General features: G+C 41.1%; 5 protein-coding genes across 10 annotated transcripts; all 5 read left to right on the top strand.

The window, feature by feature from the left end:
• Positions 1-52083: 52083 nt before the first annotated feature.
• LOC108926315 (neuropilin and tolloid-like protein 2) lies at positions 52084-70285 on the top strand. Its single transcript, XM_018738931.2, has 9 exons — positions 52084-52485; positions 58387-58443; positions 58624-58773; positions 61711-61959; positions 62289-62336; positions 62754-62881; positions 64441-64669; positions 68513-68626; positions 69681-70285. Exons 1-9 carry the CDS (start codon positions 52476-52478, stop codon positions 70274-70276), a joined length of 1581 nt encoding a protein of 526 aa, XP_018594447.1. The 5' UTR covers positions 52084-52475; the 3' UTR covers positions 70277-70285.
• Positions 70286-72360: 2075 nt separating this feature from the next.
• On the top strand, positions 72361-80732 carry LOC108926316 (dnaJ homolog subfamily A member 2). The gene is made up of 9 exons (XM_018738932.2): positions 72361-72541; positions 73685-73744; positions 74971-75197; positions 75615-75695; positions 76806-76939; positions 77121-77317; positions 78181-78325; positions 78448-78575; positions 78935-80732. Exons 1-9 carry the CDS (start codon positions 72464-72466, stop codon positions 79121-79123), a joined length of 1239 nt encoding a protein of 412 aa, XP_018594448.1. The 5' UTR covers positions 72361-72463; the 3' UTR covers positions 79124-80732.
• Positions 80733-85931: 5199 nt separating this feature from the next.
• LOC108926317 (UPF0547 protein C16orf87 homolog) lies at positions 85932-90828 on the top strand. 3 transcript variants are annotated; one of them, XM_018738935.1, is made up of 5 exons: positions 85932-85974; positions 86638-86810; positions 87634-87730; positions 89089-89292; positions 90300-90828. In XM_018738935.1, exons 1-5 carry the CDS (start codon positions 85953-85955, stop codon positions 90416-90418), a joined length of 615 nt encoding a protein of 204 aa, XP_018594451.1. In that variant the 5' UTR covers positions 85932-85952; the 3' UTR covers positions 90419-90828. The 3 variants fall into 3 exon arrangements, with proteins under 3 accessions (XP_018594451.1, XP_018594450.1, XP_018594452.1); XM_018738934.1 differs by lacking the exon at positions 85932-85974 and having other exon boundaries at positions 85986-86810; XM_018738936.1 differs by lacking the exon at positions 85932-85974 and having other exon boundaries at positions 85987-86810; positions 89119-89292.
• A 4384-nt stretch (positions 90829-95212) lies between these two features.
• Positions 95213-103661, top strand: LOC108926224 (myosin light chain kinase 3-like). Its single transcript, XM_018738815.2, has 11 exons — positions 95213-95347; positions 97827-98250; positions 98725-98827; positions 100386-100479; positions 100908-101017; positions 101230-101371; positions 101483-101553; positions 102213-102341; positions 102493-102645; positions 102844-102979; positions 103569-103661. Exons 1-11 carry the CDS (start codon positions 95213-95215, stop codon positions 103641-103643), a joined length of 1572 nt encoding a protein of 523 aa, XP_018594331.2. The 3' UTR covers positions 103644-103661.
• Positions 103662-104914: 1253 nt separating this feature from the next.
• On the top strand, positions 104915-118972 carry LOC108926179 (vacuolar protein sorting-associated protein 35-like). Of its 4 annotated transcripts, none has more exons than XM_029253786.1 (18): positions 104915-104989; positions 105937-106035; positions 106173-106269; positions 107203-107326; positions 107560-107742; positions 107918-107989; positions 109022-109235; positions 109354-109437; positions 110300-110409; positions 110528-110624; positions 110748-110896; positions 111403-111610; positions 113139-113294; positions 113445-113567; positions 115053-115232; positions 115470-115709; positions 116202-116345; positions 117033-118972. In XM_029253786.1, the coding sequence occupies exons 1-18, from the start codon at positions 104987-104989 to the stop codon at positions 117210-117212; spliced, it is 2463 nt and encodes an 820-aa protein (XP_029109619.1). In that variant the 5' UTR covers positions 104915-104986; the 3' UTR covers positions 117213-118972. The 4 variants fall into 4 exon arrangements, with proteins under 4 accessions (XP_029109619.1, XP_029109618.1, XP_018594254.2 ...); XM_029253785.1 differs by having other exon boundaries at positions 107915-107989; XM_029253787.1 differs by lacking the exon at positions 104915-104989 and adding an exon at positions 105008-105098 and having other exon boundaries at positions 107915-107989.
• The last annotated feature ends 25207 nt before the right edge of the window (positions 118973-144179 follow it).

The following is a 144179-nucleotide window of genomic DNA, read 5'->3' as shown; positions in this document are numbered from 1 at the left end:
GTACTGAAAATAAGTTTTAATTGTCAACTATAGAGGAAAAACATCAAACTGAAAACTTGCCTTATAAAGAGTTGATGTACCTGTGTAAAAAAGTATATTTCCTACAACATGATTTTAGTAAAAGATAGTAATAGTTTAATAATTATATAATATTCATTAGATTTTCAAATTTAATTTATGTAAATTTATACAAAGTTAAAACTGTGGCCTTTACATCTCCAATGCCATTAATTTATCTTTTCATTATGTTAGATACTGTTGGTTTTGTTCATTTTTGACCAAATATTTGAATGCTTTTACTGAATCAAAAGTATAACTCAAGCCTCAGAATTTGGTTTCAATCAAAAGTCTTCACTAGTCAGACTGACACCACCAGCAATGAATCATAAAATACATATCTGTGCATCTTTGGCAGAAAGAAAAAAACACAAGCTATTATCATTTTTCACTAAGCCATGAGTCCCTGCAAGCAATCCTTGGCTAAAAGACCTGTAAAGGTTTTATTTAAAGAACCTTTGTACTGCCAAATTATATTTCCCCACAAAACCGTGTGAACTGCAGATTGTATAAAATATCACGGCGAAACCTTTCATAAGTACCATCTTACCAGCTCTGCTGTGTCAAAAGGTCCACAGCATCAAGGTGCTCTAGCTCCTGCTGCCAAGCTCAAGGACATGACAGCAAAGGCTGAATCATGCCAGTACCACGAATCCACCTTTCACTGCATACGTTTACTCCACTTTGTCCATTATCCTGAGTGCAAGGTTAGGAACAGATCGCAAGGTTTGTATGAGGGGACTGGTGGTGTAGGGTCAGGAGCAATGACCACAGCTCTGCTGAGGACAGCATTAGAATATTGCTAGTGTGAATAGGTGTCTGTTCCTCTGTGTATGTTTTTATCTAGTATGCTGAAATTTTTCCAGCCAGTCCTCAAGATGAATTCATGACCTTGAATGTCCTTCCCCTCACATATCACTGGAAAAGCGAAATGCTCCTTTGATGAAAGTCCACAGCAGAGCCCAGGCTGACTAGCTATGAATAACAATACCTCAGTTCAAAGTTATGAAACATTAAATACTTTCCTTACACATCTCCTTCAGAGCATCTACTCACAGTGTGTGAGCAGGACAAAGGTGGTTCCATGAAATTGTCACTTCTGAGAACCTCTCAAGGAGCACTTATTACAGTGAGAAACCACTGAATCAAGAACATTAGGTATCTACTTACCAAAGCATTCACAACCTATTACATTCCACTCCTCAACATTTACATTTACCCACTGAGCAAATGTTTTGTTTTTTTTTTTTTTTTTTTCTCCAATACAACATAGAGCACAAAGTAAATAACAGTGCAAGAAGAACTAATAAAGCATTATACTTATACAGACTCGCAGTTGTTAAAGCAGTCAGCTTGAGTAATACCACATTACACCAGAAATTGCCTATAGAATTGAAAGGAAATATAAGTAAGTAATTCTAAGAGATGCAAGACCATGAGATGCAAGTTTGTGGAGCAGAGAGTAGGTTAGGAGAGAAGTGAATAATAAATGGACAGCTGAAGAATGTTGAGAGGGATTAAGCAGCTCTGGGGGACATGGGGGGCTCATTCCACCACATTGGAGCCAAAACTGTGAAAGTTTAGGATTTTAATTTTGGCCCTCTTATGCATTAGACTGTTTCATGCCATCATTTTTTGCTAATACATGCTACTGCGGTAATCATAGCTGATGGCGGAAAAATTTATGACCCCTCTTAATTGCTGCGAGGGACCCATGCATTGGCATATTTGCATTTAAATTTCCAATATGTACAAAAGTTCCCAGGTGAACACCGTATATGCGAAAGCACATACCAGCATCATTATGCTGTTGACACTTGATTTCAGCTCTTACAGTAATTAATGAACATAACTGAATGTTTCTTTAGAAACAGGAACTTAGCAATTAAAAAAGTGAATATATTCCAGATTTGATAAATTCCAAAACATTATTATTAGTACTGACGGGGGCGCAGTGGGTTGGACCGGGTCCTTCTCTCCGGTGGGTCTGGGGTTCGAGTCCTGCTTGGGGTGCCTTGCGACGGATTGGCGTCCCGTCCTGGGTGTGTCCCCTCCCCCTTCGGCCTTACGCCCTGTGTTGCCGGGTTAGGCTCCGGATCACCGCGACCCCGTATGGGACAAGCGGTTCTGAAAATGTGTGTGTGTGTATTATTAGTACTGATTTGGCGATGTCTATTTATATTTATTTGTTTTGCAGACACTTTTCTCCAAAGCAACTTCCAATGAACACTATGTAGTGTTATGAGCCCACACACCTTATTCACCAAGGTGACTTACACTGGGTCACTCATCCCTACACTCTCTCTGTCATCTCACACACTATGTGGGAACCTAAACAACATGTCTTTGGAGTGTGGGAGGAAACTAGAGCACCCAGAGGAAACCCACACAGACACAGGGAGAACATGCAAGCACCACACAGACTGAGTAGGGATTGAACCCACCTGCTCTCACACCACCCAGGTGCTGTGAGACAGCAGCACTACTTGCTGTGCCACCCACATATTTCAGAAAAAAGTGTATATTCTTCTACTTATGCATCCCTCTTTCATGTCTTCCAGTCACTCTGATATTCTTGATACAGTTTCCTTTTTATACCTGTTCCAGGTAGGAAAATCTCATTCCCTACAATGCAGATCTACTCCGTGCAGAGGGTCATATCCCATGCTGTGCAACAGATCCAGAGAAGGCACTAAAGAAATGTTGAACAGAAAAGAGAAAGAAACAAAGACAATCGTGCTGTTTTCTGTTTTTACACTTGGCTTAATTTCAGGTTTTACCACATCGCACCAATTGTGAGTTCTAGATCCCCCCAACAGAGGCAGAGAGAAATAACACATTTCTGAATACATGTGTTATACTCGGTGGGTTGTAGAAACACCACCATTGAGATTAAAGTAATAGATGTGAAGAGTAGGATTATATGTCTTTCAACATTTGTGACTTATTTTTTACAGTGTGCATGCATGCATTAGCATGTAGGAAAAAATGAAAACATTAGAGAATTTTCTTTAAAAAAAAAAAGAGAATAACAACATAAATGTGGCATTAGAAGAAGAAATGATATGGTGAGACATGATGTTAGTGTTCTTTTTTTCATGGAACTCAAAGTAGTAAAGACCTGCTGTTAACACCAAGACAGGTGCATGACATCTGGTAGACTGCATTTCGTAAAGATATATTGTAGGAGAATTTTTTTTTTTTGTTAACTCCCCTTTCAGTCTCCTGCTCTTTTGGCAACCTGTTTCCTTCAAGACATCCCTCTTAGTCAAGCAATGTGCAAGCATCTCTGCTGGGCTCGTTCCCCACAGCAGCGTCAGCTGAAGGTTAACAGGTCCAACAGTTAGATATCCCTCCAACCCCGTTTTCTCCTCTCATGTTTTCCACAGCCGCTGAAATATCATGCCAGCATCTCTATACACAATTTCAGGGGATTCAAGGGGCGCCCACAGCAAACAGGCTTGGATTTCTCCGGAAGAAGATTAATTAGCAGGTGCATTTTGCCAATGTTTTCCTTTTTCAATTTGCATTTTAAAATGCTCTACGTCTGTTTGTAGGCGGCTTGGAGATATGTTTGCTCCTCTTTTAGGAAAGTGGCACACAGATGGTAAATGGCCCCCGTGATGCATTGGTGTCAGGATGCACTGTTACCTCGGATGTTGCTCTGTCTGAGAGGTGGCTGTTCCAAAAGAAGCATGACACCGCGTGCTGTGATTAGACACTAGCAGCACGGTTGTGGCGTAAGAAAGCAGCCAGGCATCACTTCCAATGCCTCTAGCTTGAGTTCTCCATCCGGTTACCATGGCATCTTTCCATATCTTAAGGGATGGGGTGAGAAAAATCTGGTCTGACTTGAGCTCATTTGGAATGTGGTCATTTGTTACACATGCAGCCTTGGTCTCAAATAAGAAATGACCACACGGGACAGCTGTTCTGAGAAATCCTTCCATAGAGTTATATGCAATTTAAACGCATTATTTCCCTCTGTTTTTATAACAACCAGAGTCACAACGCTTTGGAATGTGAAGATAAGATCATAAGTTTCATCCAAGTCTGAATCAGCTACAAATATACTTCCCTGCTTTATTAAAAAAAAATACTATGTTATGGAAGTCATAGGGATGGAAGGTTCTGGCAAGTATCCCTTTTATGTATAATAAAAGTACTGTAATGTATATTAGCAAAGACAGTGTGTGAGATACCTTGACATGTTCTGGCTTTTTCTTTGATGAAAGCAGACTTCAGCACCTATTTCCCCTTTTCAGCATTTAAGCGTTTGTGACACTCATTAATTAACGCCATGATGGAAGATTGCTCTGTAGTCCATTAGGAAAATGAAACAGAATATTGGCAAAGAATGAAAAAATCCTAACTTCCACATATCCAAAAAAAAAGTCCTTCTCCTCTTTTTCTCAAAAAAAAAAAAAAAACATTATTATGTTTGTGATACAATTGGACTTAGCAGAGGATATGTGTTGTGTATTTTCTTGTTTTCCTCTTCACCACAGATGATGTAACCCTATTACCTTGGATGCTGTGCGAATGTAGTTTCCTGCGCTTAATTAATGGTTTCGGTGTCAGCTTCGAAGCCATAGATGTGGAAAGAAATAAATAAATAAAAGTCTGTTTTCACTTCATTGCACACATATAGCTCTGGCACAGATAGATAGAGTCGGTCATAAACAAGGCAACCGCCGCAAAAATAGAAAATACAAAGCTTTAGAAAATCCTTTGTCACCTGCAAACTAGTATAAAGGTGACTTTATTTTACACAACAATAACTACAGCAGTGTGGAAAATGCCACGCTCTGCAAGTACAATTTGACAGGTATAAATAAATGTTTTCAAAACATTCACCTCTCCCATCTTTTTTATTCCCATTCTACACTAATGTTATGTATCCAGTGTTTATATGAACATGCGTAATTATACTCTCATTGGTTACTTAAATGGTTGATTTTCTCATAATGATACTTACAAGCTGATAAAAAATCATTAGAAAAGCAAAACTATTTCAGGACCCTGTGACACTGACTACAATGTTTTACTAAAATATGTATGTATGTGAATGATAATGCATCTCATTGTGTTGTTTAATATCCTGAATCAAGACTGAGGGGAAGCCATTCAAAGGCCTACACGTGTACCCCACTTTACCATACAGGTCAGCCGCTGATTAGTCTATTTGCTACCAATTTGTAAGACTTATTTTTGCTGTCTATAACCAAGCCATGCAAAACAACTGAATGACTCAGTTGTCTGGTCTGCTCTAAAGCTAAATTTAGAATACAAAGTGTTATTTGACACCCAGTATCAGCAGTATGGCTTAAAGTTAACTAGAAATTAACATCTTAAGAGCGATTATTTTAAAATGAATTTTACCTTAACAGGAAGTCACCCACAGGGTTGGAAGTATAAGTGGTTATACAAAGCAGATGCCTTATATTAGGATTTCAGCTTGACACCAACCTCTGATTTTTTGCAGCTATAGCATAAACAAGCCAATGGTGTAATACCTTACAGTTGAAGAAGAGTTTTATTTCTAACAAAACAACTGAATGCAGTACGATATTAATTGGGTACAATATCAATTTATACCAAATTGTAATGAGGGAATTGTTGGCCTTTATTAAGTAAAGAAATTATTTTGTAGATATGGCAGTTTTAAGTGCAATTAAGCTCTGTACTGGGTAAAATAATATTCAAAGGCAAATGAGGAATCAGACTATTAATTTTATCATCGGGGACAAACAGAATGAGAATTGAAAAAAAAATAATAATTTTAACACACATTCATTTTGCTCTGGTGAACAACACCTCAGTCAGTCTAATAGTGTACAAATTAAACCAGCCAGCTGGGTGCTCCACAATAAGACCGTACTGAAATACCTATAACTGAAAATATGAAGAACTTTTCTTACAAAGTCAACCAAACAATAACGGCAAAAAGCAGAAGAAGAAACTCATAATTCCAGCAGTTACTCTGCTTTGAAAAGTCAAGACAATAAGAAAGTAAACAATACGCCAGCACCCAAATCAGCTGTTATAAATGCCTTATAAGCCAATTTTTTTTCCTGCATTGGGTACTAATCTCTCTGCCACTCAGCATGTTCTGGAAAATATTCTCCTAAAGAAATTTATTTGCATTAGACCATACAAAAAGAAAGAGAGAGAGCGAGAGAGAGAAAGGCCTACTAGACGAGGTATTAAATCTTGATTTGACATTTCACATTTATAATCTCGAAATGAGTGAATGAACAAATGAATGAAACTTTATTAATGCCAGAAGGGAGTTCTACCTGGTTGCAGTAGCATACAATACACAATATACATACCCAAAAATGTGCATACATATCTACAGTGAAGAAAGAAAGACAAATAAGCCGATAAATAAGATGTGGTGTACAAGTGAGTCCATGACAAAATGGATAAGAGATTAACTGCAAGAACTGCAGTAAGACATTTATAGTTTTACTACATGAACCATTCTTCATTCTGTAGGAGAAAAACAATTTAATATTACTTATTTTTCCATCATTTACAGCTTTTCTTAATTCTTCATTTGTTATTGACTTTTCTGGTTTCAAATTCACCTTGTGTCCTCTGTATGTGTATTTTTGCACCCTTGTGTACACCAGCATCATTCACAGTCAGATCAGTGACACCCACTTCCCTTAACCACACACACTCACTTTGTCAGCTAGTGCTCATATGAAGCTGACACATCTGATACAAATTTATGGCGTATCGATTCCCCGCTTCCTGCCTCACATCTCTGGCCTTTGTTTGAAGTTACACTGACAGGCCGAGACGTGCGGCTGTCAATCAGCGGCACAACACTCTACGTGACTTGAAATATTCCATCTGCACCAAGAGCTGCATTTTACTGAATTCAGGCGACCGCTGAGTGAGTTCAGCAGGGAGCAAAAGCAGAGCAGATGAAACATTTAATCATCCCCTCAGTACACTGCACTTTTCACGTCAGTACCACAAATTATAACAAAAGCCTTGCAAATGCTAATCAAAGAATGAAAAATTATGCATTTCTGTTATTTCCCTCACATTCTAATAGAGTATTTTCCATTGTATTTTTTCATTATTGTTGATAACTGCTTTGCTCTGCCGATGTCTCGGTCTTAGAAATAAAAAGTAGTTGCTATATTGTCAGCTTGCTGATGTGCATGAATGCAATAATAAGATTTCATTTAGCTAAAGTTCATTTATCAACACTAAGCTGTTTAAAGCAGAATAATGTTCATTTTTATAGGGGAAAACAACCAGAAGCACATGTTTACTAAACCCAGCCACCCAATGGTTTCCAATGTAGTGTTTGTCTCCATACTGCTGCATTTAATTTTTTTTTTCCATTTCAGTCTAATAAAGACTGCTGTTTATTATTCTTGATGGCTTCTTCTGGATTTAGCAGATATCTCAGTCCTATTAATAAAACAGGTGCTATTTTATCAGTTCACTGAGGTTCATCAGTGCAATTATAAGCTTCAGCTTATTTATCATGATGAAGATGTTTCCTAAGTTACAATAATGTTCATTTTCGTAAGGAGAAAACAACCAGAAGCACATTTTCAGTACAGCCAAAAGTCCTTAAGTTTATACCGTAGTGGTTCTGTCCAAAGTGACACATTTTAGAAACTCTTCAGATCTTCTTCAGGTTTGACACAGACAGGCATTTTAACTCAATATTTAATGAAATGTTACAGGTCAAGAAGGGGGTGCGGTGGCGCAGTGGGTTGGACCACAGTCCTGCTGTCCGGTGGGTCTGGGGTTCGAGTCCCGCTTGGGGTACCTTGCGACGGACTGGCGTCCCGTCCTGGGTGTGTCCCCTCCCCCTCCGGCCTTACGCCCTGTGTTACCGGGTAGGCTCCGGTTCCCCGTGACCCCGTATGGGACAAGCGGCTCTGAAGATGTGTGTGTGTGTGTTACAGGTCAATCAAATGTCATACTTCTCAGCTTTCGGAGACCTGGAAACTCAAAGGAGCATCCCTGTGTGCTCTCTTCCTGATATTTCTTTCATCGACTTAGCTAAGAGTCGGTCAATTGAAAAGAGCCAAAAAGTTGATTACCTCCCTGAGGGATAGACTGTGAGCAAAACATTTTTATTTAGCAGGATCCACAATAGATGGGACAGGCCTTCAGATGGTATCAGAACACCAGGACATTTGTTTCTTGGCGCTGTAACTCAATAGGAAAACAGCTACCTTTCTCATCTGTCCCACTCGTTCGGTGTCTCTCTCCGTGTGCGTGTGTGTGTGAGTGACAAAATGAGACACGTTTTTAGAAACCATTTATTTTCCACCCCTTCAACCGGCGTTTCACCAAGAAAAGTTAGTTCTCCACATAGGTGATCTCAGTCTCATCTCACTGGGCTGGATTTTGCTTCCTGCTTTGTTCTCCTTGATCTCTTTGACGAGACATGGCATTTTACAAGCGAAAGATATATTTTTGCTGTTTCTCACCTGGGATTCTTAAGAAAGATGTGATCAGTTTGTTCCAAACGAAGTCAAACTGGATCTCATTTCAAAGGCTTACGCATCTCGCTTTCCAGATGGGCACAGAAAAGCTTCTAAACTCCTACAAGCAAAATTTAGACTTATTGCAAAAAATGAAATGGAACACCAGCATGCATATGCTTTTAACAAAGAATTATTGATGGAGGCTAACTTGTCTTAGTGACACAACTCAGAGTGGGTCATGTAGTGTGCTGAGACACCTCTAACCCAAAAGCATACAGTATATTTGTATTTTAGAGCAGCAGGACCTGTACTGTCAGTGTTGTAAGATGCGAGTGCAAAATTACTTACCGATCCAATCTAAGGATGTGAGATGGCACCGAAACCTACTGACTGCCACAGTACCAGTTACTTTCTAACAGAATTCTAATTACATCACATACTGAGATGTTTACACAACTGCTATAGGACGTGTCTTTATATTTCTTTGAACAAATAACAACTGACATATTTGGACTATCCAAACAATGTCAAGTTGTTTAGTGAGTGTGAATTAATTAGCATTATTTTAATTGATTTCTTTCATCTTTATAAATGCCTTTTGTTTTTTGTCTTTTTTTTTTAAGTTTGAATTAACACATAGACGTGTACCATATTAATTTACTTTTTGTTTCTGAGTCTTTGTTAAGTGTATGGTGTGTAATAGCTACGAAACTGAATCAGCACAAGTAGACAATATTACAGGCTGATTAATGAAGAGAAACTGCCTTGTTATGGTGTATTATGATAACTAATGATACTTCTGAAGTAACTGTGTCCATTTTAATGGGATTTGGTGATATTTTAGCACAAATAGGTGTCAATTTTGGAAAGCATGAAAACTACTTAGTATTTATAATTATTTGATTTCTGAGAACTCACCATTTAAAGGGTTTTTCAGGAACAAATTCTTTTTATAAGGTGGGGAAGACAGTTTAACTAATTCAGCCCAATGTTAATTTAAAGAAGGAAAATAAATGTCATCCCTTAATGTTCTACACAGCTGGAGTGTTGGGGCACTCAAAGATGATTTTCATAAGATCAGTCTCATCCTTGTATTACCCCTGACCGGAGGAATTAATTCTGTCTCCAGGCAATGCCTGAACCTATCTTTAATGATAATTTTCTAAGACACCTGGGGGCTCAGATGAATATTTACAGGTCAGTTGACATGCTTGCAGGGACGTCAGTGCTCAAGGTTGATCATATGCTTTTCTTGGACAGCAAAGGGTTGGAAAGTGTGTGGTCGGAGGAATGGTGGGATCCTTTGACCCTGATTCCTCCCAAACTCCCAGAAACTGCCCTACCCACCAGCCACCACCTGTCAAGATCCAATTCGAATGTGTAAAAGCACTCCAACCAAAAACTTGAAAGGAGTGGCATGCCACCCGCAGGCTGACAGACAGACTTTTGGTTATTACTGCTTGGGTAATTTCTTCATGGACAAGTCAGTCCTGCACTTGGCTTCACTGCAAAAATGTTAACTTTTCACTGCAATTTTATTATTTGCAAAACAGAGGAGTGGATTATTTCTTTCTTCCTTTTTTTTTTTTTTTTGTGCAGGTATCTCTTCAGAATGGATTTAATAATGTTAGGAAAAAAGAAAAAACATCTCTCTCTATTTCTATGGTCATTGTCCATGATGCAGATTTTATTGATAATTTGCATTTCAAAGTATGTAAAAACATAGGCAGTTCCAGAAATGGAATATTATTGAAGAAATGAATAAGCGTGAAAAAGGCAAATAATCCATCGCACACACTACCAGTATGAGCCAAACCTCAGATTTGCCTGGCGTATGAAACAGATGCAGCCACACAGTAGGAACAAACCCCATGACAGCCAGAATTGTCTCTTGAAATCATACTGAAATCACTTTAATTCCATGGTCATTGCTCTGAGAAAATGGAGATTGGTGCTCAATTAAAGCAAGCTGTTGTGGTAGATTTTTTTTTCTTTTTTTTTTTTTTACAATTGCTGATTATTTTGAATATGATAGCAGACCAGGTTCATTATTTGGACAACCTAAGATATAAAATGTGTCTTAAATTTGCAGTGGCATTTAATTACATGTTGGCACCTGTCAAACTTTAACATTCTACTCACTAAATTTGTATTGTTTTATATTGTCCCTGTGAAATAGAAAGCACTTATTCTGCAATGACATATTCTGGAAAGGAATGTTTCATTTAGATCTCCCGCACCGAGTTTGTGCCCAGCTGGAGATTGCCATCAGTCTTGACAGTGTCTTCATTTGTGCATGTCCAGTGACAAATTGCCCTCTTTAGTTGCCTCTCAGTGTCAGACACTGTAGGCTACTCTTTGTCTGCAAACACACTACTTGTGAATATGGCAAATGATAAATGAGTATGCAGTTGACAAAGATAGTTAATTTGTTGTCCCAACATTGGGATGCATAGTGACAAGTCAATATACAGACACTCCTCTATTTACGTCAAGGTCACTTTACATAAATCCAGATTTCCGTAAAAAATTCCCAGCATACGCATTATTTACGGACAGTGCTTACGCAAAACATCTGAAATATGTTAAGCATAACTCTGCATAGCCAGACAAGGCAGTAAGCTGCATCTTTCCAGTTCCGGTGTGTTTTGAGCCATGAACACATCTCCTCTCATTAGTGTAGTGCTTTTTCTTGCATATTTTTTACCCATTTCATTATTCACAATGCCCTGAACGTGCATTTGAAGGAAAACGAGAACCGTCTCGCAAGCGTAAACAAATTGATTTGGAGATTAAATTAAACATAATAAGGAAGTATGAAGGTGGAGAAAGATTATCGTCTATAGCAAGGGAACCAGGTTGCCACGCCAACACCATCGACACAACAAAGAACACCTGGGGGCACGGCAAGGGGAGAAGCATAAAAGACTACAGAAGAGCAGTAGCAACTGCAGAACCTTGTTCAGGCATACTGCTTGGTACTGTGTGCGCTGTTGTTTACCTTCCCTGCTCTTCTGTCCTCGCCCGTTTCTTCACCTAACTCCTGACCTCCCCTTCATTGCTTAGTGTGTTCTGACCAGTGCCTGTACTTCAATGATGACTTTAGATTATCCCTATAGCCACGCTTGCACATCGACGAGCTTGCCTGTCCTGAGACCACAATTCTTGGATTCCCCTCAGTAAAATCCGGTGCGCTGCAATTGTGTCTGACCCTCTGCTTCCGGCTAGGAACGTGGCAGAAGGTTCTGCCTCACACCCGGACACAGCGGAGCCGGACCGCTTCCAGCGGGCGCTCGCCACATGGGAAGCGCACCTGGGAAACCTGGAACAGACCTTCAATCGCCTCGCAGAAGCTTTTTCAGACCTGGTAAGCACTCTGCAGGGCCAGGGGCTGCTGGCGCAGGGGAATTGGCATCTTCGAACACTGCTCCCACAGCTCTGATTCGGCGGGCGATCGTGCCACCTCCGCTGCTGCCTGAGCATGCTTTACGTCTTGCTGCTCCAGCCCGGTTTGAAAATACACCTTCCAGATGTGCGGGTCTCCTAAAGCAATGCAAACGTATTTTCACCAGTATGCCCCATGTTTATCAATCAGATCAGAGCCGCATTGTTTATCTCATCTCTCTTCTCGCAGGGCGAGTGCTGGACTGGGGCATGGCTGCCTGGGACAGTACTTTAAAATAGTTATATAACGATTTCAAGGCCCGATTTACTGCAGTTTTTGGGCTTCCCCTCCCGGACCAAAACGCCGGTGAACACATCCTGGACCTCCAACAGGGCGACCACCCGGTGGCTGATTATGCCATAGAATTTTGCACATTGGTGGCACACAGCGGTTGGGGCAAAAAAGCGTTACTGACATGCTTCCAACGCGAGCTGAACTCCCGTCTCTGGAGGGAGATAGCCTTCAAGGGGGAGAAATGGACTCTGAACACGTTCATTGAAACTGCTGTGATTCTGGACAATTTAGCTCGAGACCGGCAACCGCGTGCAAAGCCAGCCCAGGAATATAGCCTTCCCCAGCGAGAGGAGTCCGAACCTGTGCAACTGGGACACAGCCACCTGACCCTGACCGAATGCCAACGCAGGCTGCGAGAGCATCTGTGTCTCTATTGTGGCAACCCCAGCCATCTCCAGCACCACTGCCTGGTCCACCCAGAAGCTCAGGTGAGTGGGGCTCTCCACTGTAACAGACTTACTGTACTTATCGTTCTATCGTGGGGCATGGGTAAGGTGAAGGCTTTTGCTTTGGTGGACTCTGGGCCCGCAGGTTGTTTTATGGATGCAGGTTTCGCACGGGCCCACCATGTGCCCAGTCAAAGATGTGAAACCCGTTTAAAGGTGCGTGTGTTAGACGGGCAACCACTGGGGAGAGGTTATGTGAACGCCCAGACTGACCCATTGCAAGTTCATGTGGGGGCGTCATCAAGAAAGACTGCAGTTCTATTTGATCGTTTCACCAGAGATCCCAGTTATCCTCGGGTTCCCTTGGCTTTCTCTCCATGATCCTACCTTCCGCTGGAGCACCAGGGAGTTGGGGTCCTGGGGGACCCAGTGTGGGGAGTACTGTTTGCAGCTCCTGTGCAGAGCCACCTCAATTGAGGGTGCAGACACTGCACCACAAGTGTCTATCCCTCCAGAGTATGAAACCTCACAGAGGTCTTCAGCAAGGCACAGGCCGCTGTCCTCCGCATCGACCTTGGGACTGCACCATCGACCTCATCCCTGGTGCCACGCCTCCCAGAAGTCGAGTGTACCTTTTATCCCGGCCTGAGCAGCAGTCTCCACAGCAATACATCTCGGAGGTCCTCGCGGCAGGTATTATCCATCCGTCCACCTCTCCTGCCTCAGCAGGTTTCTTTTTCATCAAAAAAGATGGGGGTCTACGGCCTTGTATCAACTACTGTGGTCTCAACTGTATCACAGTCAAGTATCCGCATCCCTTGCCCTTAATCAAGGTAGCTCCAGAGCAAATACACGGGGCAAAGTCGTTCACTAAACTAGACCTCCGAAGTGCGTATAACCTCATACACATACAAAAGGGAGACGAATGGAAGACCACTTGCAGCACCACACTAGGGCATTATGAATATTGTGTTATGCCTTTTGGTCTAGCTAATGCCCCCAGTGTCTTTCAGGCATTTGTTAATCATGTAATGGGAGACCTCATGAACAACAGGGTGTTGGTGTACCTAGACGACATCCTTGTCTACTCCCAGTCCTTGGACCAGCACATCCACTTAGTATGGCGGGTGCTACGATAATTGCTTCAACACCACCTATTCGTCAAATTAGAAAAGTGTGAGTTTCACAAAAAAAATAGATCTCCTTCCTGGGATTTGTGCTCACCCCCAAGGGCATCACTATGGACCCAGGTAAAGTACAAACCATACTTCAGTGCCGCTCTCCACCACGGTTAAGGCTCTCCAGCAGTTTCTGGGCTTTGCTAACTTTTACCGCAGATTCATAAGGGACTTCAGCTTGTTGGCTGCCCCATTCACAGCTCTGACTGCTTGCCCATCACTTCATCTGCACTGGTCAGAAGACGCACAACAGGCCTTTGACACCCTAAGACGCAGGTTCCCATCAGCACCAATCCTTCACCAACCCAACCCCAAATTGCCTTTTGTGGTGGAGGTTGACACCTCAGGAGTTTAGTGCTGTCCTCTCGCAGAGACAGGGTAACCTAGCCAAAATGTATCCCTGTGCATTATTTTCTAGAAAACTGTCCCCAGCAGAACGGAATTACGACACCGGAAACCGGGAACTGCTGGCGGTGAAATTGGCCTTAGAAGAGTGGCAACACTGGCTCGAAGGGACCAAGCATCCTTTTGTAGTACTTACAGATCACAAGAACCTGGAGTACTTACAAACTGCACAACATCTCAATCCTCGTCAGGCCAGGCGGGCTCTCTGTTTTTTCATGTTTTGACTTCACTGTTACTTACAGACCTGGCCGAAAGAATGCCAAGGCAGACGCCCTGTCCCACTTGCACGAGGACAAAACCACAAAACAAGACCCCAACTACATCCTCCCATGGACCTGCTTTGTCGCCCTGGTGCAATGGGACTTCTCCCGGGACCTGGTACAAGCCCAAGACGTCGAACCCGAGCCACCAGGCAAACCCAAAGGAAAGCAGTATGTATCCCCAGGGATGCAGGCCACCCTACTTCAGTGGGTTCATGACCACTCAGCTGCGGGACACCCAGGGTTTAGTAAAACTCAGGCCCTTCTATAGAAACACTATTGGTGGCCGTCCCTTTCTGAAGACATCCAAGACTATGTGTGAGCGTGCCAGACCTGTGCTCCATCAAAGTCCTCTAACCTGAAGCCTGTTGGACTTCTGGAGCCCCTGCCAGTTCCTAATTGTCCCTGGTCTCACATCACCTTAGACTTTTTAGTGGACCTACCATCCTCAGAAGGTAAGACCACTATCCTGACGATCATAGACCGGTTCTTAAAGGGTTGCCAGTTGGTGCCTCTCTCAAAGCTTCCCACCACGTTAGAGATCGCTGAGCTGCTGGTCCAACATGTTTTCCGCTTGTACTGAATTCCTGAGGACCTCGTTTCAGATCATGTACCTTAATTCACCTTCCGGCTATGGAAGGCCTACTGGAAAAAACTAGGGGTCACTGTCAGCCTGACGTCCGGTTACCACCCACAGGCGAATGGCCAGATGGAAAGACTCCAACAAGAAGTGGGTCACTTCCTACGCTATTGTCTTGGGAACCCTCACCATTGGGTCAGGTACCTCCCATGGGCTGAATATTCCCATAACACATTAACCCATGCCTCCACCAGGTGTTCCCCTTTCCAATGTGTTCTAAGGTATCAGCCCCCCTTGTTCTCCTGGCAACCGGGATCCAGCAACATTCCAGCCTTGGACACATGATACCAGAACAGCAGAGAGGTTTGGTGATCTGTTTGTGAATACCTCCCCCGCAGCCAAGCCCAGGTCAAACAACAAGAGGATCACCTCTCCTTCATGCCTGGACAAAGGGTATGGTTGGCCTCCGTGGGCCCTATATGTCTAAGAAGTTGAGCCCCAGATACATAGGCCCTTTTAAAGGCCTTCGTCACCTGTGTCCTACCGCCTTCAGTTGCCCTAGCACTTACAGGTCCACCCAACCTTTCATGTTTCTTTCCTCAAGCTATGTGCAACCTCTGTGCACCAATCATCAGCTGCCTCACCTGCCCCACTCCTGCTGAAGGATAGAGGCACGCCCGCTTATGCAGTACACGCCCTACTGGATTCAAGACGTCGGGGCGGCACTTCCCAGTATCTAGTCGACTGGGAAGGCTACGGGCTAAAGGAACAGTGCTGGGTGGCCGCTAAAGACATCCTTGATCCTAGACCCCGGGGTCGCCCTCCAGGGCCTCGCTGAGCGTCTAAGGCCGCTTCTGGAGGGGGGGGTACTGCCACGCCCACACCATCGACACAACAAAGAACACCTGGGGGCACAGCAAGGGGAGAAGCATAAAAGGCTACAGAAGAGCAGTAGCAACTGCAAAATCTCATTCAGCCATACTATTCTGCCCTCGCTAGGATGTAGTGATGATTTCTAGCTTGGCAGAAAGGTAAACAGGTTCCTCAATAAACATCCAAGAGACAGCAAGTATGTGAAGATGTTTACAACACAAAGACACATAACATGTGCTGCCAATATCGTTCATTAGCCACTGCTGGTAACTAGCGATTAACTTTAATGCTAACTTAACATTGAAAATATCATAGACAGGCTAACGCCATTAGCATCACCTGTTTTCTTTTTTAAGTTTACTACACACTTAGCAACAGTTGCAAATAACCACTACATGTAACTTTAAGAATAGCTATTACTTACAGAGGGGGTGCGGTGGCGCGGTGGGTTGGACCGCAGTCCTGCTCTCCGGTGGGTCTGGGGTTCGAGTCCCGCTTGGGGTGCCTTGTGACGGACTGGCGTCCCGTCCTGGGTGTGTCCCCTTCCCCCTCCGGCCTTACGCCCTGTGTTGCCGGGTAGGCTCCGGTTCCCCGTGACCCCGTAAGGGACAAGCGGTTCTGAAAATGTGTGTGTGTGTGTATTACTTACAGAGGTATGTTCTTAGAGTTCAACAGGGAAAGAAAAGTGAACAAAGAGTGGAAAACAACAGCTCTGCTTCTAAACTTTCTTCAGTGCATAACTACGTGAACAAGCAGCACAACACAATCAACTCCAAACGACTCTCTTAAAGAGACAGCATACTCCCCACCTGGCATAACGTACTATACCACTATATTCCTTTTATAAGCAACACTACTCCTGAGACAGGTCTTGAATACACCCTGGGGGAGCCACCTTTAACCACTCTCACTTCCACTTTACGGACCTTATTGTCTTGACCAGGAAAGGTATTTACTATAAGTCCTATAGGCCATTCGTTCCTTTTGGCCTGGCCATTTTTCAGGAGCACCATGTCTCCAACTTGTAGGTTAGAGTGGTCCGCTTGCCATTTCCTTCTTGGCTGGAGTGTTGGAAGGTACTCTTGACGCCATCGTCTCCAGAATGAATCAGCAAGGTTCTGGACTTGCTTCCACTGACTCTGGTAGAGAACCTTAAGGTCAAAGTCTCCTGAAGGACTGGACATGGAGTCGATCTTTTGTGTTAAAAGCATAGCAGGAGTAAACACGGTGGGCATGTCTGGATCCGATGACACAGGAACTATTGGCCGTGCATTCATTATGGCAGCAACCTCTGCTAACAACATAACGCGAACTTCATGTGAAATACTGGGTGAATGCACCTTAAGCAGCATGGCATCTAAAATCCCACGGACGACCCCTATCATTCTTTCCCACACTCCCCCCATGTGGGAAGAGTGTGGAAGATTGAAGTCCCAAGTACAGCCCTGGTCTTTGAGGTAAGACTGAAGCTCTGCATTCTCTGGTATTATACCAAATTCCTTGCACGCACCAACGAAGTTTGTCCCACGGTCCGAATGAAAGAGTTTTGCTGGACGTCGGATTGCAGTGAATCTTCTAAGTGCATTTATGAAGCTTGATGTAGATAAAGATTCAACTACCTCCATATGGGGTGCGGTGGCGCAGTGGGTTGGACTGGGTCCTGTTCTCTGGTGGGTCTGGGGTTTGAGTCCTGCTTGGGGTGCCTTGCGATGGACTGGCGTCCCGTCTTGGGTGTGTCCCCTCCCCCTCCAGCCTTACGTCCTGTGTTGCCAGGTTAGGCTCTGGCTCCCTGTGACCCCGTTTGGGACAAGCGGTTCGGAAAGTGTGTGTGTGTACCTCCATATGTACTGCTCTTGTGACCAAACAGGTAAACATGATGGCCCAGTGCTTACTTTCTGAGAGACCTCCTCTGGAACGGCAAGCACAGCCGGTCCATGGCCCGAATACATCTAACCCAACTTGCATGAATGGAGGAGCTTGGGTGAGATGATCAGCAGGTAAGTCAGACATTTTTTGTTTTTCTATGTCTCCTCTTAACCTCCTACAGATAACACACCTGTGTATGATACTCAATACCAGTCGTTTTCCTCCCAGGATCCACAGCTCGGCAGACCCGATGGCTCCTTCAGTGATGTGCCTACCCTGGTGTGCAACTTGTCCATGGTAATACTGCACCAGCAAGGTAGCGATGTGGTTGTTCTTAGGAATAATTATGGGATGTTTCTCCTCCCAAGGAATTCCAGCTGAGGACATGCAACCACCAACCGTCTGTATCCAGGATGGAATCGAGCTTTCTGAGAGGGCTGTGTTTTGGGGCAATCCCTCCTTTGGACAAGTTCTTGATTTCCTCTTTGAAAGCCCCTTGTTGTACACTCTGGACAATCACTGCCCTTGCCTGCATAAGCTTATCTGCTTTTGATGTCTCTCCCTCTGGAGCTCTTGAGCAGGATCTGACCTGAATAAGCTTGGCTATTCCATGCGTAAGTAACTTCCAGCTGGAAGAGCATTCAAATCTGTGCAAACCAAGCAGAGTTTCAGACATATTTGCAGCAAAGGCTGCAATCAGTGGGCGCACGTCTGTGTCCGTGTCTGGATCAACAAGCTCAAAGGATTTTTCTGAGGAGGTGTAGCTCCATCATCTTTTTTGAGAAAGGAGGGTCCTGAAAACCAATTTGTATCTCCCAAAAGTGTAGCTGGTACTGGCCGCGTACCATGGTCTGCAGGATTGTTTTCCATGCTGACGAAGTGCTACTGTTCCGGCCACGATGTCCTCTGGATGCGTGCGACTCTGTTAGTGACGTATACATAGAACCTCCAGTTGGTGTTGTGGATGTAGCCCAATACAACTCTAGAATCAGTGTAAAACTTCACTGGGTGAATTCTGATATCCAGTTCATCCACTAACACGTCAGCGAGTTTGACTGCTAGCACGGCTGCACAAAGCTCCGGACGGGGCACAATATGGGAGTTACATGGTGCTAATCTGGATTTCCCCATACAGAATCCAACATGATTATGTCCCTTATCGTCGACTTCTCTGAGGTAAGCCACCGCAGAGATGGCTATAGTAGATGCATAGGAAAAGACAGATAATTCCCTGCGGCATGTGGAGACCAAGGAAACAGGTAGGTAAGGCCTTGGTATGTGAAGTTGCTCAAGTGCCATCAGTGAGTCCTTCCAAGACTTCCACTGTGCCTCTTTTTCAGCAGGTAATGGAGCATCCCATTCGCAATGCACTGCGCACAATTCTCTGACTAGGGCCTTGCCTTGTACCATTATTGGAGCAACAAACCCCAATGGATCAAATAAGCTGTTGACCGTGGAAAGAACACCTCTGCGGGTGAATGGCTTCTCCTCTCTTGAGACAAGGAAGGTAAAGCTGTCAGTTTGGAGGATCCAGTTGAGACCTTAGCTTCTCTGCAGGGGCAAAGGATCCACACCTAGCTCTAGGTTTTTCAGCTCTTTAGCACGTTCTTCAGACGGAAAAGCTTCCACCACTGCATTACAGTTGGAGGCTATCTTGTGCAGTCAAACGTTCGAGTCAGCTAACATTTCTTTGGTCCTTTTCAGGACGTTGATGGCAGTGCGGTCAGTGGGAAATGAAGTAAGTGCGTTGTCAACATAAAAGTTCCTTAGAATGAACTGTTTTGCCTCCACACCATGTTCTTCCTGACCCTGCAGGGCAGCTCTTCTCAAACCATATATGGTAACAACTGGAGAAGGGCTATTGCTAAATACGTGTACGGCCATGCGGTACTCTGCGATACCTTTGGTAGGATCATTGTCCTCAAACCACACACACACACACACACACACACACACACACACACACACACTGTCAGAACCGCTTGTCCCAGGGAACCGGAGCCTACCCGGCAACACAGGGCGTAAGGCCGAAGGGGGAGGGGACACACCCAGGACGGGACGCCAGTCCGCCGCAAGGCACCCCAAGCGGGACTTGAACCCCAGACCCACCCGAGAGCAGGACCCAGTCCAACCCACTGCACCACTGCACCCCCTGTCCTCAAACCAGAGGAAACGTAAGAAATCACGGTGTTCCTGGCAAACTTCGAAGGAGTAGAACATTTGTTCTATGTCTGCTGCCACCGCCACTGGTTCCTTACAAAAGCGAATGATGACTCCCAAGAGTGTATTATTTAAGTCAGGACCACTTAACAGAACGTCATTCAGGGAGATATCATTATACCTGGCGCTGGAGTCAAACACTGCTCGTATCTGGTTTGGTTTACGTGCATGGTAAACTCCAAAGATTGGTAGGTACCAACACTCTTGTTCTCCACAGAGTGGTGAGGCTAATTCTGCATGACCTGACTCGAAGATCCTCTTCATGAAAGCAACAATATGTTCTTTCATGTCTGGCTTTTTTTTCAAGCACGCGGCACAGCATGGTAAAACGCTTGGCCGCTTGCGCTCTATTGTTAGGGAGTTTCCGCCTTTGTTCTTTGAAGGGTAGTGGGCACCACCCAACTGTTTGACTCATCCATGAAGACCTCCCTGTCTATTATTTCCAAAAAGGCTTTCTCTTCCACAGACATGGCAGGCTTGTCGTCATGTGGTGTATGTCGTCCATTGTTAGCTGGCGCATTGGTGCTGGCATGGGTTGTAGTAGCTCTGAGTCTTGGTGGGGCTCAAGCCTTGCATTCTCCATGAACTTATGCTCAGAATATTCGCTCTTTAAGCTTACACGATCTAGTTCTCCAAATTCGTTCTCGGCAGCCGTATCCAGAACATTAGCTTCAGTGATGGCGGCTGTGGCTGCGCTCTCTAGTCGCTGTGTGTACGGATTGGCTTGAAGCTCCACCCTTTTTTTAGCAGCCTCCGCTGCAACCTTTTGTTCTTCCTCTTCAATGTATGCTTGCGCCTTTTTTCTAGCAGCCTCAGCTGCAGCCTTTTGTTGTTCTTCTTCAATGTATGCTTGTGCCTTAATCATGTCTGCCTCTCTTTGTGCAAATGATGCTTGTGCACATGCAGCCTCCGCCTTTGCACGTGCTCTGCCTGCAATGGCACCGGCTGAGGAATGCTGACTGGTATGTGAGGTGTTGGAGCATAATGACCGTGTCTTAAGCATGTCTGCACTACTATCCATTGTTTTACCTGCAGCTGTAATGGCAGAAGAATGCTGTGTGTTTCCACGAAGATCCAACTTTCTGTAGGAAACCCATTAGGCGTACCTCTCTTCACTGTTCTGCCCTCGCTAGGATGTAGTGATGATTTCTAGTTTGGCAGATAGCTAAACAGGTTCTTCAATAAACACCCAAGAGACAGCAAGTACGTGAAGATGTTTACTGTCAGTAGCACTGTGAAACTACAATACAGAAACAAAAAAAAAATGTTACAACCTATAACATATTTAATTTTCTTTTACACTAACAAACACCGAGTCATTAATTATCTTATACAACACAAAAACACATAACATGTGCTGCCAATATCGTTCATTAGCCACTGCTGGTAACTAGCAATTAACTTTAATGCTAACTTAACATTGAAAATATCATAGACAGGCTAACGCCATTAGCATCACCTGTTTTCTTTTTTAAGTTTACTACACACTTAGCAACCGTTGCAAATAACCACTACACGTAACTTTAAGAATAAGTATTACTTACAGAAGTATGTTCCTAGAGTTCAACAGGGAAAGAAAAGTGAACGAAGAGTGGAAAACAATAGTTCTGCTTCTACACTTTCTATAACTACGTGAACAAGCAGCACAACACAATCAACTCCAAATGACTCTCTTAAAGAGACAACACACATACTACTTGCTACTGTGTGCTCTCTTGCTTACCTTCCCTGCTCTCCCATCCTTGCCCCTGTTCCTTCGCCTAACTCCTGACCTCCCCTTCATTGCTTAGTGTGTTCTGATCAGTGCCTGTACTTCGACAGCTTTGGATTATCCCAATCGCCACGCTTGCACATCGACGACCTTGCCTGTCCCGAGACCACGATTCTTGGATTCCCCTCAATAAAATCCTGTGCTCTGCAACTGTGTCTGACCCTCTACTTCCGGGTAGGAACATGGCACAGGTCTAGCCATATCGACTAAAAATACGACAGTGAAGGATGCTGCACGTATAAAGGAGCACGTGATGATGTTGAATGGTGAGGGAGGAAGGGGAATGTGATGTACATAACTTTTGTCTTACAAAGGGGTTGAAGAATGGTCTATTTGTGTTAAGTCAATGGGTTTGTGATTGTAATATGTATGATTGTATGTGTTGTTTAAGTTGTAAGAGGAAAGACTGTATGCGCGAAGTGTATATAACTAGAGGACAAGGTAGTATGTGTGGAGCATACAGCACATGTATATGGAACAGCTCTTCTTTTATTATTTTATTTTACATAATTTATTATGTGCTTATTTTTTGTTTCTCATTCAATATGGTGTAGTGGTTGGAGCTGCAGCTTTTTCCCTTGAAGGACCCAGGTTTAAATCCTACCCTCTGCTGAAATACCCTTGATCAGTGTCCCTACCATGAATTAAAGTAAAAATTGCCCAGCTTGAGAGAAAAGCAACAGCTAAATGAATATATGCAATGTTTATTTATTCATTAATTTGTCCTTCCTATGTAGTCATCCAGTGCTCTCCAGGCCTCTTAAAAAGTAACCTCAGCCTGCTTCTTGACAGAGGTTTGATAGGTTAATTGGAATTCTTGATTTGTCACTTGACCTTGGCCACTCACCTAGAGAAGAGAAGGGAAGAAAAGACAGGGAGGACACAGCTGAATATGGCCTTTGACTCAAGGTTTATTCACTCCCCATGCCTCGGGGATTAACAGGGCTCAGTGTGTGAGACCCTTCTATAACACTAGTCTAGGAGATGAGAGCTGTCAGTCAAAGGACATACTCTCATCCCTGAGCCTCAGCTGTGGTAAGTGTTATGCAGTGCTGCACCAGCTCACATTTACAGTTCCCTAAATTTTAATTTTGTGACAATGAGAAATACACACACACATACACACACACACACACACACACACACATTTTCTGAACCGCTTGTCCCATACAGGGTCGCGGGGAACCGGAGCCTACCCGGCAACACAGGATGTTATTTAAAACAGTTGAAACAAAGGAGGGATTTAGAAATAGTGTCAGAGAAACTTTTTTTAAAGAGTGAAGCTGCAACAGATTTGAACAGAAATACACAGTCAAATAAAACTGTTCTTCTCTGGTTATTTATCCCCTGGCTGTCCCGGCACTAACAAAAAAAAACACAAAAAGAGTAGCAGCAAAATAAAAAAAGCTGAAAGGAAACACCCCACGGGGCAAAACAAACGGGGTGTTTTTCAGGTGGCTGCAAGTGATTCTCTCTGTACCATTCTTTAGTTATGTCGGTCTCCTTCATATCAGTGTATGCCAACTTTCACTCTCCTGGTCCAGGCAGTGTGCTCTACTGGGGAGACAATCATCGATTTTCCAACATGTTCCCCCTTAGCAAGGCCTCATTATGTAGACCTTGGTTGAACACAACTATCTTATTTAAGGTATTACTAGCTACCAACCTTCCTGGTGTTACCTAGCTGGCCCACCATGTCATCCCCCCATTCAGAACACCGAAAGCCCAGCAAGCACCTGTCTTTATTTACCTGTTCCAATGTTTTCTTCTAAGCCTTCAGTTTTGCAGCCATTATTACACAGTACTACTACAGTGACAGGGGACGCGGTGGCACAATGGGCTTGGCCGGATGCCGCTCTCTGACAGGTCTAAGGTTCGAATCCTGCTTGGGGTGTCTTACACTGGACTGGTATTCCATCCTGGGTGTGACTCCAACCTTGCACCGTGCTTTGTAAGTCTGGGGTCCAGTTTGCCACAACCCTGCTGGGGATAAGCAGTTTCAGACTGTGTGTGTGTGTATACTGCAGTGACACAAGGCATGCTACAGATCTACAAATTTTTGTTACTCCCATTCCAGTTAACACCACACTGCTGTCACCGATACCTTCAAGCATCAATTAACAATATTAACCTAACATATTAGGCTCCTTCATAATAACTTCCACCTTTGCATAAATTCCATCCATCCATCTTCCTCCGCTTTATCCGGGGCCGGGTCGCGGGGGCAGCAGTCCGAGCAGAGTACTCCAGACTTCCCTCTCCCCGCACACCTCCTCCAGTTCCTCTGGGGGAACCCCAAGGCGTTCCCAGGCCAGCTGGGAGATGTAGTCTCTCCAACGTGTCCTGGGTCTGCCCCGAGGCCTCCTCCCAGTGGGACAAGCCCGGAACACCTCCCCAGGGAGGCGTCCAGGAGGCATCCGGAACAGATGCCCGAGCCACCTCAACTGGCTCCTCTCGATGCGGAGGAGCAGCGGCTCTACTCCGAGCTCCTCCCGGGTGACTGAGCTCCTCACCCTATCCCTAAGGGTGCGCCCAGCCACTCTGCGGAGGAAACTCATTTCTGCCGCTTGTATCCGCGATCTCATTCTTTCGGTCATGATCCAGAGTTCATGACCATAGGTGAGGGTAGGAACGTAGATCGACCGGTAAATTGAGAGCTTCGCCTTACGACTCAGCTCCCTCTTCACCACAACAGACCGGTACAATGACCGCATTACTGCGGACGCCGCACCGATCTGCCTGTCAACCTGCCGCTCCATTTTTCCCTCACTCGTGAACAAGACCCCGAGATACTTAAACTCCTCCACTTGAGGGAGCAACTCCCCCCTAACCCGGAGGGAGCAATCCACCTTTTTCCGACTGAGAACCATGGCCTCGGATTTGGAGGTGCTGATTCTCATCCCCGCCGCTTCGCACTCGGCTGCAAACCTCCCCAGTGCACGCTGCAAGTCTTGATTCGATGAAGCCAACAGGACCACATCGTCCGCAAAAAGCAGAGACGAGATCCTGCAGCCACCAAAACAGACACCCTCCGTTCCCTGACTGCGCCTAGAAATTCTGTCCATAAAGATAATGAACAGAATCGGTGACAAAGGGGAGCCCTGGCGGAGTCCAACATGCACCGGGAAAAGGTCTGACTTACTGCCGGCAATGCGAACCAAGCTCCTGCTCCGGTCATACAGGGAACGAACAGCCCGTAGCAACGAGCCCCGAACCCCATAATCCCGAAGCACCCCCCACAGGATGCCACGAGGGACACGGTCGAATGCCTTCTCCAGGTCCACAAAACACATATGGACTGGTTGGGCAAACTCCCACGAACCCTCCAGCACCCTAGTGAGGGTATAGAGCTGGTCCAGTGTTCCACGGCCAGGACGAAAACCGCATTGCTCCTCCTGGATCCGAGGTTCGACTATCGGTCGGATTCTCCTTTCCAGTACCCTGGCATAGACTTTCCCAGGGAGGCTAAGGAGTGTGATCCCCCTGTAGTTGGAACACAATCTCCGGTCCCCCTTCTTAAAAAGAGGGACCACCACCCCGGTCTGCCAGTCCAGAGGCACCGTTCCCGAACTCCACGCGATGCTGCAGAGGCGTGTCAGCCAAGACAGCCCCACAACATCCAGAGACTTGAGAAACTCGGGGCGGATCTCATCCACCCCCGGAGCCTTGCCACCGAGGAGTTTTTTGACTACCTCAGCAACTTCAGCCAGGGTAATGGATCCTCAATCCCTCCGACACGCCTTCCGTAGAGGAAGCTGAGGCTGGGGACTCGGAGGGGGACTCGTCCTTTGCATAAATTAATGGATATATTTTATGTGGTAATATCTGGAGCAAATTTGAACGAATGTGAATGTATTTTTGTCAGTCTAATGAATAACATGATAATTTTTCTCTTAGAATAATCAGATTTTTTTTTTGTAAATTAGGAAATAAATGATGAAATCCTTTTCCATCTCTATTCTTTATCTATATACTGTGTGTGTGTGTTTGTGTGTGCATTTAACATTTACATTTTACATTTAACATTTATACTTTTAAACTGAATTAATAACATTTTTACCATTAATCTTCTCAGTACATTTCCTGTTTACTGTATGTATATAAGGGGGTGTGGTGGCGCAGTCCTGCTCTCCGGTGGGTCTGGGGTTCAAGTCCCGCTTGGGGTGCCTTGCGGCGGACTGGCGTCCCGTCCTGGGTGTGTCCCCTTCCCCCTCCGGCCTTACGCCCTGTGTTGCCGGGTAGGCTCCGGTTCCCCGTGACCCCGTATGGGACAAGCGGTTCTGAAAATGTGTGTGTGTGTGTGTATGTATATAATTTCTTCAAAAATTGTTCTTCATTTTATATCCGAGTTTTATTATCTTGACCATTTTTAGTCCGTTTCGAAATTGCCATACTGTGTAACAAATCTTTTAAGAAAAGCTTTGGAGTCATCTGAAATGGATGAGAATCAACATGTGGAATGGTCATTTATGTCAAGCACACCAGTCATATTGATTTCAAAGTCTTCAGTGCAATGTGAGACTTTTCCAAATGTGAGGCACGAATTTAATTCATAACATCTATTTTACCATCTCCCACTACGTGCGCCTCAGCATCCAAACAAATAAGTCCTTAATGTGTTCCTTCTGAGTAATACCGTTGCCTGCATTTAAAAGTGCTGTCAGTGGATATGCGGAGACCACTGAAATCCAAAACAAGGCTATTTTCAAATTCTTAATGTCAGGCAAAAGGCAGTAAACATGATTATCAGTGCACCAGAAGTTATTCTTATTCCGTGGGTGAATTTATTTGTTCTCATTTGGCGTACATCTTGTGTCTTTATTGCTGACCAGAAAAAGTAATTAACCAATTAATTCAGAAGTGATTACAAAGGCTCAACTGCTTTTAATCATCATTGTGGGGTGACATTATTGAGTTATGTATACAGACAGACCAGCCAGGCCTCCTTTTGATAAAGACGCTTTGGATGCACAATGAGACAAAAACGTGAAAGAAAGTTCGTGAACCCTTTAGAATCATCAGGATTCTGCATGAATTGTTCTTAAAATGAGAATGTAAAGTCATCTTCCTTTAAGTCATAAGAATAAATAATGGCTGTACTACTACATGGATTTTACATCTCCATATCTATAGCCATGCTGTTTGCTTGACTATGGACTGATGGCCTAAGCCTCTAGAAATACTTCTGTAAACCTTTCCAATCTTATGAGTTTGCGCAACTCGTCTTCTGAGGTCATCTGAAATCTTTTGCTCGTACCATATTTTTACTTCAGTGAAATTCTGTTGTGAAGAGCAGGTAACCAGAATTGTTTTTATACAGCAGGACAAGTCAAAGCCACACCTGAACTGACTGGAACACCTGACTCATTGGTTGGAATATCTGATTTCAATTACCCTCTTTTCAAGATGTAATTATACTGGAATTTTACATACTTTTTTCCATCATTTATCTTGATTGTTTAAATAATTTGTTAAATAAAGATATGAAAATCCAAACTGTTGTGTGTGATTCTTGCCTTGTGCCTGTGTTAAAGCATGTCACTGCGTGTGAAGAGCGCTCTATAAAAATAAATTGAATTGAACTGAATTGAATTGAATTGATGTTTGTTTGGGGGGGGTGGTGCAGTAGGTTGGACCAGGTCCTACTCGCCGGTGGGTCTGGGGTTCAAGTCCCGCTTGGGGTGCCTTGCGGCGGACTGGCATCCCGTCCTGGGTGTGTCCCCTCCCCCTCCGGCCTTATGCCCTGTGTTGCCGGGTGGGCTCCGGTTCCCCGTGGCCCCGTATGGGACAAGCGGTTCCGAAGATGTGTGTGTGTGATGTTTGTTAATAAGACTATTTGCTATCATGACTTTGTAAAGATCAGGTTATTTTAGGAGTAATTAATGGTGAAATGCTAATAATTCCATTTGGTTTGCAAACTTTTTCTCACAACTGTATGAGTAACTGGCTGCACTAATACACAGATATGACTATAACACACACAAAAAAGCATGCAAAACAAGCAAGATAAGTACAAGACACAAAGGACAGATGTTACTGCCTTTGGTAGACTTACATACAGTCCTCGATGATGTCAGTTTCAAAAGAAAGGCAATTTGACAGGATAATGTAATCTTGTGTCATTATATTCAAGATGCTGGAGTCAGATGGTAATTGCAACTGGCTCTGACTTCACAATGGATCTTGGGTCTGATGACAGAGCAACTCTGGGTTTGTCACATTTTATGCATGTTCTTGTTGCAGCATGTGCACGTGCTATGGACAGAATTACGTATATATATCACATCACATTTCGAGATTCAAGATTCAACAGTTTATTATCATATGTACAATAAACAGTCTGTTAGACCATACAATGAAATTCTTACTCTGTGAATCCTCATTTAGCAGATGTTTTGCTCCTAATTGATATACTATTCAGAGTAAGCAAAAGAGTTACAGAATTACACACAACTGTCAAAGCACAGTCAGATTGTCTTACATTACATTTATTTACTTAGCAGATGATTTTCTCCAAAGCCACTTGCGATGAACTCTATGTAGTGTTAGCAGTCCACACACCTTATTCACAGATACATTACTTACACTGGGTCACTCATCCATACATCAGTGGAAGACACTCTCTCTGTCGCTTACACACTATGGATGAACCTGAACAGCATGTCTTTGGACTGTGGGAGGAAACCAGAGCACCTAGAGGAAATCCACACAGACACGAGGAGAACATGCAAACTCCACACAAACTGAGCAGGGATCAAACCCAAGTCCTCTCACACCACCCAGGCGCTGCAAGACAGCAGCGTCACTGTGCCACTGTGCTGCCCATTATTACACATTTACATTTACAACTCCACACAGACTAAGTGGGAGTCAAACCCATGTTCTCTCACACCACCCAGGCATTGAGAGAGCAGCGCTACTCATTGTGCCACCGTACCGCCCTGTCCAATACTATATTACACAAGTAGCTTCATCCTGTCACAACCTCTGCGGAAAACACCCCAGAGGACCACAGGGGAAGGTATCAGTTAATTCCAGACAAACACCTACTGTACACCTACTTAAAGCACTCTTTAAAAGAAGGAGACCTACCCGCAGTGATTGCGGAAGCTCATCAAGGAAGCGTGCCTTTCCTTTGCTCCTTGTCATTTGGCCCTTGGCTCTCGACCCCTGCCCTTCGAACCACAACCACGATTCTTCGGATGACAACCTTTGCATCACACCCATGACTCTTCAGAGTTTGACCCTCGTTCTTTGAACCACAACCCTTCGGATCTCAACTCTCATATTGAAACCATGATCATGCCCCTTTGGACTCTGGTCTTCCATTCTTTTTCAAACAGTTGTTCAAATGGTCTCTGCAATTATATTCCGAGCATTAACTCATCCTAAACATGACACAAGCAGATCTAAAGAAAATATAAAGATGATAATTACATATGCTCTGATTTTATGGAGCAGACTAAAGATCAGGAGAAATGTGTTTTTCAGACCCTTCTTGAATGTTGAGAGATTCAGCAGCTCTGAGGGACAGAGGGAGCTTATTCCACAACCTCAGAGGCAAACCTGAGAATGCTTGGACTTTTCATCAATGGACCTTTTGCACATGCTTCCACCATGCGGCCAGATATGAAGGAACGCAGCTGTCTATGTAGGGCATAGGTGGTGATTCGTTCATTCAACATGACTATATAAACCTGTATTATTTCTAGTATGTCCTTTTTTTGTCTAGTGCACACAACATATTCTCATGCTTGTTATATTGCCCTGCTTTCTGCAGTACTGTTACTTCCAATAAATGAGAGTACAATTTGGCAACAGAAAATAAAAATGTCCTCTATGGCCCGTCCAATTTGGTGGAATGAGTCAAAGCGATAGTGCGAGACGGTGACAGGGGCATTTTAATTGTGCTTTTTTCACACGCCGCTAAGTAAATGACTTAAACGCTGTGCTTAATTATGGGGAAATAAATGCATTTGTTCTGCATTAACAGTAAAATGACTTGATTATGTTTTGTGTATCTTCTCTGGTGCTCCAGTGGGTTTCGTGCTCAGGACTTCTGGAAAAAGAGTGTGACTGCTTCCAACTGACCTCCATGGGGTTCCGTGTTCAGGTAAAAGGCGGAGGGAGGGCTCTGGCCTGTGGTGAGGGCAGATGTTCTCCCACCTTTAATTAGGCCTGAGGTTTCCATGAGACACATCGTTGGACAGCTGCAGCATGACTGAAGGTGCGACTGAGCAAGAGAGGTGAGGAAAAACAGGAAGAAAGCACCTGCAGTAAATATCTGCAAAGCATTAAACATGTGGCCTCGTGATCAGGAGCAAACCAGGCAAAGGAAACAACCATAATGAAGCGAATGTGTGAAGAGTGAACATTTTATTGACTAACCCTGAAGCTGCATTAAACCACTTTATTTTTTGGTGTTTCCATCGCAAATACGGTGACCCATTTTGTTTATAAAATAGTTATAGTACATCGATGATGTTGTTTTACCTTTAAACCACCATCATTCCTAGTAATTATCAGTAGTTCTACACTTTTTTTTTACAGTTTGATGTTTCACTGACCTCATTTACTTGAAATGACTCTGCGTATGTGTGCGTATAAACTCTTGAATCTGTAACCTCACACTCCTTGCTCTTTATTTTATTCTCAAATGTTCCTTTCCAGTGGTTCCTGATACCTGACCACACACACACCACACATGTACAAAAATGTGAATAAAATATGCAAAAATTGTTAATTATATGTGTTCAAGTGTCGAAGATTTCATAAAAGATTTATGATGATCACACACACACACATTTTCTGAACCGCTTGTCCCATACGGGGTCACGAGGAACTGGACCCTACCCGGCAACACAGGGCGCAAGGACAGGGGCGGGGGGGGACACCCAGGACGGGACGCCAGCAGTCCGTCACAAGGCACCCCAAGCGGGACTAGAAACCCCAGACCCACTGGAGAGCAGGACCCAGTCCAACCCACTGCACCACCGCACCCCCCTTTATGATAATCAGATTAAACAAAATATGTTAATAAATGGGACCAAACTCGAGCATTATGCCCAACAAATCTCTCACAAAGCCCCTTGCTGATGGAGTGTAACATTACCCCATTGGCTTAGAGTTTTTTTTTTTTTTTTTGGGCCAGCATCTGGCTGAACTTCTGAATCACTTCATTTTCCTTAAGAAGGCCACTGACCCTAAACCCTGAGAGACTAAGAATTGAAGAGCGTTACACAGACAAGCAAATATCTTTATCCTCACAAGCTGAACCCTCCTCACTGCATTCTAAAGTATTTTTTACCCACATCTGCTCGTTCCATTCACTGGAGGGATTCATTCTGCTCTTTCTCATTGTTTCTGCTTGTTCCATGCCTTCTGTCTCTGTTTAGGTTTCCCTCCAGCATCTACATGCGGAGTGATTGATTTACCCATTATCTTTGCTGTTACTGCACTTTCTTCCCCTATTCTTTATTGCTGTCCTCCCCTCTCTGTTGGAGGCAAAATGCTTGTGTGAGGTTTTGCTCCAGTGTTTTTCTAAATGAAGCCAGCGGTGTTCTGAGCCACACCGGGCTCTCTGATCATGTAGTGGGAAATACTTCGCACTGATCAATTAAAACACATACCTAAACCTTGATTTCTTGCCTTCTCCAAATCTGTCCCTTGCATCTTCTATGAAGACTAAATTAATATTTAAAATTGAAGGTTAAAGAGAGCTGCAAGTATCCAGCATGTTCCTCTAATTTAATCTTCACTCATTTCCTGGTTTTTCAAAAACATTTTGATATATATTTTTTCATTGTTTCCCTAACGCATTTACAGTTGTTTCTGCTTTTATGACTAATTCAAATTACTATTAGGTGGGATTACTGTCAGTAGTTGTGAAAAATATACTATCTAGACTAGAAAACTGAGCTACAGGTACAAGTCTCTTCTGATTCCTTTCCTGCATTAAACCCTGGTAACATACAGTTTCTTTCATCCTCTGTGCTATCATTTCATAATTGCATGCAAAATAGAAAAAAGTATTAAATATGAAACAGGCAATTAAAATATGCATTCAGATAATTAGTTTAAAGTCTTTGCCAGACGAATGGCTTGTATTTTATTTATTTATTTGTCCGTGTAACATCAGGGTTACAGACAAAAACCCTGTTGGTTACCACAGATATCCATGCAACTGGGAAAGTGATCTTATCGGGTGTTACGAACCAATGTTATAAAATGGCAATATATACTGTAGTTATTTGAGCATAAACGTGTTGAAATAAGCATTACATGTTCTAAATACAGAAGTAGCAGAGAAAAAAGCAGAAAAGTTGCATTGAAAAAATATATCAGTCCATGTCATGTAGCACAGAGTGCACAGTAAAGAGCATTATAATGTACGGTTTAGGTCTTTATTTTAAAATACACACACACACACACACACACACACACACACACACACACACACACATTTTCAGAACCGCTTGTCCCATACGGGGTCACGGGGAACCGGAGCCTACCCGGTAACACAGGGCGTAAGGCCGGAGGGGGAGGGGACACACCCAGGACGGGACGCCAGTCCGTCGCAAGGCACCCCAAGCGGGACTCGAACCCCAGACCCACCGAAGAGGAGGACTGCGGTCCAACCCACTGCGCCACCGCACCCCTTTATTTTAAAATAATTAATGTATATCAATATGTATTCATTGTACAGCTGTAAACAAAACATATGCATGAGCTGCTCCACCTGAGCAAAAGCCAGTATTATTGGTATGTCACCCACATTTGGTCAAACACATGAGCATTGTGAACATGGTTCCTAACGTGTAAGTTAGTAAACATGGTCCAAAAATGGCAGTGTCATTGATTACACATATTGGTAAATGCACCATCACCGTAGTTCTCCATCAAATTCCGCTAATCATCCTCATTGGACCGTGATTTTTAGGCTGTAAAACAGTTGGAGGATCTACTGGCTTATGGCTTTCCATGACCACAATAGAAGAGTCTTATTCTTGTGAATGTCACCAAGACGATTGGGAGGATTGTGTGTCCAAGTGTCTTCGCTTTGTCCTCCTGACTCAAATATGTGCCCAAAAAGTGTAGCGGGTGGTCTTACCCTACAAACATGTAAATGAGTGCTGCTATTTGAGAAGGTGCTAGTCCAGTATTGTCCTAAGAGCAGATCCTTGTAATGCTTTTCAGCCAGGGCCCTTGGCTGTGAATGAGGACACTTTCTTTCAGAGTTGAAATCACAGTGGAATAATACCGCTGTCCTTGCATCTATTTTTTCTCTGATAATAGCCTTTTTTCACATCCTCGGGGTTTTTGTGCCAAGCCAGCAAGGCAGTCGCAAGGGCATAAAGTTAGGGATCATTGTTTAGCGCTGCTGTTATAGAACCGATCTTCAAGTGCAGCAAGCAAAGGGAACAAGCGAGACCGTATTCCACATCCTGTCAAATTCACTCGGGGCTACAAAGAGAAGAAGGGGAGTAAAATGAATGATCTGCTGTGAGATAAAAGGCCTCTGTCACATTGTCAGTCATTCAGCTCTTACAAATACTGCCAGTCGCTTTAATTGGAAGTGATGGAATAGAAAGGCTTTGATGGAAGAGGTGGCGAATGGCATCGTCCCGACATCCTCAGAAAGCGTTTGAAGTTGAAAGGGAACAGTTCTGAAAAAGGGGACAAAGTGGAAAGTTAATATCCCTAATGTAGCCCTGAGAGACACCAGGTCTTATTGAATAGTAAATTGCTAAAATTCTCAGAGGGCATAAATCATTTTACAGTAACTGGAAATGATGGATTTCTGTACACTATACACAACAGTGATTTTTTTTTTAATCCAGTGTTCTGTTATGTGTAGCAGATGTGCAATTGGTTCCTACTATAATTTTATTTAATGAAAGCTGCACAACATAAAGAAGCTTCTTTTTTATTTGCAAATGAAGCTATCTATGTTACACAATGACTGTCTTATATAGCACCTGTTACGCTGTTAGGGCAAATGCTAATTAGTCTTTGTGCAACATACACTGCCAATGTGCTAGTAGTTACTCATTATTGTTGTCACTCTTATTTTATTTTATTTTATTTGGACTGGTGTTCCATCTTTGGTGTACCCTCCTTAACTTTATTACATTATTATATTATATTATATTATATTAAAGGGGGTGCGGTGGTGCAGCTGGCTTGGCCAGGTCACGCTTTCTGGCGGGTCTGGGTTCGAGTCCCCCTCAGGGTGCCTTGCGATGGACTGGTGTCCTGTCCTGGGTGTCTCCCCTCCCCCTCCAGGCTTGCACCCTGTGTTGTCGGGTTAGGCTCCAACTCGCTGCGACCCCTCCTGGGACAAGCGGCTTCAGACAATGAGTGTGTGTATATTATATTATATTAGATTGGGTGGGCGCGGTGCACAGCGGGCTTGGCTGGGTCCTGCTCTCTGGTTAGTCTGGGGTTCAAGTCCCGCTTGGGGTATCTTGCAGTGGACTGGTGTCCCCTCCTAGGTGTGTCCCCTACCCCTCCAGCCTTGTGCCCTATGTTGCCAGGTTAGGCTCCGGCTCGCCGCAACCCCACTCGGGACAAGCGGTTTCAGCCACTATGTGCATGTATATTATATTATATTATATTATATTATATTATATTATATTTCAGATAGGCTTTGATTTTGCACAACCCACCACAGAGCGAGTGAGTGAGTGATTTTATTAAAGTACATTTATTACATTTATCTTTTTTATTTGACACTTTTCCCACTCTTTTTGATTAAATAGTGCTTAGACCCAAGAAAACCTGGTAACATACTGCCCAACCAGGTCCTATAGTACCCTTGACATTCCCTGTATCTCATTTCGGTGCCCTTTTCCGCTAGCACTTTTTTTTTCATTGTTGCATGTCAGTCTTTCCATTATCTCTGGTTTCTTTCGATGGTTTCCTGGGACTCTAATAGCTGCTTGATAAACGCTGCGGTGTCACTTGTCTGCTGCGGTGGTGCATCTGGCAAAAGTTTTACAGTCCCTGGCCACTCTGTGAAATGACTCCTGTTATGTGATGCTCAGGGATTGCAGAGGTACACATTATGAAATGTGGAACTTCTGCTTCTTTCAGATCACCTTCAGAGTTCTTTTTTTGGTCACTCTGGTGCAGTAACTTCCTTTGTTCGAGTTATTTTCATCGGGGACTTCCTACTGTGTGAAAGTAAAGCTCTTCATTTCTTTTCCAAGAAATGTGATATCTGTATCTGCTGTCCGTGTCTGTGCTCATATAGGCTATTTGCTTCTCAGATTCCTAAGGTGGGTGGGGGCTTATCCCAGGGCCTGCTCTGTGGTGGGTCTGGGGCTCGAGTCCCACTTGGGGTGGGGTGCCCTGCGGCAGAATGGCGTCCTGTCCTGGGTGTGTCCCCTCCCCCTCCGGCCTTACGCCCTGTGTTACCAGGTTAGGCTCCGGCTCGCCGCGACCCCACTTGGGACAAGCAGTTGTAGACATTGTGTGTGTGTGTGTGTGTGTGTGTGTGTGTGTGTGTGTGATTCCTAAAGGGGAGTATTTTTATAGCAGAAAACAAGTGAGGTCTTAAAATTAAATTATATAACTTCCAGTCTGATATCTAAAAGCTATGCTGCCACAATCCTCTTTTACTGAGCACATAAGTCTGTATTTATAGGCATAATCAGTCAATGTCCATGCTATTCTCCTTACCCATTATGAATATGAATCATTCAGATCAACAGTACGACCATCCATTTTCAATAACCACTTGTCCTGATGAGGTTTACATCAGTCTGGAGCCAATCCCAGAATCATGGACTACAAGGTTGAGGGGGGGTAACACCCCAGATGGGACACCAATACACTGCAGGGCAGCTTCACACACACAGTCATACACTGAAGGGAATTTAGCATTGCCAAATCACCTAAACCACATGTCTTTCGACTCTGAGAAGAAACCAGAGCGCTTGGAGGAAACACACATAGACACTGGAAGAATGTGCAAACTCCACACAGAGTGAGCAGGTTTCAAACCCACACCCAAACAGTGCATGCAATGTGATTCACCGCACTACTCAGTGTGTTAGCATGCCACCCATGGAATAGGACCAGTTTAGAATTTCTTTACACTGAAACACTTCCAGCTATAATGGTACAGTGTGGTATTGGCATACGTGCACAAGCAAACCTCCCAACGAGGTGAGAGTAAGAATAAAGAAAATCCAAGAAAAAACTTTGAAGCAGGCTCTGGAGAGGTGAAAAATATAAAATCCATTAATGTGAAATCTTATTCTTTTCATTTCTTTAGTTGAATTCATAGTGCATAGAATCTGCGCTTAAAATTCAATGTTAATATTCAACCACGGTGTGTCTCTGTATTATGCCAGTCTATAGAAATTGTAAAATATAGCAGCGTAATAGCAATGGGATTCAGAGCTGTGACAGTCACAGCATCATTTATAAGCCTCTACATGTTCCCAGAATCCTGCAGTGTTTCACTGGTACAGCTGCATGTTTTTTTTTTTTTTTATATAATTTTGACTTGAATGGTTATCAATATTTGTAATACTGCAATAACACAAAATATACTATAATTTCCTGCAATAAAATTTATTTTTTTTCTCATTTTTCTTTCCTTAAATAAATAAATAAATTAAAAAAATAAAGAAATAAATACTTGTGTGCTGAGAAAATAAGCAAATCAATGAGTCAATCAATCTGTGGAAGCTAAATACATCACAGTTACATTTAGCAGTTCACAAAGTACCACTGCAATATATATAAAGATATGTTACTGAACATACTGACTGAAACTGGATGAAAAGAGAAACTCTAATGCTTTTCAAGTCCATATTTTCTTCATTCAAAAAAAATTATTCCACTGTGTCATTTGATGGCACTGTCATCTTTTGCAATTTCCTAATAGAGGAAAAAGGGGCCAAAAACAAGCAATGGTCTGAGCAAATGATGCATTTCTTATTTGTGTACCTAATAAGCTCAAGATGATATTTACCAGAGTTATATATAATATATAATTTATATAACAATATATTAGTTATAACATATCACTATAAATTTAACTAATATAATAACTTCATGCACATCATAACAGCTGTGTCCTTTTTGGAAACTACTCCTAGCTACCTACAAGACTTGATCATTCGCTACACCCCAACCAGACTGCTTCGCTCTTCCACATCTGCCCACTTGGTGGTCCCACACACGAAAGGTGAAGCCTGAAGGTTCGCGGCTCTGGCTCCGTTGCTGTGGAACAACCTCCCCTCTCACTCAGAACTGCTGAATCTCTGTCCACATTTAAAAAGGGTCTTAAAACTCATCTCTTCCAGACTCACTTCACCCATGATCTCTTAAGTTCAAGTAAGGTGTACATGTTCATGAACTTCCAGATCATGCCCAGATAAACGTTTACACAGCTACTCCTGTAAAATAATGTTTACATATATCTCAAAATATATATATATATTACTATGAAGATGATTTGGAATCATGGATATTCAGTTAAAGTTTCATGCAGCTACTCATGCGATGAACTTTGGTTCATATGGTGGAAAGAAAGACACTAACTGTACTTAAGAATCACACGTCTGCATTTAAGTCTCTCTTTCTGCTAATGTGATGCATAAATTGTATTTTCTACGAGATGTACATCGCTCTGGAGAAAAGTCCTGCTCCCTGGTGGGTCTGGGGTTCGAGTCCTGCTTGGGGTGCCATGCGACAGACTGGTGTCCCATTCTGGGTGTGTCCCCTCCCACTCCAGCCATACGCCCTGTGTTGCTGGGTTGGCTCCGACTCCCAGTATGGGATATGTAGTTTCAGATGATGCGTATGTGTGTATGATGTATGTCGCTTTGGAGAAAAGTGTCTGCTAAATGAATATATGTACTGAATTTGCAGCCTTTGGATTTTAAGTCCGTCTCCTAAGAGCAACTAAAGAAGAAGAAGAAGAAGAAAAAGAAGGAAGAGCCCTGTCTGAAATGATGCTACAGCCACAGGGCAGTTTACCATCTCAGACAGGAGGGCTGAATCATAGTGTGCTGTGGATATACTGGGGACCAGAGGGGGGGTTGTTTCTGTCACGGCAGGGGTGCTTTTGCCGTTTCCTGTGGTTTTCCAATCTGCTCAGGAGCTCAATGAAGGCACCCAAGGAGTAAGAGGAGGAGCCGCAAAGCTTGGTGTAACCTTGCATGCCCCTTTCTCTTCTTCCCCCAAACAATGATCACAGCAGGGGCAAGTGGGAAGTGACCCTGCATGCAGAGCGGTGGTCTCCTCTACCAAGGGAAGGACAGTTAGCATTTCTGATATACAGAGCAGATGGCATCCTGTTGACTCGAGAACCCTGGCAGACGAATTCCCACGGATCAGAAACCAGAATTTCTCACGTCCCTCACTGTGTGTGAAAGCTTATTGAACCCTTGATCTTTTTCAAACTATGTGTTGACTCTTTAATCATCTTTTTGAGGATCCATGTTTTGCATATATTGACGATAAGCCACACCTTTTTTAAACAAAGAAATGGCTAAACCCTCTTTTGCACAATCACCATACATAGTATTCATGATTATACATAATTACTAAATATAATGCACATATCCTTGCTTATCTTATAATATACAATGGTAATTGCATGCATTTCAATTCCAGTACATAATCACCATACATAACATACATATTTTTAAATATGTGCATAGTAATTATACACTTACATGTTGTGTTCATAAATATGGAACACTTCCAGCATCTGCTATACATATAGATAGGGCATGTGTGTACATAATTACTATACATACTACCCATGTCTTTACAGCTCTTTGTACATGAATAATGATTATGCACATGCATACCCTACCCATACACACAGCAACTGTTGCAGGACACTGGTTCAAATGATGCTAATAATGGTGAGGATGTTGATGCGTCTGCTCAACTCAGCTATCCTTAGAAAACCTGAGATGTGTAGCATACTGACTCTGTTCTTAAAACAACATCAATTCAAGGCCTTTATACACTCACGTTTACAAGTGTGCAAAATTGCAAATTACTGGGGGTGCCTAGTCCAGGGGTTTCTAGAAGCTTCTACAGTGTGCTGGGCCAGTTAAACACACAGTCGAATGAAATAAAAGAATGCAAAATGGCTGGACCCCTCCTTTGCATAATCACCAGAGATAAATTATATATATAATTGTGGATGCATACATAGTATACATAATTATACATATTTACTAAATATAATGTACATATCTTTGCTGATCTGATTATGTACAATAGTAATTATGTCATACATACCTTCCACACACACACAGCATCCCACTCATACATACAGAAGAATTCCAACAGCTGCTACATATAATGTAAATGTACAGTCTGTATGTACACAATCACCATCCATAACGTACCTATCTATACATATGTGCACAGTAATGGGTGGCATGGTGGCACAGCAAGTAGCGCTACTGTCTCACAGTGCCTGGGTGGTGCGAGAGGATGTGGGTTTGATCCTCTCGCACCACCCAGGCACTGTGTGGAGTTTGCATGTTCTCCCTGTGTCTGTGTGGGTTTTCTCCGGGTGCTCTGGTTTCCTCCCACAGTCCGAAGACATGCTGTTCAGGTTCCTGCATAGTGGGTGAGTGGCATAAAGAAAGTGTGTTTCACTGATGTATGGATGAGTGACCCATTGTAATTAGTGTATCTAGCAGTGTAAATCACCTTGGTGAATGAGGTGTGTGGGCTGATAACACTACATAGTATCCATTGTAAATCGCTTTGGAGAAAAGTGTCTGCTAAGCGAATAAATGTAAATGTATTAGGAATATAAATGTAATTAGTTGTATACACATACATGCTGTGCTCATAACTGGGTAAATAAGAGTAAATAAACTAAATCAAGTCCATCACTGCCTCAAATAAAAGCATTGCTTTGAAAATGTCTCTTTAGTGCGATGAATTACCCAAGCCCCCATTTCTCCTCAATCTCAGTCCGCTTGGAATCCTACATAAAACTTAAGAGTTAAGATTAATTATCCAAGTCATTGGCTTTGGCAGCACAAGCCATCATTATGACTTGGAATCGCACGTGTGTGTGCGCGTGTGTGTGTATACGGGAGAGTGGAGGAGAGAGGAGAAGAGGAAGGACAGAAGGGCAGGAGCCAGACAGTGATGGGCTCAGAAAGGTGAGGGTTCCAAGGGAAGGAAAGTGCGGTTCACAGGAGGTCTCACCACCCTCAGCACACGCAAACACACACACACACACACACACACACCTTGTTGAACAGATTCAGACTGTTGAGTTCTGAAGAACCCCTCACCTCACTGGCTTTTCTTATCTTTCCACACATTCCTTTCTGTGGATATGAACTTCAAAAATATATGATAGGAAGTTATGAAATATGAGTACACCCCTATGCGCAGCAAATACCTGTGGATGCACACAAACACGCTTTCCATTCACGTTCACGTTTTTACACACTACAGCCACCCATTTCTATAGCCTGCCACATTTCTGCATCTCCATCTTTAACTAATAAGGAGGATTATTAGACTGTTTATTGATCATGATGTGTCTGATAGGGGACTTTGAGAAGTGGGTCTTTACACTCTATTAAATGAGCCTCTCAGAAAAGGAGGCCATATGTGCAGCTGTCAGATGGATCATAATCAGCCTCGATTCTGAACATTTAAACACACAAACATACCATGATACACATTCACAGAAAGAGCGCTCACCAAATCAGCATCTCATTTTCAACAGAACCAAAGCTCACAATTGTGTTTTTGTTCATCAGCACAGCTGGACGTCGTTGACATTCTGGTTAATGGTTGCTGTATATCACTATAGTATAGTGGTTAGATAAAACCATTGTAAGTTCAAATCTCACCTCCTTCTGTAGTACCCTTGAGCAAGGTATTTACTCTAAAATGAGTAAATAAGCGTTGGTAGCTTAAAATCATAATCTTCTTTGGAAAAAAGTGTCAGCTAAATGAATAAATAAATTATAGTGCTCCTTCTCATAGGAGAAATTTTCTGGGGTTTGCCCTGGGTAGATATGTTCTCTGGCATCTGTGTTTAAACATGCACTCAGGTTCATTGTGTTACTGTTTTTTTTTTTTTTTTTTTATTATTATTATTATTATTTTATACCATTTTTCCTCGAGCTATGTGTTATTTTTGGTGTCTGGAACAATGGATGGTGCACAAAGGCCAGTCTTCCTGTAAGCTCCCACTTATCTGCTGCTGCTCCAGAGCCAGGCTAATCTTTTAGTGGCCATGCGGGAGGGTTTGATCCTCTTTCGGTGCATTTCGTTGTCTCCCCAGAGCAGCTGCTGAAGGTTAGAGTGCAGAGCCGACATTCATTGTGATACGACGCTCATCTTCCCAAAACACAGTTTTCCACTGCTCAGCAGGTTAGGATTGTGGCTGCAGGTGTAGAAGTGGTTAGTGCTGTTGCCTTTGGAGGTTGCAGTTTCAAATCTCACTGCGTGCTATAGCACCCTTGAGCAGTGTCCTTATCCTGAACTGATTCAATTGAAGTCACCCTGCTGTAAAAATTGGAGTAAAAACTGTTTGTGGGTTAACACTGCAGTTGCTTTATAGAAAAGCATTAACTAAATGAATAAATGTTGCATTGAAATCTCAAAAACTGCTTTGACCAACAAAGAAAACTTGATCACAAGTAATACTCAGGCTGGAGGCAGAGATACAATAATACACAGTGTAAGATGTCAAAACCCTTGTGCTAAGATTATGGAGGCTGGACACACTAACCATGTCAACAGTACTCATTTCCTTCTCAGTACTTATACCAACTACCTTAATCCACCAACCACCTTATGTCATTTTAACTAACTTTCCAAACCAACAATACCCCTTCAGAATATCTCCATCCACCTGCAGACCAGCACATATTATCCATGGATGCTACCCTCTTCACCAGGGATCACAGTGAGCACTTCGCTGGGGTTGCCAAGTGGACACCTTTCTTCATTGGTGTTTAATCGAACTGAGCCCATGACACCTCCAGAAGTCTCAACAGCCACATACATAAGAGCACAAGCTTTCGTTCTTCAGCTGCTCATGTAAACCTTTTGAGCAGAAGAGGAAGAGGAAAATTAAATATGTCAGTCATCTAAATTCCTTTTTTTTTTTTGTTTTTTCCTTCTTCATTTTCATAATGCATATAAAGTGTAGCAAAACTAAATTTTCCAGTTGTTGACTGTACGGAAACACAGTACTGAAGAGCTATGTGCAGAATTAAAATTAACTTAAAGTCTTCCTGGAGAATTATAATTTTTTTTTATATACCTGAATATCAAAATGGCTTCAAATTATCATTTAAAAGCTTTTTTTTTCCTCTTCTTTAAAACATAGATTACTACAAGTAATCAGCATTGATCATTTTAAATGGAAGAAACCATTTTCCATTTATTTTTAATTGAATCAGTGATGGAACTGACAATGATGTGATTTGAATGTGAGTGACAATATCTGATTTTTATTAACTATTTTTTAAGGCTGAGTTGACCTTTATTTGCTGTAAGTTAATTACAGGTTGTGCCACCTGAATACCTCATTATCTTCTCTCTCATTTTGTTGAGCTGTTTGAAGAGCGCTTGTCGCACTTTGCACAACTAATCTTAAGATTATACAAGGTCTGGGTATCAGTTTCAGTTATAAAATAGTGGCAGTAACTAGGCAGACCATACCAACATATCTCCATCTTTGCATGTTGTGGGTTTTTATTTTCATCTGAGAATATGTGCAGTTACACCACACAAATTAATTAGAATAGACTAAAATCAAGATATGAACACACGTTAATCTTACATTTTTTCCACATACCAACCTAAATATATCAAATAAATGCTTCTGGCCATAAGGCCCATTCTGTACCTACTATGACACAATGCTTACTGCATATGAAACAAGAATGAACACAAGTATGAAAAAGTGTGTGTTCTGCCTTTGAAAATATTATAAGTAAACAATGAGGTGAGCTTATGAATGAATATGTTTCAAGATTTATTCACTTTAATTATCACCATTTTTGGGCAATGCACTGACTGAATTGCTTTAAAGAATTGACATTTATTGTAGTTGTGGTTTTTAAAAATACATCATCCCATATTCAGTATTTAAATGTCCTGTTGTATCTCCATTATGGGTTCGCCGTTTTCTTTTTTATGGCAGATTCCCATGTTCTTTGTTTTTGTAACAGAGGAGAAAATGCACTGAACTCAAACCATTTATACAATAAGTTATGATTCCTGTGATTGATGCAATTATAGTGGCTTTTGTAGAATGAGCCTCAAATCCGCCATGGCTGAGATGCACTGCTGTTGTAATCAGTCGAGAAGGAAACGTTGCACAATCATTTCAGTCCGGCCTTTTGGCTTTTCATGTATTCATCGCAGAGTCAGCAGCTATAAAATCTCTATGAAAGCAAGAGAAGGTGACGATCAATGTCTGTGATCCAGTTTATTATCGGAATGCAGCCTCTGTTGAGTCTATTAAGTGCTGAGACTTGACTGAGTAAATTTGTATACCCTTTAGCATTTCATGAATGCATGTTTCAGGTAAAGTCTGTTGATAAGTCTTTGAATTAAAAAAGGTAGATAACTTTCAAACACAAATATGGATTTTTGACCTTTTGTCACTGAAGTTTTTTTTTTTTTTTTTTTCAAAATGAATAGAAAATCTGCAATAATAAATGAAAAAAACAAAAATATGAAATAACAAAGTGTACAGACATAACCTTGCTGTATGTTCTTTGTCATAATCATATTGTCACTCTGACATCTATTCTTTGCCTGTGCAATGTAATGTTTTGCATTGGAAATTTGTTTGCTTGAATTCTATTGCGTCTATTTTCTCAACCTAATCATTCAAGGTCAAACTTGTATAATGTATTTGGAGCCCTGTGCAAGAATTTCGAATGCATTTCTTAAAAAATTTTAAACGTTTTGTCTCACGTGGACCTTACTGATCTAAGGTTAAGGCTGAAATCAAAGTTTTAAGATGAAAATGCTAAAATGGTAAATAATTGTATGAGTAGGCAAGAGTCTGACATTTCAGCTTGTCCATGTTTGCAGTCAATTGTTTTCTTTTCTTCTTTTCTTTCAGGAGCTGAATTAGAGCTATTAAGTCTGGCAGGGCTTTAGCGCTGTTGTCATGAAGGAGTCTCCAAAGATTTTTACACATGTTCTTTCATGCGGTCAGATATTCCTGATGGGCACTTGTTTGTCTTCAAATTGTCTGGCTCGCCACATCTGGCCACCTCTCACTGTGGCTCTCTTACACTCTGCTGGGCTTTGGACACAGCACCAGTCACCTGTTAATCACATTGCCTTCCCTTCAAGGGGTGTGTATTGCTCCACATTTACTACAATGCCAGAAGAGCAGTGTAAACAGGATTCTTTTTTTTTAGAGCACTGTTATTCTTTTGTTGTTTTAGTGTATGATGAACTGTAACCTATTATAGGACTTTTTATCCCATTTACACCAGTACCGACTATATATTTATTGTGTTTTACACCAAAAAAGAAAAACATGGGAGAAAACCAAAGCATTCTGGCTCACTGTTGTTTTTAGTACGTGATAAATTCTGACTTATTGGAAGACATTTTTTCCATTTATACTCGCAATGACTAAGTAGTTTCACTTACAATAATTATTTCAACTATGAAGTGAATATGAGGTAAATAGAAAAATTGTCCCTTTTTTTTAATTATCACTGTTTTGCCAAACACAGGAGTGCGGTGGCGCAGTGGGTTGGACCGCAGTCCTGCTCTCCGGTGGGTCTGGGGTTCGAGTCCCCCTTGGGGTGCCTTGCGACGGACTGGCGTCCCATCCTGGGTGTGTCCCCTCCCCCTCCGGCCTTACGCCCTGTGTTGCCGGGTAGGCTCCGTGACCCCGTATGGGACGAGCGGTTCTGAAAATGTGTGTGTGTGTGTTTTGCCAAACTAAGCATTTACTCATTGAAATATATTGCTTTAAATGATTGATTAATTTTGGTCTGCATACCTCCTCAAAATATATGTCTCTCAGAGGAAACACTGGAATGTCTAAATGTTAAATCTCTTTCATAAGCACAACAAATCACATATGAATTTTGAATAACAAGGTGAAAAACTAGAATTTTCTAAAATTCTAGACAGTGCTTTCCTCTGAAAACATATCAGATCTCAAAATGTCTCAAAAAGAAATGTATGATCCACATTTGGCAAATTTTATAAAACTCATATTTATGTAAGTATTGTTTTTAAATAAAAACCTCACAACGGACTCATTGGTTCATTAAAAAATAAAATAAATCAGAACCTCAAACAAGATAATGCAATGTTCCCCTACTTCATGAAGGTAATAATTTGTTCCTGAAAAAATCCTCATAAGATGAATTCTCATAAATGATACATAGTTGCAAGAAGTTTAATTTAAATAGCAAATATTTTTACACATTCCTGAGCCCCAAAATTGACAATCACTTAATCTAAAATATTACCACATCCCATTAAAATGGATTCTATTACTTCAGTCTGTAATTACCCAAGAAAACCAAAAAAGAACAGTAAAGACAAAAGGAATCAATGAAAACCTGCAGTCTACAGCAACTCGTCCCAAGCGGGGTCACGGCAAACCAGAGCCAAACCCCTGCAACACAGGGTGCAAGGCTGGAGGAGGAGGGGACACACCCAGGACAGGATCCCAGTCCGTTGCACGGCTCCCCAAGCAGGACTCAAACTCCAGACCCGCCAGAGAGTGGAACCCGGCCAAACCTGCTGTGCCACTGCGCCCCCCTCAGTGAAAACAATGCAAATTTATTCATACTCACTGAACAAATTGAAATGATTTGAATAGTCCAAACAGGGCCGTGATCACTGAGATTATAACATTTACATTCACATTTACATTTACAATTGCATTTCCATTTATTTATCTAGCAGATGCTTTTTCTCAGATTGTAGACGGTGGATTTCCACAGGTGAAACTTTCAAACAAGGGCTGATGGAGCTTGAGAATTTAACGCTTCATAAGCTAAAATATAATTGAGAAGAAGAGCAAATGGTGGCTCTGGTCTCATGCCAATCAGCAAGGAGGAAGCAAGCAAAGTCCAGATTTGTTTCTCATGATTTGGCCCGCATCAAGAAATGCTTTCTAAATTGAATTAAAGATATCAAATTAAACTCCTTCTGATGTGGAATTGTCCTAGCTTGTGTATCTCAAAGGAAACTTTGTAGGGGGCGTAATAGTAAAACTGCCCCAAACATATGTGCACGAGATCAGCCAGAGTACCTTCTGCTAGTCTTGAGGGGGAAAAAACCCAGACTTGGCCTATCTGGAGGAGATCACAATGATGACAAGTGAGTGCTCTGTAGGAAACATTAATGAGGAAGACATGGTGTGTGATCTGGACAGTTCATGGTGCCGTTCTCCAATTATCGTGGCCACAGGCTGGGTCACCACATGGAGGGGACCAGCAGAACCTCCTCCTCCACTCCCATTGCCCAGGCCACGTTCCTACGAAATAGAGCAAGTTATTCATGCTTTTCATATTTGAGGTATCCCAAGCTCAGCAGCTACGCCAAGTGTGTTTCAGGCTATGTGTGTGTGTGTGTGTGTGTGTGTGTTCTGCAGGGATTTCAGCAAATCTAATAATCTAATGAGAGTCCTAGATCCACATCATTACACATAATGGTAAATGTAAAAATTGTTGTTTGTCTGTGTTTTGTGGATACTTTTCCAAAATATGTAACAGACTTAATTGACTAATGAGCAGAATTTAGTCATTCATCTGCACACTGGAAAAGGCAATTAGTATATTGTGTGTTTCTATCAAGAAAATAATGCATTTCCTTATGGCAATTGTCCTTTAAAGCTCTGGGTATTCTGGCCTCTTGATAGTTTTTTAAGAGCAAAACCTGAACCTGCATGTGGAATGGCAACTTATACTGTAGTTGCATCTGCTGTGCAATCATGTAACAAATCAATTTTATGCTATGTCACATTGGATATGAATTATAGTATTCTACTAGGCTTGCTGATATTGCAATCTGGAAACAATGGGCTGTTTGTTTTGTTTTTCTGCAATTTAAGTTTGCTGTTTTTAATGTTTATATTTCAGTTTGTGAAATACTCCAGCTTCCTATATAAATGTCACCTGAAATAATTATAACATACTGTAATCAATAGAGTCTTTGCAGTAGTAAAATAGAGAGCCAGCAAGTGCATTTGTTGTGTTATTCAGTATGTAGAAACTTATAAATTATAAAAACCATGGCAGTGAGAAAGTACTGTAATTTCTTTACGGAAGTCTTGCGCAATAATTTCTGTTTGCTGTGAAGTCTAAGAAACAATCTAATCACTTGATTTATTGAATAGTCTACTTATTCTTTGCATATATAACTACAAATTCTGGGTACACGAACATGTGTTAAACAAAATTTTTAAGTGCACTGACTGTGGCTGCAGATGGTTGTAGACTTTTTTATTAATATTCTGTGCACACGTCTCTTTTTTCCCCAATAGCCTTCACCATGATGTGTCTCTCAAATAATTGACAGAATGGAAGCTTTTAACATCTTCACATGTAATGACCAGCAAGAAATGTGTGACAAAATTTGATGCGAGTCACGTATGAGAGGCACTCGCCAGCTCTCAACGACTTCAAATAATAATAAATCACATCACATCACATCACATCCCGGGCGATAACCATAGGAAACGCAGAGTGACAGTGTGTATTAAGTTTGCTGCTCCTTGCCATCAGAAGCAAACAGTCCACTAGTAGTTGCTCCAGCAGAGAGAGAGGCTCTAAATTCCTGGTAAACCAGGGTAAAAGTACATTTTGCAATCAAGACATATGTCCACAGCAGTATGTAGATGCAGAGACACTGGTGCTCTTAGGAAACAAGCCTTGCATTGTGGGTGATTCTGCACTGTGAAAGGCTGACATAAGAAAATTACATGGTTCATGTGATGATAGGGTGACTTATGAAACTGCTAGACAAATGCTTAAAAGAATAAATGCATTACATTTACACCCAGAGTGGCCATTTCTTCCAGTATGTACACTTTTATTTATTATTTATTTATTTTATTTATATTTGTTTATTACCAAGTGTTTGCATGTTCTCGCCGTGTCTGTGTGGGTTTCCTCCGGGTGCTCTCGTTTCCTCCCACAGTCCAAAGACATGCTGCTTGGGTTCCCCCATAGTGTGTGAGTGACAGAGAGAGAGTGTGTTCCACTGATGTATGGATGAGGGACTCAGTGTAAGTAGTGTATCTAGCAGTGTAAGTCACCTTGGTGAATAAGGTGTGTGGGCTGATAACACTACATAGAGTTTATTGGGAAGTCGCTTTGGACAAAAGTGTCTGCTAAATAAATAAATGTAAATGCAAATGTACGTGTAAATCTGTTATTCCAGAATAAGTACAGATGGTTTGGCTTACCTTATTAATTAGGCAACGCAAGATCTTACTGTACAAAATGTGCCCCTGATAAATGCACACAGCAATACTTTTGTTGAGAGGTCATGTGGTACAACTGTTAATTGGTCATTTTAACAATTTCGGATTTTTTTTTTCCCTTGATTATACTATTCCACTGAGGTACACCCCAGCCAGACTGCTAAGCTCCTCCACCTCTGTCCGCTTGGTGGTCCGATGCACAAAGGTCCAAAATCAAAGGTGTAATGGTTTTTGGTTCTAGATGTGGTGGAATAACTTCCTTGTTTCAATCAGAACTGCTGAATTTCTCTCTACAATTATGAAGGGTCTCAAAACTCACCTCTACAGACTCACGTCTCCCCAATCTTTTAAGTGCATGATAAATGTGTAAATGTTTATGTTTCATATTTTTTTTAATTAAAAATTATTGAATAATGGAAAAACCTTTATGCAGTTACTTCTTGTGATGTACACTGGTTTATATGTTGGTATGAGACAAATTGACTGTACTTCAGAATCATGTGTCTGCATCCAAATGCCTCCTTCTGTTGATGTAATGCACTCTGTACATTTTTCTCTGAGGTATATGTGACTTCAGAGAAAAAGCATCTGCTAAATAAATAAACATAAATGTAAATGTATTTGCTTTAATGGCCCAGTATTTCTATTGACTTTCCATAACTTTAACATATTCATGCATCAACTTTTTATATACTAAAGCATGCATGTCTTAGTTGTATTTGGTGGCACTCCAGAAGTATAATCTCCTTTATTAATATTTAAAAAGTTTACTTCTGCATGAAAGAACAGAATTTTAATTATTTCGGTTTAAAGTATTTTAAAATAAATATTTCATGTTATTAATTGTTCTAGAGTTGAACAGGGAAGTTTACATGTTATGAGGGATAAAGAATTTTGTGCTATTATTCCACTTTATTTAGGTTTCTTTTTTGGGAATTTTTCATTACTCTGGTTTTGCAGAAAATCCAATCGAATATAGATATCTTTTTATCATTATAGAAAGATTCTTTACAGTGTGATAGAGTTGATGAGTTGTGTCAAGTGTATTTTATTGTGTTTTAATAGACACACATATAAAAAGTGTAATAAATGATAATAAGAAACATGCTTATATTTTGATATTGTGGATTTGGCATTGCTAGAGCAAAAATTTAAAAAGAATGGCATCAATATTCATTAACATCGCACTTGCACTATACTTTCCTTCTCGAGATAAAGTAGATTAGTAATTGCTTCACATGTACCATACAAGACATATATATAAAAACCTGTACACATATATACAATATAGTTACACTCCATTCAGAGGTCGAGTTTAAAAATGTTGAAACCTGTAGAAAACAGAAGTATGCTGAAGAAAGTACATAGCGTGTGTAACTGCCACTATGAAATAGCATTTTCTCATCAACTAATAACAAATCAAATTTAGATCACACTTAAGACTACAATGACAAGCTTGTTCACCGCTTCTGTCTTCACAAAACTGACTCATGATGCCATACAGTGCAGTAAACTGGATTTTCTGCATTGCGACAAACTTTCCTCCAGAAAGATGTAAGAAGAGAAACGTGGTTTTTGCCTCCAGCAAATCCCAAATAAGTGAATATTAGCAGTGTATTTGTACATCTCTGAAAGTCTTGGTCATATTCCAGAATGTGTGAGAGACAGGGAAGGAGGTCAGTCATTACACCGGCTCTGTGGTATAGGGGGTCCAAATGGGTTCATTTTAGCAGATGGGTTAAAGACCAGATGCTGTTCAACCACACTATTGCATTTTGTGAATGACAATGTGAAATTTTTTCTCTTTAACATAATATTGCCTGTTTCTTACAGCTCTGACAAAACTGCAAAAACTAAACAAAGTATGTCGCTTTGGCATCGTCTCCAAGCCATCTGCCAGCAGTACCTGAATGCACTCTGTTAGGTGTAATTGCACTCTGCTAAGAGAAATAATTTTGGCCTGAATATTTATTAGAGTTGACATTATATTAATATAACATGTTGGCACCATATCTAAGGGCCTTGGGCCCTTAATTCTGTACTGAAAAAAAGAAGAATAGAAAAGCATTGAGCTGTCATTTCGTGATTAGAATTTGACTGAATGATCATTCTTCCTGGCATGGAAGTCCAACTAATGAGTTTTACACTCTAACATTAATGAATCTTCAATAAATACAATTAAGTTTGCTTAAAGGTGTTTAGCTCAGGCTTATGAGCTGCCTTGTGAAGTGCAGAAAAGAAGCTGCTTTGAAATAAACTAGATACTTTGTTGGTCTAGAAAAAAAAGGATGAATCCTTTTTACAGTAATTTTTGTTAAACTTTATTTTTTTGTTTTGATCTCACAGCACAGCATGTGTTATATGTGTTATAAACAGAATAAAATGGATATTATCACAGGTGAGATTAACGTAACACAAGATCAATTTAAGCATTCCATATATTTACACAAGGGGTGTGGTGGCGCAGCGGATTTCACTGGCTCTTGCTCTCTGGTGGGTCTGGGATTCAAGTCCCGCTTGGGATGCCTTGTGATGGACTGGTGCCCTACTCTTAGTTTGTCCCCTCCAGCCTTGCGCGCTGTGTTGCTAGGATAGGCTCTGGTTTGTCATAACCCCCTTTGGGACAAGCAGTTTCAGTCAATATGGGTGTGTGTATTTATGCATACATCACAGGTTTGAATGCTACCACCTGCCTTACTGCCCTCAATCAAAGTATTTATCTTGAACTGCTTCAGTAAAAAAACTACCCAGTTGTATAAATGGGTAAATCTGTGTAATTACCTAAACATTGTAAATTGTTGTGGAGAAAAGCGCCATCCAAATGAATGAATGTAATAATGAATAAATGCTATATACTGTACGTACATAATGTATGCGTCATATGAAGCACTTACAGTATGAAGATTAATTGGTGACATGTAGACTACAGCGTTGTGAAAAAGGATTCTGTGAATGACTTGAAGGAAAAGAAAAAGGTCGCATGCTTCACTGGATATAATAACACTGCTGCTGTAAAATAAAATGACATTGTGGTCATCTTGTATCCCTGCCGTTTTAAATTTTTATGTCTAGGAAGAAGAGCCCAAGTGAAATTCAAGTGGTGCTCAAGCTGAGCTCTGTTTCCCTGTGGTTTGCCTAGTCCGGAAAACGCATCGCGCTCCTTGTCTACTAATGAACACCCTTGATTTCAGGGTGTTAAACGATAATTGTTATGTGCGTAAATGCGCGCGCGCGCGCACACACACGCACACACACTACATGCTATGGATTTACAGAGCTTTGAGAATGCTCCAGCATAACATGGTGCATTTTCACAATACATTTCCAAAAAAATAAACCATTATAATGTTATATTAATTAATTAATATTAACCACTGCTACATTCTCTCGTCATTTCGTGTTTTACATTGATTTTTATGAAATGTGATTTTTTTTTTTGTTTAGCTCTGGAATGTATTGAAACGGTACACTAGAATTTAGAAATCATGAGCATAACAACTTATGTTATTAAACAGCAAAACCACAGCGATATTCTCGCACATGACTCTTCCTCACTTGAACGAAACACCTCAGAGCTGAGCTGCAAAGAAAGTTAGTCGCTCACAAGACCCCTTTGGCTTTCGACTCATGCACAACACAGGAAAAAAAGACCACGAGCAGTGAGGCAGGCACCATTGCTCAACACTGCAGCACCTCTGCCCATACAGGACATGTACAGTTATGACCGTCACATGCGGAACGGAACGGAACGGCCCGCCTCCATCCCGCGCTCGTGCGTAAAAGCGAGCGGCGCGCGTTCGCAGGCGCGCGCGCGCGAGCCGCTCGGCGAGTTTGGAACACCTCGATACCGCGCTTGTGCTGCGCCTCGCGCGAGCGTCACATCATCGCCCGGCGTTCGCCCCTCGTCAGCCCTCCGTCGTCCGAAGGACTTTGCGCGCTTTCGTCCTCCTGAACTGAACGGATCCGTAAAGGGGACTTCGCATTTGGACATTTTAATTTTCTTTTAACCTTATTATAAATGGGATTTAACGCGGCGCGTCTAGGGAAACGACTCCGGCTCCGGGCTCGCGCGGGGAAGCATCAGTCAGAGAGACAGCGCTTGTTATCATGCGCGAGGGAGGCAACTGACGGCGCCGAAACGCAGTGAACCGGACATGTGAAGAATACGCCGATATCGGCCCGAGGTGAACATTTTGGGAATTCGAGCACGAGAGGAAATGCGCACAGGTGAGTCCGATCCTCGGTGGAGGCGCGCCGGCTGCCTGCCTGGCTGTGCGAGAGACTCCTCTCTGCAGCCATACCCAGTTCCATCCGCGTAATCCTTTTACTCCTATTTAACTGCGGCTTCGTTTTTTTTACCTCTTTGCGTATTTGCCAACGGAAAGCTACTTGTTTTACTCTGGGAAACCCCGGGGCTCCGTTATTTCCAGCGGGAAAAGCGAGTCAGCAGAGAGAGCGCCACCTGCTGGGGGTGTTTGACGGTGTCCCATACCGTGCTCCATATAGAGTGTCTCGGACTGATTAAGTGTCATATTTACACTTATTTATCTAGCAGACGCTTTTCTCCAAAGCGACTTCTAATGTACTCTATCATGTTTGTGTTATCAGCCCACACACCTTATTCACCGTGGTGACTTACACTGCTAGATACGCTACTTACACTGGGTCGCTCATCCATACGTCACTGGAACACACTCTCTCTGGCACTCACACACTATGGGGGAACCTGAACTGCTTGCCTTTGGACTGTGGGAGGAAACCAGAGCACCTGAAGGAAACCCACACATACACAGGGAGAACATGCAAACTCCACACAGACTGAGTGGGGATCAAACCCATGTCCTCTTGCACCAGCCAGATGCTGTGAGACAGCAACACTACTCACTGTGCCGCTGTGCCACCGTGCCACCCACCTGTGTATAGCTGACCCCTTTGTCCGAGGAGACTCAGAAGGTTACATCAGCTGCACAATAATTTATCTGTCCATTTATACAGCAGGGTATTCTTCCTTTATCATTCCATGGAGAGTACCATGATCCAGAGTACCACAGCAGGAGTGGGAATCAAACAGGGAGCCTTAACCACACCACTTACTGCTCCCTGTTAGCATCTCGTCTCCGAATCCCAGTCGTGGAAACTAGTATTCGAAAGTAGCCTTTCTTCCTTTTCCAGCGTGAATGCTTCTCTCGTGAGTAAAGGAATCTGAAGACACACAAACACAGATTTCTCTAACCTGGGATCCATGGAGCCCGTGGGGGGTTGTGGAGTGAAACCTTCCTTGAACAACAGCAGCAATGCAGTTTTCAAATTAAGTAAATTTTGCAACAGCAATTCAAGCGAAGGTGGGCAGTAGGTGGCATAGTGGTTAGAGTTACTGTTTTGCATCTGTAACAGTTATCAGTGCATAATAGCTCTTTAAATGGATCAAAAGTTGTAAATCGCTTTGGGGAAAAGTGATCGCTAAGCTAATAAATGTAATCAAGTTTCAGTGAAATACTTTCTCCAGGTTTATTCATGGATGTTTTTTCTACAAGAGAGTCTTTAGCTTCGGATTCAGATTCTTAAAGGCAGTAGAAAAGGTTTAAGAAGCGCCGATGTAAATGGCCCCATATACTTAACACAAGCTGCAGTTACTTCTACACAGTTTTGCTTGGAAACGTGGCATTTATTTAAAATTTTGCAAAGGCCAACTTTGACACTTTGCATCTTTAAAGACATAGAAATTCTCTAAAAATTCCTACCTATTCACAAATGGATACGTAAAGGTTTGTAGTATTACTGATGCAAATGATTTGAACAGGTTGCCAGCTATAGGCAGAAATGATTTAATTTATATACCGCTTGATCATTTATTGTCAGCCGTGGCTGTTGCCGTTCTTTTACATTATTTGCATTTTTTTCATTTAGTTGACATTTTTCTTTGAAGCACCTTATATCGCTAAGATGTTTACAGTGATTTACCCTGTTATGCATCTAGGTATTTTTACTGGAGCAAATCAAAGTAAATACCTTGTTCAAGGGTAATATAAAAGGAGGTAGGATTTGACCCTGGATCCTTCAAATACCAGGCAACAGCTGCAGCCACTACACCCCCTGCTGTCCCAGGGATCACAAAAGAGTATATCAAACCATCTCAAACAGACTGAAAATTACAGGTGGTCCTCCACTTTCAACATATGCAACTTATGAACATCCGGACTTATGACAACCATTGCTAATTAACCTTATTACATTATTTTCAAGTCCCAGTATCTGGTGGTAACACCTAAAGATAACTGCTCAATATGCTGTATGATAACATTGGCTGGCTGCATATTTGTCATTTTTCTCGTCAGTCAGCATTTGGGTGTCTGATGATGATGATGATGATGATTATTATTATTATTATTATTATTATTATTATTATTATTATTATTATTATTATGTATTCCCAGTGTTTGGTCATAGTGCTTGGTCTCTGTTAGTGGGTGTCTAGCAGCCAATGTGTGTTATTACAAAAAAAAAAATTATTTACAGAACTTTTCCTTGTTATTCTATGCCAGGTTCCTTTTTTACAGTGGAAAAATTAGTGTTCTGGTGGTGCTGGAAAGGGAAAGTTAAAGACAACAGATATATAAGTGAAAGTGAAATTAATCGTGCACCATGAAAATGGAATTTTAATGCTGTACTGTATTTTTTTATTATTTTACTTTAGTAATTTTTTAGCATGAATAATGTGTGACATTGGTGGAAAAAATTACCAAATCCATATTACACAATGTAGCTTTCGTGTATCTTGTTTATATATCCTTTTCATTTATATAATACAATATGAGGAGATTTGCAACTTACAAGCAAGATGATTGGGTGGGCGTGGTGGCCCAGTGGGTTTGACTGGGTCCTTCTCTCTGGTGGGTTTAGGGTTCGAGTCCTGCTTAGGGTGCCTTGCGATGCACTGGCGTCCTGTCTGGAGTGTGTCCCCTCCTCCAGCCTTACGTCCTGTGTTGCCGGGTTAGGCTCCAGCTCCCTGGGACAAATGGTTTCGGACTGTGTGTGAGCACGTTGACTTACCACGAGGTTATTGGAATGGAAGCTCATCATAAGTTGTATTTCATATGCTGGGAAAGCTGTTCTGCTGGAATATGCATCTTTTTCATTACAAATAATATAGTGTATGTAAATGGACATTCTTACACATGATAGACTAAAAATGGAGCTGCGATGCCACCTTGTCACTCTGAACAAGATAGTTAATTCAGTTTGGTGGCTGTGTTTGAAAGACAATATATCAGAAACATGAACCACATGGCTATGGTTCACATTCCTTTCAGTCTTAGACTTAAGACTTTGCACCGCCATGTAATTTAAGCATGTCATTAAATACTAAAAAAATGTTCTCTGCTTAATGACTGTCGATTGAAATGTGAGGATTCTTTTAATACATTATAGCCTAGGAGAATTACTCATTACTGCACTTCTGAACACTATTTTACTACAATACCAGTACTTGGGGGGGGGGGGGGGGGGGGGGGAGCAAAAACTTTAAAATGAATGCCTGCTTAAACAATTATAAATAATTAGGATGTAACTTCCTGAAGTTTTCATTCTTTCAGTCAGTCAGTCAGTCTCCCAGACACTTCATCTGCGTATCACAGATATTCGAGTGTAATAGTACAGTTATATCAAAATTCTCCTCTGCATTATAAACTGTACTGTGTGCAAGACTATTGAGGACCCCTAAATATATGACCACATAGAGATAGTGTTTCGTATGTAGGTGTTTTGAATGTGCTCAATTCTTTTATTTGTTTTCCATCCATTCATCTGGATGGTTAAAGACATTGTAGCATACAGCCATCTGCAGTGATGAAAAAAAGAATACATTTGTGAAACCAATTTATTATAAACTTTTAAAGCATTTTACAATGACATAAATAAGGTTATAATTCTTTAAAGGGTTTTTTTTTTTCCGGAATGATTGTAAACTTATGCCCCTCGGGGGCAGCAGGTGGTGCCGTGGATAGATCTGCAGTTTTCAGATTTGTCGATTGCAGGATCAAATCCCACCAGCTGCTGTCGTGCCTTTGAGCCAAGTAGTTACTCTCCTTTTAATACAGTAAAACTTATCTAGCTGTATAAATGGGCAAATAATTCTTAGTACTGTGTGAACATTCTACAAGGGGCAAGTCATAAAAAAGAAAATAAATGAATAAATGTTAAGTGCATTTTGGCAATACACAAGTAACCCTCAATCTCAGCAGCAGAAAAAAAAAAAAAAAGTTTTCACAGATCGTAGTAGTTGAAAATACTGCAAAAAACTGTTAAAACACTGCAAGTGCAGTGATGCAAATCCCGAGCGTTCGGAATGTCTTCGTAAAAAATTGTTGCATTGTTTTCTGTTAATGTTACTGTGTTTAGTATTCTTCTGTCCCATCACTTGTTAACCTTTTTTTCTGAGAAAATTAGCGGAGTCGTCTTGGAGGTGTGCATTTTTCCCTGCGATTCCCTTCCGGGAATATGCGGCTGTGCACTTGTGCCACTCGGATATGGATGCTTTTTGCTGCTATAACGAAATCTGCTCAAGCCACCATTGTTGTTTGGCGTGAGATGAGGGATGAAGAGTATTTATATCCGGTGAGGGAACATCTCCTTATCTGCTGAAGACAGCGATACAGCTGGAAACGCAGCTTGGCCGTCCGCTGATACGGCGTGCACAATGTGGGGCGCCGATTCCTGCGTCTCATTTGAATATCTCAGGCCTACAAGCCTTATCCTGTTTGTTCCTCCACTATCATCATCGACCGATCCATGTTTGAATGTACGAGGGTGCAGAGTCGAGGAAGCGTTTAACCACTTTGCCGCCATGTACTGCGCGTCAGTGCTTTTCCTAGACGTGGACACTGGATTCTGTAGTAGAACGTCTACGTTAATGCTATTGGTTACGCACAGATTTAGCGGATTGTTTTATATTCAAGAGCAGGAGTTAGGATTCCTTTTCCATTTCAGAACACCTTAAGAATGTTGCCTTTGGTCCTTTGATTTAACGTCCAAGAATAACAGTTCCTTCACTGAAATTTTTTGGAAATGATTTAATATCATCCATTGTGTTTTAGCTATTTAGCCTTACACCCTCCTTTATAATCTAAAGTCATATGATTAAGAAATTATATTATAAACCTCCATTGTTTTTTGTGTTAAAGTACACATATTTACAGCATGCATTTCAAAATTTCTTTGAAATTTGAAACCAGTATCAGTGTATTTGCAGAGGTTCAAAACCCAGTGACAGTAAAAGCAAAGTATATTCGACTGGAAGCATTTGCATTAATGCACGTGGCAGTAACTTCTCTCCCGAAATACATCTCAGAACAATAAAATGTGCATTCCACATTTACACATACTGGCTGAAACCACTTGTCCCGAGCAGGGTCGTGGCAAACCAGAATCTAACCCGGCAACACAGGGCACAAGCCTGGAAGGGACACACCCAGGACAGGATGCCAGTCCACCGCAAGGCACCCCAAGCAGGACTTGAACCCTAGACCCACCAGAGAGCAGGACCTGGCCAAACCCACTATGCCACCACATCCCCCGTTCTACATTTGACAAAATTTAATTGACGTTTTCTGCTAATTGCCAGAATTCATACATATTGCTGGTTAGACTGAGGACAAAATGATGTGTCTTTTATTGTGTCAGATTACAAGGCTCTGGAAGAACAATACAAAAAAGGTACCTTAAAATAGAAGCATTTTCAAGCTTTACTTGAATAGGATGTGTGGTCTAGGATCGAAGCTGTGATGTTGTACTGAACAGAACATTACCCTGCTCTCAAATCAAGGACTTATTTCTCATTACATTGTTCGAAAACATCCTCAGCTGGTCAACAGATTGCGTTTAAAATACCCAATGAAATTGTATGAATGATCGCTGAATGTAGTAATTGGTGCCATCTTGTGTGTGTGTGTGTGTGTGCGCTATTTTTTTTCATATTGTAGTATGGCTTTAGTCATCACATATACATGTACACCATTTCACCAGTATGAATTTGTACACAGTGCCTTGTACTTTCACAGCATTCTAACAAACCCTTAATGGGGTCTACAAGATACAAGATAATTTAACATGATTCCGTGCTTGTTTTCCCAGCCTGGCTTCTCCTGATTCTAATTGAAGAAGGATTTGCACTGACACAGAAAGCAAAAGGTTTGATTTCAGTGTCATTTTATCATTTATACCTTTACACCTATTAAATTACTGTGAACATCTTCTCTTGACATCACTCTAATCATAGACTTTTTACTTGGACAAAAAAAAAATCCCTCTTTATTCTACTGATGTGCTGTATAGAAGTATTTCTTCTATAACCGTGTGGTTTTACTCTAGTTTCCTCAGGTTTGCATAATGTGGGGCAGACGAGAGGGAGTACTGGGCAGTGTGGCACCTGGGTGCAGAACGCCAATGGAGGATTCTTCACCTCCCCCAACTACCCCAACTCCTACCCCCCCAACAAGGAATGCATCTACATTCTGGAAGGTACCTCTATAACGGTGCATTCATCAGTGAGCCTTGTTCTATTACCACGGTTCTGCATTTGACAATGTATTTTATAGAAGGTTTAAATCAATACAGGGACTCTAACTGGATGTGATCGCAGAATAAAAGAAGCTGATGAAATGCTGTCTCTGAAGCAGTTTTGCCCAGTGTTGTCCGGGTCATTTAAAAGCAGTGTGGAGCTTCAGTGAGGTAGGAGAAGAAAAATGAAGGGTACGTAATAGGTTTCCTACCAAACGTGTTTTGATGCGTCTCAGCTGTGAGATAACAGAAAACCTATGCATTTGGTTGAGTGTTTGATTTTTGTTAACCGCTGAAGTGAGAAGTGCTTCAGTCACAAAACTAATAATACAGAAAGAAGTCAGCCCCAAGAAGTAGTCCAGTTCAGAAAATAAGTAGAATGGACCTCAGCCAGCCTTTATTTATTTATTTATTTTTTTTTTTTGTAAAATGGAACTTATGGCCCTGCAGAAATCCTCTTACAGACTTTAAATCATTGATACACAAGTGTGTTTACCTTAACCATCCTGCACACTTGAGCCAGTCAAAATGTGCTATGGTAAACTTATAAAAAGGAAAGCTTTGAAAACAACAAATATGACTCACAAGTCGTACCTTTTTAATAAACCTAAGTAAAATAATTTTTCTTTGAATTTGATAGGGGGCACCATGGCTCAGTGGGTTTGGCTGCAGCCTGCTCTGTGGTGGGTTTGGGGTTTGAGTCGCGCTTGGGGTGCCTTGTGGCGGACTGGCATTCTGTCTGGGGTGTTTCCCTTGTGCCCTGTGTTGCCAGGTTAGGCTCTGGTTTGCCATGACCCCACTTGGGACAAGTGTGTGTGTGTGTGTGTGTGTGTGTGTACATTTTATATTGCAGCTTCTGAAAGACAACACAATAAAGATGAAAGGCATGGATTACAAGTCGAAAGTCTATCCGTTCATCGTCAACAACCGCTTATCCTGAGCAGGGTCGCGGCAAACCGGAGCCTAACCCGGCAACACAGGGCGCAAGACTGAAGGGGGAGAGGACACACCCAGGACGGGACACCAGTCCGTCACAAGGCACCCCAAGTGGGGCTTGAAGCCCACACCCGCCACACAGGGGGCACCGGCTGAACACCCCAAGTTTAAAGTTAAAAAAAAAATACACCAAAGATCGCAATACAGCAATAAAAAAACAAATGAATAAACCAACAAAATACAAATCAATGGATAAATGATGAGAGGGTAGAGAGTTATAAAGAGGAGTTTGTAGCGGTGTCAGTGCTATGTGAAAGCAATTTTGAACACGTGGCACTGAAGGTTTGATTTATATGTGTCCAGAGTGGGAGATGTTCTGGATTTTTCTTGATTTCCTTCCACAGTTTGGGGGCATGTCAGAAAAAAAAAACTGATCTTCCACAGAATGCAGGTTAGACTGAGGGACATGTAGGTGACAAGAGTCAAAATGAAGGTTGAGAGGTAGAAATAGACTGACAAAAGAGGTACAGAGGCACTAGACCATCCATGTAAGTCTCAAACCAACACAGGAAGCCAGTGCAGGGGTTCTAACTTAAGTGTGATGTGGTCACTTGCATTGGACTTTTCAGGATCTATATGTTGAATCCTGACCATGCTGGGGCTTCTATAATTTGGACATTGAGGCCATAGTGATTGGGAGTATCATAGTAGTCAGTTTTGGAGAAGACAAATGCATGAACTTTTCAGAAACACAGGGCAGTGTGTGTGTGTGTATATAATGTGTGTAAATTAACTCTTATATGTTTTCTATGTCTTCAGCAGTGTTTAGCCCAGGACACAGGCCCTGAGTCTTTATCTGCCACATTTAATTGCAATGACTAGTTAACCTTCCTTCACCGAAAGTCCGTTCTACTTTTGTGTGCTTTAAAGCCACTTTAGTATTGCGTTTATGCTAAAAGCCACTTAATAGTGCTGACAAATCAAATTCCACAGGTGAGCCCAAGCAATATTATAATATTAGTTTCAGTAAAAGGGTCTTTTAACAGCTTCCAACCGTGCATTTTTTTTTAATAGTTCGGTTGCTGTGATTATGGGAGCTTGCTGGGTACTGATTAGTTAAACAGCCTGCCTTCAAATTAAGTAATTTTTTTTTTTTTTCAGAAATGTTTTTTCCCCTTCCCCCTCCGGCCTTACGCCCTGTGTTGCCGGGTAGGCTCCGGTTCCCCGCGACCCCGTCTGGGACAAGCGGTTCAGAAAGTGTGTGTGTGTGTGTGTGTGTGTGTGTGTGTGTGTGTTTTTTTTTTCCCACCAAAAAAGGAAACTGTGGTTTATAACTCTTTAATGAGTTGTGGGTGCTCTAGCTCCATAGAGTGAGCTAAAAAGTTTAAAAAAAAGACTCCTTTTTAATGTAAGTGGCTAAGCCGGCAGCTCTCAAAGTTTAACGGTAGAAGTCATCAATGGAAAAACAATGAAAACTGCCAGGGAAACTGCACGTACACTGGAAACATGCTTTGGGAATTAATTTCTTCAAATTAATTTGCTTCCCCATTAGACGTTTTCAGTGTGTTTGGCAAGAGCCCTTAGCTGCATGCTGTTAAGGTCACCTGAGAGGCATAGCAGTGATATCAGAACTGCATTTTACAGATGTGAGAAAATATCTGTGAACCATTTGTGCTTCTGAATTATCTGCATTTTTAAATGATTGGCTCCTCATAAAAATTTACCCTCAATGACCTTGATTGTTGAGCCGTTTGTTTGCTAAAGTACTGAATTGTAAAATTTAGTGTGTTATTTTATTCATTATTGTGATTCAGGTAAAAACCAGATTTTATTTTAGGAGCCATTCATGCAGAAATCCAGATAATTCAAAGGGTTTGCAAAATTTTTCTCACATCGGTACATCCTTTATGAATGCTTTTCTCTTTTAATGATCAAAAAGCACTTCTTTTGTCCTGCACACAGCCCTGCCACGGCAGAGAATTGAGCTGGTCTTCAATGAGACCTACTACATTGAGCCTTCCTTCGAATGCCGCTTTGACCACATTGAGGTGCGGGACGGCCCCTTCGGCTTCTCGCCCCTCATCAACCGCTTCTGTGGGCCGACCAGCCCAGGCGTGGTCACGTCCACGGGCCGCTTCATGTGGGTCAAGTTCACCAGCGATGAGGAGCTGGAGGGCCTGGGCTTCCGGGTCAAATACATCTTTACCGCAGGTATCCATTTTTGCGCAATGGATGGGATCTCCTAAGCTTAGTATCTTCAACTACTTTTAATAAGGCCAAATTTAATAATTTAAGCAGCTGTTTGAAACAGTTTGGGTAAAACCGCAAAATTGTACAGTATATTGTTAAACATATCATTGAATCTAAACAATATGTTTTTTTCCAAGATGGCAAAATTGACCCAAAAATTGTGCAGAAATCACATGTCATTTGTTCAACTTTTTTCTGCTTTTTCAAAAATAGTATATACACATCCTTATTCAAGCACTCAGTGTCATAATATTTCAGTCTGTTTTATATCTTCTGTTTTTCTATATCAGATCCCGACTTCAAACTTAAAACAGGAGGAATTTTAAATCCAATTCCAGGTGAGGAATCCAACGTAAATTACCAAATGATTTAGCAAATTAGATTTTTTAAATTAATGTTTACTTGTTTTCTTACTTTTAATTGTCCTTACTGTTTTATTTTGTAAATTCACATGTATCATACTATTGTGATACATGTGCATTTACAACATTTGTTTGTCAATTGTTTGATTACAATGTTTCAAGTATACAGTTGGTTTTACTGAAACATTTGGACTGTTTGTTGACGGAGAGTGTGACAGCATCTCACCCTGTGTGAAATGAATCTGATAACTCTTTTACCACCTGGTATCCTGAGGTTTCCCCCTTGTCTGAGATGTTGTTTGCACTCAGAACCTTACTCTGATTTTTTTTTTTCCTCTCCTTCTTCTATTAATCCTCCCTTTCATTTCTCCCATACTCCTTTTCTATTCTCAGACTGTCAGTTTGAAATTGGAGGCTCTGATGGCATTATTCACTCCAGTCAGGTGGAAGAGGAAGCCAAGATTAAGTTTGGCGATGCAGTCGACTGCATCTGGACTGTACGTGCCCCACCAGGGTCCAAGGTCGGCATCAGGATTATCTTCCAATATGCCAAGTCTATAAGCGTGTTATAGTAAACAGTGGTACAAACAATTCCCATAAGTTCTGTTAGATGTGAGCATGTTGTTACTGTGATGCAGTGGCTTTTTGATATTCTGTGTCTGGGATTGTCCTTCAAATGAATGATAGCTGCTCCATTAGTCATGTGGAGTCATGTGGTCAACAATGCAGGTAGTCATCAAGTTAAGACATATGCAACTTACAACCGTCTGGATTTATAAAAGCCATAACATTAAACTTATGTTATTTCCGAGTTCTGTTATTTGGTCATAATGTCTAAGGATAACCGCTGGCTGGACTGGCACAGGACACCATATTTCTTATTGTCTGTGTCTCACTCAGTGTTTGGGTGTCTAGCAGTGATTACATGTGTTTATAAAACTTTTCATTTGTGAGTTAATTTTCATTTAAAATGGCTAGCAAGTCAAAAAACAAGTTATTACTCATAAATGAATTCTGTACAATATATTAACTTTGATATTCAGAAATAATTGCCTGTGCTGTTTTATGGGACAAGCGGTTCAGACTGTGTGTGTGTGTGTGTGTGTGTGTGTGTGTGTGTGTGTGTGTGTGTGTGTGTGTTTCATTTTATAATCACTGCATGTATTTCTATTATTACTATATAATGCTATTATTTTAATATGTGAAATTACTGAACAAAATGTAAAAGTGCAAAGATAGTGGAAAATTATAAAATTGTAAGAAAACAATATATTATATAGCATTTAAGTATGTTAATTGTTCGTGTATCCTTATGGTCCACTTATGTAAGTTCAAGTTCAAGTTTATTGTCATAGATACAAGTATCATGAAATTCTTCCCGAATGCTTCTCCACAGACTATGGACAAAGACAGAGACAATAGAAATACTGCACAAACAAAACAATGACAATGACAGTGAGTAGTGCAACAGGAATAACAATAAATAATGGTAACAGTAATAACAATAATACCAGTTGACAGCCAGAGAACTCAGAACGAGAGGATGAGGATGCTAATGAGAATGCTTGAAGTGCTTAAGTAATATAGCATAATGTGGATTTTCACCTAACGACAAAGTGAAGTTTTGACGAGTTTCTTGGATCAGAACACCACTGTAGGGGGAGAACATAAAGAATTAAATTCCTTTTTTTTTTCACAATTCCAAAAACATGATATTGTAAAAGAGTTAATGAAACTTTATTAATCCTATGGGGAAATTGCTCTTGGTTGTGCTTACATACAGTATATTTCCCAACTGAGTATGAATGTTGAATTTGCTGAGTAAACTGGCATTATGCATGAAAATATAATGTATTCTCAGTACATACCCTTAACACACTTGAGCAACCACTGAAAATCTTTTGTATGATGTTGAAATTTGGCTCATACTGGTTTTATACCAAAAAAAATAACATCAAGGCTCAAGACTTTGAAAAACATTTTGAACATTTTTCATCTGCACCCTTATGATCATGAGCCTTTTAAGTCCAGTTCAGTCTCGTTGCAACACAGTGTTCCATGTCGAGTTGTCTGCTTGTAGATTTATCTGCGCTTCCTGGACTACCAGATGGAGCACTCAAATGAGTGCAAGAAGAACTTCGTGGCCGTGTACGACGGCAGCAGTGCCATTGAGAACCTGAAGGCCAAGTTTTGCAGCACCGTTGCCAACGACATCATGCTGGATAGTGGAGTCGGCGTGGTCCGCATGTGGGCCGACGAGAACAGCAGGCTCAGCCGCTTCCGCATGCTCTTCACTTCATTCGTTGAACGTAAGCGCTCTGTCGACCTGCCACCATAACTCAGAATAAGCATACATTCTAGCTTACAGTTATAAAAACTAAGTAAAGAAGTTGCAAAGGTTGCCCATGATGCTATACTGCAGATAACACTCACCTGCCATTGGGAAATATCTTTTTAGTTGGGTAACAAGAATTCTGTTTCTTGACAAGACCGTCCTTTCATGACTTATTTTAAGAAATTAGCTTGTACTTGTTGTAGTTGATTTCATTGTTTCTTCATAACTTTCCTTACTTTATGAGAATGGATGACATTGAAAAGTAAACTAATGTGTTGTTGCCAATGTGTTGCAGTAACATAACTGTGATAATGAGCTCTTGGTCAAAAAAAAAGAGTTCTTGGTCATTTACAGACACCCCTCTACTTATGTAAATTCGGATTTAAAAAAATTCCAGGCATACACATTATTTATGGCTAGCACTTATGCAAAACATCTGCAGTGTGTTAAACGCAAGTCGGTGTAGCCAGACAAGGTGGGAAGCTGCATCTTCCCAGTTCCCGCGTGTTTTGAGCCATGAACCAATTTCCGCTCATTAGTGTAGTGCTTTTTTTTCGCATATTTTTTACCATTTTTTTTTATTCACAATGCCTGGTGGTAAACGTGCATTTGAAGGATTCACTTAATGCTGAATCTCTGTCCACATTTAAAAAGGATCTTAAAATTCACCTCTTCCGGACTCAGTTTGACGATGATCTGCTCATGTAACGTGTACATGTTCATCAACTTCATGTACTATAACTTTGACATCATGCCTGTTAATGGATAAACCTTCTCACAACTACTCCCGTAATGTAACGTGAATGTTTATATATAAAGGATACTAGGAAGCAATCGTCGATATCTGAATAAAGTTTTATACAGCCACTTGTGATGTACATCGATTCATATGGTGTTAAAAAAAAACTAATTGTACTTAAGAATCACGCATCTGCATCTGTGTCTGTCTTTCTGCTAATGTGTGCGTTACATTGTATTATCTATGAGATTTACGTCACTTTGGAGAAAAGTGTCTGCTAAATGAATACATGTAAATGTAAGGAAAACAAGAACCGTCTCGCAAGCGTACAGCAATCGATTTGGAGGTGAAACTGAAAATAATAAGGAAGTATGAAGGTGGCCAAAGATTATCGTCTATAACACGGGAACCAGGTTTAGCTGTATGATCAACTATAAATGCGATCGTGAAGGAGGCTGCACGTATAAAGGAGGACGTGAAAGGAACAGCTAGCATGAAAACAACTATAATAACGAAGAAACGTCAAGGTGCAATGAATAACTGAGATGGAAAGATGATTAATGTTATCATGTTGAATGGTGGGGGAGGGGAATCGGACATATAAATTTTGATTTACGCAGCGGTTGAATAACGGTCTATTTGCGCAAGTCAAGGGGTGTCTGTACTCAGAATGAGAAAATTATTAAATCATCTGTGAATGACAGTGGCTGTGAATCAAATGACATGAGTAGGCCTCAATAATTTTTCATGTTTTATTTAAAGACTTCTATATAGAAAACAACAATTTTATTATAATGTCCTGTTCCAGAGTCTCTACATTTGATTATACGGATCTGTACATTGGCTTTTCCATTTAGGTACAAATGTTTTCCCATTTATTCATTTTTTTAGTCACATTTTCTTCACATCTGTTTTCTTAAATGTCTGTAATATGTAAGAAACGTTTAAGTCAACGTAATGCGTGTTTACCTGGGTAGTTGGTAGACGTCAGTACAATGCACTCAAACAGAATGCGAATGTGAATCATTCAGCTCTCTCTTCCACAGTGTTTACAGATTGTTTGTAGGGTTTCTGCATGTCAGTGAACAAAAACAAGATGGCAAACATTACACAAGTCTGTGGCACGAGTGACCCAGGAATTGCCATATAACAGGAGTTTGTTTAGACAACATACCTTTATGTTTTCCTGTATTAAGTCAGTTTTAATGCTGCTCGGTTTTTTTTTTTTTTTTTTTTTTTTTTTTAATAATTACAGTTTACATTTATTCATTTAGCAGATGTTTTTCTCCAAAGTAACATACATCTCATACTGTGTGAGTGACACAGAGAGAGTGTGTTCCACTGATCTATGGATGTAAGTAGTGTATCTAGCAGTGTAAGTCACCTTGGTGAATAAGGTATGTGGGCTAGTAACACTACATAGTATCCATTGTAAGTCGCTTTGGAGAAAAGAGTCTGCTAAGTGAATAAATGTAAAATGTAAAATACAGTTTGTGCATTGCATTAGGAGAGAGACATAGCTGCAGATGTGTGATTAAGTACAGTTGGTTTCCTTCACCATATGCACCGATGTTCATCACGAAAGTAGCTGCATAAAATTTTACCAGAATATCGATGATTCCTAATCACCTTCCTAGTAGATTTCTTTTTTCTTTTTTCTTTTTTTTTTTGTTTGAGGTGCATATAAACATTTGCGTTACATTGCAGGCAGTTATATCCAAGGTTTTCTTAGATCCAAGATACAAATAAAGCTTGATAACTGAGATGTCCTCTGGTTTAATTGCATGCAGTTAATTAAGGAGCCAATGAGTTAGATGATTAGAATATTAGGTGTTTGTCTCCACCTTGTGGAAGGGATTTACTCTGATACGCATGACGGAGAATGTGGCTCCGGTCTTCATCAGTACACTTCTGGTTACCACTGCTGCTCTGATAATATGAAAGCGTACATGAATTCATGACCATTAGCACAAAATGTGATTATTTATTAAACCTGTTTAGCCATTTAGGGCCATATTAATTACACTTAAGAAAAAAGAAAACATTTTTGCTGAAATCAGTTAAATAACCAAAAATATAACTACTTTCCAAGGTATAACAAGCAACTAAGGCATAACTAAACTAAAATAAATAATATCAATCACCACTGTTTTACATATTTTATCATTCCAAGTTCTTTTTGCATTTACATTTAAGTAGACACTTTTCTTCAAAGCAATGCACATCTCTGAGAAAAATCCAGAGTGCATTACATCAACAGAAGAAGAGATCTGGATGCAGGTATGTGATTCTAGAATACAGTCAGTTTGTCATATACCGCCATATGAACCAGAAATAATGTAAGAAATTATTACACTGTGAATAATGTAAGCATGTGGTTTCAATGAACCGTAAAGTATTTTTTTCTGCGGAAGGCTTTTTGGGTTTCCTGTCCATGCTCTCCATGTTGGCTTCATGGATTGTTGTGGGCCAGTGTGTGTTATGCTGAAGGATGGTGTCATTCATGAAGCACATCTACTCGGATCCCATTGATTTCCCATCAGAAATCGGATGGATCATGGTGTTAACCGGCTTATCGTAGTGCAAGGGTCTAGCTGCTGATACTTTTTTTTCCTGAATCACCCTCTGTTAAACAGGACATCTCATCACTGTGTTTAGATTATGTGACACTATCTGACCATTTATGGGTTGTGTTACCTTTTGTAATGTTTGCTTACCTTTTTTAATGACGATTACAGAATCCAGCAAAGACAAAAAATACAATATCTGCCAATCTATCTTTTATTTATTTATCAATGCACTTCACAGTAGTTTTTTTTTTATTGACTACAGCACTGTATGACAGCAACATAGAAACAGCACACTATGAGAAATTTCGAATAGATCTGCATACATAATACAAGGACAATAGGTTACAGTATTTCACAGAGGTGTTCAGGTAGCACAGAAGGGTGTCCACGCATGCCAGAGTTGATTTGAATTACCATACAGATCAAATGTTAGTTTTTCTTGCAGGAATTATAACTGCTTTGTTTATTGTGTGCATTATGTCTGCTGTTTGTGTTTAATTTCTTGCAGCACCATGTTCAGGCAACACCTTCTTCTGCCACAGCAACATGTGCATCAACAACTCCCTCGTCTGCAATGGGATTCAGAACTGTGTGTATCCTTGGGATGAGAACCAGTGCAGAGGTCAGTCACAGTCACATATGCGTCTATGTGGACATGCCATGGAGTCAAGTCTGACTCATAGCAGCCACTTGCACAGTTTGAGCAGCTCAGGACCTGTGATGCTCCAGCCTAACCCCACATGCATGTATATAAAATACTTTAATTTTTGCTATATTATTTATGTGCATGTGTATAAATGGAGCACCAGGTAGCACAATGATTACTGCTAATGCCTTTGGACTCAAAGGTTGCAGGTTGAAATCCTGCTGTAAAACCCTTGAGCAATGTGCTTATCCCGAATTGCTCAAGTAAAAATTAGCTGTGAAAAATGGACAAATCAGTGTAAACAGCTTAACATTGTAAGATACTTTTGAGAAAAGCATCAGCAAAATGAATAAACCCATGTGTTATATGTATCGATACAGAAAAACAATCTAGCTTTTAAGGAGAGATTTTTTTTTAAACATTACACAACGCAACAAAATTTCTCAAAGTTCTTAGTTATGTCAGTTTTTACGTTGATTATGCTTTTTGAAATGAAAATTTACTGATTGCAAGAATACCACTAGTTCTTCTAGAGTGTCGGTTTTAGTTTGGTACTTTACAGCCATTGGAAGATTCTAGAAGGCACCAGAACACTTTAGAAAGTACCAAAATATCCAGTAAAGCATCAGATCCTAAAAGAACCAGGATCAAAATGAGTTTTATTGGCAACTGGTTGGAAAGGTATTGGAATATTCGGTGCTTGGAACCCAGTGGCAAAATTCACCAAAATGTGCTAATTTCAAGAATGTGCAATATGTTTTTTCTAAAAACTGACACAGTACGAACTAATGCCAAAAGTATGAGTAGTCTAACAAATCTGAATGTAAAATGCAAAAAAATCTACTTAATTAAATGTCTGTTACATTGTGTTATTTTAATAAGTTTATTTTAATATATTATTAACTTTTGTTGTTGTTTTTTGTACTAATGAGCAAGTCTTTGTTTTGGGTAGTTATCAGAAATCAACGGTATTCAATGCATGGAATAATGCATGCGGCGATTTGACTAATATATTCACGTCTTACTTTAGAGAAGAAATCCAGCAGTTTATTTCACCTGATCACCAAGAGACACAGGACAGTTATCGGCGTGTCTGCCGGCGTGGTCCTGGTGCTGTTTGTCATCTCAGTCCTGGTCCAGATGAAGCAGCCAAGGAAGAAGGTTCTAACCCGCAAGGCCGTGTTCAATAAGGGGGGCTTCCAGGAGGTCTTTGACCCACCGCACTATGACCTCTTCTCCTTGCGGGACAAGGAGATATCCTCGGACCTGGCAGAGCTTGCGGACTTGTCGGAGGAGCTGGAGGGCTATCACAAGCTGCGGCGCTCTTCCACGGCCTCCCGCTGCATCCACGAGCATCACTGCGGCTCACAGGCCTCCGCTGTCAAGCCGAGCCGGGCCACCCTCAGCTCCATGGAGCTGCTGTACCGTAACGACTTCTCTCAGCCGCAGCCTATGAAAACCTTCAACACCTACAAGAAGAGCTGCTACGGCTACAAGCAGGCACACGACTGTGCCGAGAAGGTCATCGAGGACCGTGTCATGGAGGAGATCCCCTGTGAGATTTACATGCGAGGCAGCAACAGCAATGCTGCCGCCAGTCAGCGTTCCATCTCAATGGACTTCTGAGGAGACGAGCCATTGCTCTCAAATCATTTCTCCTTTCTCCGCTCCTTTCGATCCGTCTCATGAGAATGAATCTTGTGCCAAGTAGTACAGCTTGATACACAAATCCATGACTCACTTCCTCATTTTAATGAAATGCTCATATGCACAGTGCTATTTTGATTATCACCATTGATTTGTATTCGCCTTTTTGTATTCATTGATGGTTTCTATTTTTTCCCAATATCTATATAAGAGTTTGTCCTGTGCAGTTACTTAGCTTTTACTTCCTAATTTTTTCTTTGTCTGTTCTGAATAAATTTAACTGAAAAAGACTTTGTGCTGATGTTATTGTAAACATGGATACTGTAATCGAGCCCTGAAATAATATCGTACCTCATCATGTACTTATTGTGGGCGAATATGTCTATCATCTGTGTCTCCGTCATTCTGTTCAGCAAAATTGCTGGAATACTGTTGTATTTTTAGGACTATTAGTTTATATGCAGTTTTAATTCTATTTGATTACAGACTCAAGTTGCATAATCTTGTCACCATTTCAAAAGTACATAATTTGTATGGGAACTTTTACAGATGAATATTTACTAATTTCCTAAGTAATTCAAGGTAAGTGCCAACTCCAAAAGCACTTATCAGCTGTTGTCTTCAGATTTTTACTTGTATCATTCTGGTCACACTCTCTTAACCACCCCATCGCTACCCTGAACTCACTTTAAAAGTTCTGTTCTTCGTAATTCTTAACGGTTCAGTCTACTTTATCATCCTCAGCCTTTCCTGCAAAAAAAAAAAAAAAAAAAAACTATTATACATCTACAGGATCAGCCACTGTGTATCCAAATAAACAGCACTACACTGTATATTATGCTAAGTTGGACTTGCTGATCATGTAGTTAAGTTTTAATGTATCACAGTTTTCTATATTGCTTTGGTGCTTGTGGTGTAATCTGGACTCATATGTTGAGTTTTCAGAAATGTTCGTTTTAAGTTGCAGTGTAATTTACATCAGACTGTCTACATTACAGGATCAGCAATCTCCCACAGTTTCATGTCTTTCAGTATTTTTAGTGTTACATCTTGGCATTATATAAATGCTTTGGTAAACATTTTGCCATGATACAGTAAAATGTACACTGTAAATTGTAAAATTACTTTTTAATCACATTAAAGAAAAAGCTGGTTGGCAATAAATAGAACTTTAAAATGTTGTCAGCATCCTTCATTAGTTTCATTTCAGTCAGAAATGAAAACATAACACGACATTCAGATAATTCACATAATGGTCATCTTTAATAACTTCAGTAAACCTGTCAGCAATTTTCTTAAAACAAATTTAGCAGGCAGCCATGATTTTGCGAAGGATATTAATGACATTAAAATGAGAACCTGTGCCACATAATTTTAAAATTATTTCAACTCTGATAAAGAATCAAAAAGTTTTGCCTGTTTATTATGTCATATTTGAACAGTAGTTCTTAATGATGACTTTAAATGCATAAAAGCTTTATAGAAATGCCATGTACTCTGAATTTCAATTATATATAGTACATAATACAATATACATTTTTAGGTAAGTACCACCGCACTGAGGCCAAGAAATGCAGAAATCATGTTTGTCCAAAACAGATTTTCAAGATCTCAAGCTGAACTAGGGGAAAAAAAAATCATATATATTCATTTAGCTTTTCTCAAAGCGACATACACGGTTAGACCATCTACACTGATTTACCTATTTATACAGCAAGGTCATTGTTGCTGCAGTAATTCAGCTCAGGGTAACCTTGCTTGATCGAGGGTACTGCAGCAGGACTCGGATTTGAACCAGCAACCTTCATCATGTGAAGGCTATGCTATATCTATGCTAAGTGCTGCTCAAAAACAAACAAACAAACAGACAAACAAATAATAATAATAATAATAATAATAATAATAATAATATGCAGGGCTAATAATGGTCGAGTTGCAAAAACTAGATCCCTAAACAAGAGCGCCTATCTGTCACTTTGCGAAGTCTGACATCGCGGGAGCGCGGACGTTCTCGCTCCCGCGTTGCGTCACCAGCGCCGGGACGCAGCGTACCGCAGGTTAAAGTGTGACGCATTGCGCAGGAGACTTCCGGCCGGCTAGTCTCTTTCTCCTCTGTCCGTTGGGCTGCGCTGCGCTTCGCCAGAATTAACGTCTCCGGGCTGCGCAATGGCGAACGTCGCTGACACCAAGCTGTACGATATCCTCGGGGTCTCCCCGTCGGCGAGTGAAAACGAACTGAAAAAGGTACCGACCGACGTGAATGTTTTGTCGTTTTAGCTGTGAGACGCGGTGTTTTTACCTTAACGACGAGCGGGTTGGTCGTGCGGCGCCGGTTGTGTGGCCTAGTAGTACTACAGACCGGGGCCCTGCGCGGACAGTAAGGGCTTCTGAGTTCTGGCCTCTTCGCTCCGCAGACTTTGTTTCTTCTCGCTTTCATTTTAGATTGACGCTCAAGGCGAACAGTTAGTTATTTCTAAATGAAGAGTCGTGACGTTGAGTGCGCGTACGGTACGGTGAAAGAAAACATGCGATGCGGGTTAGCGTGTTAGCTTGAGCTGAGCTCAGCCCGTGCTCCCGGCGTGGGAACAAAGCGCGGCGCGCGAGCGCTCGTGCCCGCCGTCTCCCTGGTGACGGGCTGCGGAGAGCGACACACACATCCTTGTCCTCACACTTTGGGGCCCGCACAGGCGAGGCGAGGTTGGACGTCGTCACTCGTGTTGGGGTCTGAGTTAACTGGTTAGCTGTGTTACACGCGGTAATGAACTTCCTGGTAAATTTAATATTAGCTCGATATGATATGGACGTCGTGTTCAATTTTGGAAACGAACCAGCCCGAAACGCACAAATATCCACAAAAGAATCATCATGTCTGTCACACAGGACTTGATATGATCATGTGTGTGATTACTGACCGGCTGCTTTTGTGTGTCTCAGGCCTTTTTTTTTTCCTTTTAATTTTTTAAACGCCTCTGTTTCTGGTTTTTGTAACACAGATTATAAATTATCTCAATTTGTTCTACAGCATTTCATGGCAAATACTATGATCTCGTTTGTATTTAACGTTTATTTGTTTAGCTTATGCTTTTCTCCAAGCGACTTAAAATATTTGCTGGAGCGATTCCTTACTCAGTGGTACTACAGCAGGAGGTGGGATTTGAACCCGAGACCGCTGAGTCCAAAGACAGCAGTGCTCACCCTATGCCAAGTTGTGCCTGATGCATCTTTTAAATTACATTGAACTGTAAGCCAAGGCCAATTTTCTGATTTTACTGTGCCTTATGTTGTATAGAATAATGGAAATGAACATATGAACCTTGACAAGAATTGCATGCAGAATCACACCAGTTAGGGTTTGCAAACCTGGTGTCAGCAGGTTCTCTCTTACAGGCATACCGCAAGCTGGCTAAAGAATACCACCCTGATAAGAATCCAAATGCTGGAGACAAGGTAATCACTTAACAGAATTTCTTAGACAGGCATCCTTGTAATAAGAAACCACCTTTTCATCCATAAACTGTAGTGTGAAGTCTTTGATGGCTTATAAAGTCAAGTTTTGCTTTGTTGGGATGGGACTGTCATAAGACTGAATATGATTGGTGTATTGGATGCTGTAAGATGGGGTTCCTAAAGTCCCCCCCCCCTTAAGGACCCTAGTGCTTTTTCCTCCTTGCCATTTCTTTGTATTTTTTTGTTCTAAATGAGTTCAGAAAGGTATGGTACTGTAACTTAAAGTTGTGTCAATATTTGTGGTGACACTGTCTGGATTATTAAAAACCATAAACAATAATACACAGGGAAAGATGTTCAAACCCTTGTGCTAAAATTAAAGGGGCTGGACACAAACCAACCATGCCACCAGTATTCCATCCCTCCTAAAACCCTATTTACTACCCAGCCCACCTCAGAAATATCTCCCTCCACCTACAAATCAGCCCACATCATGGACAGGTACTACCCTTCTCACCGGGAGCCACCACAAGCACTTTGCTGGGGTTGTCAAGTGGGTACCTTCTTTCGTTGATGTTTCATTGAATTGAGCCCACAAACACCTCCAGAAGGCTCAACGGCAAGTCTGGCGTCCCAAACCCACCCCCCTCCATGCTCGCGGTGCAGTCCCGGTGACTCCGCCCACCAAGAAACCTCCCACTCCGGCCATCCGTAAACCACCAACTAACCAATACCAAACCAACACACCACATCAGCACATGGAGGTGACAACAAGACTTAGTTTGATTTTCACACATGCAAATACCCCCCAACTCAAGTCTGTTTCCCTCTGATATTCTGCTGCCTCCTTATCCATAACCACTGACTGGATCTTTCCGCTACCTCCAAGTTTTTAACCGCTGTTTTTAAAGATCGACCCCGAAACCAAACTCCAACAGCAGCGACGTGGTTGATTTTGCAACAAACCCTCTTGCACCAAACTCCACCGGTCTAATAGTGCACTGCCAGCCTCGCTCCCTCACCTAAGCGTACTTCAATTTCTTCCTCTCAAAGGCATCCTTCTATATAAACTGTTATTGTTTTGACAGCACCTCTTTCGGAATGTATAGTACCACCTGCAAATTTAGGCAGGCCAATTTGCAGATGTACTCCAATGTATACAATCCTAAATTTATGAGAATCATAAAATTGAGATTGTTTAACTCCCCATTCCTATGTCATTTCAGTTCAAGGAAATAAGTTTTGCCTATGAAGTGCTTACAAACCCAGAGAAGAAGGATCTGTACGACCGCTATGGGGAGCAGGGTCTGCGCGAAGGTGGTGGCGGTGGTCCTGGGATGGATGACATTTTCTCGCATATTTTTGGAGGTGGACTTTTTGGATTTATGGGAGGCCAAAGCAGGAGCCGAAATAGCGGAAGACGACGAGGAGAGGACATGGTTCATCCTCTCAAGTAAGCTACAGCCTGTTACCTGTATCATAATCGCCTGTGACTCTCATTGGTTAATTTATGCAAGTTTCTATTTGTCCTTTTTTTTTTTTTTTCTTTTTATTGGGAGTGGGGTGGTGGTGGTATTAGCCTGGTTTGAGATACTGGTTTGTCAAACTCTAGTGAAAATTTTTAAAACGTTAACTATAAAGATGCATCTCATTTATTATACTGTAGTAGAAGTTAAGTTGATGTGAGAATGCTGCCAGTACTGTCTTATGTCACACTTACTTTGCATGTATTGGGATGGTTTATTTATCAGTTGGTAGGTAAATTTGGCCTTTTATTATAAATTGTGGGTTTAACAGGCTTTATGCTTTATTTGCTCTCATTTGTGTGGTTGCATTAGTTTATATAGAAACTGTGCTTTGACTCCAACAGAGTGTCTCTTGAAGACTTGTATAATGGGAAAACAACTAAATTGCAGCTAAGCAAGAATGTTCTTTGCAGCACTTGTAATGGGTAAGTGCTTACACTACATGCAATTTTAAAATGTGTGCTTGGTGTTCCTTGTTTTGTCTGGAGTAGTTGAAACTCTTGGAGATAATCGTGTACATTTTGTGCATCACTGCATGTTGGGTTACTGTACACAGTGAGTTCTACTTGGTTTCCTTTACAGCTTTTCTAACTTTATTCAGATAAATCCAAGTAAATTGTATAAACTGCCCAATTACCTCAGATTTTTCCATCTGCAAGTTCATTTGAACATCCTGCCTTGTTACTGTTTGGTGCAGGTAGTACTGGTATTTGTGCCAGAAGAGTGCACTTGTATTTCAGTTGTAGAGTTGTCTGGTGAGGAAATACAGAATGACAAACAGTTTTATCAACAATTGCACATCAAATGGAGATGCCTAAAGTGACAGACTAAAATAAGCACTCAAATTCTGTCTGACATGGACTAGAATTAAAGAATACTCTTGAAGTTATCTGACTGATGCTGGTAATGACGGGTGGGGGGTGGGGGGATTCCCCGTTTTCATTGGTTGTTTAGAGTCAAGGTGGTTCAGAGTCTATTCCAGAAGCACAAGAAACAAATCAGGGTATACATTACATGGAATGCCAGCCTATTACAGGGTCTATGATATACAGTCAGTCACACAATAAAGGAAATTTGGAGCCAGCAATTCTTCTAAAACATGTCTTTGGACTGTTGGTCTGACCAAACCACAGCATACTTTTAAAATTGTATTTAAGACCTGAGGTGGAATAAAAACCAGTAGCTTGCAGCTTTTGGTGACTACAGTTCTACACTGCTGCTGTAAATTTTATCTGTAAATTGTGGTCTGAAAACAATGGTATTTTATAGAACTACTGATGTAGGAAAAGGCTTAAATATCCAAGTGTTGTTTGTTACAGATAACAAGGTGTATGTATCTGAAGATCTGTGTCGAGTAAAGATGAAAAATATCAATATATTTCTCTGTCTTGTATGTGTGCGAAGGGGTTCAGATTTGTGTTAACTTTCTGCACCAGGCGATCATGGGCTACAGCTCTTGCTCTATAAAATATTTTTTCCACTTTAGTCAGGCTGGTGTGATTGTTATATAAAATCACAATCTTTTGCTTCCACAGCCAAGGCGGGAAGACGGGAGCTGTTCAGAAATGTACCGCTTGCAGGGGCCGTGGCATGCGCATCATGGTCAGACAGCTGGCCCCTGGAATGGTGCAGCAGATGCAGTCAGTTTGTACGGATTGTAATGGAGAAGGTACCGTTGCATACAGATACCTTTCAGTTCTGCACTGTGTGCAGATACTTTTACTGGATTATTGGAGAGAGCTTTTGGCGTGTAATAACCAGAACTGAAAGTTGCAAAATGATATTGCATAGTGACCATAGCGCAGATGGCTTCTGCCCTTAATATTAAATCCATTTTTTTGTTCTTACAGGTGAAGTAATTAATGAAAAGGACCGCTGTAAAAAATGTGAGGGTAAAAAAGTGGTTAAGGAGGTAAAAATCCTGGAAGTTCATGTAGACAAAGGCATGAAGCATGGTCAGAAGATCACCTTTGGAGGGGAAGCGGACCAAGCACCTGGGGTTGAGCCTGGTGATATTGTCCTTGTCTTGCAAGAGAAGGAGCATGAGGTAAGAGCTTGCTGCCTTATTCCAGACATCACTGAGCAGTCTTTCAAAATGCTGTTTTGTCAAGCTGCCTGGACCTTTTCAAGTTGTTGTTGTTCCTTTTTGCATAACAAACTTGGGAAAAAGTGGTTGTGTATATATTACATCTATTAATTTAGCTGATGTATTTCTCCAGAGGAACTTACAATGTGAGGCTGCTTAGTTATTTACCCATTTATACAGCTGATATGTCCTTTTCTCAAGGATACTACAACAGTGGGTGAGATTGAAATGTTGCCAGTTCAAATCTGCTATAACCATTATAAGCATCAACTGCCCATATGTAATATACTGTAATAACCTGCTGTTAGATTCTTCTTGAGTTTTACAGTGATTCTCACAACACAATGTCTGTAAATTTTGTTTTAATCAGATTCTAAGTTGTGGTTTGAAAGTTTGATTGGCTTACTCAAATCCACATTAAATTATGAAGGAGAGTCCATATTAATTCCGAGTTACAATTTTTATATATAAAAATCTGTGTGTGTGTGTGTGTTAATGTGTCTATATATGTAATACATTAACTGCACAGTATTAATGCAGGCCCTTGACCTTGTCTTATCCAGAGAAAACATGCTGAAAAGTGAACACAAAAAAGCTTGAAGCCATTGACCTATTACTTGTTTAGATTACAGGCTGATGGTGTCATCACTTCTGACTTGTATAGTGGGATGTTGAGTTTTAATACTTTAATTGATATTGTTACTGGCACTCGACAGTGTCCTGCTTTCTTAATATATTCTTAAATTGGATGGTTTCCCTGTTGTTGGATGCTTAGCACATGTGCGCTATGAGTGTATCGCTGATAATCTTGTGAATTTTGTTAGGTATTCAGAAGAGAGGCCAATGACTTGTATATGACCCACAAGATAGGCCTTGTTGAAGCACTTTGTGGATTCCATTTCACGTTGAAACACTTGGATGGCAGACAGATTGTTGTGAAGTACCCCCCTGGAAAAGTGATTGAGCCAGGTAGGTTTGTGCAGTGACTTCAGTCCCCCTGCTTTTTTAACTTTTAATTTCCTAGTTTGTTCCTAAATATTTCAAGTGGATCTTCTTACTTTAACTTTTTTTTCTTCCCCTTCCTCCACTAGGTTCAGTCAGAGTTGTGCGGGGTGAGGGAATGCCGCAGTATCGTAACCCTTTCGAGAAAGGGGACCTTTATGTTAAATTTGAAGTTGAGTTCCCAGACAATAATTGGATTAGTCAAGAGAAGCTTGCTGTAAGTAATTTTTAAATCTTGAGTTGTTCCAAGATGTCCCTTTTTGGAATTTATACATCTGTCAGCTAATTGTAACAAAGTATAAATGAAATGGTGTAGGGATATCCTCTTTAAAGGTGAGTGGGTAGGTAGGTAGATTAAAATTTTGGTAGGTTTCCATGTGCCATGCTTGGAGGAGATGCAGCCATTGTGCCTTTTGTAAAGTAAGATGGCTATTGTAAGACGCGTTATCACAATGACATAGCAATACGTGAGGGTAAGATGCTGGATATGAATTTTATGGTTGAGTTTGCGTAGTTTTTTGTGGATGACAACTGTGGGGCCCCATCTTGTTATAAAACATGGTATTCCATTTTCAGGAGCTGGAAGACTTGCTCCCTGCCCGGGCTGAGGAACCCATTATCTCTGGAGATGCAGAAGAGGTCGACCTCCTCGATTATGACATCAGTCAGAGTTCCTCGGGAGGACACAGACGTGAGGCCTACAACGACAGCTCCGATGAGGAGAGCGGCCACCATGGCCCCGGCGTGCAGTGTGCCCACCAGTAGTGACGCTCTTGAGGAGACGGAACAGGTTGCACAGGAGAAAAAAAAAAAAAAAAAGGTGTCTGGTTTTTGTCTGGTTTGAATCTGCCCTAAAGAAGTAACCTCTCCAACATCTCTATACACCTTCCCATCAGAAGTGCTGGTGCCACATTCCACATCCTTATTCCGCCCACATAGAATCTTCCTTTTGGCAACCCAGACCAGGTGGAATAAGGTCACTTCTCCTAGATCAAATGTGTAACAAGCATTTATTTTTTTGTCATAGTATACACATATATATATATATATATATATATATATATACACACACAGAATTAATTTAATTAACCATTAATTAAGACAACTTGCTGCAGACTCGGCTGATTGGTAGGTGTTAAAGCCTGGCAACAACAGGGAATGTTTACCGTCAATGCTAGGTTTGTGCTTGTCTGTGCTTGTTTTACCTCTTCAATTTCCTAGAAAATTTTTACTTTTCTTTACGTTTTAAAGGGGGGTTGGGGGATGAAAGACATTATGTACAGTGTGAACATGATTGCGACGCTATCTGCATTTCCCAGCAGCTGGTGTGAAATCCACAGCCTGCATCTGTCATTAAACCAGGTGTATGTCAGAAAACCTTTGTTGCCATACTGGAAAGGTGGGGGAGAACTTGGGTATTGCGTTTGTGAAAGTTTTCTGAAGTTGTCAGAATATTGTTTAAAAATTTAAGATTATCGCATGTCATTTTACAAACTCCTCTTCTGAAGTCCCACAGGAGGCTGGGTGAATGATGGGTGTAAATTCAGATATGTATTATGAGATGGATAGCGGCAACAGAGCCCCCTTCTCAGCCAGCTATGACCATTTTGCTGTTTATCCCTTCAGGCGTGGGTCAGAAAGAACTTGCGTACTCAGTTGCTGCTTGGGATTTAATTTCTTTTCAAATATTGTGCACTTGTATTTAAACCTACCTGTATATAATGAAGGTAGTGCCTAATTATGTGTACCTTGAATAACTACTTGAATTTTATTTTATTTTTTTTTTTAATACACACTATGGACTACAGCAAATCAGATTTCTCATGCTGGAGCAGATGTTGAATGTTGCAGTTTTGCCATGCTGTTTTTTTGGTTTGGAAATTGGCAGGAATGAGTAGTTGCACAGAAATACAGGTAAATCTTGTATTGTAGATACACCTGTACAAGCAAGCTATCATGCAAAGCATCAATTTGTTCAGTTGTGCTGAACAAACTATTAGTTGTATTATGACCAGAGGGGGACAATACTGTCAGGAAGCTTCTGCTGCAGCTTGTTTTGTAGTGCAGGCAATCTTCTTGCTTGAGTTATGAAAATTGAGCCAATGATGTAAATACTCATCGGGTTTTTCAGAGGTGGAATGTCAAACGCTGAAAATGTTATGTTGTGTTTACTTCCTTAACTTAGTTGGAAGACTTGCTGCATCCATCAGCCCTGGACACACCCACAGGGAACAGATTGCTACTGAAAAGCGCATCAAGTACTTCGGCTGTCCTAGACGCCTGTTCATGAACTTGACCTTGTAACTGATTTAGTGTTGATGATGCACATGGTTGTTCATGTTACTTGTACAATAAATTCTGTCATGTGTTACCACCTTGTGTAAAAGTGTTTACTCCGAACAGGCATGGCGCACTTGGCTGGGTTCCTTGTAGATGTTAAGAACCAACCGGGGAGGGGTGTGGGAAGCTGATGTGTAAGCTGTGATGGTGTACACAGAGTTTCTCAAAGGTGTAGGATTGCTTTGTGCTCTGCTTTCTGATGGCTCTGGCCTCTACTTTCCCAGGTGGTTGTCAAACTCCATTTGTTCTCGAACAGGACCCTCCAGTACATGGAAAATCACGTGCTGAGGGGACCGTGGGAGATCGGTCCATTTTATTAAAGCAATGACCGAACTATGAAGAATGATAAATTCGGGCCCGATCGTTGGGATGCATGCATTTTAATCCTTCTCTCGTAATAGTTAAAATTGTCTACAAGTCCCCCCCCCCCCCCCCCCTTTTTTTTTTTTATTTTATTTTATTTTAAAGTAGGGTATCATAGAACCTAAGTTACATGGGCATGTGTTTCATGTTTCTCTAAGGCCCACTTTGACTGCCCTTGGAACCGTTACTTGTAAAGGGTTCAAACTAACGTTGCAGTTACAATTTGCCACCTGTTGGTGGCAGCACCGTTTTAGGCAGCCCATTCTTCCACTTTGGTCACTTAACATTTAAAGTTTAACAGTACTGTACTCATTTTGCAGTGTATTTCCACATATTCTGATGCTATCCATGTCTTTTTTTTTTTTTTTTTTTTTTTTTTTTGCTTCTTGTTATAGAGCAGATACCGTTGCTCCTTAAAGGGTGTGTGTGTGTGTGTATATATATAAAACCTAGCATCCATATTTGATGAGGTATTAGACATTAAGGCAGCCAAACCATGTTTCCCTTTGTGCCCTTAAGTGGAACAGTTTATTCTTGCCACACTGCAGAAATATGTAACTATCTTTTTAATGGAAAAAAAGTTTGGTTTTATAACTTACTAATGCATTTCAATCTCATCACTATTAAATGTGATTATAGTATTAAATTAACATTGGGGAGACTTTAAAATCTGTATGAAGTCCAAAATGTTAGCACTGGAAACATGTTATAGACTTAAGGGTTTTCATTTAAATCAGTGCTACTAATAACACGTACCTAAAAATAAAACGGGATGCTGTTCTGAATGCTGTGGTGCTGTATGACTTTCTTCAAAGTACTGGCATGAATTTTAACTGCCAAATAAAATGTGGATGGCAACATAACTGGGACAATGATCTGCATTATTTAAAGGCATTGAAAATAGATTTGGCCCAATTAATCCCATATCTGGAAATAGTACTGTATTCATTAAATTTCAAAGCTTTGGGTACTGAGTTAGAGATGTCAGAGATGGAGTAAAAGATTAACTTATAGATAAATTATGAACAGAATAGAAAAAGAGAGATGTAATAAACTGAAATGGAAATTGAGTGACCAGTATGAACTTTTACAAATGAAATATATGTGTAAATATGTCTTAAAAATATGGCTATAAATAGAGCTGTTTTAAAACCCACTTTTTCCACATAAAATTCAGTCACAGCATCTGCAGAAATTGGTTTTGCACATAAAGACCTAACTGAAGCAGCTGGGACTGAGTGAAATTGCAACTTTCTTATATTCAGAATTTTTTTTCATTACATCAGCTGTTTCCTGTGGTTGTGTATGTTTACATTACATTTACATGTATTCATTTAGCAGATGCTTTTCTCCAAAGCGATGTACATCTTGGAGAAAATACAATTTGTGTATTACATTAGGAGAAAGAGAGACGTAGTTGCAGACATGTGATTCTGAAATAATGTTAAAAAAATACACTTTCTAAGATAACTGGCACCGGTGAGGCTTATGATTCTATAAAATGTACAATTTCTTTTTGATGACTTGAATATGTTCAGCATAATAATGGTAAAACAGTGATTGTAATTCCAAATTTGTTCAAAAGCAAATAAATCAGCTTCCTAGTTTGACAGAATGCTTATTTTAATTAGCAAAATATGTGGTGTGAAATGTTTTTCATACGTAAAACAACAAAACCAAGAACTTCACATTACCCCATGTTCATGATCCAGTCATTAAAAATAAAGTAAATCTTTTTGTTCTGCATTTACTTGACATTAAACTTCTATATCTAAATGGACTATGTCATATGTAAGAGGCTGAAACCAGGCACAACATTATTGTTTATGGAAATTATGAGGGAAAAAAGGCATCAGACAATCTTCAGGGATTAGCAAATTCCTGGATTTGTGTATGTGACCATATTTACACCAGTTACCACAATAGCAATAAGTGCCCTGGGTCTCTGCCATTATGAAGACTGCATTGTCTTTCCCAATGTTTCCAGCTGTTGCTAAATGGGACCCACATTTCAAAGCTGAATAACAGCCCTACACTGTAGTCTTAAAGTTCTGAGGCAATATGAAACCTGAATAGTCGCCGAGCTCTCCAACAACCCACAATGTCGATTTCACAATTATTTAAAACACATTCCTTTCAATGGGTATAGAATAAATAATACCCCGTATTCTTGAACTGTAGCTACAAAAATTTGTATGGTGCAGTAAAACAATCGAATTATTAAGAAGAATACCTTTTTTAATAAATCCATTTTAGTATCTCATGTTTACAACTTGAAGTTTGAAGTGGGAGACCCATAAATATCTGCAGACAGTAAATGAGCTGTTTAGACCAATGGAAAGATAGCCCACACATTCAGACCTTGTATTCACACACTAAAAATAGAGACCCAGGTCAAAAACGAAACAGATGAAAAAAAGATTTTCTTATAGCACCAAAATGACCTTGACTCCTGTGCAGTAGTAGAGTCTGTACATAAAAATCCAGAGCTATAGAGTCCTCTAGGTATAGGGCTCTCAAAAGTCCTTTTCTGGAGGATGTGTCTGTGCGGTAAACTCAGCAGCTGTTTGTGTCCTGGATTAATACCAAATTGAGTGTTTTGGAAAGCAGCATAAATTATGTAAAGTAATAACCACTAAATTGAGGAGTTAGGCCAACCAGGGGAAGGGACTGCACAAAAAAACTATCTACACACAGCTAACAGGAACGTAGTGAGAGACCCTGTAAAATAAGAGCAAATTGTTAAGGAACTGTGCCTTTCAGGTGTAACCCTATTTACTTGGGTTCTGTTACAGTCTAATTTGAACAAATTAAACTAATGACCACCAGTTTCATAGGGTTTTATGTATTTTACATTTATCAGACACTTTTCTCCAAAGCAACTTCCAATGAACTCTACTGTATATAGATCAGCCCACACACCTTATTCACCGCGGTGACTTACACTGCTAAATACACTACTTACAATGGGTCACTCATCCATACATCAGTGGAACACACTCTCTCTGTCACTCACACACTATGGGGAAACCTGAGGAGCATGTTGTTGGACTGTGGGAGGAAACCAGAGCACCCACAGGAAACCCACACAGACCTAGGGAAAACATGCAAACTCCACACAGACTGAGAGGGAATCGAACCCATGTCCTGTCGCACCATGAGATAACAGCACTACTCGCTGTGCCGCCCCGCCGCCCCGCCGCCCCTACATTTTGTATATGTGATGTGTGGTCACATCTGGGCAGCAGTGGGAAATTAACGGGTGAGAATATTATAAAGAGCAAAGAGTGTAAAATATCACATTTGGGAGTTCACTCACACAAAAGTATTATCATTTCAGGTAAACACACACATTGTCTGAAACTACTTATCCCATGCAGGCTCAGGGGGAGCCGGAGCCTAACCTGAAAACACAGGGCATAAGGCTGGAGGAGGAGGGGACACATCCAGGATGGGATACCAGTCTGCCACAAGGCACCCCAAGCGGGACTTGAACCCCAGCCCCACCGGAGAGGCGAACCCAGTCAAATCCACTCCGCCACCACACCCCCTTCTGGTAAACAAAGACCATAAACTCCAAAAATAAAAAAAAAAAGCATAGAATGTGTAATAATGACTAAAAATAATCCTGGTTAAAAGGTATAACACAGCAATAGGAGATCATTCACATCTTCTAACAGAATCATGAACTGCACAACATACAAACTATAAATTAGCATTTATAAACTAGGTCGTAAAAATTGTACCGAGGAGCCCAACTTTGGAAAGGAACACCAATAACAGACTGCTGTCTCACACAAAACCATCCTTAAGTATCAATAACTTGATGTTGATCAAAACTGTAATGGTCCCACAGGGAATAGCTACACAAAGAAGGGGACTCCATGAAATGAAACACGAGTGGTAAATGACATAGGGCACACTGAGCTTTCGAATGTCACAGCTCATAAGACACACGTTTACAGTGTGTCGTCCAAGTAAGAGGGGGACACAGAGGTCAGTGATCGAGGCGAAGGGTCACCCGTGAGGAATGGACACCAACCAAAGTGTCTTCAGTGGACAAAGCCGCCACTGTTTCAGTGTAAGGGGGGGTGCGGTGGCGCAGTAGGTTGGACCGCAGTCCTGCTCTCCGGTGGGTCTGGGGTTCGAGTCCCGCTTGGGGTGCCTTGCGACGGACTGGCGTCCTGTCCTGGGTGTGTCCCCTCCCCCTCCGGCCTTACGCCCTGTGTTACCGGGTAGGCTCCGGTTCCCCATGACCCCGTATGGGACAAGCGGTTCTGAAAATGTGTGTGTGTGTGTGTGTTTCAGTGTAGGACAGCCCGCTCACGCTAACATCTCACCACAAAGCACTTCTCCTGCACGTCATAATAAATACATGCAAGGTCAAATAAATTTTTATCTAATCAGTGTTTACTTTTTATCCTTCAGGGGGGAACTACCATTGTGATTCATACCTGCTTCTCTGAAACGGAATTTTGTTTAATCAGCCTATGGACCTTTCCGGAACATGGTTTGACATTTATACTGCCAAATTGATAATGTGTTTAAATATTGTTTAACGGTGTATTTTGTCATTCGGTGCCAGGTCTTACGAATAGTTTCTCTTAAATAACTACTCATCTGCATTAATTATTAAATTTGTTCCAGCTATCTGTTAGAATACACTTTTTTTTTCACGTCCTCATAAATATTCACGGTGTTAACATTTGGCCTTCACGGTCCTCGGATTATAACGTATACACTGACATTTTTATACCGAAGAAGTCGTGAGGTGTTTCGGGGTCGGTGTAGAGACGGCAAAGAGACACGTGACGCAACGAAAATGTTTCAGTTGTTTGCTAATCAGTCATATTTCAAGCTGATCCGGAAACGTGCGCGTGGCGCGTGGGGGATGGGTCACCCTCTCCGGAAAGGTAACTGCCTTTCACTCCCCTGTTTAGTCCCCTTTTCATTCACACAGATGTCTCACTATTGGCTCGCGCAGGCAAAAAACCGAGAAGTAATTTCCAACGGCACACTTTTTCGATTTTCTTCCATTCAAATAACTATTGTCAAAATCTAAATTACGGTCGCTATTCGTCATTCGTTATTTTTCACCCACATATCACCACGCATGCGCAGTCAGGCACAATTGAAAATCATCACAACGGCTCTCTCTCTCGCTCTCTTTCTCTCTCTCTCTCTCTCTCACACACACTCGCTCGTTTACTCGTACTGCCAAAGCATTTGTTCAAAAAATTAAATACACATGATTATTCAGCAGCAAATAATAAATAAATGAATACACACAGCTGAAAGCTTAATAAAGAAACAATACTTTCAACAATCAAATCTCTCAAAGTGTTCGGTTACTGTTTAGTGTGCCTGATTAGTCGAATCAGTTTGATACTGCTAAAGCAATGGATGAACAATTGTATAACACACAGGATTAGATGTAATGAAAAATAAAAAACCAGTATTAACTAAATAATAATTATTATTATTATTTATGCAATAGTCGAACAAGCTAATATCTCAACTAGTAACAATGTTTTCTCTCACACGACGCAAACTGCGTCCGTGGTGCGCATGCGCAGAGTCGAGCTCCGTGTCCACGGAGGGGACGCGCTGCTCAGCTGTGCTCCGCTGCGGCTCTTCATACACCGCGCGCTCCCGCACACAGCCCGTCCGATCGGCGCGGAGCATGTCGGCAAACAAGTCCAAGAAAGTGAAGATGGCGACAAAGGCATGTCCAGAATGCGATCAACAGGTAGGAAAACACGCAACAAACAAACACAGTGGATCGCGCGTCTTCTTGCACTCCTTTGTGTTTTTTTTTTTTTTTTTTTTTTTTTTTAAATATGCCGATAAAATAGAGAAGTGCAATCAGGGCGCTGAATACTGTGAACTGAGAAGTAAATCCGCATTTAAATGGAGGAAATCACGGAATAAAACAAACATTACAATGCGAAGAACTTTAATGGTCGGGCGAGTTACCGAAACAGTTTTGATCGGCAGGGAGTGCGTCTCGTGCGGTCGATATTACAAAGGGGAGCGCGAGATGTGGGCTTAGCACTGTGAGTCACAGCGACTACAGCGCTCCTCTCTCGTACATGCTGACTGCTGCCTTGTAAAGAGACCCGAATGAACGTGCCCGCACTTGTGTTTAAACACACTTTTAATAAAGAGCCCTTCTGTTCCACCGGCTCCTTGTGAAACTGCTTGTGCTGTGTCTTTATTTGGGGAAATTACACTGAATTACATCACCGGGAGTAAGAGAGCCAGCAGGAAGAAACTGTGTGTAGTAGTAATAATAATAATAATAATAATAATAATAATAATACGTTCTTCCCGTGTTTCATAAATTAATTTCTGAAAACAACCAAGTCAAATATTTACATTATTTATGTATCTTATTATTATGTGCTACAATCTATAGACTATATTGTTCAATTTCTGTAAATCAGAATGTTTGATTTATTAATATGAAATGTTATGAAAAAAAATTAAATGAATTTAGAACCTTTTTGATTTCTGATACGTGCAACTTCTGGTTGAATTTTCCACCCCCTGTGTGTGTGTGCGTGTGATAGATCCCCGTGGCCTGTAAATCCTGCCACTGTGGCTATGTGTTCATCAGCCGAAAGCTGCTGAGCTCCAGGCTCCCCGAGAGACCGCCTCCAGCATTGGGTAACTACCTGCCCTTTACCAGTATTTATAGTAATTTCCATCCCTTCTCAAGAGTGTTTTAAAAAGTTTAGGGTCATACACACAGTCCTTCTGCCTTTCACTGTCGTAGAGATGTTACAAAAATACATTGAATGTCTTTGCATGCCCCCCCCTTCCACATCTTCCTTATCTTTGTGGAATATCTGTTAAATCAGTTCTTGGAAATGTTTTGTTGTTATCGTTTATGAAATGGTGAAGCTGACCGGTAGGCATTAAAGCATGGATGCACTGTGGAAAATGGTTTCATCTGGATAATAATCTTGCTGCTGAAGATGAAGTAAAACAGTTAAGTTTAAGATACACTTCCCTGCACAGAACCACCACAGTGGTTTTAGACAGATGTAGAACTGTTTGTGCAAAATTTACTTACATGCAACTCTTCTGGCTTTGTTAACATGTTATATGTGTATGTATACTCATACACAAACATGTCTTACAAAGAAGGATTTATTTTTTTTTAAATAATTCATCTTGGGAGGTTTGAAGTCAGTTCACTGAGTTTGTCCTTGTCGCATAGCTTTGGTTTGCCACAGTTTTGGCTTTTCCTTGTGTCATGTGGCCTCACCGTACTTTAGGCCAAATTCCTTAAACGTGATGTGTCTATAGTGCCTTATGTGATGTTGATGGATTATGGTATCATTAAGAAATAAACATCATATATCCATTTCTGCATTATGGATAATGAGGGGTCTTGTAAATCTCTGCACCCCCTATCTCTTTATAAATCCCACAGCCTGTAGCTATGAAAGGAATGCGATTCTCAACCCCTAAAATACATGTTATTTCAATTCATATGAGCTGGGTACAGTGTGTGATTTTTTTTTTTCTCCATTTTTAATATGTGCTGTTCCATTATTTACTCATCTTTTTATGAAATTGTATTAAAATAATTACCTCTGTTTTTACAATAAAGCACAATATTGTCTAAGGAGTCATATTTCTCCAAAGTTATTCATTAATTTTACTGTTTCATTTCAGTCTTGACTCGGGTCCTGTTCATTTCTGCTGTCATTGCTTAACTAATGAGAAACCTGAGAAGTTTGTACAAGTTAAAATTTGATAGACATGTTGATATTATGCACTTTGTTTTTACCAGTTAACTCTTTCTTTTTTTGTTTTTATCTGAGAAAACTCAGAAAAGGATATTAGAGATTGTTGAGGCATTGATATTGAAAAGTTTTCATTGTTTTGGGTATTTGTGAATATTTAGCTTGAAAACAAGAAGTGAACATTTCACAATTAGATTCAAAAAAATTATCTCAGGGACATTGTATAAATAAATCACCTCCTGGAACTGTTTCTGTTGTTTTGGTTAACAGGATTTTCTGGTATTGCATTAACGTTCACAGACAAGTTTGAAGCTAAAAGGAGAAGAACAGAGAGGAATCAGAAAGAAAAGACAAGTCCAGCCAATGATATGGAGAACAAGAGGCGGTCCCGATCAAACAGCCAGTCAGAGCAGATTCGCAGAGGGCGGGGTCGCCCGAAGACCGCCACCCAGAAAAAGCAGGAGGAAGAAAAAGGTGAGGAAGATTATTGAAAACCCTCTGATTCTGAATAAAATAATTAATTTTATTTTCTTCCTCTGAAATAATATTGGTTGTCAGTTATTGCCTAATGAACTAAAAAAAAATCTTAACAGCGTCCTCCAGAAAGAAAAGCATGTAGTCATGGATTATAAAATGAATGAATAAATAAATGGACATGCCCCAAAATGTGTTGAATTTGTAATGATGTAAAATTCAAAATAAATATGTCTTGATAGACACTCCAGACGCAGAGTCTCCACAGGTGGCTGGGATTGGCCTTTTCTGTTCCTACGAATATGATCGAGTTAATTAAGTGTTGCTTAAACTGTTAATGACTGTTTTTTTATAGTGCTATTTCTTAGCTATTTTAGTTTCATGTCATACGCCATTACAAGTAATCCTCAGCTTATGACATATGAGATTTATGATGACCGGGACTTATGACAGCAATCCCATCAGCTGTACAGTGCATTCGCTGGCTCCACTGCTACAACACAGCCTTATTTCTTATTGACTGAGTGTTTCTATCACCCATTGCATTTTTTTTGCAAAAATGTTAAGTTACAGAATGTTTTGTTTGTTTTCAATTTTTTTTTTACAGTGGTTGACAGGCAAATAGTGGAGTCTTCTGAAGAAAAAGAAAACATAGAATTAAAAATCGAAGTAATAGTACAGCATTAAAATATAATACTGTACTGTATATTACTGTATTTTTTAACCAAATGTGTGAAGTAATTTTTTTGAAAAAGTCGTATCGTACAATATAGCATTTCTGCATGTTAATTGTTTAAATATACTCATTCATTTATATGACACAGTACAAGGGGGTTTGCAACTTACGAAAAAGTCGATTTACGCCGAGGTCGTTAAAATGGAATCCCGTTCTGAGTCGAGGACCACTTGTATTATTGGCCCAAGGTTTGACTGTGACACATGGAGGGTTTGTCCAGGTTCTATTTTGCTCTGTCAGTTGTGCATTTCTGTGTGTTTGTTTCCCACAGAAAAGCAAGAGAAGGAAAGCGACATCTACGCCAGCCTCTCGGACGAGAAAGCATTTGTATTCTCCGTGGCTTTGGCAGAGATCAACAGGAAGATCCTGGGCCAGAGACTGATTCTGTAGTCGAGATGCTGACAGAGACTGTGACACGACACTGGTTTCCGGTGACTGTAGCGGTCCTGCAGGTTTTGGATCTGTGACCTGCGACCTGGAGGTCATCTGACTGATTTTGAGAACTTTGTGGGACACTCACGAACTTGCAGCTGTCATACTGCGAATGCCTGGCTTGTACATTTGGGTGAAGAGTGATCTTAACCCATAATCTTAATATCCAATAGGTACTTTTGTATCGCTTATAGATTTCATGGAATTCCGTGTACTGTGAAGATTTATTTGGTGGAGTACTTTACTGTTATTACACCAACACCTTCCTAATTTAAAGTTCATATTTTATTATGTTTGTAAAAAAAATGGTTTTTAAAGAATTGATTACATTTGATAAAATACTTGGTATGTCATACAATAAACTAACTTACAAGACAAAGCAACTGGAATCTTTTATTGCTCAAAAGGACTAATTAACAGGGAGTTATTCTACCCAAATGTTGACAAAAGAGCTAATAATTGCAACCATGTTATATGAAATCCACTACGGAATTTCAGTAATTTGAATGGTTGCAGCGGTACAATGGTGCAGCAAGTAGCTCTGCTGCCTCATAGCACCTGGGTGTGGTGTGAGAGAACGTGTGTGAAGTCTGCAGTGGACCGGTGTATCCCCCACACCTCCCAGCCTTGTGCCCGATGGTTCTGAGACAGCCTCTGGTTCACCGTGACCCTTCTCAGCACCAGCGGTCATTGAAATTGGATGGATGAGTGGTTTCTCTTGTGTGGATAAGAAATGTAAAAATCTTGTATAATGCAGTGATTTCATCTAATGGAAAACTGATAGGATGATGTTTACATATGTAGATATGTGCAAGTTTGCTTGCAAAATAAAACACCGGAACTCTTTTGAGGGTATGGTGCATCTTAGGTAATTAGTCTTTTTCCCTGCTGTAAGAATTTTTCCACTGGACTACTTCTGTCTTCCGTTGTTCTCTCGGTGTCAAAGTGAGATGGTGGCTTGTTTTGGCAGAAGTGTGTCGCTTCCTTCAGGCCTGTTAAATTTATGTTGCTGTCTACTAAAAAGAGGGGGAAAAGATCAAGAATTAAAAGAAACTGTGAAAAACGTTACTCAGAAATGTATGAAGTTCTGTTGTTTCTTTCATGGTGAGAACCTTCCTCTGATTTACAGTAAATTTTACTTCTGTGCCCGCTCCAGTTCACCAGTTGAGAAATGTTTTAAATAAATACAGGTACAGACACCTGAAGAATGATAAGTAGTTGTTGAGCTACAATGAAAATACAAAATAATGCAGTTATCCAGTGCATTTATGGCATTTCCAGGTATTCAAGTAATTTACTTTCTGTCAAATTATTTTTGTAATTTACATAGAACTTTGAAAATTGTGTCAATAATAATGATTTCCCATCTCATGTTTCCAGGGAACCATACTTTTTGTCTCATTACTGATTACCCTGGTGCCTCCTGTGCTGGTATGACCTTTAAACACATGTTTATTACTTGCTTTTCCCATAGAAACAGTGACTCAGCACACCATCCTCCCACTACTCGCCCGTGTGCCTTTTCGTGTTTCTCATGGTCCTTTGCACATTCGCCATCCATAAACATATTCTTTCAGCTCTTAGACTAACCTAAGTCTACATTATTCTGCATGTATTTGTGCCATCTATATGTACTGTCTATATATACTGCACTTACAGCATATTGTATATGCTTAGAGACAGGAAAAAACTAAGTAGATCAATACATCAGCAGAAAAAAGTAATGTTTTAAATTAGGGGATCAAATTAAAATATATATTAGATACAACAGAATAGCATACGGTACAGTGTGAAATACTATAGAAGTGAACAATGGTGAGACGCATTTTCATTATATTTGTAGCTCTGCCCTCTGTCTTTCCATTTTGCACGGATTACACAAAACAGACGTGATTCCACAGATCTGAGATAATGACCTTCTTCCCAGGGGCCCCAGGGACTGCTGGATTGTTAGGCAGAAGGGCTGAAATGTAGTATGCGGTCTCATTGCAACAGCCTTTGAGTAGAAAACGTCACTGTAAACAACTCATACTTCCTTCAGATAAGGATCTGTTAAACCAAAAAAAAAAAAAAAAAGTCTAATATTCAGCTGTAAAATACTGTTGTTCTATATATCTACTTTTTAAAATTGCAGAGATCTTGAATTTCTTACTTTTTGTTGTAAGTCTTTGCTAACTCATGCATGCGGAATATACAGCTGTAAATTATGGAATTTAGGTCTGCAAATGTACTCTAAATTCTTGTTACAAGGAACAAAAACCCAGTGGAAATCCCCCAAAGTCACATTCAGCTCTGAACTCATTATCCAAGAAGATGTTCAGCTTTAAGAAGGAATATTTATAGGGCGTATATGTATAGAATATTCATAACTGATGTCTTGCCCGAGCCAATTTATCAGCTTTTACTTGATGGGGTAATCCAACTGGAATAATGCTGAAAATAGTGACATTAAAATAAAGGCTGTTCTATGAAGCAGGTTCAAATAAATGTTGATTTTAGCAAAAAACAAAATATTATTCAGGAAACATTACTATACAGTATATATAGTATATGAATGTTTACACTATGTATAGTATACTATAAATATATAGTAACTTTCATTAGTAGTCATTTTTTGATATCTAGGGATGTGGCTGCTTGCACTCTGTCTCTCATACACACACACACACACACATACCTAGTCTGCACTAGGTAAAAGTTGTGTGCCATAAATAAAGCTGTCTCTGAACACTTCTTTAAACTGAAAGTGAGGATTGACATTTATTGTAAAATGTGAGCTGAGAAGCCGTGGTGTCCCACTGTCATTGGCTGCTACCCTTTCTTACAATTAACTGAATTTTTTTAAACTGTCAAAAGGCTAAACTGCCTCAACAAAAATCCAGACTGGGATGTGGTTGCATACTTCACGAATGGGGGGGGTTATATGTTCGCTTTGTTTTGATGATCTCGACAAATACACTAAGGCAGCCTTTAAAGTCAAGAGTAGAAAATAAAAACGAAATGAAAAAGGGCGGAGGAATACAAGAAGCCAGTTGACAAAGAACCGTCAGAGAGTACTGTACACCCCTTCCTCCCTGAGAACCACATGTTTGTGCAGAAATACAGGAAGGACCTAAGAGGATACACAGCTAGAGCCACAGAAAATCTTGACCTATAATCTCCAAATTAAAGCCTGCATGAAACCAGCATTTCTCAGGCTGCGTCAGCCAACGGGCCACTGCACCCACATGGCCCAACGGTGCACCCCCAACACTACTTGGCGCCGAGCTGTGCTCTTCCACGGTGACGCAGCTCCTGCTGGACACACCTAGCTAAAGTGAGACTCGTCAGGGTTTCAGGGCAAGGTTGCTTCCAATTTGAGCTCTCATTTTGCACCACTGGAGGGGGCAATGATATTATACAAAGCAAATGATCTATATCATTCTGTAACATAGAAGGGAGCCCCTTCTGTCTGATACCGTTACGGAAAGTGTGTCCCGCGTGTGTGTTTTGCTGTATTTTAAATGTAGCTCATACTATATTATTCATAGCATAAACTTTAAAACTTTAAATGTCCTTCAAAACTGAAACTCAAGATGCATTACAAGGCCTACTAAAACATATTTTTTTGGTGTAAGTGCTCAGACTGACATCCTTGAGCACAAGCAATGGGTGATAGAAATATAATGGGGAAAAAGCAAATTCTCTTTGAAAATTTTCTCCTATAAAATGTACACAATGCAACAGACATTTTAGTATGTCTGTTTTTTTTTTTGCATTTTCCATTCAGTTTTGTTACATTAAAAATTTGGCATTAGTTCATACTGTATGTCAGTATTTAGAAAAACATTCTTGAAATTAGCACATTTTGGCATCAGGTTCGAAGCACCAAATTTTCCAGTACCTTTTAGGATCTGACGCTTTCTAGAATGTTCTGGTGCCTTCTAGAATCTTCCAATGGCTGTAAAGTACCAAACTAAAACTGACACTCTGTAGAAGAAGTAGTGGTATTTTTGCAATCAGTAAACGTTAACTAGGCATAATCGACGTAAAAACTGACATAACTAAGAGCTTGTATACGTCCTTAAAAATCATTTCTACAGCAGCTGGACAGATGGAGGCAGATATTATTTTAGATGACACCGAGAGATGGACATGGATAATTTGTACTCCAAAGAAGAACCTTCTGTCTTGGTGCTGAAGTGTCTGAAAAAGTGTAGATATCAGCGCTCGACACAGACCCCCTGCTCTCCACTGCGGGCTTCCGAGAAGCAAAATCGAGGTACGAGCCAGAAACACAATGTCACCAGATAAAAGTGGTTGTGAGACGATTTTTCTCTGCGCTCAGCAGAATGGCGAATGCGATTAGATCCTCTTTAGCCTCAGCGTCAGTTCAGCAGAGTCGCAAGGGCAGGGTAAACCTGTGCGTGATGACAAGACTAGGAGGGGCTGTTAATGCCAGGATCGCCTCCCCACTTCCTTGGCAAAGTCTTGCCTATGCAGTGTCCCAAAACAATAACGCATCCACAAATCTATTAATAATCCAGACTCTCATGTTTCCTGCTTAGGCTGTTTGATCTTGAGTAGCTGTTAATCTTGGTCGAGAAGGTCGCTTGGATACATGAACCGTGGTGGCAACAAGGCACCAGTGATACCCAAACAACACAGCACGAAACGGCCAGTCGACAGGCCGGTGATGTTGCCCCCATCTCTATCGGCATCATCTTGTCCTTTTTCAGAGAGCTGTCATTAGCCTCATGGTATAACCCCTCCATGCCCACTACGTGCATGCTCATCTACATGAATGGCAGGGCTTGGATCCTCATGCAGGGCAACACTTGTTTGAAGAGCTCTTCCCCACTCTGTGCCACTGGATTCAAGGTGTCAGGCTGCATTCAGGAGTTTGGGGTAAGAAATTAAGAAATTACTGCAACTGTGCATTGAACTAGCAACAGCTTTAGATGTTTGAGGGCAGGATAAGTATCAAGATGTTTCAAAACAATCATAATAAATTTGCTACACCAGGGAAGGGAACCAGGTTGTCTTTATGCAAGGACCGAAATCCAGAAAATCAGTGTATACATTTTAACTGTAACAAAAGTGCAGTAGCCTTATATTCCTGCCGCACCCAAAACTACAAAATCTTTCTTCTTCTTCTTCTTCTTCTTTGAGTAAGTAAACTCTTTACTCAAAGTTTGCTGTTTGTTTATTCTCAATGATCAATTCAGACTAAATATTATAATCACATTAATGTCATCCACAACAAAAATGAATGTGTAGTAATATAAATCAAGCCAACCAGTGGGTCTACAACCATTATTTTTAGTGCCCTTAATGCCCTCAGACTTAGCGGAATTCTTTCTGATAGCTGATACCTTGTCTCTTTTCATGAAGTCGACCACAGAGTAGAGCTAGCTTCTAGAATTTTTCTATACTCAGCTTTGAGGAACAAGAGCAGATGTGGTTATATCCACTCCCATGTTTCCCTGCAGGAAACATGTCTGGGATTATAGACTCGAGACTTTTGTTTTGAACCTTTTGAGCTTCTAAAATGCATGACCCTGTAAAAGAAGCACACTTTCAAGGCCACTGCTGACCTGCGGATCCCAGGAAAAACAGCTTTCATGTCTCACCAAAGGCTGTTACATGTTCATCACACACACACACACACACACATTTTCAGAACCGCTTGTCCCTTACGGGGTCACGGGGAACCGGAGCCTACCCGGCAACACAGGGCGTAAGGCCGGAGGGGGAAGGGGACACACCCAGGACGGGACGCCAGTCCGTCACAAGGCACCCCAAGCGGGACTCGAACCCCAGACCCACCGGAGAGTAGGACTGCGGTCCAACCCACTGCGCCACCGCACCCCCTCATGTTCATCACCACTTTGCTAAATTATCAGACTGCACGCTTTATTTAAAGTATGTGTTCATTATTCCCTTTACTCCAAATGTACTGGGAGTGAAGCTTTTCAAATTTACACTCATTCAAATCCATTAAGGCATCAACCATTCTCAGCCAGAAAGAAAGCATATTCGGTTCTCTAACATTTCAAACACAACCTGTCTGATTCAACACCAGTCGTGTAAAAAGTTCTTTTTACAGCAGCTCACAGTCACTTTCTGGTCCTCTGCTTTGGCAGCTTCATAAACACATCCTTCTTAATCACCATGATTCATTAAACACCAACCAACATTAACAACTGCTAGTCAAGAGTGTGGTCGTGGTGAGCCGGAGCCTATTCTAGAACCAGAGGGCGCAAGGCTGGAGGGGGAGGGGACACACCCAGGACAGGATTCCAGTCCGTCGCAAGGCACCCCAAGCAGGACGCGACCCTAAGACCCCCCACACAGCAGGCACCAGCCAAACCTGCTGCGCTGCCACATTCCCCTCATTAAACATTCATAAGGAAACAAATTTCATTACGCATTTAATTTTTTTTTTAAACATATTTGTCAGGATATGGCTGCTAAATAACAATCAAGATTGCCTGTATAATTTAGCCATATAGGAAAAGTCCATATACTTTCAAAGAGCAATCCTGTAATTATTTCTTATGGGAGTTGTCTATAATGGAATGCAGATGTTTCAGACTTTTTAATTTTGGAGGAGGTTGAAATTTGTGTGCTAGACAGAGATGAGTCCTCTCATCCGAAAGAGTATAATTCCCACAATGCTTGGCACTGCAAGCAGTGATCTTCTTTATGTACTGCGTAGAGAGAGAGAGAATGATGGAGACAGAATTGGGTCGTTACAGTGCGAGTGAATATATAAGGAGTAATTACTCTCCTAATGTGCAGATAAAAGTAAATGTTGTAATATTCCAGTCTTATGTCAAGAATAAAAGCTTCATGAACAAAACAAGCTTACAAACAGTCTTATGGATATGGATTTATTCCAGCCTTTTTTATGGGGCATTTAAATGTAGCTATCTTTACAAATAACAGCACTGGAAACTGCCTCTAGCACTAAATATATTCACATTTACGTTTTTTTAAATTTAGTAGAAGCTTTTCTCCATACATCTCAAAGTATAATTTAATTTCAGCCGTGTGCCAGTTTTATTAAGGCAGCAAAAATGTGTTCCAGTATGTTCATCAAGCAAATTGTATCAACCTTGAGGTATTTGGTGTTCATATATGATTTTGGGGTCATTCGCATTACTTAGTATCCTCTCATTGTCCAGTCAGCTGTGAGCTCACATTTCAGATCCAGTGATGTTGTTTCAGCAGTTCAAATGATTAATTAATCTTGGAATGGATTAAACACAGGAGACTTAGCATCTGGACATCATTTGACAGAGTGAATAGCAGTGCCGATTTTATTAACAGCTTCAGAAATTAAATTCTGTGCCACAAAGGAGCACGTTTGTGCCATCTCTAGGTACCTGACGTGCAGGAGGCCCAAGATGCCAAGATTCGAGAGAAAAATGTGCCTCCGGTGCCCTCATCAGCCGCTGGCCAGGGGCACCTAATGAAGAGTAAGGGGCACCAGGAAGCCCCCAAAAGTGAAAGGCTCTCGCTGGAAGCTGTTGCTACAGCGACGAGGCCCGGCTTGACGATGGACCGAATACGGGGTCCGGTCTCAAAGAGCAAAGCAAAGACATTCCAAATCCCTTGTCAAAGGGAGCCCGGCCCGCTTCAGTCCCGGGCAGAGCGGGTTCCGAGCAGTAGCCCCGAGGAAGCCTGCACCAAAGCTGTCACGCTCGGGAAGCGTGACACATCGAGAGGTGATGAGAAAGCAGATATTGCAGGGGCTTTGGGGAACACCTCTCATATTTTAACTTCTGTACCTCTGTCAGTCATCGGTAAGTACCATATGGTACATTCTACTGTCACTGTTATACACACACTGCTCCTGCTGCACCAATGCAAATGATATCCTTGTCTTGATGACATTATGGAATGCATATTGTTGTGTATTATTTTTAGATCCTGGGCAGAAAAATGTATTTTGTTATTATGGCCCACACCTGAAGTTCCTTCTGTAATGACAAAATTAAATTTTTTCCTCTTAAAAAGCTGATATTTGATCTGCATGAGGATTAGGAGGAATTCTGGAATGTCTAGACACTTATGGAACTTTTTACACAGCAATATGTGATCATACCTGTGAAAAACTGTGAACATTTAACCCTTATGTATTTGGGCATGTTTGCTGTTTCTCCCCACGCGATTTCTGTCTCTATGTTGCCGAGACCAAGTTCTAGGCGTAAAATTCATTTAAAAAAGGGAATATTTGCTTCTTTCACATTGTTCTCTGGCATTCTTTTGTTCTCCAGATGACTGCCCCCCTTTGCCGGCCCCTTTTGAACACCGCATTGTGAGTGCCAGGGAGCTTCCAGTGGGCTCCTACTACACTGTCAACTCAACCGTGCTGGGAGGGTGAGTCCTGTTAACCCTTCTGTTGAATGTGTTTCTGTCAAATTTGACCCATTTACAACTTTTATCCATGGTAAAAAAGACTATTTCATTTGATTGCCATTAGGCTTCATGACATCATCCGTACCAGGGATCCGGACACATAAAATGAATGATCACCAGTTTCACATAATTATGTGTTTTATTCATATTTTGTGCACGTTGTATGTGCGGTCGCATCTGGGCAGCCACAGGAAATGAAGGGGTGAAAATATAATAAAGAGTAAAGAGTCAGATGCTAGATCCAGAAATTCACACACACACACACACACACAGAGTAGAATCATTTCAAGTAAATGAGTTCTATAGACTATTAATGCCAAAAAGAAGGGTAGAACTTGTGATGATGACTAGGAATGAAGTTGGTTAAAAGGTGTAACATAAGGTGTAACACAATATGTATGGTGTATGTATATGCTGTATGGATGAGCGACCCATTGTAAGTCGTGTATCTAGCAGTGTAAGTCACCTTGGTGAAAAAGGTGTGTGGGCTCATAACACTACATAGAGCTCATTGGAAGTCGATTTGGAGAAAAGCGTCTGCTAAAGAAATAAATGTAAATGTAAATATTAGTTATTAGGATAATTATTTCAGAAAAAAATTATATTGAGGCTCCCAGTTTAGGGTTAACCCTAATTCTAACCCTAACCCTAACCCCAACCCTTGTCAGAAATAGAAAGGTGTCTCAAACACTGGGCAAGGTTTAAGCTGCTGTCCATCTCCACTAAAATCTATGTGGACAGCTTAAAATGTTAGACCTCACATTTTGTTTTGGAAGGATTTTATATGATGTTTCCAAAATATTAACCCAAGGATTTAAGGCAATTTTGGTGATGTTTGTTAAATAAAGTATACATTTTTGGCTAGGAGGCTATGTCTTGCCTAACCCCAACCCCATCCCTAGCCCCATACTTAACCCTAACTCTAACCCTAGCCTTCAGCTGTCCAGTCCTGTTTTTAGCAATCTACATTTATTTTTTCCATGCTTTTATCTCAGTGCCCTGGATGAACTATATGGGTGACACTTGATGGAGCATGATTTATGTCCCTTGCCAGCTGGGACAGTTTTACAGCTTCTCTTGTCAGTTCTCAGTTACTCAGACTTCCCTTCTGGTATTTTCCAAACTTCCACTGTTGCCAGAACTTGACATAATGACACTAAAAGGGCAGAAGGCACTATATTCCAGCTTTATAGAAAAAGTTCAGCATATGCAAACAGAGCCGTTCAGCACTATGATGTTCCCAGAGAGAAGGAGGCTTTTCATGATGTAGCCCTAGATGAACAGCTGCCGCTGAAGTTACAGATAATCCTTTATGATACGTTAATAAAAATGGATGAAGTGCAAATGTTAAAGCCTGTGATCAAATCACATGGATGGAAACTTTATGACATATTGAAGATCTATAGGACAACCTGGAATGCGTGTTTGCATAATTTCATAATTATGAATTTAAAGGTATAGCAGAATTCAGGAAATCCATATACCAAAGAGTAGAATACTGGTTTGCATTTCTCCTCAGGGGGCGCTTTGGTCGGGTTCACAAGTGTGCCGAGCGCTCCTCAGGCCTGATGCTGGCTGCCAAGTTCATAAGAGTGCAAGGTGCCAAGCACAGGGTGAGTGTGCTTCCTGGCCCCCTTCAAACGCAGGGGGTGCCCGCTGTCCCATAATTCCTCTGGTCGGTTTCTGAGGCCCACCCACCTTGCCAAGATAAAGGTCCCCTTTCTGGGCATGTGCGTAAGACCAGGCGGCCCGCGCCTTTATCCCCTTGGCCGGTTCCAGAGCTCCAGCCAAACGCATCGCTCAAATTACGCCTGGTTATAACAACTGCCTTCCATAAGCACATTCTCAACACATAGTTTCGAAGTGCCGACTTTGAAGGATTTATGTGTAGGAACTTCATAACAAAATGTTTGGCAATTGACCAAACTTGTTTTGCATGTTTTTCCTATATACAGTATATGTGTGTTATGTTCTCAGTTACACTTGTTATTTATACATATGTTTACATACAAACTTTAACACACATTTTTTTGTGATATAGGATGAGCTTAAGAATGAGATTGGTGTTATGAACCAGTTAAACCACATCAATCTGGTTAAGCTCTATGATGCATTTGAGTCTCGGAACAACCTGACCCTCATCATGGAATAGTAAGTTATATATAAGTTTTAATCAATTTTTTCTTCCCTCTTGCACTTGGTCTGGATAAACTGGAAAGGGTGAAACCGCATTGACATCGACAAGAATGTTAAACACCTCTTCAGCTGACAGGGACTTCCCTTTTTCACTTCATGGTGGATTGTGAAAAATTTCCAAGTTTACTTTATGAGCACTTCGTCATTTTGTGCAAATGACTTTACAGTTTGGATGGCGGTGAGCTGTTCGATCGAATCACGGACGAGAGATACCAGCTGACGGAGATGGATGCCATTGTGTTTACGAGGCAGATCTGTGAAGGGGTGCGGTACCTCCACCAGCACTACATTCTCCATCTAGACCTTAAGGTACGATGCTGTAATTTATTTACCCCTCTCCTCAAATATATGTCATCCTTGGTCCACTAGGGTCTTAGCGCTCTTTGACATTACTTCTTTTTGTTCTTTTTCCCTCCCCAGCCAGAAAATATAGTGTGTGTCAATAACACCGGAAATCAGATAAAAATAATTGACTTTGGACTTGCCAGAAAGTAAGTAGTTGCCCTGAAACTTTTTGTAGCTCACTAGCTCTCTCCAGCGGCAACATTGTTGAACAAAAACTGCTGATGAAACTCTTAGTGGCAGGATAATGTAATTCACTATTATTATTATTATTATTATTTCAGGTGCTTTCATCCAAAGCAATTTACAGTGTTACATTACATGCAATTATTTACCCTTTTATACAGTTGGATAATTTTTACTGTATCAGAGTGGGGTAACTTTGATCAAGGGCAATACAGCAGGGAGTGGGATTTGAACCCACGTCCTGGAACATTTGGCCCTTTCCCTCACCACTTTCAGGAGACTTAAAACAGGGATATATTTATTGCGATATCTGATAAAAGAGGATTACACAATTTAATTCATTACATAGAAAAAAAAATTGCACCTCAAATCCCAGAGCTAGTAATGATTTCATTACGATGACGTACTTGATATGGTATTTACTGTGTGACGCCAAGTACTTGGTCACAGTTGTGTGGAAAGACTCAGAACTTCTTTTGGTTAGAAATACTTTTTTTTTTTGTGCTTCATAGTCAAATGATCACAGTCTCCGGAACTATGATGTACTCATCTTAGCACGTGAACTGAAAGATAGTTATGGAGTGAATAACACAATTTCTATTTGTTGTTATTAATTAATCAGATACAGGCCACGAGAGAAGCTGCGTGTGAACTTTGGCACACCGGAATTTTTAGCTCCTGAGATAGTCAGGTATGAATTTGTCTCCTTCCCAACTGACATGTGGAGCGTCGGGGTCATCACATATATGCTGTAAGTAGAAATTTTCTCAGCCTCACTGCATCTCTCGTGAAAATATGGCACGTGCATTATACACTGTATTCGGTCAAAAGTGCGCAGATAAAATGGTCCGACCACGCAGGCTTCTGCGGTTTAATTTGGCTTGTACATGACTTTGTCCAAGTCTCAGCGGCCTGTCCCCTTTCCTGGGGGAGAGCGACACCGAGACCATGAACAACATCATCAGCTCCACGTGGGACTTTGACAGCGAGGCTTTCGAGAATGTCTCTGTCGAGGCCAAAGACTTTGTCTCCCAGCTGCTTGTCCCACAGACATGGTAACCTGCCATTCGCGTGTATCTGTCGCCATGGGAACGTAACGATTCCATATGCTAAATACATACTATTTATAAAGTTGTGCGATTGGATTTTAAAAAAAAAAAGGTCTTTTCCTCAGGCAAGGGGTTGCTGGGCTGCGGTGGTTGGCTGTTTGTTTCTTTGTTTTCTTCCTCAAGATCCTCCCTTGTGTCTGACAGTGGCCGCATGAGCGCCGCCGCCTCCACCAGGCATAGCTGGATCAACAGCCTGGAGAAAAAGGCATCGATGCTGAAGGTTCGCCTCAAGTCACAGCTCCACCTCCAGCGCTACCTGGTGGCCCGCAGGCAGTGGAAGGTGGGCGACTGCTGTCTTACGTATTTCTTCGTGTATTCGTGGTGTCCCGTCCTGGATGCGTCCCCTCCCCCTCCGGCCTTACGCCCTGTGTGCCGGGTTAGGCTCCGGTTCCCCGTGTCCCGTACGGGGCGAGTGGTTCGGATGGACGGACGGATTCGTATAGCTGATGCTTTTCTCCAAAGCTGCTTGTACTGATTTACCCATTCAACAGCTGGGTAATTTTTACTGTTTCAGTTTAAGGTATCAAGTGACCAAGGGAACAGGAGATGGGGTTCGAATGTGGCTCCTTTGAGCACAGCACAACACCTCTGACCACTATTCCACCTGCTGCCTCTGTTAATCATTAAAAAGTTAAACACACAAAACAATTTAAATTTAATTGACATTAATAATTAAACACTCAGATGACCACTTAATTTCTGAGGATCCCACGAAGCTGCTCACCTCTTTAAAAGTATCTCTAACCGCTGCGCCACCTACTGCCACACAGGTGTACACGCACTTCATTTGAGAATGAAGACAACCGCAAGTCATTCCTTCTGATTAGTGTCTCTCCAGTATCTAATGATGTATGAACGTGTTGTTGCAGAAACACTTCCTGGTGGTCACGGCGGCCAACAGGCTGAAGAACTTTTGCCAGAGCAAGCCTGAGGGCCCGACGTAGAGGCAGAATAAGGGCTCGGACTGAGGAGAGCTGCGTCCGCTGCTCCGGTCACACTTCCCTAAACCTTGTACAGAAAAGCATTTGCAACTCAGGCTCTGCATGATCAGACCACGCAAAAGAGCACACGACTCTTAGTTCTTCCTTTTACTTTGGTTTCCTGAATGTCCTTTCTACATATTTCTTTATTCCATAGGCGATTACTTATATTTAAATATTCATTTGGCAGACAGTGGCAATTGTGTCTTAAATTATACATACTGTACTGCATTAAATCCCTGAGACACATTACTGAGATAAATGTACTATTAAAGTACATAAAAATGTGTGCACTTATAAAACAAAGAGTTTCTGTGTTTTTTGAAGAAAAAAATAATTTGGTGGTACCGCTTCATCTTTGGAAATAACATTTTTCATATTTAGGAATATATCCCTGTAAATGAGTGCTAGTAAGACTGGTGTAGGGAAGTTACATTTACAGCAAAGTAAAGCTTTGTGAGTCCATATGACCCTGTGAATCACTTGAAATTTAAACAAGACATTTTTTTTTTTGTAAAAATTATATGCTATATGTATTTCATTTCATCTTTGAAAAAAAAAATGCAGTTTTCTCATTTTTACAGGCTGACTACCAGAAACACATTACTCTATACTGTAAAATGTGTGTACGAATCAAAAAAGAATAATACACAAAAAACCCACGAAAGAATAATAAAAAGAATATAATGGATATATGTAACATGGAAAGTATATCTTCCTTTGATATCAACAACATGTCAATAATGTGTACTAGTTAGAGAAGTTTCAATACAATCAGCTGCCGCGGAACCTGTTGTATTTATGTAATTATTATGTAATAATGCCTGTCATTTGTTGGCAATTAACAATAAACGAATAAAAATATGCCTGGCCTGTTACTACATAGTTATCTCTACATTTCAGTGCCCCTAGGTGAGAAATAAGAATTTTTCTTTTCAGTACTTTTGGCCTTTTTCATTTCATTCCGTTGTGATTTTGTGGCGGATAAAGTTTAATATTCTGTAATTCCAATATTCAGCTTCTGCGGCGCTCTTTTTATATGCAGTACAGTAGTGTCATACAGCGCCCCCTACAGCCCAGAGCAACACCTTCAAAGGGCTGCTGACGGCATCGCTGAAATATACACAGCAGGACTTTGCGCACGGTTTTAACTGTAACACTACGCAGTTGTCCCGGATGCAGTGGGCGGGGTCTATGCGTCTTTGACGTGCAGACGTATGTCCGGCTAACCGTAAGTCGTCAACAGCAATCACGTGACAGTAGTCGCTTAAAGGGGAAGGGCGTTTTTTCCCTGAAATTTATGAAATATGGTAAGTATGTAACGGTTTTTAAGTCAACATGTTTCATGTGTACGTGCAGCGAATAGACGGTGTTACACGGCCGCAAACATCACCCTGTGTGTCGAAGTGAAGCGGCTGTGTGAGTAGGGGATTGGGTGTGGAGGATGGGCCTAGGCAGCTACTAGGCTAGTTACTAGTAGTAGTAGTAGTTCAAGTTCTAACATTTATTGATTTTATTATTATCATAATTTGTGTCAGCGATAAACATGCAGTTTTACGGGTTTCACTGTTTAAAGTCTGACGTGGTTTTACACTTGCATGTAAGTGAGGGTTGCTCCTCTTCGAGAACAGCGCCCGATTTGTCCACAGCGTTCCTCCTGTCAGCCGCGCTTAGTAGTTAAATGCAAAGTTAACAACACTGTTATAACTCTCAGCATCATGCCAGTTTTGAGTAGCAATTTTAGTGTCCTGTGAGATCCATGGCTATTGTACACTTTATTCTTATTATTATTATTATTAAATAATAATAATTTATTTTCATGTAGTTACTCATTCATTGTCAGTGTTCATCATGTTTGGATGGGAGGGAGGGCTGGGTTGTTTTGTAAAATGAGATTATATTCTATATAATTTTCCTCTGTCGGTTATCGACTTGTTTAACCCTAATGTCACAATTCAAGAAATGAACAAGAAACAAAAAAACACTGCTCATTGTAATGATGTTGCAGTCTTTTTTTTTTCCTAATTAGAAGCTAAAAAGTGTTCTTTTTGTTTGTTTTTGTATGAAATGAGCTTACATACTGTAATTTCCCTCTGTGTTTGTCACCTTCTTTTACACCCTGTGAAATCTCAGAATAAAAGAAAGAAAAAGAAAGATACTGCAAAATGTAACGATACTACATGTTTCAGCTCTCCTTGTACAATGTGTTGAATGCTTGTCTTACTTGCCCTTTGCACTCGTATGCGATGTGTTGCAGCCTACCACGCAGCCGTCCCCACAGGACGATCAGGAGAAGCTGCTGGATGAGGCCATCCAGGCCGTGAAGGTCCAGAGCTTCCAGATGAAGAGATGCCTGGTAACACACACACACGTGCAGTGAACCTCCTTGTAGTGCAGTAAAAACCCTTCTCTTTCATAGCCCTGGGATCTCTGTGTGTCTTTATCCCCCCCCCCCCTGCTCAACAGTATTTGAGTCAGTACGTTTCATTACAGGATAAGAGCAAGCTGATGGATGCTCTGAAACACGCCTCCAACATGCTTGGGGAGCTAAGAACGTCCATGCTGTCCCCCAAGAGTTACTATGAACTTTGTATCCTTTCACTGACCTCGGACGAAGGGGAAAAAGGTCAAGGAAATTGACGGCCTTTTAAAATTCCTAGTGTGTTCGCGTAAGCGTGCTGTCAGGAATGTCATGCCATTTCTGTCTTGTAGCTCATGCTGGACACTAATGTGTGTAGACCTTAGTGGTGAATGTCAAGGACAAGTATATTTCTGTCACACAGCCACCCCCTTGAATCACAAAAAACTCTCTGTGGGGGCTGCTCCTTCATTTGTAAAAGAGAAACACTTTTGAAGTGGTCACGGTCCCTGTGCGGAAGACCTTTTTGTGGCTTATGGTACATTTTTTTTCTTCTTCCCCCATCCTCCAATTGATACATTATGTTTATTTTCCAGACATCTTGTAAATGATGAAATACATCTACAAACTAGCTGTTAGCACCCTGCATGTTAAGAAACACCATCAAAAAACAAAGTGTTTATAGGGAAAACATTTAAGCATAAATAAGCCATAATTAAATAACCAACTGTGGTACCCTGTAGGCTGGTGGAAATAGTTTGGAAGGAAAAATGGGATATTCATGGCCCTATAGGACCTGAGTTTAAAAGACCATTACTGCATTGACTTGTGGGGAATGTCATTTTTTGTCTTGTGGTTTATATTCCATTGGTATACTGCTTTCTAAAAAATACCACACAGTGCTATTATTATTGTTTCTGGATATTATTGTTTCATGTATTGAAGCAATTTAGTCTTGCTCAGGGGTGCTTCAGCAGGAGGCAGGGTTTGAATCTGGACCTTTCAGTTACAAGGAGATGCCTATAACCGCTCTGCCACCTGCTGACAAACATACACAATCACATCTGAGAACATTTACATTTACATTCATTTAGCCGATGCTTTTCTACAAAGTGACTTACACACACCCCGTGTGTGGAGCTTTGAATTCTTAACCTGTCACAGACATGGCCATCTCTGATGAGTTGCATTACCTGGAGATTTACCTAACAGATGAGTTTGCCAAGGGCAGGAAGGTGGCCGACCTGTATGAGTTGGTCCAGTACGCAGGGAACATCATCCCTAGACTGTGAGTGCCTTAATCGTCACCCACCCCATGAACAATTGGAGGAACAAGTCAATGGGTTCATAAAGGACAAAAAACACCTTATGTGACGGTTCTCCACTTAGGGACCTGTCACATCCCAGCCTTTTTGAAGTCAGTGGAGTTGATTGTTTTTTTTCAAAATCGCACAAATAAAATCATATTTAACACTTGTAAGACTGTCATTGGTCTGCTATTTCCGCTGTCTCTGCCCTCAGCTATTTACTCATCACAGTGGGCGTGGTGTACGTGAGGTCGTTCCCCCAGTCGCGGAAGGACATCTTGAAGGATCTGGTGGAGATGTGCCGTGGCGTGCAGCATCCTCTCCGGGGACTCTTCTTGAGGAACTATCTGCTGCAGTGCACCCGAAACATCCTGCCTGATGATGGGGAGGTGACCGAGTGAGTGCTGTTTCAGACCAGTCTACAGCAATGTCTCACTGCAAAAAATGCAATGCAATTAATATAGAAGACTGCAGATCTAACGTGAGAGTCATTTTTTGACATAGTGCCCTAGGTTATACCCTTAGTCCAATGTTGGAAAAGCTATTGTACGCCCTCTGTATGCCCTCAGCAGAGCCTTCATGGATGACTTGGCAGTGAATGCAACAGGGCTCGACCTTAACGGTTGTCCGACTGTGCAGGACAGGTAATTTGCTTCAATTTTCATTCTCAGACAGGTAGAATCGTTCTGATATCTCTCTGATGGACAGGTGCATAATAAAAAACAATAATATTAAGCAGTTTTATGCAAAAAGACAGCTGCCATCATCGTAAAGAAACTGTAATGTCACTAATTACACCACCCTTGTTTTCTATTGGAAATCATTTTCTCGTTAGAAAGCAGCCAGATTTGTCAAAATTAAAGCAAAGTAGCTTCAATATCTGCTATTATCTGAGATTTCTTGTTTTAGTGCTTTGAATTTATATTCAGTTTAAATTTGTTCGTAGAGAAATTTATTTTTTGGATTGAAATTGTATTGTATTTGAAAATATAATTGATTATTTTGTGAACAAAAATGTTTGTGATGAGTTCCTGCCCATTAATGGACATTTTAAATCTTGACATTTGCTTATTTTGTCTTTCTGGTATGTTCCAAAATTGGGCAGTGCAAAATTTGATCTTACGGGTAAAATTGAAAATATACCTGTCCTGTAGCGAACGAAACACAAAAAATTAATGTCGAGCCCTGATTGCAGGGGCCGGAGAGGCTCATAACTTGGGCTATTATGAGTTTTGATCCAGCGCAACCTAGGGCTCTGGTGCTGAAGAAGGGAAATACTCATTATATTTTAAGAGAGCAATACTGGAGCACATCTTCAATAGCTGCACAAGAGTGCAAAGTGAGAGCTACTAGTGTTGGCACGTGACCACGAGGTCAGAGGTCTTAAGTTTCTAGTCGCCATCACAGAGACGTGTCTGAGGCGAGGGCGTTTGATGACCTGAAACACTCAGTGGCTCCAAGTTACTTCGGTGGTGCTGTGTCCAGGTCCATCATAATATGCATAATGTAACGTGTTCTGTGATAGTTTAAGGACCATGGTCACGTTTCTCTTCTGACATTTACGTTCCAAAGAGAATACAATAAATCTTCATCTCTAAAGTGTAAATATCAGCTTGCCAGGAAGTCCTTTTCCAATAGAACAACTGGAAAGTTGTGTGTGTTTCTTCCTTGTCCAGGCAGGAGATGACGGGTGACATCAGCGACTCCATGGACTTTGTGCTGCTGAACTTTGCAGAGATGAACAAACTGTGGGTCCGCATGCAGCACCAGGGCCACAGCCGTGACCGCGAAAAGCGCGAGAAGGAGAGGCAGGAGCTGCGCATTCTGGTGGGGACTAACCTGGTGCGGCTCAGCCAGCTGGAAGGTGTCAACGTGGATAAGTACAAACAGGTGTGGTAAAAATGGTTAAAGCAGCATACTGTCCTTCATTCGAGTGTTTGAACACCAGTGTAGCAGTTTGGTGAAGACTTGAAGTTGATTTTTGGTTTTTGTGATGTGACCCTTTCAGATTGTGTTACCTGGAATTCTGGAGCAGGTGGTGAACTGCAGGGATTCCCTCGCACAGGAGTACCTCATGGAGTGTATCATACAGGTCTGCTGTTGACTTAAGCTGTGTCTAAAGACATTTTCTGTATCAGCAGACATGGTTGTATAAAATAGCTTTCCAGCAATACTACAGTACATGTGGTCCTCGACTTAAATCGGGGTTCTGTTCCAACATCTCGTCATAATTTGCAAATCCCCTTGTGCTGTATTATATAAACATAATGATATATAAACAGTTACATACATGACTGTTACGTTTTATAATAGGGCTTTGTCATATTTTTTCCGTAAATTTTGCATTCTCATTAAAGTTATGCTAACATCGAATAATAATATACAGTAACAGTATTATCATTGTGATTTCATGCAGTGTTATTATTTTCACTTTCATTTCTACTTTTTTCATCTTCCGTTTTTTATTTTCCGCAGCATCAGAATACCGTTTTCGCTTGTTTTCATATTTTCGCTTTATAAGAAAAGTAATGTAAAAAAAAAACTGTCATTGTAAAAAGAGTAACTTGAATGGCATCACAAGCGAAACGTTTCGTAAAGAACATTTTTGTAAATAAAATGCAGCTGCTGATAGATATACTGACTGAGCCAATAAGAAACATGACTGTTGCGATAGTGTGGCCTGCCGATATTATTGTACTGCAAATGGAGCCGTTGTCCTTAAATGCGACAAGGAAAATGTTGAGACTCAAAATAGTATAATGAGTTTGATGTGGTGGCTATTGTAAGTGCATATCTCATAAGTCAACTACATGTACTCCATAAGTGGCTTTTCATTGGAAGAGTTTGGAGCCGACTGTCAATTGCCACATAGTCTGATGTTAGAGGGCCGGTGTGTTTTATGCCTATTAGGTATATCTGCACAGAACTATACTGGATCCTGTCCCCTTCTGTAGGTTTTTCCCGACGAGTTCCACCTCCAGACCCTGCACCCATTCTTGCGGGCCTGTGCTGAACTGCACCAGCAAGTTAATGTCAAGAACATCATCATCGCTCTCATCGACAGGTTCTGTAACTTTGCACAAAACTTTCTCTGAGAAGGACACCATTTTTTTGCTGTGTTTTCACTCAGTTTCTTAAAATAATGATTTCAATCCCACCCCTCCTTCACACTTCCCCTGCAGATTGGCTTTATTTGCTCACAGAGAGGATGGTCCTGGTATCCCAGCGGATATTAAATTATTTGACATATTTTCACAGCAAGTCGCTACAGTTATACAGGTGAGAAGCTTTCCATTTGTCTTCCACCAAATGACTGGTGCAGTTAGTATTTTCCTTCCTTTCCTAATGGACAGTGTTTATAGTTTGGCAGCTGCCATGCTGTCCCTGCGCTATATTCCCCAGTCTCGACAGGATATGCCTTCCGAGGACGTGGTATCCCTGGAAGTGTCCCTTATCAACCTGGCAATGAAGTGCTACCCTGAGCGGGTGGACTATGTGGACAAAGTGCTAGAGAGCACACTGGAGATCTTCAACAAGATGAACCTGGAACAGTAAGGTTGCCACTTCCAGTGTCTCTTCACGGTGGTTGTGGAAAATCAGACCCAAGTAGTACCAGGCAAAGATACTCTATAAGATGCAAAATAATTAGTGTCAGTGTGTTTGGAAGCCATGGTTGTACATACGCGATTTTGATGCAGTTGCAAATATTTATTTATTTATACACATACTATCTTTATACATATATTTCCATATTCCCTAAGTCAATCTCAGGTCACAGGTCACCAGGATTTACTTTGTGAATATATATAAATATAATATAAATGGGTAGAGAATCTCTCTTGGCTGAATGGGCCTTAACATTCCTCAGAGTTTATGTTTTTATTTTGCTCCTGTTTAAATGTGTAGATTTTTACACGATAGCAAGACTAAAGATCTTGGGTTAGAATTATACACAGGTGCACATTATATCCAAGATTTTTCAATAATTCCTAGTACAGTGTTTTACAGAATCTTAACCCTCCAAGGAACTGACCTTTTTTTTGCACATTTCTTCAAGTATTGCTACCAGCAGTGCGGTGTCAAAGGAGCTGATGAGGCTGCTTAAGATCCCTGTGGACATCTACAACAACATACTGACTGTACTGCAGCTCAAACACTTCCACCCGCTCTTTGAGTATTTCGACTACCCGTCGCGCAAGAGCACGAGCTGCTATGTGCTCAGCAATGCCTTGGACTACAGCACAGAGATCAAAGCACAGGAACAGGTGATGCTCTCTTTGCCGGTTATCCAGGAGTCCCTGATGTACATTATTGTAAAGAGGCTTCACTTGTTGTTTCATCCGTCCATTACCTCTCTCACACACACACACACACACACACACACACACACACACACACACACACACACACTGCTTTTCCTGAAGAGGGGGGCGCGGTGGCGCAGTTGGTCGGACTGGGTCCTGCTCTCTGGTAGGTCTGGGCTTTGAGTCCCGCTTGGGGTGCCTTGCGATGGACTGGCGTCCCATCCTGGGTGTGTCCCCTCCCCCTCAAAAAGCCTTATGCCCTGTGTTGCCGGGTTAGGCTCCGGCTCCCCGCGACCCCGTATGGGACAAGCGGTTTGGACAGTGTGTGTGTGTGTGTGTGTGTGTGTGTGTGTGTGTGTGTGTGTGTGTGTGTGTGTGTGTGTCACAGTGGTTAGGGCTGCTGTCTTTGGACCCAAAGTTCTCAGCTTTGAATCCTACCTCCAGTACCCTTCAGAAAGGTACTTAAACTGCTCCACTGAAAAATTACAAGCTGTATAAAGGGGTAAATAATTCTAAATATCTTAACATTGTAAGTTGCTTTGAAGAAAAGCATCTGCAAGATTAATAAATGTGTGTGTGCATAATTTCTCTGAGATGGACTACAGTCCCATTTACCAGTGTGCACCACACATTTTGCTCTATGTTTCTCATATAGGTTCCTTACTAGTGCATTGGACAAGTGGTTGTTAATAATGAATGGATTCTGTTATTCTTTTATTTAATTTTTCATGCTGTTTTTTTTTCGTTGTTTTATTCTATTGCTCTTTGTAATTTTTTTGAAATCCTGGTATTTATTCTAAATTGCTTTAGGGTTGTGACCGATACAACTTTCTTTTTTATTATAAAATTGCACTAAGAAGATATGTTTAATTGCACTATATAAAATATGTTTTTCCATTATTATTATTATTATTACTACTACTACCACAATCCAAAACTGAATAGGGGGTTACTGATAATGGATGGTGGGGGGCGAGGTGACGCAGCGGGTTTGGCAGGGTCCTGCTCTCTGGTGGGTCTGGGGTTTGAGTCCCACTTGGGGTGCCCTGTGATGGACATCCCATCCTGGGTGTGTCCCCTCCCCCTCTAGCCCTGCGTTGCCGGGCTAGGCTCCGGTTCGCCACAACACTGCTCGGGACAAGCGCGCGTGCGTACACACACACACACACACACACACACACACACACACACACACACACACACACACACACACACACACACACACACACACACACAGACAGACAGACAGACAGTTTTATAAAGACAGAAGCCCATGTTGAGTCACAGTGTTTTGTTTGGGTGCGAAGTAAGTGGTGGATATTGATTGTAGAGTGCTATTTTTTTTTAATGTTGACAGTTTTAGGAAAATGTAAGCCTTCTGAAAAATGTTACAGTGGAGAAGACAAACTTCTTTATTTTTATCTTTTGTTTTTGTTAATTTTTGAAAACAACACAGTTTATTGACCTTGCTTAATCTTTCTGATTTTAGGTAGATGCCATTCTAAACCTTGTGTCAACGCTGGTTCAGGATCAGCCTGACCAGCCTTCAGAGGAACCAGATCCCGAGGACTTTGCTGAGGAGCAGAATCTGGTGGGCCGGTTTATTCACCTCCTCAGGTCTGAGGACCCAGACCAGCAATACTTGGTAGGCAGTGAGCTCAGACTCCCATCCTCTTAAGGTGCTGCTTTCTTGGGATGCAATTTTTTTGCAGTTTAAAATGGATAAAATGCTAATTTCTCTGGTTAAATGTTTTCTTGAACCTGTTTTTGTTGATTTCCCTTGTAAATCTTCTAGATTTTAAATACCGCCAGGAAACATTTTGGAGCAGGTGGAAACAAGAGGATTCGATATACGCTGCCACCGCTGGTGTTTGCTGCTTATCAGCTTGCATTCCGTTACAAAGAGAACTCCACTGTGGTATGTATTACCCTATTTGTGTCACTTTTTTTCTCTTGACTTACACTTCTCTGTGTCACTTTTTTCTAGAATTACATTTCTGCTGTGTCAGCTCTGTTGGATTATGCAAGTTCATTCTTGCTGCGTTGTGTAAATCAAGAAAGCTGCTTGAACTTTGGATATAAGAGAAGTGTAATCCTTTATTCTGTATCCGATGCTGGATTGCTCATGTCGCACAGCTCAGATTGCTGTACAGCTTCCCGGCTCTGATTCAAAATAGACAGGCAATGCGGTTTACTTACTGCTGACCTTTTAGCTCAGGACTGTTGCTGTGGTCTTTTGTTACACGTTTCATCCTCTCATCCAGAGTGGTAAACTTGACCCAGTCAGCTCCCTGGGGAATACCTGAAACCACTCTCCCAGAATAAATTGTATCAAACCTTATAGCTGTTAAAACCATGTGCTTTGAACCCTGGGAGTGATATAGCTCTCACAGTTTCAAAGGTGTCACTTTACCACAGCCCTATACCCACACGCACACACTGGCTGAAGCCGCTTGTCCCAAGCGAGGTCGCGGCAAGCCGGAGCCTAACCCGGTAATGCAGGGCGTAAGGCCGGAGGGGGAGGGGATGCCAGTCCATCAGAAGGCTCCCCAAGCGGGACTCGAACCCCAGACCCACCTGAGAGCAGGACCCGGCCAAACCTGCTGCACCAAAGCACCCCCAGACAGTGTTCCAATGAAGTATGAATGGTCAGAATCCTCTTTCATACTATAATACGATAACCACATTTTTCCGCTAATTGTGCAGTTTTGGACATGCCGCATCCTGTGAGGTCTTATGACTGCTTCCATTTTAGTTGAACAGTTGGGAAATTACAGTATGTAGTTATTATACTATAAATTAGTTGAAATAACACATTACACATTACAAACGAGTACCAGAGTTGCCAAATGAATTTAAAAAAACCTAAAATACCTGTGGCATGCAGGAGTATGGCCCCACCCACCTCCTGGGTTATTGGCCTTGTCTGATGGACAAGTGTTTAATGACTAAATAAGGACAGGAGTCATCACACTGCAAAACTCTGACTGGTGTTGGTGGTGCCAAAAGAGCTTGTGTTGTGGTTTCCAATGTGTGCCTTGTGTTTTTTTTTTTTAATGTATTTGATAAAATATTGTCTCTAAGCTATGTACATGTGTGATCTGCTCTGCCATGTTATTCATTGGTCAAAAATGTTGGTTTTAATGAAAATGTCATTATGATTGTGTGTGGTCACTAAAGTGAGCATAAATGAACATGGTTTAAACATGTCACGGTCATGACATCATGCCGTCGTTGGCAGCATATGATATTAACCAGGAAATGATTGTATGTGTGTCGTCTAGGTGTAGTAAAGGCCAAGTGCGGTTTGATTATTCATCTCGAAATAGATTCTCTACTCTGTGATCTCATATTCTTCTGCAGAAATATTTCACTCTGACAAATATGTCCTGTTCTTCTTCAGGATGACAAGTGGGAAAAGAAGTCTCAGAAGATTTTCTCCTTTGCCTATCAGACGATCAGTGCTCTGATCAAGGCGGAACTGGCAGAGCTGCCCCTGCGACTCTTCCTGCAGGGAGCACTGGCGGCTGGGGAAATAGGTTTTGAGAACCACGAGACTGTTGCCTATGAGTTTATGTCACAGGTACAGATCTGATGGTGGAGTCACTTAACACAATGACACAGTGTTAAAGAGCACACATTTGTTACCTCAAGGCTGCCGCTTCTAGTCCCAGGAGGGGGTCTCCGCTAGAGTACCCTTGATTGAATTTTCAGCTGTATAAATAAGCAAAATTTTGTTCAAAAAAAAAAAAACTTCAGCTGAACAGCACAGCGATAGTTAAACTCCTGATGTAGCCTCTGTTCTGTGTGCCTCCATCAGGCCTTCTCTCTGTACGAGGACGAGATCAGTGACTCCAAGGCCCAACTGGCTGCCATCACGCTCATCATCGGCACCTTTGAGCGAACCAGGTGCTTTGGCGAGGAGAACCACGAGCCCCTGAGGACGCAGTGTGCGCTGGCTGCCTCCAAGCTGCTCAAGAAGCCGGACCAGTGCCGGGCCGTCAGCACTTGCGCCCACCTCTTCTGGTCCGGCTGCCGCAGCGACAAGAGTGAAGAGGAGGTGTGTAGTTGTAATGTGCAACTGAAACAAATATCCATTCTAAAACCGTTGAAATTAATACAGTATTTCGCCTGTTGATATTATGCTCATACACTTCAGATAGAATTTGGATGTCTGTATTTTTGTATTCACAGCACACAGATACCATGCTGCATTATAACTAGTAAATGAAAGTAAGGGTTCATTAAACATGTGCATTGTTACCCAGTGGCAGTTGTTTGTTACTGTCCTGTTTTTCATCCCTGTGAAGAGGAGTGGTGTGTTTGTGTGTTATGGCAGTAACAAATGTTACATAAACATTAATAAATATATAAACATTAACAAATTCCAGGGGGTTTTTTCCCAAACCATGAAGATGGTTTTTATGTTCATCACCTTATATTGATGAGCATAAAATCAGCCTTATATGCCCACTGTATTCTGTGCTCACTGTTTATTTTTATGTGTGTACTGTGGGGCAGATGTATACTCTGTGTACCTGCTTTCTTTCAGATTCGTGATGAGAAGAGAGTCATGGAGTGCCTAAAGAAAGCGCTGAAAATCGCCAACCAGTGCATGGACTCCTCATTGCAAGTGCAGCTCTTCATCGAGATCCTCAACAGATACATCTATTTCCACGAAAAGCAAAACCAAGCGGTACGAGAACCCACACTTTCCCTTTTCTCTTAATGTGATTCACATGTGTAGTGAACCTTAAGGACCAGGAAGGGCTCCCTGGGAAGTTGTTGGAATCCTACCTCCTGCTGTAGTATGCTTTATGAAGGTACTTACCCTAAATTGATATGTAAAAAATTACTCTGCTATATAAATGGGCATACTAGTGTAAGTATCTTAACATGGTGAATCTATTTGGAGAAGAAGTTTCATATAAATTCATGCATTTCAATGCAGTTTTGTGGTTATGAATAATGGACATCATTTAGACTTGAGGCAAATACAAACACTATTTTGTTTCAGTATATAAATATGAAGAAAAGATGGAGATGAAGGAAGCGTACTTCAAAATGTTAACAAACCTCTGGACCTCATATGGTCTAGTTTATTATTTTTTTGGGCAAAATGAAGTATGCAAATCATTTCAAATTGAGCTTATACTCAACAGGTGCAGACAATTTCTGGACATTGACAATGTATTTAGAGTGACACAGTTCTCAGTGTTGCAGTGAAACGGAATAAAAAATCCATTTAATTGAGGATAATGAAACAAAGAAGTCTTTTTATGATAACGTCTCTGTCGAGACACTTAACGCCAGCGAAGAGTCTTGCAAAAAAGCGCTCTGGGTGTTACTTTACCATATTGCGCATGTGCGGGTTCCCCCTCAGGTGACTGTGCAGGTTCTGAACCAGCTGGTGCAGAAGGTGCAGGAAGACCTGCCCAACCTGGAGGCAAGCGACGAGACGGAGCAGATAAAGAAACACTTCCACAACACATTGGAGCACCTGCGGCTTTGCAGGGAGTCGCCCGAGGCCGACGGCGTTGCTTACGAGGGGCTCGTGTTGTAGGACGCGTCCTTCCTTCTCCCTGCCCACCACACACTTCCGTGCTACTCACCTCCATCCGTAGTGTTGACTCTTTGATTTACCGTCCCAGCGTGAGGTTTCCATTTCTATGGCAGAGCCGTGCAAAGGTGCTGAGAACAATGCAGTGCGTACATTTTTGTGACCCTGTTTTTCACCTTTCTTGCCCTGGTTTTATTGTCCCGATATGCAACGGCTGCACCGATGACGTTTTCTGGGGACAGACAGTTAGATTCATTTTTATAGCACTAATTTGAGTTGAGATTTTCAGTTAATTTACAAGGAAAAATTTGAAATTCCTATTTTGTTTTTTAAATTTTGTGTAGGTTAACTGAGAAACCCAAATTAATATTAGTACTACAAAAATGTTCTGATTTTGTGATGAGACCTGACTCCATTTATCAGTGCATAACAGGGAGAAACCAGGCAGAGGTGTCATTTTTGTAGAGGATATAGACCTAAGTCTGTGGTGTACATGCAAAAATGTTCAACATATACTGTAGGAAACGAAAACAACAGGTAAACTTTCATACCTTTCACAGGTGGCTTTGTTTTTGTTTTTTTTTTTTTATTTTTAATATTTTGATCATACAAACTAACTGAAAATCTAAAATCATTTTATTACTATGAAATGGCTATTAACAATGTTGCTTGAAATTATAAACCGATAATATATAATCGTTATAAATCATTTACATCATCATGTACCCTAACCTGCACATGTATATATTTTGCATAATTTGTTTTTCTCATGCGTTCTTTCTTATACCATCAGTTTGTACCCTGCAGCTGCTTTTCAAATTTCCTAATTTTATACATACAGAGCAGCTTCAGAGCAGCATCTTTCATGGTGCTGGGTTGTCAGTGAGCAGTTTAAATACTCAAGGACAGAGCTACTGACAGAAACAGCAACCATTCACACCTGATTTCCCACTTTTCCCTTTTCTTCTTCTTCTTCTTCTTCTTCAAAGACAACATGTTTTAAATGTAAGATGTTTAACAAGGGCGACTGCTGTTCTCTCCTCTGCACATCCAAGTGCCATAAGTTGATGAAGGGTCCTTGATAGCAGCAGAAAACCTGTAGCCAAAGCGCTGTGGCCATTGGTTGCTTGGAAACGGGGCTCCGACTGCTGCTTGCATTGTTTTCATTGGTGGTCTTGAATAACAATATTGAACTGAATAACAGTTTAGTTAGGAAAAAAACATTAATGAAAACAGAACACTTCTTGTGACATAATAAATTTTACATACTTGTGGTTTTCATATCTGTATTCCTTGTGCAGTGCCAGCTGAGGATGTCACTGTGTGTGTGTGTGTGTGTGTGTGTGTGTGTGTGTGTTTGTGTGAAGAAAACCAAAACACAAAATTTGACACATCTGCACACAATGTGCCAGGTAGTGTTGCACCTTCGCCTTGTCAGCAACAGAATAGATGTTATGGAGGAGAGATATGCTTAGCATCGATTTTCTTTTCTTTATACCTTTCACGGCCTCCACGGACGGCTGGGTTTATAGATTCTGGTGTGGGGATCGCCGAGGACAAGCCCTCTGTGTGAGGGTTAATCTCTCAAAGACACTGAGAAGTGATGGCAGTATCCCTGAAAACAGTACTTGTCACATCCGCTCCTGGATTTGACTGCTTACAGTTAGTCTTACTGTAATGGCATCGAAGGTCTTCAAATGCTGCCGTTTGTGAAGTATCCATCATCACGTAATATTTAGAGCTCCAGGGTAAAAAAAAAAAAACAAATATTTCAAACATATTTCTCACGATTGACGTGTTGAAGATGTTATTTCTAAATGCCTTTAAAAACTTTTGTAATTACAGAAGCTGGCATTAATTTATTGACAGGACTGTATTATAATTCATAGCAGCTGCTGCACTGGAACAGAAACCGGACCATCTGCCTGTTTGAATCCAGGCATTTGCTGAAGGCAATATTCTTCAGAAATAAATACCTTTTTATGAAATGTTAGGTTGCTTCGGCATTGGTGTGCATTTAATTTACACAGCAGATGTGATGTCACTGAGAGACATGTTGTGTATTTCATGAAGCATCATAGATAGAAAATACACTGCAGGCTTAATTTCCAAAAGCTCTTGATGAGTGTCTTTGGGAGATCAGAATGCACACGGTCAGCATTGGTTGTGTTTTGTGAATGATTTCCCTTCTTGAAGGCAGAAGATGGAAGAGGTGCAGGACATACAAGGGGTGACTAGAGGATGACCTTGACTTACCCGATTCATGTAAACTTGCTCTTAACTGTGAGTGTTGATCTTGCTAAATGATGGTATTTTTGCTGTATCCCACCAGATGGCAGTGTTTGCAAAAACTAATATGCAACTTCTTCTAAAAATAAAAAAAAAAAGCTTTTTTTTTTTTTTTTTTTTTTTTTTGGAATTTACTGATAGCTATTTCCTATTTGTTCATTAATCATAATAACTAGGACAATTTATAATAATGCTAAAAAAAATTCCTGATCTAACCTGAATTTCCTGATAGCAAATTCAGTATGAATTGTTTGTAGCCCTTGTCAGACAATTTCTTTAATTCAGTCACTGTCGTCACTATGCGTAAAAAGGCTTTTTATATATATATACACACACACACACACACACACACACACACACACACACACATATACACATGTATGTATAGGTTTGTGTGTGTGATTATATATTAAGTATTTTATGTGTGTGGGTAGTTACAGTGGCTCTGGGTACAGATGTGCTGCCCCACTAATTACATAGAAGACTTGAGGCTGTAGTTGCTGTAAAGGGGACAGATACCAAATATTAAATACCCTAAGGATAACAAAGGAAATACTTTTCGAAGCTGGATTTTTTTGTTTTGTATTATTTGTTTCTTTTTTAAATTTACTCTTCTTTTGTAATGAAAGTGATCACGTCCCACCAAAATTGCAGGAGGTGAGTATTTTCTGTACCCATTTCTATACCAGTCTTGCAGTTACATACAGTGGTGTATATACGTACAGTACATGTTTCAGCCTTTTAATATGGAGTAATAGAAGTAAAATTATGTCCTCAGAACTAAATGGATCCCTTGACGTATTCTGCTCTTTTCTCTCCTTTTGTGAGGTTTTTGTAGGAAAATTGTGATGTGCCCTCTCTGTTGCTTGTGTCCTCATGTGCTCTTCTGCCTTGAAGGACTGATGCCTGCAGCGAAGCTGTGCTGCTGCATGGAAGACTTCTAACCATTGTTCAGATCCAGTTCGGTATCAGAAGAGGTCCAGTCCCTCTGCTGGACAGAAGCCTCTGTTGGTCTGGCTCAGGCAATCAGAACCGATTAAAATTACCCGCTTTTTACCAGACTGAGACAGTGGTGCTCCTGCTGGGGTCATACAATGCCACTATTTCAGCTTTGGAGTGTTTCATTGTGACTCCCAATCTCTGGAGTCTTGCCCTGCAGAGCTCAAACAATAGCCCTCCAATCCGCTTTGGTCAGAGATTTGCTTCCTTGAAATGGCAAACTGTCCAGCAATCCCATGATGCCTCCCAGGGTGGTCTCCAACATAAGTGCTGTGGTGCTATGGGAGTCTAGGGCTACAAACATGGCATTCGTTGCACTGACCTTGATGTGGGAGCACATCTGGATGGTGATAGACCTGCAGGTGTTTTGTCTTGGAGGGGTTGGGTGGGTTGAGGGGCTCCATCCATCCATCCATCCATCCATCCATCCATCCATCCAATACACATTAACTCTTCCATATAATCTTCATACCAATCAGTTTCACACTGCTTTAAACAACCAAGAAGTGTGTTTTAATGCTGCAGCACTAGCACAAAATTTCAACTTCAGTATTTGAAAACAAGATTCTACTCACTTAAACAAAACACTGCTTCATTTAGTTCAAGTTTAACAATCAGTTTCAGTCTAAGACTCAATAATTAAGTTCTTAAATGACTGAATTGCATTTACAGTGATGTTTTCATCTTATGCTATATAACACTGCTACCTTCACTGTGGTCTCAAGAAGCTCACGGTGAAGGTTCCCTCACGAAACCATGTTCCTTTACCTCTAAAGCTCTGTTTGAGATGCTCCTTATACCATGGCACCTACCGTTACTCATCTATGGTGTCTTTGAAATCCATCTGAATATATTTAATAATGCAGGATATCCGTAAGCCATGCTGTACTTTGCACAAAATGAGGAATGTCCCATCTTCACGCCTTTCTGGCTAGAGATCCAAGATGCGGCCTTCATCTTTCACATAACAGCACTTTCTGGAAGATTCTTTGTATTTATTACATAAAATATGCCATGCATACCCTAGCTTTTCCACTTTGTCGTAACAGAAACATGCATAAATATAATGCGTTAGTAAGAAAATGGTTTTGAAGAAAAGACATTCAAAGCTGTTGAAGTTAAGTATTTCCAAGAACAAATTAAAATTTTAAAAGGTTATAAGATGCTGCAGTTACAGCTCTTCTGTTGGAGACGAGATAAATCAGTCAGCATCTATATGGAGGTTGCATTTAGAACTGTCCTGATTTGTGATGGTAAAATAACCCCTATGTGTTCATAAAATTAACATGAAGTGGTAAAATGGGGGACCAGGGTTGTGGAAATAAATTGTGCTCCATGGAGCGGAAAGTGTTTAATAATGGATGGTGATAGTAATGAATAAAAAATGGGAGACAGAGGGGGGTCAGTAATGGAGGTGTTGTGTCAGTCTTTTTTATGCAAATGGTGGGGGGGTGGTTGTGAGGATCAGCAAAGTCAGTTTAAGCTCTGGAGACTGGACAGGAGTTTTTCAAATGATGCATTTCTGACAAACTTCTGGAAGCCTGGATGAATAGTGGGAAGAGAAACGTGCTTCTTCATACTGGACAGTGCAGTTTCACACCTGCCAGACAGGTAACACAATTCATCATCCTCCCACTTTTAACCCTCTTTCCAACATCTCTTATTTATGCAAATCACTCTAAATTTATTGATTTATGATCAAATTCCTTCACAGTGGATAGAGGAGACGTTTAAATTTGAGTTTGCGTGCATTTTGCAGTTTTGGAAAGCGTGTGTCGGTGTGAAGTACTGAGAAAAGTTGGAATAAATACAATGCAACGTTTTTGAAAACCAGCTAGAGCAGCTCATGGGAGGTGGCCCATTAACCAGAGATCAATAACGTGCCTTTGGCAGTGCGTGCAGAACGTGTTGCCCAGTCAAAGTATTGGATTTCACCATCATCTGAAGCGTTCAGAACCTGTTGCATGGAAAAGCGAATAACCAGCAGTTATTTAGAGAAAGCCACGTCGGAATCCTGATGGAATCTGGATGTTTGTGGTAATCCAGTGTCGGTGTTCAAATGGACACATGTCGTAAAGACATGATTGAAAGGAAGGAGGTTTTGAAGTCACAAGGTTTACAGCCGTCGGGACTTTCGGTCCCATTTTCATCCTGGGTGAAACCTCTGAAGACAGCTGTTGGGCTGCACACACACACACCGGTCTGCTGAATCCATTTTTGGTGTGGTCCGTTTTCTATAAGCACATTAATAATTCAAATGATGTTCCCCTTGTTAAAAAATTTAATCTCTTTGATTTTTCACATGATCAAAACAGAGTACCAATGAAGTTTCTTTGGTAAAATAATATGGAATGTGAATTAAGACAAGTCTTTGGTCTTTGTTTTATGATTTATTTAACAAATATTTCATTAGTTCTAACTATGTCAGAGTTTGTAATATTATTTTTCATGTACGTGAACAAACTATCTATCTATCTATCTCAAGGTGATGTATTCAGTTTTGCTGTCACACTTCTCACTTTATGTGAAATACATTATATCAGCATAGTTTTATAGGAGCTTCACAGCATTGATGATGTTTTATTAAATCAACTTTTTCCACTACATGACATCAAGCTCAAGATCACACTCCTACACACACACACACTCAAAGTCAACAACTACGATGTTCCTATGATGTTCCTCGAATGAGATGGAGATGGAGATCACAGAGGTGTGCTCTGAAGCAGCAACCCCCCTTTAAGGTTCTAATAGCTTCATTAGAAGCACAAAATGTAAATCGGAACAAAACCATGGCATGGGCTTCTTTATGTGATTTTCAAAACTGGGTTAAGATTCATTTTAAAAAATCTGCACACATCTGCTGTCAAAGGAAATGGGCAACTGAAACAGTCCATTCAAAATGAGCCAGGAACAACCGCGTAAAAAAAATCCTATTAACTTCCCTCCTGTTAACAGAATATCTCTAAGTATCTTCAGTAAAACATTATTACTGTTTGGGGAAATATTTCCTTATGAGACCATGGGCACGTAGAAATGATTTTGGATACTTAAGCATAAGACATCACTGTTCCTCCCTGTAGTGATGCGGGGAAAAGAAGGTGGTTGTCAGAGCGTGCATGTGTGTGTGTGTGTGTGTGGAGAGGAACTGTTTCACTTCCAGAATCCTGACTCCAGGGAATGAAGAAACAGACAGTATCCGAGTTTATGTTTGGCTCCCTCCCTTTCTTCCCCAACAAGCCTGTTATCGTGCGAGGAGGGGAATAAAACGCCGCAGTGTGCAAGGAAGGATCCTTTCCAGGTGAATTGGAACAAATCAATTTTTTTGAGAAGCATTCTAAATCATCCAAATTACTGTTTGTCACAGTTGAGGATAGCCTGGGGTATACCACGAGTCACACAAAAAATGGTCTATCACAAACACGTCCTTGTTTTTCTCATATATGCTCATGCTTTCACAAGTAATAACTCTCTTTTTTGCATGTTAATATTGTGCTACCAGCCATATGTCACATTCCAAGTTTGTCAGAACCTTCCGGAACTTACAACATTGTGTTTTTGATATCAGATCTAAAGTCAGTGTTGAGTGCAGCCTCTGAATCACAAAAGCACATCAAATGAAACATGGATCTTAACTGTGGCCTTTAAGTATTTCTGCTCTCTCCAGCGGGCACATTGCGACTGTTCGATGCGAATCGTTTCTTTGGTCACGACATTATTTTTGATGTTCACTTGTAGATCTGTCCTTAAGATTCATTTATCTTGCCTTAAGAATCGATCAAATGGTCTCTCCTACTTTTCATTTTAAAATTAATGGTCTTCATTGATTTTCCTTTAGCCGTGAAGAAATGCATCTGATGTTGGAAGTAGGGAGGAGGAGGAGGAGGAGGTGCTGGAAGTGGCGATGGCTGTGGCGGAGGGGCTGCACGCCAGTGTGACAACTGTTTTTTCTTTCCGACTTGGCTACCGAGGAGAATGAAACCGATGCTCTCGGCCCTGGAGAACATCATAAAAGGAGCTTGTTTGAGCTTTTCCCACGTTTGAAGGAATGTCCTTCACAGCTGGCAAGATCCTGAAAAAATGAACAGTCAGCATATGGAGAGTGTGAGACTGGAATGGCTGGACTCAAATGATGCCTCGTGAGGATCTTCTCAAAACTCGCTGCAAGCGTTGGTTCAAATGTATGGCAAGAAGTAAGCGAAAATTTGCCCTAGGAAAAAAAAAAAGCACCAGGATTATATGAGTTCTGTGTATGCTTTTATGTACCTTAGCAGTCACATCAAGGTGCGGAACAAACTCCCTGGATCAGATTGCAACTGATTTCTTGTGGTACTTTGGCCCCTCGCCATCATGATGTTTGGACAAGCCTATTTCCTGGCCGCCGAGTGACGGATAATATATTTCCTTCCAGCTAATCTCGCAAATTCTCTCCCGGTTGTTACAACTCATCCAGCTTCTGACACGCCTGTGACATAAACACTTTGTTCTCATGATAAACAGCACACTGTGCTTCCTTTGAGTTCCACTTTATTGGTTTTTATCAGCAATGACAGGCTGCCGGAATGTACCACATCTCCTAAGCTAAATCACCTCTGGCTACAGTGTATGAAGAGTGAAGGCCGTAAAAAGGCTGAAAAATTTCTTAAAAAGTGCATTCCTTAAAAAAAAAAAAGTATTCACACGCAGAGCGAACGATTTGTTTAATTCTATACACTGTGTTTAGCGGTAGCGGTTCTTCTGCATTCTTCAGCCTTTGATTGATCTCTACTCAATACGAGAAGGACACGTTTGTATTGTAAACAGCAGCAGAAAGAATTTAAATGGAGAAAAGTGTCCAGTTATCACCATACAAGGGCTTTAGTCTGGGAATTGTACCTTTTGTTCTTTTTATCCGAAGGGGGGAAACAGAAGAGAAGCAAATTAAAGTATGATTCCACTGGGTCCCTTCAGTTAATTACAAATTACCTCCAGATGCAGGATTGAGCAGGTTGTTAATAAGGTACGACAGGAGTGATGCCCCTTACGCCGCTCATCCGCTCCTCGAGACACACCCCTCGTTGGCCACTGCTCCCCTCACTTTTGACATCGCTTTTAAGCGCTTTTCAGAAGAAGAACAAAAAATGGACAAAAGGGGCCCCTTTTGAATGGATTTGTGATCGCACTCAGAATCTGTCCTCGTTCTAGAGCGCTGACCCACGTCTGGCCTGGACGTGATGGAAGGCGGCCAGTGGTACAGAAAGCTGCAGGGAAATCATTCAGAAAGAGAGCTGTTACAGGCTGTCACCTGGCGCAGGTAAAGAATAATAAAATAACTTGATTTATAGCTGTGACAGATCTCAGGGGTTTGGCTCTTGTCCTTGGGTGAACCCTCTACTTGATGACAAGGGGAGCTCTTTCAGTGCAGAACTTTGAGGTGAGATGGACCAGGTCTCCCTTCACTCACTCTATAGTAGCGCACTGTCCCCATCTCGACCGCAGTCCAACAAGGGAAATGAGTCTTCCTTCTCAGTACAGACATATGATACATGCTCAAAGTTCATTCGGTCCCTCTTATTCTTTGTGCTACATTACCAACACACAAGTACTACACAGGTACCAGTCACAAGTTTGAATACACCATTTGGAAACTGGTTTTCTTCGTGAGACACTTAGTCAACCCTTTGGGTTGGATTCCAGTCGAGTGAGACCCGTTTACAACTTCTGTCTATGATAAATTTGATTCTTTAATCGGATACCCATTAGGCTATCTCCTCTACATCAAGCACGTGAACACATAAAATTAATGATCATCGGTTTCATTGAACTGCACACGTTTTATTCAAATTTTAAACATTTGTGTTGTGTGCGGTCAGACCTGGTCAGTTGCAGGAAATTAATGAGTGAGACTATATAAAGAGCAAAGAGTATCACATGCCAAATCTGGAAGTTCACACACAAGTGTCATTTCAAGTAAATGTATAGACCATAAATTCCCAGTGCAGGACTCGTGATAATGATTAGGACTGAAATTGGTTAGAAGTTGTAACATGAAATTAGATGATCATCTGTGTTTTTTAATTACTCTCTGTAAACAAATATTATTGGCTGTCCAGTTTTGGATGGGAAAGTCAAAAGTAGGAAGTTGTCTCCAACACAATCCAAGGATTAGCAAGTGTGATGAGAAAATGAGCTGCCATGCCTTCACAACTCTTCTGCAGCAGTTCCCAGAGAAGTAGGACACTTGTGAGTTGCGTGGCTTTCATTTTTCTGTCCAGTTCATTGCATACTATTGTTACCGATGTTGCCCAGTGTACCCAAACTTTTGACTGGTAGTGTACATTAAAAAGCAGAGAGAACACTTTACGTAAGCACGTCCCTGATTTAGCTGAAATCAATAAAAAAATCAATACAATAAATAACAGGTGAGAAGTGAAATATGGACCGCTATGGCCCATATCTGCAGACTGATGAATGTCTGTTACCTAAATTTGATTTTTGCTTCATTTATTTGCATTAATTGACTCAGAGCAGTCCATTCAAAGTGATTTGTGACACGCTTCTACACATTGTTGAACTTGTTGCTGCTGGACAGATTGATATTGTTCTCTACAGTCCTCCTGGTCGATGACTGCGGTGTCTTTGGCCATCTGTCCAGCTCCACAGGCCAGGCAGCAGAGCATTTCAGTCATGCTGGAAATTAAGAAGTGTAACTGCCAGCTCCTGCTCTGGTGGTCCCGACAGCTTGGCACTCACACTTTCAATTGAGAGCTCCCCCATTCCCACCCTCGTCCTAATTCCCAAAGACGCTACCAACAGATACTACCCTTTAATTACCATGCAATCTGCAAATTCAATTAGAGTTACGTTGAGTTTGCATATTGAATTAATTTTGCGTCTGCATTTTTCAGGTTTCAAATCTCACTTCGTTTCTAATCTGTGCGTTTCTGTTTTAGACCTTTGTTCTGTTCAAACAAAGATGTTTGTGAAAACGCTGTGTGCCTCACTTTTTTTGTCTGTGCATTTGTGTGTACACAGATATGTGCTTTTTTTTATTTCTTTTTTATTGATTTACTGAGCCGCACAGGGTCACAACATCATAGAGGCAGAGAACGTACACCGAGAAAATGAAAATATATCCCAATATATAAAACAGAGGCAAAAGGTTACAATAATTCAAAGGTGGGAGCACACGAAACAATTTAAGTGGATTCAGAAGGTATCCAGAGACTCAGAGAGAAATTTGTCTGAATTATAGTGCAGAAAATTTTTTTTTTTTCCGGCATGATAATTAAGAAAAAAAGGTGTATTTGTATATTGAACATTATTTTCTCTCTGAGCAAACAGTTGAAAATTGTTTAATTACATATGTTGTTTTAGCCTGCTAAAACCTGATTGAACTGTTCATCCGAACTCCTGTAATGAAGAGTGTAGAGCTGATTAACTTTTTCAGCGCCTCCGTTTTTTAAATTATGTAGTTAGTTCATAACTAAGATCAAAAGTAATGGTGCCTATCTTAAAACTCAATTTCCTCATAAATAATGGAGCGGGAGAAAATCAAGGCTAGATGTATGTCATTGCTATAGAAACAGAAATGGGTGGAAAAGCTCTGAGAAAATGGTTAAGTTCCTGTTTATTTTCTGAGGAACATCCGTGCTTTGATTTGGCAGACAGCCACCCACTGTTGAACAGGGCCACCTCAGGGCCCCCTTCCCCTCTCCCCCATAGAGTCTGTGTCACAGCATCAACGATGTGAATTTTACAGATCCTCAGACTGCAATTTGTCCAGACTCTCACATTTATACCCTTTGTCAAATTGTGGCGCGTTGTTGACGTTCAATCCTTATGTAAAACCAGTGGACCATTGAGGGCTCCCAGCACCCACTGATGGAAACATAATTTCAAATGTTGTTTTGTGGATGTTGCTTTTCAGTTTGTTTTTGTGCATTGACATCATTGGTGCCCTTGCATCGTTTGTCAGCACCAGAGGATGTGTTTACTGGCATGAACAGACACTGGGGGTTAGCTGTACAGGGGATCATGAGAACATTGGAATTGGAGGGGAGTGATGGGGAGATCTGTACAAGCACAGAGCTACATTTATACAGATTCTCCAGTCAAAGGCTATTGATTCAGGGTCTTTTTGGAAGAGAACCCTACGCCAGTAAACACAGTGGGAATTCACAGAAAGGGCAAATATATCGGTCAAACACATAGTGCACACAGGTTAAAAAAGAAGAGCGCATACCCTCAGTGATCATAAATGTCAAAACTTTGCGAACCAACTTCTGAAATGCAGCTGAAATAAGAGCACTGTATATTAGGCTGAAAGTTCTAACTCAGTCCAAGCAGGACTCAAGCACACCCAGAAATCACCAAAAAATTCCAAATATAATCAAATTAGTTACATCTCACCAGAGAACACAGTTATCAAAATTTCCAATGGCATTTGTAAAGCAATTAGAAATATTAACTATGTGTTCATGAACCGAATGTATTTATGTATGTAGTGCATGAATAGTGAAGAGAAAAAAAGGAATACGAGAAAAAATTTAGAAATATAAAATATTTTTATTATTTTATCATAAATTATCCTAAACATAATGAACAATCAAACAGGCAGCCACACAGTGTCTGCGTGGTGCAAGAGAATCTTGGTTCGATCCCCGCTCAGTCTCTGTGGAGTTTGCATGTTCTCTCCGTGTCTGCGTAGATTTTCTCCAGGTGCTCCAGTTTCTTCCCACACACGTGTGTTTCAGGTGGATTGGTAACGCTACATTTCCCTTAGCATGTGAATGTGTCTGGGTATGGCTACCCTGCAATGGAGTGGTGGTCCATCCAGGGTGTACCCCCCTCAGCCTTGCTTGCAATGCTTCTGGGACAGGTTTTGGTTCACCAGGACCCTGCTCAGGACAAGTGGTTCTTGAACCTCGATGGATGGATGGATGGATAATGAACAATCAAGTTAAGTGGTTAGCTGAAGAAAACTGCGAGGCAAGAAGATGACTAGCCCAACAAATGATTCAGATTAGTTTGACATACAAACCAATACAGCTCAGCATCAGAAAGATGTAAACACTGGACCACTAGATGTAAAAATGGGGTGCTGACCTGAAAAGTTTGCCAAATTATGCCTCACATGTAAAATGTTTGTATTTGCAAAAGTATTGATAATAAATCAGGTTTAAAAATATAAATTCAGTTGGATCACACACACACACACACACACACCGTCTGAACCGCTTGTCCCATACGGGGTCACGGAGCCTACCCGGCAACACAGGGCGTAAGGCTGGAGGGGACACACCCAGGATGGGACGCCAGTCCGTCGCAAGGCACCCCAAGTGGGATTCGAACCCTAGACCCACCGGAAAGCAGGACCCGGTCCAACCCACTGCACCACCGCGCCCCCTCAGTTGGATCACATAAGTGAAAATTTGTGATCTCAATACAAACACACACATACACACACAGGCACACATCAGGATCAGGATCATGCGTGATCTGGATGAGGGCACAGAGGGAGGACGCAGTTCTCTTTCTGGAAGTGCAAATTGTGTGATTGCAGTTGAGTTCCAGGCTCGCACTTGTATGCTCACACAATCCCAATCAGTTCCATCAGTTGCTGCGCTGTTACCTCCTGATCCTGCCCAGCCGTTTCAGTCCCACCACACCACTGAGCACATCGAATTACAAACCCACCAAGCACAATTTCTTAAAACCAACAGCATGCTTGGATTTCACCGAACATCTGTGCATTTTGGGATGTGGACTGCAAGCGTTAGCTAAGCACCCTCAGGTGTTGTACAGCCAGAGTAAATACAAATTTTAATGCAAACTTGCTGTACACCTTTGCTTCTCCACAAAATTAAGAAAGAAAAAAATACTGGCAGATGCTGTACTAAAGCACATCACTGTAGACTCTTCCCAAATCCACTCATAGCCTCTGGGTCTATCGACTGTTTGATGTGAGGCCTCTGTTCTCCTTTAGCTGCAGGATTTCTCAGAGCTGATAAAACAGCAGGCGAGCGCATGCTAGAGAGCGCTGGCAAGGAGCCACTGGCTCTTGGTAGTAAACAAACAGAGAGAAACAGTTTGGCCAACAAGCTGTTGAGAATCCCTTCTATATCAAAAGACACGTTTGGGCGTAAATTAATCAGGTCTGCAGTAAAGCAGTGCCTGTATGATCCATACAATTGGTTTAAAGCAGCATCCACGCTGAGCACCCTGAACAGGCCTCGCAAAGCTTTCCCTTTATTAGTCACACTGTATATAACTGAAAATGTGTGCATTTAGCACGCTATCAAACTAGAAGGAAACCGACAATCACTGATTTTATTTGCCCTTTCAAACTGCGTTATAATTCCGTTTGTATTAATTCATATTGCATTGCATTCTGCGACAAAGGAAGTCTCCGGTATAGCGGACCTCGCCCCCTTGTTAATTAAAGAATTAATTATTAAATATTTCTCCAAGTGTTGTGAAAAGCAGACTTAGAATTATGGAAATGCCCTTCTGTGCGCCAGTTTGTTTCTCCCACGTTCCTCAAGATAGCTTATCTGCTTTCAGTTCTTAGAATTACTCCTCTGTCTGCAGGGCCGATAAAGATAATTGATCTTCCAAGACTCATTACTCACGGCAAAGTCAATGTGAATATGAACAAAGAAAATAAACAGAAATCAACCCCGCCCAAAAAAGTAAAAAAAAAAAAAAACAGAAAACCCCAAGTCTTGCTTAGTGGAATTTAAAATAAATTGATGAATATGCCAACACCTTAAAAACTTCAGATTTTATGGGTTAGATAAATATGGACATATTTCGATTGTCTTCATATAACAATGGGTGCTCTTGAATATAACGCTTGGAATACCAGATGAATAAGCAAATAGACTTTATTTATTGTTTGTGACTGAGTGGACTGATGATATTTGTTCTGATTTATTTATTCATTTCTTGCCTGTCTTTGGCAAAGTATGTTATTCCTGATGAGCACAGGTTGCAGATTAAGATTTATGAACACATGACATAATGGATATGAAATAAACTTGTAAACAATGAAATTTAATGCATAGCTATACCAACTATCTTGTCTGTCTTGCTTTACATTGTGTATTCTTGCTAAGATTTCTGCATCCAACTTGTCATTCACACGGAATAATTTTGCCGTCACATGTATTTTTATGGATTGTGTTTCCTTGCATTCCTTTTTATGAAGTGTTATTTATTTTCTCAGTTCGATGTGATTTTTATTTTATACAACAAAAAATGTTTAGTTCAGGTCATTTCAGTGTCATTTTAAATCTGACCAAAAAAAAATGTATATATTTTATTAAATGACCTACAATGTGGGTTTCTGCTGTGACAATAAGATTTTTGCTTACATGTTCTGACACTTAGTGTTTTTTTTTTTTTTCCCCATTTCTTAGTTTCCAATGCTACAATTTCTATTCTGGCACTTTTAACGAATAGGAAAAAAGAATTATATGCTAACCTTACAAAAAAAAAGTCAGGAGAATAATCTTGCTTGAATTTGAACAATGGTTTCTCTTTCTGAGTTTATCATAAGACTCATATTCAACACAGTGGTGGAAAGAGAAGTCATCAGAATAAGCCAGGCTTAGGCTTTCGGCTCAGTTCTGCTTCCTGTTTTTGGTACGGCTCTTGTGCCTCTATTCCTCAGAACTGAGAACTGCATAAGCACCCCCAGATGGAGGTAATTTGTCACTCCTCGAGGACGCCTTCCGTATGTCACTAACAACAACCAGCGCATCGAGAGCAAAGGATGGAGGCCTCACAATTCCTCCATCTGTTCTCCGCAGACACTTCCTCCACTGGGAAACACACATGGTACTTATTGTATGAGAACTCGGAATAGTGCGGTAAACCCAGCCAGTCCCACAAATGTGCTCCCAAAGCAGTTGGTAGAGATGGAAACATTTTCCTTCAGAGACACTCTGGATCACTGGGTTCCCCATGGAAAATGATACACAATAAAACACCTTATGCTTATGCTCACTAGAGACCTTATCACATTATGTTGATTAACTTCTTTTCAACATGTGTTGCTGATTTTTAAAATGGTTTTGCTTTGTGCTTTTCTTTGAGACATCACAATTAAAATGTCACCTTAGTACAGCAGTGTCCATGGTGCTGAATGTTTTAGTCCCATGAAGATTACATATATGGAGCATGGAACATGGAACTGATATATTTATTTTATTTATTTTTATTTTTATAGAGCGCTCTTCTCACACAGTGACACAGAGTGCTTTAACACAGGCATAAAGCAAGAAAAAGAGATACAAACAAAGAAGACAGTCGGCTAATGGCTACCATAATGAAGAACTTATTATAGAGCTATAAGTATATCTATATATATTCTGAACATAATTGTCATAAGTGTTGCTGAACAAGAGGTGTTTCAACAGAGCACTGTCCATGGTGTTGAAAAAGCTTGGAACCACTTTTATTTGGGTTCTATGAGGTCACCTCTACAAGGTTACAAAGTTTCATGAAGGCTTCGCTTAAGAAGAACACAGGATAGAAAATATCAGCTGCATGAATAATATGTTGTATTACACTGACATTCATTTATTGAGATGATACTCCTCCTCAATGCGCCTTACACTGAGACTTACAAATGCTACCTGTAAAGAATTGAGGCATGAATGTTTATGAAGGTTACATTTGACCCCATCGACATTTTCAGAAGGGTTATTTATTTTTTCTCACTATGCTTTACATGTCAAGTTAGGTATGAAATCAATGTTCTTTCCAGTGGCTGCATTCAGGGTAACAACTCTAGTCTGTCTGAGTTTGTTGTTTGTGCCAAAAGGTTGGTATTCAGTTTTCTGGAAGGATGTAGCATCCTATCAGATGACTTAGAAATAATTTGAAATACAATCTAATACTAATATTTAAAAAAATAAACAAACAAAAATAAACAGATAGATAGATAGATAGATAGATAGATAGACAAACAGCCAAACACAGACGGCATCAATAAATAATAATTAAAAAAAAACTGGATAAATGAATTCGTTCACATAACTCAAAAACCTTTTCATCTCGTTTTATATGTGAACTCAGGATCTCATATCATCAGGTAAAGCAGAACAATGTGCACCTCTTCAGTGAAATCTGGCACATTTGCTGTCAACAGCTTTGAAAAATGATTCGCTTTTCATTATGCTTTCTGAGTTTCATTACAGAAAAGACGCACGGTGGAAGCAGTCAAGAGAAAACACAACATTGTCTCAGAAAACAGACCTCAGCGTAGCAAGAAGATAGAAAAGATGGGGTCGTGAAAGAAGTCTGAAAGACATGACCCCATCAGCTATTTAATTGCAATATGTACAACAAGAAAAAGGTGCAACAAAACCTTTCACTTATTAAGTCTGCAGATAATACCTATAGACTGAAGTATGAAAATAATCTTACCATAAACATCCTCATTACCTTACATTAAATCATAGTAATTCAATAAAGGCATGCTTCCCTCACTGTAGTCTTTCCACAGGATAATGCAATGGGAAGGCAATCAGAGGAATGGGACTGACAGCTGTGTTAATAGGGAGACGGCCCTCACTCGACCCCGTGTCTCGCCTGTCTGATTCTCATTCCACACCTTCGCTGGGACCTGCTGAGTGCTCCTTCGAACCCATGATTAGTTTTAGCAGCTGTACTGCAGTTGCTGGCCGCTTGCTGAATCCATTTGAATTTATGAATAAAACTATATAAATGCAAGTGGGTCTCAGAGAACAACTCTTGCAAGGCCTGCAGGTTGTTCGGAAGAGGCTGTCAGGAACATTATAAACCATAGATAACATACATAACAGAGTCTGATGCCTTATTTTACTGCCTGGAATATCACTTGAAAGATTGAAACCGACACAAGCTTTATGAATAAAAATGGCTGAAGGAAGGTAAGCTTTATTAATCCATGTAACAGTGATATGATTTGAAATTGTTAATGTAATAATTTTGGGAGGATATTGATGCATCTCATATTCTTGTACTGCAACCTCTCATACTCAGTTATAGCTGTTCAGTTTGGTGATGCCACACGTCAAAAAAATCCCATTTCGCAACATTTTTTACTTTAAAAATTGTGTTCTATTGCTATTATCCCTTGCATTGTTCTCTAATTAGTAAAATGTTAAAAATAGTACAACAGCTGTGGGCCTGGAGTTTTACATTAGGTGAGGCACTCTACACTCTATCAGATAATCAATGGGCGGCACGGTGGCACAGCACATGGGTGACGCGAGAGAATGTGGGTTCGATTCCCGCTCAGTTTGTGTGAAGTTTGCATGTTCCCCCCGTGTCTGTGTGGGTTTCCTTCAGGGGCTCTGGTTTCCTCCCACAGTCCCAAGACATGCTGTTCAAGTCCCCCATAGCGTGCGTGAGTGACAGTGAGAGTGTGTTCCACTGATGTATGGATGAGTGACCCAGTGTAAGTAGTGTATCTAGCAGTGTAAGTCACCTTGGTGAATAAGGTGTGTGGGCTAGTAATCTACCTAGCATCCATTGTAAGTTGCTTTGGGGAAAAGCGTCTGCTAAGTGAATAAATGTAAATGCCCCTGTGTGTGTGAGTATTTGTGGAGGACCAAAGAAATGAGAACTTTTTAACAATAACTTGCAAATTTAGCTCTGAGATAAACAAAGATGGATGGGTGTGGGGGGCATTTAAAAAAAAAAAAATGCGTTATTGTGTTATCTTCCCTGCTTCAGCTCGCTTCCCTTCAGCTAAAAAAATCTGCTTCCTGAAGCACAGATTAGGCGGTTGGGGAGGACAAATAAAATGCAAAGCCAAAGTGACAGGGCCCGCAGCTGAGCCGAAACGACGCGTCACAAAGCCTGTTGCTGATGTGTGTGTCAGAGAGGCTCCCCACCTGCGGCTCACCTCTGCAGAGGCCTCGCAGGCAGAGTACTGACACACACACCTCACTGTCTTCACACTGCCAAGCTGTTTATCAAACTGACGCATTGTAGACATAATAATCTCTGTTATTATACATCACCCTCCACACCCCCTCAGTACAGGTGCCTGCTTCCGCTCTGGATTGCAGGACGTACAACGCTTTTCATAAACGCACTCTTGTCCGTTCTCTCTATACTCTTGTCTTGTCCTTGACTGTACTTTAAAAAAAAAAAAAAATTATTGAAATACCCTTTCTTTAGATTTCTGTAGTTTCAATGGATATTACTGAAGCATCTCAGGTCAGGCCTCTTCGTCAAAAGTACGGAAGCAGGGCCCCTGCAGTGTCAACCTTCAGCTTTTGGAGTCATAAATGCAGAACTCTAACAGCCAGTCTGACTATTTAGTCCAACCAGTAGTTTCAAAATACACACACACACACACACACACACACACACACACACACACACACACACACACACACACACACACACACACACATTTTCAGAACCGCTCGTCCCATAGGGGGTCACGGGGAACCGGAGCCTACCCGGCAACACAGGGCGTAAGGCCGGAGGGGGAGGGGACACACCCAGGACGGGACGCCAGTCCATCGCAAGGCACCCCAAGCGAGACTCGAACCCCAGACCCACCGGACAGCAGGACCGTGGTCCAACCCACTGCGCCACCGCACCTCCGTAGTTTCAAAATATTTAAATAAAATCTCTCAATTCCTGGCAAGTTGCGATGCCACTCAAATTATGCTGGTGTATCATTTTATTGCTCACGATACCTATATTTGGACAAATCAGTGCCTTTAAGGTGCAGGTTTGTGGGCCAGTAAATGTATGTTTCCTAGAGAATTGCTTATTAATCACTCATTATTACAAAAGATAACCAGCACCAGTATAATGGTACCCCACCTAAAGGGGTGATCTCACAGAATTAGACTTGTGAAAAGGGGGGGCCTATATTACAGTGTTTTTAACTGAGCACAGCAAAGCTTGTTCCCTTCTATGCCTCTGTTTAAATAATAATAATAATAATAATAATAATAATAATAATAAAAATAATAATAATAATAAAAATAATAGTGGTAGTAATAGAATTAGTACAGGACAGGACAGTAGACAGGACAGTAAAACAAAGGCCCATTGTTTTCTGGCAGCAATATTACTCTACATTTGTCACTGTCGGCCATGTATATTGATGCATCAATATGTTTCAAAGGCACCAAAGTGATTATATTCTACAAGTCAGGATTTAATAAGATTTACTAATTAATCTGCTTAACTTTTTACTTGGGGAGCACAGAATTTGATGGAGGAAACTATTAAGCAGGACAAATTAAAGCCAGTCTCTAAATCCAGGCACAGCAATAAGTACTATAAAACCTGATACATTAACAAGTGTTAATCTGCTTGCACTGTTGAGTTAAAGCACTTCCATGTCACTTAATCCATGTGCATCAATTTATTCTGTGTCTTTTAGCTGCAAACTAATCCATCAGATCCATGTCAGCAGATATGCACATTCAATAATTTCGGACATGCCGAGGAAGCACTGTATTTCGATAAGATTGCAGTCAATTGTTTCTTGGCACCTGAAAAAGGCAGACGTGGAACCATTAAGGATTAAAAAGCCAAACTCAAGTACATTTGCTGTTTGGTGATGCAATGTGATGTTTTTCAGCCTAAACTGCTGGGCAGCATGGTGGTGCAGCAAGCAGCACTGTTGTCTCACAGCACCTGTATGGTGTGAAAGAATGTGGGTTCAACCCTCAGTCTGTGTGGAGTTTGCATGTTCTTCTTGTGTCTGTGTGGGTTTCCTTTAGGTGCTCTGGTTTCCTCCCACATTCCAAAGACATGCTGTTCAGGTTCCCCCAGAGAGTGTGTGTTTCACTGATGTATGGATGAGTGATCCATTGTAAGTAGTGTATCTAGCGGTGTAAGTCACCTTGGTGAACAAGGTGTGTGAACTAGTAACACTACATAGCATCTATTGTAAGTTGCTTTTGAGAAAAGTGTCTGCTAAGTGAATAAATGTAAGTATGTAGTGAGACGTATGTATGTATTACAATTTAGTGTTTGGAGTGTCAGGATATGGTTACCCATGATTCCTTTCCCAAGGCTCAGATGTTAAAGACTGAAGAAATGTAATGGAGCAAAGGCAGTCAGAAGACTTCTGGGCCTACTCCACTGTACATTTTTATTTTATTTGATTTTTTTCAGGATCAGCCGCACAGTGGAAAGTGCTCTCTTGCTAAAGTGGGCTCAGGTTTATTTAGAAATATTTACCCCAAGGGACACCCATGAAATTAATGTAGTGCACACAAAATAGCCTGCTGGAATCCACCCACTGGCTCCAGGTGATAACCCCTACATTTAAATTTTACTTATTTGTTTATTTATTTATTACATTTTTATAAATAAATAACTAAATAAACACATACACACACAAATATATAGATTATTGTGAAACGATTCTGAAAATTCAATTGTAATTCCAGTTTCCCCTTATATTTATATATCCAGTTGCATTGCAACTGCATTTTTACAATTATTAGGTACACAGCCCTGCCAAACTTAAAATAAAAACTTTCTAAGAATATATAAGTAGGTGAAAAGTTACCTCTACAGCAACCTGTGCAAGCCTTCCACTGTCTTCTTTGGTGTGCCTTTCTGTTCCATGTCCCATTTCATAATCTGTGATATTATTTCACATGCGACAGAGTACTGCATGAATTAAAGAGAAGTTATTGTGCTCGAGGCTGTGTGGCAGCTCAGAATGCACTTTCAGTCACTAGCCGAGGCCAGGACCTGCACATTAATAAATGCTTTCATTTTCTCTTCTGTCTGAGAAGTGGTTCAATAGCAGTTGAAAAATAAACAAAACCATAAACTTCAGATATTATCATATGTATGACAACTCATAAGAATGCTGGACATCTCTTTTGGCTTGTGGACTTCTTTAATAATGCTGGTGTGTCACATTTTCAAAATACTGTAATTTTTGTCCTGTGTATGTGCCTATTCATAACATATTTCTGTTTGTTTTTATGTTGCTGTGACCCAGTATTGATACTATAAAAAAGGAAAAAATAGACACAGAAGCTATTTTTTAAAGTTCCGAGGCACATATCCAACTATGTCAACAACAATCTGAATGAGGTATATGTTCAATAATTTTTTTTTCAGTAAAAAAGAGCAAACAGTCATGATTTATAAGGATAAGACAATAATAATGACTCTAATGATTAATGTGAAATCAAAGCACACAATTGGAATGCACAGTTTTAACAGCCTTTCTGATGTGTGCTCTGCTTGACAGTTTGACTCTGAGTCACTGTTCACAGGTGTCCAGAAGATTTAGTCCAACTGTGCTGGAAACGCTGCTGTGAGAGGACCGGGACTTATACCAGGAGACTGGAGCCGTCAAAGCTGCACAAAACCATGAAGCTCAAATACCTTTTTCATCTCTCTTCTCCTTCCATTCAGTCACTTTCCTGGGATTTTTGTGTGACATCAAAATAAACACAAACCTCCAGACAAAGATAACACAAAGGGCTACTGAAAGCAACATGTCCACACTCCGACTTACTCTATTCCCCAGAAAAAAAGGTGAGATTGTCAGTTAAATTTCATATTGAAAATCTCTTTATCTGGCAGTGTGATAACTGTGCAGGCCCAGCTTTGGCATTTATAGCTTATAGCTTATTCATGAGTTTATGTTGTGAAGGGTAAAACATCTGCCAGGCATACAAACAATGTGGAGAAATTCCCCCGTGTAGCCAGATATTTGGTTTTCACAAAAACTGGAAGATGACTTATCTTGGTTGCAGAGTTGGAGGCGAACTGAGCAGACATGCGGCAGTTGTCAGAGGAGAACCAAGGTTTGGGTGGGATATATGAACAAGCACAGCATGGTGCCAGCATAGCTGGCTAGGGTGAGAAGATAATATCAATTACCTCATTACTGGGCTGCAGATGTTTTGGAGATGTGAGACTAAACAGGGCAGGAGCAACAGAAAGAAGGGGCAGCACACAAGACACAAAGAGAACATGCTAGAAGTCCAAAATTACTTGAGGGTTTGAGCCTGGAAACTGGGTTAGGACAGGAGCCTTTCAATTGGTTTAAGGCAGAACTGGAGCGGAACACCAACAGCAGTACTAAGGCATGAGTCTTGTGGAGGCAATCTGATGCTGACTACAACAAGGACTTCCTCAGACATAGACTGTGCATTTTTATTATTAGTTACTATTTTTTTGATGGCGTTGTCCAAGGTGACTCACAATGCTATACTGTACTGTATATGTTTTCAGTAATTTACCCATTTATGCAGTAATTTTTACTGTATCGGTTTAGGAAAAGTACCTTGCCCAAGTGTACTGCATAAGAAGTGATGATTTCAACCTGGATCCTTTGATTACAGGGTGATGCAGCTGTCAACGATATCCAATATACGTTGGGTGAAGAAAGTACCCAGTCCCTCTAGACTACTAAGATAATTACACTATACCACAAAAGATGAAAGGCTATAATTGCTGTAAAAGGGGGCAGCCACGTGCTGAGGACAAGTGATTATTAAAACTGGATGTGTGGATGGATGGATGGATAATGACCCTAAAGTAAAAAAAAGTTAACCGTGTTGTATTTTGTTAACCATACAAAAAAAAAAAAAAAAAAAAAAACTCAAATTCAAATGTTTTGGCTGTAACTCAACAAATTGTGGTAGCCAAATAATAATTAATAATTATTACAAAATCTCATTGTCTTTTAACCAAACCAGAACCTATATACACCAACAAGGCCCAAGACCCAGATACACTTTGTGATTCCCAAATGGCAAGTTGACACAGTGGATGCTGAAAGTCACCCAAGCTGCTCAAGTGGTTTCCAAACGTACGAAAACCTCAATTAATCACTGGTCTAATTAGCATTAGGCACCGAAGACAGAAGCTGCAACAAACGATCGTGCGCACTCAGCTTTCACTGTGTCCCGTCACTTCGGCAACCTGCACAAAAGGAAGAAAGAAAGGTACAGTTCATTTTTCAGAAGTAATTGGACTGGAGCCTCTGTCTTCTAAACACATTCATCCTACTTAAAAACCAAGGATTTTTCTTCTCAGTGTTCAGTGGCTCTATTGACATGATGCAGTTGGTCTCTTTGCAGTGGGGTTTCTAAGAGAGATGTTGCTGCCAGGCTTGAAGGTGATGAGCTATAACACGAACCGCAGTGAACAATACTGCAGCCCTGCGTGGTTTTGGGAAACAAATAAGCAGCCTGTTTTCAGTTTCTCATTTATTTCAACCAGTGGACAAAGTACTTATATCAGTAAGAGAGCAGTGTGAAACATCTTGGCTTTCAAAAAAGATTTTTTTTTTTAAAAACAGAGAAGATTAGAATAGCTCCTGTGCCTTGTAGAGAGTTTTATATCAGAAACAAAGTGATTCTATTCCGTCTGTGTTTCAAAGGCAAGGAAAAAATTGTAAATATGGAAAACCATAAAATAGTCCGATTTCCAGCAGGCAATTGCATCTTATGCTATGTCGTCAGTCTCCTTTTTATTTTTTTGGCACAGAAGTGGACTGGGAAAGTGACTTTGTGCCCATTTTCCTTGACCCGATTGCTGTGGTTACGGGAAACGGTGACCAAATTTTCTGATGAGACGGTCGGGAATGTTAATATTCATTGCTTACATGTAGCTACACCCACTATCTCCTGGTAAGCAACTCCTCTTTGTGGTTGCAAATAAAAGGCATGTGCGTTTAGAATATTTTGAGGCTAAATGGCCTGGCAGGTCGCCATTGAAGGAGGTTGCTGGAATGAGTATATGTGATGTTGGAAACCAAACCAATCCTGTTATAGCACCTAAGTGTTGTCTTGGTGGACATTGACGTCCGTGCTGCCGGATATATAGTGAGAGTATGTTAAACCCCCCCATAACCAGCTATATTGAAAACACGAGACACTGGGAAAGCTTCCTTTGGATCATGGGCCTTGAGATGGTTTATGTAACATAAAGAGGCTGAGACAAGGATAAGTGCCTTTTCTAAAGCTGCATAATCATTCTCTTAGCACACTTTGTCCTGGTGGTATGACTGAGAAATTATCCTTAACCTATTTTTTTGCAGTACTTCTTATGTTTTTTTTCTGCAACACTATTGTTTGCTTATAAAATTTAATTTCAGATATTTTTGTTCTTGCTGTTGAATACCGTGTTATGTGAATGCTTTCAAATTTGCAGACTGGGACATAATCTGATGATATTTCTGTAACTGAATAATATGAAGAACAAACATGAAGAAACAGAAACATGTTTTCTGTAAAAAAGGAGGAAAAGAAGAAAATATAGTTGTGGTGTGGACATATTGCCTGTTTCACAATAATAATATATAGGTTACCAGTGTTTCTCACCCTGGAATAACCATTAATGTAAAGTCAATAAGAGGATTTACTACTGTCATTATCTGAAACTTATGATATGAAGCAACAGTTGCAATAAAGTGGAATTGATATGATTTGCAATCATGGATCATAGGTATAAAATCCCACCTGTTGCTGTAGTACCCTTGAGCAAGGTACTTTCACTGAACTCCTCTAGTAAACATTACCAAGCTGTATAAATACACACACATTTTCTGAACCGCTTGTCCCAGATAGGGTCGCGGGGAACCGGAGCCTACCCGGCAACACAGGGCGTAAGGCCGGAGGGGGAGGGGACACACCCAGGACAGGACACCAGTCCACCGCAAGGCACCCCAAGCAGGACTCGAACCCCAGACCCACCGGAGAGCAGGACCCAGTCCAACCCACTGCGCCACCTGCGCCCCCTAGATAAATTCAATTAAATTTATTTCATATAGATCTCTTCTCACCCCAGTGGTATGAATAATAAGAAATGGTCAGAAATAAGGACTCCAGGTACTTTGATTCATCTATTCTGGGATTATGATAAGACTGTGACAAGTTCACTGGGATGGGGTACACGCAACAATCCAAAATACCTTTCACATAAAAATTTAAATTTTTCTCCATCTATTCTCTTCTCAGGGCAGAAACATGAAACGGTGGATGCTGGACGCAAGTGCAGGATCTTTTATCTTACTCAGGTGGGCTAGGCAGGTTATCATGGTTTGGGACAGGCAAAGGGTCAGTCGATGGGCGAACTGGGTTGAAGCAAGAATCCGAAGACAGGGTCATGGAAAAAAGCAAGTGGTCGTATCTGGGGAGGCGTGGGGCAGGACATGGGGGTGAGGAGGTAAAGGTAAAGGGCTTACATTTACATTTACATTCATATTTATTCACTTAGCAGATGCTTTTCTCCAAAGCCACTTCCAATGAGCTCTATGTAGTGTTATGAGTCCACACACCTTATTCACCGCGGTGACTTACACTGCTAGATACACTACTTACACTGGGTCACTCATCCATACATCAGCGGAACACACTCTCTCTGTCACTCACACACTATGGGGGAACCCAAGCAGCATGTCTTTGAACTGTGAGCAGGAACAACAAGGTAGCACTTGAGAGCACAAAGCGGATGGTTGTCTCAGATGAGTGAGATTCCGTGACTAGAAGGCTGTGGTTCGGTGCTTTATGTTTGCTAGTCATAATTAGCCTCTGGTGTCCTCATAAGGGGAATGGCGAAGGGCATGCCATCTCTTGTTAAATCTCAACCCATAGCCCGTTCTTGATTATATTATGGTACAAAGACATATTACTCTTTCATATTTGGCAAAGAAATGTGTTTGAACATTATGGTGTACACTGCAAGTTCTTCTGTAGACATGTAGATGACTGAAGTATTTAAATTTCTCCCACTTGATGAAATGACATTTGATTTGCATGGGAACTCCAATGAATTCTGGAATATCTGGGCACCCTTCTGGGAATGATTGTGCTGCATGATATATTTGTGATAATGGTAACGTTTTTTACTCTGAGTCCTCTCTCAATGTATGTGGACATATTCACTATTTTTCAGTGTACTGTCTATACCTGCTGCTGTGACCCCATGGTGTATATAAAGCAAACAAACAAATAAAAAAACAGCTATTAAATAAGCCAAAAGGAAAAAAAAAAAAAATAATAAAAAAAAAAGAAAAACGAGGGAGAAAAATAAACCCCTGGAGGCCAAGTACCAGGACTTCCCACCCCTCCTGTGAATTCTATGCACTGACAGAGGACCTGTGTGTATATATAAAATGTGTCTAGGCACACCTAAAAACTGAAGCCACTAGAGTTTATGTCCTGGTCCCTGGATGCTGCTCTATTTGTTGGCAGCTGGCAATCATGAACTCTGGGTGGCAGATCACAGCGGGCATGACATTGTCTGAGGATGGGGCACTTGAGGCAGGCCGGTCCAAGGGGCAACAACACTAGGGGCTAAGGGCCAGGGTACCTCAGAAAAAAAAAAAAAAAAAAAAAACAGAGAAGGAAAAGAAAGGACAACTTCTGAGTATATCATCTGGAATCAGCTATTGAAATGCAACGTTAAACAGATGTTTTTAATCTAGCTGTGAACACTGCAAGCAAGGGAGTGTTCTTTACTGTGTTTCCACAATTTAGAGAAATGATGGTAGAATACTCTGTCGCCCACAGTTTCCAAATGGACATCTGAAACCATAAAAGCAGGGCACAACCACACTTGCAGTTTGTCAGGAGATCAGCGATGTAAGCTAAATGGATAAATAGTTGTTGGTAGTTTAACACTGTAAGTTGCTTCGGAGAAAAGCATCAGCTAAAAAAAATGAATAATGCAAATTTTATTTCCTGGCAT

Source organism: Scleropages formosus, chromosome 7 (genome assembly GCF_900964775.1).
Source record: "Scleropages formosus chromosome 7, fSclFor1.1, whole genome shotgun sequence".
In the NCBI taxonomy this organism is placed as follows: Eukaryota; Metazoa; Chordata; class Actinopteri; order Osteoglossiformes; family Osteoglossidae; genus Scleropages; species Scleropages formosus.
This window is presented reverse-complemented; position numbering and strand designations above follow the sequence as displayed.

Excerpts from the sequence above, each read along its gene's own strand:
- LOC108926315 (XM_018738931.2), top strand. Across the intron at positions 58,444-58,623 it reads ACTGACACAGAAAGCAAAAG|TTTCCTCAGGTTTGCATAAT; the intron begins GTTTGATTTCAG and ends GTTTTACTCTAG. Across the intron at positions 62,337-62,753 it reads AATTTTAAATCCAATTCCAG|ACTGTCAGTTTGAAATTGGA; the intron begins GTGAGGAATCCA and ends TTCTATTCTCAG.
- LOC108926317 (XM_018738934.1), top strand. The coding sequence starts at position 86,589 with ATGTTTTCTCTCACACGACGCAAACTGCGTCCGTGGTGCGCATGCGCA. Across the intron at positions 86,811-87,633 it reads GTCCAGAATGCGATCAACAG|ATCCCCGTGGCCTGTAAATC; the intron begins GTAGGAAAACAC and ends TGCGTGTGATAG. Across the intron at positions 89,293-90,299 it reads AAAGCAGGAGGAAGAAAAAG|AAAAGCAAGAGAAGGAAAGC; the intron begins GTGAGGAAGATT and ends TGTTTCCCACAG.
- LOC108926179 (XM_029253785.1), top strand. Across the intron at positions 106,270-107,202 it reads CAAGAGTTACTATGAACTTT|ACATGGCCATCTCTGATGAG; the intron begins GTATCCTTTCAC and ends AACCTGTCACAG. Across the intron at positions 109,236-109,353 it reads ACGTGGATAAGTACAAACAG|ATTGTGTTACCTGGAATTCT; the intron begins GTGTGGTAAAAA and ends TGACCCTTTCAG.
- LOC108926316 (XM_018738932.2), top strand. The coding sequence starts at position 72,464 with ATGGCGAACGTCGCTGACACCAAGCTGTACGATATCCTCGGGGTCTCC. Across the intron at positions 76,940-77,120 it reads TACGGATTGTAATGGAGAAG|GTGAAGTAATTAATGAAAAG; the intron begins GTACCGTTGCAT and ends TTGTTCTTACAG. Across the intron at positions 78,576-78,934 it reads TTAGTCAAGAGAAGCTTGCT|GAGCTGGAAGACTTGCTCCC; the intron begins GTAAGTAATTTT and ends TTCCATTTTCAG.
- LOC108926224 (XM_018738815.2), top strand. The coding sequence starts at position 95,213 with ATGCCCACTACGTGCATGCTCATCTACATGAATGGCAGGGCTTGGATC. Across the intron at positions 95,348-97,826 it reads GCTGCATTCAGGAGTTTGGG|GTACCTGACGTGCAGGAGGC; the intron begins GTAAGAAATTAA and ends TGCCATCTCTAG. Across the intron at positions 102,646-102,843 it reads CTGCTTGTCCCACAGACATG|TGGCCGCATGAGCGCCGCCG; the intron begins GTAACCTGCCAT and ends TGTGTCTGACAG.